Raw genomic sequence first — 138,251 nt, 5'->3', positions numbered from 1 at the left:
ATTTTGCCGGTTACTATGAACGCGTTATATGAACGCGTATTCCTATTGAAAGAGTTTCTCGCTCTAGATCTGCTTCTGCTACGATCTCACTGGTTATCGAAGGGTTTCCTGCCAAGTCGATGTTTGACAGAATTAACTTCGGTTTCTTCATTCATAGTTTGGGATCTAACATTAGCCATATCAAAACTCTTAATAATCTTTTCTAACCACTAAATCATCTTCATTTAATAAACGACGCTGCAACTCTTTATCATAAATTCCAAAAACTAGTTGGTCTGTAATAGCGGTGTCACCGAAACTGTCCAAAATCACAAGCTCCAGCTAAAAGTTTTACTGCGAGGATAAAGTTCTCGCCATTTTCACTAGAACCCTGCCTTCTGCACCGGAATTTAAATCTAAGTAAAATCTCAGACTCCACTTTATCAAATCGTTCCTTTAGCTTCTTAGTAATTTCCGCGTATGAAATAGTTTTTAGGTCGGTAGCTGGAAAAATCAATTTAAGCTCGTCAAACACAGTCATACCACATAAACTCATAAAAACATCTTTTTTGCAACCATCAAGAATGTCATTAAATGAAAAAAAAAATATTCAAGACGCTCGACGTAATTCGCAAAATTTGTGCCGGGCACATAAGGGTCGACCGTACCGTATAGCGCTATTATTGCTGAACCGTAATGAAAGAAACAAAAGATCCTCATAGAACAATACAAATAATGGCAGCCAAAGGTAGATAAAAGAAAATCCACGTACCTTTTACTTTGTATCTTCACCTGGATCGCTAAACTGATTTCAGACCTCTACTGGCCTGAATCGTAGGAAAAAAAAAGTGTAGCAACAATACCTATTAGTGAGATATATCTTAATCGTGGAACTCTCCGCTGGAGTGGATTAGCTCTACCATCGAGGTCTAGGTCGATTAGCTCCGTTCGTAACGAATAACCAGCTTTGGGTCATATAACTTCCAATGAACCTCTAACCAGTATCGCAGAAACTACTACCTCGGCATCCAACTAGTAAACCAGAAAAATAAGGAAATATTGAATTGGCAGTGAGTTATTGCAGAGTGACAAAGCTCAGTCAGCTTCTAGAACAGCGATCAGTAGATGTTATGTACACAGTTAAAAATAATGAAGATTACACGTCATGTAAACTTTATACATGTATGCGGTGTAAACATGAAGTCATGTAAGTAAGTTTGAAATCATGTAAATTTGTGTTATATGTCACGTAATCTCACAGACTCCTGCTGGATTACATGACATATCATTGAATTTTACATGACATGTCATGTAAATATCCGTGACATGCCACGCTCCAATTATGTGCATTAAGAACAACACATAACGCGTTGTACAGAAGCTGTGCTAAGCCCCTGCGAGATTTATTCGCTAATGGGTAAAACTTTTTTTTCCAGAGACACCGTTTAAATGTCATAGTGAGTAGCGTTTTTGACGACATTTATCAATAATGAACTAGCAGTATGGGGGCCTTTCTTAGTCTAGTGGTAATGTCAACGACTACAAACTAAAGCCATACTGAAACTGTTTCAGATCGATACCGGATAGCCCGCGGGCCGCACATGCTGACTGTATCTCTTAAATCTAAACTTACTAGATTGATCAGAGGATCACCCCAATTTTGAATTTTGCACTACAAAATGAAATGTTGAGAGCCAAGGAACGTTTTTCAACAAATCCAGTCAATTTGTTTGATTCGTAAATTGTATAGGCATTATTTGCAAATTTATTCCAAGTATTGTTGAATCAGTGTTCTGTTTTATATGATCCGAGATTTGGTAAACATTTATCAATATTTTAGCAATGAATTGCTATTGGATCTTATAGATTTATTTACCGATAACGGCTTGCATTGTTAATTTCGTACCATTTCGGGTCTTTTATTTATTTATTTATTTATTTATTTATTTATTTATTTAAGGTACCGCGGGGCAAGTGGGAACGAAAAAAACGATAGTTCAAACAAATTGTTCAATAAAATTTTCAAATGTCAATATTTTTCAAATCCAACAACACAATCACGTTTTGGCAACATATTTGCTGGTGTGTGCATGAAACTAATCGAATAATTTCGAAATTGTGAAAACCTTGGAAGAAAGTTTTAGAATGAGCCAATGGTCCCACTTGCCTCCCTAAGCGGGGCAAGTGGGACACATCCAGTTTCATGCGTTAATCCACATCAGTAAGTCAACCATTACAATAATAGGATTGATAAGCCATAGATTTTTAATTTTAATACATATTTGATGTACAAAAGGGATCAACCATAAAATACGTTACGTTTTAGGAAGAAACCCTTTATTTAATAGTATGCCACCTCACATTTAATATTAACTGAAAATTCCTCAATAAAAGCGTAAAGAGGAATTAAACATGTTCAAAATATATCATTTATAAGTTGTTAATTAAAATGTAGCACATAAACAATCAATAATTGACGAAATTATAAATATGTTTTGTTATTATTTATATGCATGGCAGAAAACCACCTTATGGGATGGAATTGTTTTCCATCACTACTTAATTTGGTAGAAATAACAAATCAAGTTCAAATAACATAGAAAAGTAATCGTTCACACGATGCATTTCAAATTTCAGCTGTGTGTTTGTTCAATTTTGAATTCGTATTTCAAAAATAAAAAATTAATGAAAAAATAAAAAATAATAACACTTTTCTTCTCCCTCTTATGCAATTACGTAATTTGAGGTTGATCTTTTTTGATAAAAATCATTTGTTTGAATGTTTTAGTGCTACTCTCTAGGAGAATGTATGAAACGTGTACGAAAAGTTTTGATTCTGGTTTTTGTTTTGATAGGTCCCACTTACCCCAGGTACAAATATATTTTGGGGTAAGATAGACAATCGAAAATTTCATATAAAATGAAAACAAAATACTGGTTTATCGTTAGCAGCTTGTAATAATACTAAAAATTATAGCTTACTGATGGAAATTCGATTTAAAACACATATATTTTTTGCGAGTCAATGCAAGCCGTGAAACGTGTCACAATTTGTCATGCAAGTTGAAAATGGCGCTGAACTGACAACTGTTACATGAACCACATGGTAATAAAATTAACAATATGTTTAGTACTAAATACATTCCTTGTCATTGTATCTTCAACTTTCTAGAAGAATACCCCCATGAAAAACTTTTCCTAGTTGAGCTATGACGAAACGCCCCACTTACCACGGATTCTCACTTGCCCCGGGGTACCTTATTGATCTCTTTAAACTTAAGACTGTTGTCTTTTATGTTTAAATGCTGAGGATAAGAAGGTCTTTTGTTATAAATTTAAAAATAATCAATATAATATTCTGAACATACCTACAGCTTATGTTTCACGATTTATGCAATATTTAAAGTTTCTTATGCTGTTGTGCTCCTGTAATATGGAATAATATGAACATTTATAAATAAGCGCGAAATAAATATTATTGTATTTTATTAAATAGTTGTCTGCTGCCATTGCACCAGTTTCTATGTTACATTGCATTAAAAAACGAAAGACACTCAAATGGATCGACTACTTAATCCACTACCACCGGGTTGGCGATCCAAAGCCTAGTTCTCTAAGCTAACTGGAAACCAGCTAACACACTACTCCACGATTTCCTGGAAACCATAGGGGCTTGAACTTCACTGGAAGCAATTTATCATTAGTTGCGTTCACTGCTAAATATACACTGGAACAAATGTGCATGTCATACCCATCCATTCTGGTGCTTTCTTTTTTCTGTTGACTCACTAATTCTGACGATGTTATCGTGGCATTCGGCTTGGCGGCTTGGCTTCGTCATCTGTATCCAATTCACATCAATTTCCAGCCACACTACGGGGGCCTAACTGGGGACGACAGTTATGTGCCTAGGGTTCCGCAGTCAAGTCACGAGAGATGGATGACGGCGGGCATAATCTATACTCACACTGCACAATATGCGGCGTGTATAGTTAAGTTCTTTTTTTTTTTTGTATGCCAGCGAGGCGCTTTGTGAAAGAAATGACTCAATGGCAACCGTTGGGGACGACGACGTTGAGTGACGACAGTGAGTGGCGACGAGCATCACCCAAAACGGGTGGTGCTGCACGCGATTGTGGTAAATGAACGATTGATTCGTAAATCTCTAGGTATTCTAGATGGGGCACGTGTCCCTCATCTAACCGAAATTTTTTTGAAGGTATGATAAGTTTTCTTACAAAAATAATGATTTATATTATACGTTCACATTTTTTTATTTTCACATTATAAATAGGGTTTCATTGCTAGTGATGTTTGTTTATTTGTGTATTTACGACACTTTACATCATAAATTGCTAGTAATATTAACCCCTTAATAGCTGGGAACAGTGTTAAATATCAAAATTTTGGAAAAATTCAAATGCTTATAGCACCCTTCCATGCGAAATGTTTTATAAGCAAATATTGCCAACTGATAGTAATTCGGAAAAGGTCACCGGGAAAAATATTTTCTCCGCGGGGAACGACGATATTGGCAATATTCAATTGTCAAAATCTCGTGATATTCATGACATTTAACAGCCCTGGCTGGGAATAACTATCGAAGCTTGTCTGCAATGATACCTTAGGGGTCATGCACAAATTACGTCACACTCTAAGGGGAAGGAGAAGGTCAAGTAGGGTAAAAAAGACACGAACTTCCTTTTCAATCAACGTCTACCAAACTAATTGATATAAATCTTACTCTATTTCAATTTGTTTTTATAGTTTCAACTACAAACACTGTGAGAACTAAATTATCCATTAACACCAGATTGGGCTTCAGGTATTTTTTTCTGTAATTTATGGGACGTCCTTACAACCAGTCGAAGATAGGTCAGTTTTATTTTCCTTCACAACCGTCAAAATTTGAGTGTTAATCTTCATCATTTGCTAAAGTTGACTCAGGCATGCTCGTGGAAAATCATCTTTCAAATGAGATTGGTCACCTAGATAACAGGTCCAGTAACGACAAAATTGAAAAATTTCGATCTTAGGAAATATTATCAACCATTCTTTTTATTTCTAGGTGACCCTTAAAATGAACTTGTTCGACAAGGACTGAGATGCTTTTTTAAAATGCAAAGTTTAATATCCAAATTTGCCTATTTGGAACCGGTTCCACGGAGGTCCCATGTATAGCCAAAAAATACTCAAGTCCAAAGCTGGTCCTCATTGTCTAATTGAGTTCACACATGACATGCGTAGTTGAAGCTATAATAACAAATTGAAATGGAGTCAGATTTATATCAATTAGTTGGGTACACCCTTAACAATAATTAGATTTACGAGCGACATAAACCTGATTGCACTTGATAGTTTTACAACTGAATCTCAAATAAGACTTAATTTTATGCCCTTCTTGATGAAACACAAAGCCTCAATGTTCAATAATCTAATTTTACATCAAAATAGATTATAAGCGCTGCAACTTTGGTATTAGGTGCTTCAAGCTGAGAAAAACTACCGCAAGACTTAATTTTAAAATCTATTGAGTCGTAAATTTACATATCCGTCGTCATTGTTGGCATCATCGTGCAGATAATATACCTTCATTCTAGTTGGGGTCTAGTTGATCATTGGGGAGTAATTGATCATTCCCGTACCAACATGTACAGTTTGTAAATAGAGCTATAATTCGATTTCAATTAACAAAATTTCTATGCTGTCGCATTGTCTGATAGCTACTCTTGATTTTCTTAAACTTGGATTGACACTGAAGATAATTCTACCACAGAAAAACATGATTTTTAGAAAATGTTGGAAGAACTGTTGAAGGGTTCTTCTCCAAAGAATCGAGTTTAACCAAGGCCATAGAAATACACCATCCAAATAAACTGTCTCGTACATTTAAGATTTGTATTCTGAGCCCAGTTTCGAATTTAAATTGTAGATAAAAGCTCATTTCCAAATTTTTTTGTGAATAGATTGCCAATTTAAAAGAAAATTGCCTACATTTAGGCGTTTAATGTGGTTCATTAACCTTTCGGTCGTCGCGCGAATTTTTGTAACGCGAGTAGTCGCGCGTTGTACTTTGTACAACACCCTTGGTTTTGCGAATATCCCAGGAGTCTGACCACTTAGAAAGATGATGTCTTCGGCAAAATTGTTCAGTAGCTTAAGGGCTATTATTATCATAGCCAAGAATTTGGGGATATTGCCGCTAGGCGGCGCTAGTGAGCATGAAACTTTTGTACCTCAGATCTCATGATCCTGAGCACTTAGAAAGATGACGTCTTCGGCAAAGTTGTTTGGCAACTCAAGGACTATCATTGTTTGAGCTAGTTGATTCAAAATTTTGCCACTAAGCGGCGCTAGTGAGCATAAAACATTTGTTAGCGTTAGCGTTGTTACGGTATACTTCGTACATTGGATACTAGCAATATTAATGTTTCGTTTGATAATTTCATCCAGACCGCTTTCAGAGACAAGGCTGGGGAAAAACCTTGACCCAATCTTGGACAATATTATCAAGCGCATGAATATTGCTATTCCTGGCCACGCCCATCTTTACCGTAACTTGGGATAGGGGAAGGAAATGTTGATGTAGCACTTACTTAATGAGAAGCCACCGACTCAGCGACGCCCTCATAAGTGCTACGGAGGAGGAGTTGGGAAAGGTATTAGGTCATGGTTCACCTGAAAAGCTGGCAATGACCCAGGGCATGTGTTGTTTATGTTTTTTTTTTTTCAATTTAATCTTTTGAAAGCCGGCAATCAATAGAGTAAACAATGCTTAATTATGTGATGATAATTAGTTTTCTGCTCAATAAAATACAAAGCAGAACCGATCCCTCTAGGGTCATCGGATAATTCCGAAAAAAAAACCGTTTTGAATAAGTACGCGGGTAACAGTCGTGCAAGCAGAACGCGGTGCCTAACAATAAATCAACCGGAACGTGCAAACCGAGCACCATTTTCATTTCTACAAACAAGCGACAAAAAAAACGCGGGAACAAAATTTGAGCTAGAAACGATAACACACAGCCAGTTTCCTGACAACTGACATGTTGGAACGCGTGTATTTAACATACCTTCCGCACTACAACCGGAAACGCGAAAAAAGGCATAGCAAATAACTTTACATCGTCATGCATGTCGGAACGCACAAAGCCTAACAGATTCTAAGATGCTAGTTACAAACTCACCGGATTGATTCAAATACATTCCGTCCTAGATACGGCAGCTAAAATCTAGCTGAAACTCCGCACCAGAAACACACATCAAATCACTCACTGCACTTTCACTTATGTTCACTGTATTCTTCTTTTACACAAAAATTTAATAAAAACATAGTCTAAAGATAGAAATAGTCAAAATTCTACAGATTTTTGACGGCAGAGACAAACTTTTTGCGTCCGTTCGATATCACGGTACACTTCGATACCCTAGTGAGCATAAAATATTTGTTTCGCAAATATATCAGGAGCCTGATCACTTAGAAAGATGGTGTCTTCGGCAGAGTTGCTCAGTAGCTCAAATTCTTTCTTTGTTTAATCCTTAAAGTTCAAGATTTGGCAAATTAATGATAGTCCCTGCAGTATTCGCAAAACAAAAATTTCATGCTCACTAGCGCCGCCTGGTGGAAAAATACCCTATTTCTTGACTCAAATAATGATAGCCCTTGAGTTACTGAAGTACTTTGCCGAAGACACTATCTTTCTAAGTGGTCAAGCTCCTGAGATATCTGCAAACTAAAGTTTCATGCTCACTAGCGCCACCTAGTGGCAAAATTTTGAATAAACTAGCTCGAACAATGATAGTCCTTAACTTACTAAACAACTTTTCCGAAGACGACATCCTTCTAAATAGTCAGGATCCTGAAATATCTGCAAAACAAAAGTAAAACTTCCATGCCCACTAGTGCCACCTAGCGAATTAAATAAGGTACCATCAGATAGCGCTTCACCTCCAGAACAACTTCAATGAAGACCCCAAGTTTCTATATTATCTGGATTTTAAGATATGACGATTTGAAACTATGGTTTCCTCGAACCGTACATAGTGCGTCTTCCATGTACATTTGTTGATTTTACCGTATTATAAAGGGCCATACTGTAAATAAAAACTGTCGAGTATTGTTCTTAAGAAGATTCTTGAGGAATACATTTGGGTTTGGTGTCGATAGATATCTTTGTTGCAAAATGATAGCATATAAATCACCACTGTTGTACAAAGTACAACAGCGCGACAGCCCGAAGGTTAATAAAATTAAATTACAAAACTTAGCGATTTATCAACATGTTGTAAGTTTTTTGTGACTTGATCAGATTCAGTGACACCATATTTAGTAAATATGTCTTTAAATTTTTGGAAACCATGATGATAATAAATCTTCGAGCTGTTTAGTAGAATACCTGTAAGTATATGAAAAACCCGAATTTAGTACTATACCATTTAATTCCACTAGAGTTTGTATCCTTTGACAGATACGCGTATTTCGACCTCAACTGTAAGGTCGTCTTCAGTGTCGTGTACTAGACTCGACTTCTCGAGTCTAGTACACGACACTGAAGACGGCCTTACAGTTGAGTTCGAAATACGCGTATCTGTCAAAGGATACAAACTCTAGTGGAATTAAATGGTATAGTACTAAATTCGTTTTCTTTTTCATCTACTTTTGGAAACCAATCAAAGTACTTGATCAACTTCACCCCGGAATCAAAAACTTCACTTAATAACATTTTGTCAACTTCTCCGCTACATAATTCAATAAACATCCAACCAGTACTGGTTGAAAAAATATTTGAATGATAATAGGGGAAGTCCTCTATGGCCGGACAGCCTCTATGCCCGGACAGTTTGAATTTTCCAAAAACGAATAATGATATTAAGATTTTAGTATTCCAAGATTATACCAAAACACATTTTTGCAATATACGCATACGCATACGCATGATGACCGTACAATTCGTAGCTGCTACTCCGTGATTGACTGGAATAATCAATATTACACAGGGAACCAACAGAAGTAGCTTGGGATTAGCATACCATCTTCAATGTACAATTTCGAGGACTTCAAGCTTAGTAATGTCAACAACGGCGCCGGCCACGTCCTTACGGTCATCGAGCGAGGAAGGGAAGGAATGTTATTGTGAAGTCCATTGCTACTAGAGACCGAGATCACCTCTGCATCTCCATGGTTTTCATAGGAAGGAGTTGTTAATGGGAGGGTTCAGAAAATACAGATCAGGATTCACCTTAGTAAGTGATGCAATTCATGTAGCCTCATATAAAAGTTATTTATCAATACGCCTACATTTTCAATGTCGAACTATTCAAAGGTTAGGGTAGAAGTACCAATTATGGCTATAGCACCAATTATGGCAATAGTGGGAACAAAAATAGATTTTTCTTATTGTTCCACTAGAATATGAGGGCTAGTATTCACAGGAATGATAAACCTATTTGTTTTTTATGGTAACTAAACCTTGATAAGAACATTCGTGCAATAAGCTTCTAGAAATTAACATTTGCAAATTTTGACTCACACATATGTCACCTTCTTAGCAGTTTGCTAAAAGACACCACTTACGAAATATGTGTTTTTATCCGGAAAAACTACTTCAATCGATAAATGTATGTTGCCTAGTGAGAACAAATGAATAAATTTAGCTGGTGAGCAATCAAATCTACTGTTTTAAGCTGGAAATCGTGTTATTTCCACTATGTCGATAACTGGTACAAGGAGTGTATGAGAGCCCAATTATGGCAATACTCTGGAGGCATTTTGTTTACATTTTTTGATCAGTGATATAAAAGAAGTAAAGCTATTTTACGGGTGACTTCCACGACGGGAAGGTTCGGTAAGGCATTATCTTCATGTTTTGCACTCAATTGCTAAGATTTTTCAATCACACGTTCGAAAACGTTCGCAAGCGGAAGATGATAGTTTCATGGTAGAGGGGGGTTTTCAGTGACACTCGATTTTTGAATTTTCTCTCTTTTTTTCGTTAAAGTTAGGCGCTAGAAAGGTAATATGAGTTCATTAATACTGTTTTGTATCATAATTTGCGTTTTCACTACATTTCGACTCGTTTTCGAAAATTAATTTGCTCCCATGAACCCATTGCAATAAATTGATTTAACACGTATTTAACACAAAAGTTTTGGAAAATTTTAAGAGCCATCACTTCATTACATATTAGCGTTGCATTATCATTCACTCTGGATAACGTTTGAGTTCATTTCGTGCAAATATTCGATAGTTCATAATTGGAACACTTTCATGTCGAATGTTAGGTACGCTATTGCCATAATTGGTACAAAAACAACGCTTTTTAAAACCAATTTTTAAAAGCTTAAAGTCAATTTAGTACTAAAACTGTTTAATTCAACTGCTTCGCGAGGCTTCAAACTAGTAATTAACACCAACAAGTCATGCTTACGTTTTAGGGACGCGGTTAAAACTTGATTTTTATCCATACTGTTGACATATTGCATCCATAATTGGTACACCTACCCTACTTTTAGTTATTGCGATGAAATTAATAAAAGAATATGTTCGTGTATCTGGGCGCGGTAAATGACTGGGCATGGCGTACCATTGATACCTCGCGTACCTGCACAGCAAAAAAATCTTAAATTTACGTGACACGTAAACTTTTATGATAATCATGTAAAACAAGTTATAACTGAATATTCAACGAAACTTAATGTAAACTGTTTCATTGCATTCGAAAATGCTTGCAATCTTGAGTGAAACTGAAACATTTCATGATCTTCTATCCAAAATTCGCCAATATTGCATGCTTTTTTGCATCTAGAAAGTGAGATTGCAAACAAGATTGCATGATTCTACGCTGAATATTCTGTCATATATAATGCACATGGATAAATCAACGGCTTGTCATTTGATGTGCATTATTTATGATTGAATTTTCAGCGAGAAAATCATGTAAACCGAGCCGTTTTGCATGTAACGTTCTTTAAAAGAAGACTTTTCGTGTTCAATATTAAGGATTTTGCTAGCAATGTTGGATATAATAGATGTGTTTGTAGGTTTTATCATTGAATAATACATGAGAAATGGCTTTGCGTGATTGAAGTTAAAATTACGTTACGTGTAAATCTAAGATTTTTTTAGTGTGTGCAGGAATAAATAAGACCCCTTTGTGCGGTCCTTAGCCTCTTGCCCAGCAATTCCTATCCCTACCTCCTCGTGATACTGGCCGGGGTACGAGTAACCTTGGGGAAGATCGGGTAACTAACCTCCGGTGGGAACATTGGTCGTATGCTGACAGGGAAGGGGGGTTTGCTTTTGCAAACCTGGAGCGTCTCTACTCCTTGTTAGGAGCGGCTCACAACAGCGTCTGTTCCCCATGTCAGGGGCGGCTGATCATCGTCCGAGTGCCAGAGAAGGACTCTAAGCTAAACTGCGCACTATGGCCCTCCGAACACAATGGTCCTCCGGAAATCTAGGGGGTTGGTGTCAGGCCCTGCAAGCCAGCCGTAAAACACATCGGCACAGAAACGTCAACGAGAGAATATGGACCGCAACAATCGGCCAAGACCACAGCGACGAAAATGGACTAGCGATTGGAAACTCGGTACGTGGAACTGCAAATCTCTCAACTTCATCAGAAGCACACGCATACTCGCCGATGTACTGAAGGACCGTGGTTTCAGTATCGTAGCGCTGCAGGAGGTGTGCTGGACAGGAGCATTCTTACGAGCGTTTAGAGGTAATCATACCATCTACCAGAGCTGCGGCAACACACGCGAGTTGGGAACAGCTTTCATAGTGATGGGTGATATGCAAAGGCGCGTGATCGGGTGGTGGCCGATCAATGAACGAATGTGCAAGTTAAGCATCACAGGCCCATTCAAAGCATAATCAACGTGCATAGCCCACACTCCGGAAGCACTGATGATGACAAGGACCCATTTTACGCGCAGCTCGAACGTGAGTACGATCGCTGCCCAAGCCACGACGTCAAGATCATCATAGGAGATTTGAACGCTCAGGTTGGCCAGGAGGAGGAGTTCAGACCGACGATTGGAAAGTTCAGCGCCCACCGGCTGACGAGCGAGAACAGCCTACGACTGATAGATTTTGCCGCCTCCAAGAACATGGCCATTCGTAGCACCTATTTCCAGCACAGCCTCCCTTATCAGTACACCTGGAGATCACCGCAGCAGTCAGAATCGCAAATCGAACACGTTTTGATCGATGGACGGCACTTCTACGATATAACCGACGTCAGAATCTATCGTGGCGCTAACATTGACTCCGACAACTACTTGGTGATGGTGAAACTGCTCCCAAAACTATCCGTCATAAACGATGTACGGTACCGACGCACGCCTCAGTATAATCCCGAGCGACTGAAACAACCGGATGTCGCTAATGCGTACGCAGCATCTTGAAGCAGCGTTGCCGGATGAGGGCGAGCTCCATAGAGTATCTCTTGACGACTGTTGGAGGACAGTCAAAGCAGTCATCAACAACGCTGCCAAAAGCATTGCCGGGTATGTGGAACGGAGATAAAGAAACGATTGGTTCGACGAGGAGTGCCAGGAGGTTTTGGAGGAGAAGAAAGCAGTGCGGGCTGCAATGCTTCAGCATGGTACGCGACAAAACGTGGAGCAATACAGACTGAAGCGGAAACAGCAAACCCGCCTATTCCGGGACAAAAAACGCCGCCTGTAAAAGGTGGAATGCAAAGAGATGGAGTTGCTGTACCGTTCTCAAGAAACTTGGAAGTTCTATCAGAAGCTCAAAGCATCCCGCAAAGGCTTCGTGCTACGAGCTGGAATGCGCAGCGTTAAGGATGGGACGGACGAGATGTGATCGAAAGGTGGAAGCAGCACTATGATGAACACCTGAATGATGCAGAGAACACAGGCACCGAAGGTTAGGACAGTGAGAGCGATGGACAGTGAAAATCAACCAGCTCCCTCAATAGGGGAAGTTGAGCTCAATAACAACAGAACGCTGGCAAGGATGATATCGGAGCCGGATTCTTCAAAACTGGCCCGGAGAGGTCGGCCGCTTGTCTGCATCGGCTGATAGTCAGAATCTGAGAAACGGAACAGCTACCAGAGGAGTGAAAGCGAGGCGTTAAATGCCCTATCTACAAAGGGGACGACAAACTGGAATGTGAAAATTATCGTGCTATCGCTATCCTAAACGCCGCCTGCAAAGTGGTATCCCAGATTATTTTCCGTCGTCTATTACCTAAAGCAAACGAGTTCGTGGGAAGTTATCAAGCAGGTTTCATCGACGGCCGCTCGACAACGGACCAGATCTTTTCCGTGCGACAAATCCTCCAGAAATGCCGTGAGTACCAGGTCTGCACGCATCATCTATTCATTGATTTCAAGGCAGCAACGACAGTATTGACCGTGTGGAGCAATGTGAAGATCTTGGGCGAACAGTCGTGTTTGTTCGAGTCTCACCAGGGTCTATTACAAAGTGATGGACTTTCGTGACTGTTGATATATAGCCCTTGAAGGTGTCATACGGAGAGCTGTACTTAACAGTCGAGGCATGATTTTCAAGAGATCCAGACAATTTGTTTGCTTTGCGGACGATATGGATATTATTGGTAGAAAATTTGAGTTGGACTGGTGTCAGAATGCGTCGAAAACAACGTACATACTGGTAGGTGGAACTAAGTGCGACAGGGCTCACCTAAGAAGTCAGTCAGCATTCTAGGACCAATATAGTACAATATTTTTACATCTGACTTACCTGAGTCACCGCAGGGATGACACAGATCTCAACATACACTCCCGTGCAAAAGTTTGGGTTCACTCCCTAAAAACATACTTATCTTATTTATGTGATTACACGTCCAATTGATACTCTCTATGGCACATTTGAAAGGCAATGATTTTTACTTCGTAGGTGTTTTTCCAAAAACATTTATTGAATTTCGTTTATTAAATTTTTACTCAAAGTTGTGACATTTTAAAAAAAAACACACTGGAAAAACATTACTGATATGCTCAGCATTGGATTGACCAAAATTTTAAATCAATGTGTCATTAGATTCGTAATCTTATATTCTTTGAAGAGCGCTCACAAAATGAACCCAAACTTTTGCACGATGACTTGAATGACTGTTCCATTGATTTTGAATAATTTTGAGATTTTTCCGCCAAAATTTTGAGATTTTTCCGCCAAATTCCGCCGGCGGAAAAATCTCAAAATTATTCAAAATCAATGGAACAGTCATTCAAGTCATCGTGCAAAAGTTTGGGTTCATCTGAACTTACTTAAAACACGAACATTCTGTGAATTCTTAAACCAATCATGTACGCGCCAATATTTTCGTTTGAAACAGCTATGAACTATTGAAATCGGATGAAAAATGGCAGAGATATTGACAAAAATTATTTGCGTGTGGCTCAGGTGATCCCTAAATTTTGCACGATACTGAGGGATGAACCCAAACTTTCGCACGATGACTTGAATGACTGTTACTTTGATTTCGAATAGTTTTAAGATTTTTCCGAAAAACATCGTGAGCGCTCTTGAAATAATATAAGATTACGATTCTAATAACACATTGATTTAAAATATAGGTCGATCCAACGCTGAGCAAATTGGCCATGTTTTTTCAGTGCATTTTTGTGTAATAAAATGTTACAACTGAAATTTAATATACAAAATTCATAAACTGTTTTTGGAAAAAAAAATCCTGCGAAGTAAGAATAATTTATTGGCTTTCGGATGCGCCATAGAGAGTAACAATTGGACGAGTAATCATAGAGATATGGACAAAACATTTTTGTATGTTTTTAAGGGGTGATCCCAAACTTTTGCAGGGGAGTGTAACCAATGCTTCCAAAACAAAACATATATTATTTCCACACACACCAAAAGCTCTTTATTCGAATCCTTAAAGTAGACCAGTTGTCACGATGAAAGGGGTTCCAATAAATTGGTCAGATGAAGTTAAGTGACTAGGTTCATCCTAGATAAAAAAAAAATCTTCAAAAATAAAACTGAGGACATTCAAGCCAAATGTAACAAATTGTCTGTATCCACTTATTAACTGAAAATCTAAACTTTGTCTTAAGAGCAAACTTATTTATCTTCAAATTTTCAGGCCAGCCATGTTGAATGTTGTATTAATATGGACTAGCTGTTATAACACCTGGAAGAAAGCTCTGCAGAGGATTTAAAATAAAATTTTGTAGAATCATTAAGCTCCCTTCCTGGTATAGTACTAATTAACTACATATAATAGCCAATGTTGAAACATTGGATCAAATATGCTGTAAAACTATATGATTTTAGACAAAAACCGTTGAAATCTTTTATTGCCACGATGAATGCTTTATATATTTAGGTTAGTAGGATAGGTTAATTTAAAAGCGATTTTTTCTCTTTTCAATTCACCTGTAAAAATTCTGAACTGCTACGCCAAATGGAATGTAATATGTTAAATGTTAATAATAGCTTAATTTAGTCAATTTTGTTAATTTAGTTTGATTTAGTTGCCCGAACAGAACACCTCTATATAAGATATTAATGTAATGTGTGAAATTATACTTTAAGAAAAATGAAAAAAAAATGGAATCAATAACATCCCTCTTCTGAGTTTTTGTAATTTAGAAAGTCAAATGAGTATTCACCTCCCTTGTTTCTACATAGAATTATATATTGCATGCGACAACAATGAAGCATAGGAGGTCGAGATCTCCTAGGAAATAAGAATAGCTACCTCAATTTGCTTAGTTCTTGTTCTCTTAGGAGTATTTTTCTAATACTAATGTCTATCAATCTTAAATAAATCCTATTAATAAAATTACATATATAAGACATATATCATGTAATCCATAAATTGAACGATGTAAGTCTTCACTTTTTTGACTGGACACATAGATATGGATTCGCTTTTTTTAAGATCGATTTTTCAACGATAAGTTTCTGCCGTTCTATTATACTTTGCATACATGTCGACCGACGGCCACTGGTTGGTGAGGCTGACCACTGTCGGTGGGACTAGGTCGTCGGTAGAGATCTGTTTTTTTACGGACATGAACCAACACTAGCCAGCCAGCATGCCACATACCATATATCTACGCAAGAAGAAAAAAGCCATCACTGACGGTTCATTGTATACTTTCAATATTATCGTGACTACACCAGTAGTGAGGTCCTCCGCTGATACTCTAGTGTTAGGTACATAGCACATATACGCCAAGAGAGGACAGAGCTTTGGGCTCTGTCGATAGGTTGCCGTATTTTGTCGTGCATTTTCTGAACCATGTGGGTGGTAGGCGGATTGGATCAGTCCCCGGCACGGGTGGGAACAGGACCGATGATACGGGAAACAGAAAAGCACGTAGTACATTATTATAGTACATACTAGGATGGATTTTTCATCACGTTTCTTTTTACGATCGTGTTTTTAACGTTTGCGTGTCGAAAATGCAATGTTGCTGGCTGCAGCAAGGAGAGACATGTTATGTCTGAAACATTTTCCAGGCCTGTACCATCAGGTTCCATCTTAAGAAACAAGTGAAATTTATTAGAATTTGATTCGTTATCGACTTAGAAAAACAGACAACAGGCCTTCATTTGAAATATCGCCGGCTCAATACACACTCATTCAATATGATAAATTCGTTGGTCGTTGAACACTAAGCTGAGAAGTAGGCTCTAGAAGCAGTGATGGCGTAATGCCAAGAAGAAATCGTCATAATCATCTTCAATTATTTTGACTCCAACTGTTTCTGCCAAAGTTGAGGTTTTGAAAATTGCAGTGCTTCATATAAACATTTGTATAAGCATTACCCAAGTAACCATAAGCACTAATAATAAGCCCTTAATCAGCATCATAGATGCGTACATGCATTATAATAGCACCACAAATGCTTACACACCTTATAACAGCACTTCCGCTGCATAGAAACCCTATTACAGCATCATTAATGCTTCTAAGCCTGATGCATACAGGCATTAAATAAGCACTATATTGGCTTTATATTCGAATACAGGGCATGTTTAAATGCCATCCAGTGTTTTGACAGATATTCCACGTGCTTTGTGTTTGCATATAGTGGTAAGAGGGAGTCAAACATAAATCTTCTCACTACTACAATTGCAGGTTTTATGACGGGGAAAAGTGATGGTTTAAATTGGTCACTTTTCTTTCCAATACTATTCATCTTATGTGGCCGTAGGAGCAAAGGAGCAGGACAACAACTCAACAATACGGGTGTCGCAGGTTCGGGACGCAAAATGAGGAATTTCATCATCATAAAACGAGGATCAAAATATGGCAATTGCAAGTCCTCAAAAGGATGAAAACTACCAAAACGAATATGTCTGATACGGAGAAGTACTATCTGTATCATTTGATTACATTTTTTGCATACTATTAGAGGTTTCCGTTTTCATTCATTCATTTATTTACCTCGTGTACCAGTTGCTTGGCCGCATACGTGAAAGCTCTCTGGCTGCGTACGCGAAAGCACAAAATATTCGCCCTAAAAACCTGGCGAAATCAACTGACGTTTCTCACGTGGTCTTATATCAGCATTAGTGGTGCAGAGAAGCACGGTTATATCTTGGCACTATAATGGCACGCTATTTCACCTTTTCTGGCATTATAATAGCATAATATGCGTATATAAAACTGACATGCATCAAATGATTAGCCTATATGCGCATATAATGCTGTTACCGTGCCGCATTATCGTGCTTACTGGTTACTTGGGTATTGCAATCTTTGCCAAACGATGTGAAAGTATGTTTATCTTAGAGTTGTCAGTGCCTTGGGGATAAACTCAAAGATTTTCTTTCGATTTCGCAAAGAACTTTTATAAAATCTACATTTACAATACAAGTGTCTCTACGGCATGTAACAACTAAACACTGCCTGAACACGGCATGTAACAACTCCTTACTGCCGTGAATCGCGAGTCAGTCTCATCTATAAAAAGTAGGCATTGCAAAAATGGGTTCTGTAGTTTTGAACCTCGTTTTCAATACGAATATTCAAAAATTCCAGAGGATTGAAACATGCTCATATCTTAATGAAACTTTTACAATTTGCTTTTCACTACAATATCTTTTCAATAATAATATAGAGATTATCAAAACACGGTTACTTTTCATTATGGAACAATTTGACTTGCTGTTTTTTCTTATTTTTTCCGAAAAAATTATATTAACTCATCAATGCAACTAAAAGAGCATTGGAAGATATGCTTAAAACTGAACTCAACTCAAAAATGCAGATGGACTGACTTGCGATTCACGGCAGCTCACTAAAAGCGTTTTAAACCATCCCATGGGCAATTTCAGATCAGCCATTTTTTTTAATGTATGTTTCTCGAAAACTTATTCAAAAAGACTCAAGTTAGAAAAGTAAACAATCTTACGTTTATCAATCCTTCGCAGACGAAATTCTATACTTTCCGCTCCAAACCAACTCGTTTTTTCTCTTTTAGAACGTTTAATTTCAGGATTAACAAAACGGCGTAAGTAAGATTTTTGACATTCGCAACCTAATCATTACATTCACCGCTTCGTTGTATGGAGAGACAAAGTGACTTAACCACGAATCAAGACAAAACACTACTTGAGTCGATTTTACACTGGTACAAAAACGTCGTAAGAAACAGTATTAAACGGCTTATCATTTTGTCATGCAATTTTTTTTTTTTTTTTGGGAAACGATAGAAACTACCTAGTATTTCAACACGAGCTGATTGCATGCTAAATTGAAGAGATATAAGCGACGAAAATACGTTAAAACATGGCCCTTGTTAAAATGAAAAAAAGTGTAGAAAAAATCTCGGTGTTCATTAAGAAAATAGTAGAAAACAATAAAAAAAAACTTAACTTCGCTGCATCTTAGCACTAGTAATAGTGGTACATTCCTATAAAAGTGAGTCGCAATGGGAAATCAAAAGCAAATACCTGAGGGGTGCGGTCTCGAACATTTTGATCATTCAATTTGAACACACATTTTTCCACACACATTGAAGGCAATATGTACAATTTATCAGCTGAAACAGATAGTTCCTTACCGTATTTAAATATAACTATATTTCACAAAAGTTCTGAAAATATTACGTAATAATAAGACCAACCAAACGTTTCTGCAACAGTTGGTTGTTTCTGTGTCACATTAAATGAATAACAGTTTTTAGCGTGACGAAATTATGACCGCATACTTCTAGGCATACTCGAATCATTTTGATGAAAATTTAAGCTTGACAGCAGCCTGGCTGCTTATTGATATCCTGTTCGCACCCCCTAGGCAAATACCATCATTTGATTTTGAAGCACGATGAAAGCAAGCAAAGAAAAACATCCCATCTGTTGCGGTCTTCGATCGGCAATGTTTCTCAAGTTGTATTGCGGGGAAATTTAAAAATTTGGATTGCTTCGCGGAAATAACGCGCAGTGAGCGATCTCCGCATAGAACCAATGTACCACAGCAAGCATTGCAGTTTTTAAAAGAAGCATTTCATTGGGTATGTGCGGTAAATTCTTCTTATGATCTGCTGGTACAAAATTGATTTCAATTTCTTCATTTAGGCTACCATATTGATCAGAAACTTGGGATCTACAGTCGTGAAATATACTAAATGAGTTCATAAATACTCAAAGCCGTTGAAATAAGACATAGGCGATCTAACCCATAGCCGTTGTATGAACCTTAAAGCGTCCAGGGGGGAAATTCTAACGAGGAGTGAATTTGAAGGATTTGGATACTAATGAATTACTTTTTTATTTCAACCCTCTATTGTCTATAAATGGAGCTTTTGGCAACGTCCCTTCGAACATCTCAGAATCCACCAATTTATTTTTTCAAGAACACCTAGCAATCCCTATCAGTAAGTATATTCATGTTTTGTACGTCCAGTTTCATTCGTTTATGTCCCAGATGCTTTAACTCAACCAAATCATTAGGATAACCAAAAAAATCGCCTTAAAGCGAAGTAGCCTGTCATTCGTTTTGGAAGCAATGATGACTTTGCAGCGTGCAATTTCAAAGTGATAAAACTCATTATTGATAGTTCATATTGACTTGAAAAAGAATCACTGTACGCGCCAACAAACATATAGTATGCTAATACTTTTTCAGCTGTGTCAGTGCAAAACCAACTGATTTTCTTTGATTCGAAATCGTGAGATGAATTAGCAACAATCATCAACGACGCGTACAAAATTCAATGTTGGCCTACTTCGTCTTAAACGAATTCGGTGAAAAATTTTCCGGTAGATCGCGCTGGATTTTCTAGGAACCGATTTTTTTCTTGCAACGCGTAATAAAAAGTTTGATAAATATAAGCAGCGAACGAGAGCCCCAATTTTTCCCAACAAGAGCAACAATTTTTCTCGCTTGTTTATCGTTGGTCGTAGGTGTTTTACTTTACTGGCACGATAAACAATCCCCAAACTTCCGATAGCAATGGAGTCCTCCAGGTTTGGTGCTTGTTTAGAGGTGTTTTGTCATGCACTGCTATCTCCCCGATCTGATCAAAGTTGTGGCAGTATAAAATAACCAGTCTGTCATAATGTGCTGCATTAGGGAGATTCAAATTTTGAAAATGTTGGAAAATTCATTCTCCCATATGCTCCTTACCATCCTTACCATACAAATAGTATTCTGTGAAATTTTCAGCTTTCTAGGTGGCGATTTAAAGGTAGCCCAACGACAATATAGGTTTGTTTGGAAATTACTATGGAGAAATTCTGAGAAATGTTCCAAACATGCTAGTACTGTTATGTAAGTACAAACTTATCGTTCCATATTGAAACTCATTCTTCAAACCTTAATGAAGGATGTTGCTGAACAAACAAATTCCTTTTGAGCAAATTTTGTTTTGGATTTTCGTATGTACATGCTTACAGGGCTATAATTCCATGTTATACTAAATAATAGCAAACAAACTCATGAATATCCGTCGGATTGAATTTCTCTTTTCAGCAAATTTATTTATTATGATTTGAAGAATTAGTTTTTACTATGGGATAATAAGTTTGTACTTACATTACAGTACTAGCGTGTTTGGAATATATCGCAAAAATTTTCCATAGCAATTTCCATATAAACCTACATTGTCTTTGGGCCACCTTTAAATCATCACCTAGAAAGATGAAAATTTCACAGAACACTATTTGTATGGTAAGGATGGCATGCCAGGCTTTATTTTGCTCATCTTGATCTGATAGATGGAGCGACCTCGTACGCTCACAACAATTTTGAGTTACCATTCGATGTTGGTTGAATAATCCGTGGCTGAGAGAGTGGAGAGAAACGTTGGCTCTATCCAAACGCACATCTTCCATTTGACAGCTCTAGGTTACTGTGAAGCTCTGCAAACACATCATAATTGCTTTTGGGACGAACTGAGGTTGGTTTCTCCGTCAACAACGTAAGAGCATGATTTCCTCTTTGCCCTTTACAAAGAGACAAAGAAGCGCTGTCTGGAAATGCTCTTCCCCGAACTGAGAAATGAGAAAAAATGCTCTCCCCCTAACTAAGAAAGGGAGAAAATAATCTTTTTCTCTTTTAAGCACTGAGGTTGTCAAAGCAAACTCTTTATCACTGTGGGAATAAAATAAGCAAAGACAAACGTGTAAACTCTTCATCCCGCAGATCAAGTACGCTCAGTTTGTGTGTTGGTTAAATCGCTTCTCTTTTGTGATCAACTACAAAAGGGGGAGAACTACAAAAGGGGGAGAAAGAGGATAAGTCAAGAGCATGGAAGAAGCCTGCATGGAACATATGAGAGATTGGATTCTTAAATATTTTTAAATTGTGAACCGCCCTAGTGCTGCATATTATGATAGTTACAGAGAGCGATACGTAAGAGATTCACTCAATTTTCTCAGGATTCGGTTCCTGGATACCTGAACATGTCCCAATAATGGAGGAAGAGCTTCTTTTGAAAGATTAAATGATTTCATCATCCTAGAACTATATTTTTATGTGAAATAACATAGAAAAACTTTCTTATGACGTACTCATATATCAAAAACGACCTTCCGTTATTGTTTTATTGATTTTTTATTCCTCAATCTACTTCTATTGCCTCAAAACTTCAAAAAAAAATGCAAGAACAATTCGTGCTTCTCGAAAACTTCAAAAACAAATTCTTCAAAACATTTGTTTTTAGACACGTACATTACAAGACGTACACTGAGTATACTAATCATACAGGAACATACATAAACATGAGTTTATACCATGAAATTGTGCCACAAGAAAAAGTTTTGTTAAAACATTCTCCAGGAATAAAGGGTAGAAATCTGAAATAGAACCGAGAACGGACAGAGAACAGAAAGCGTGATTCACTCAAACGTCACTCGACGCTCCTTAAAACTTTTTGATTAAAAGCGCGTTGACATGTTCATTCTTAGGGTAAATGATCCATAAGAAGATATTATGAATACCATAAGGAGTCGTTCATAAACAGCGTAGCATATTAGGTAGAGAAGGGGGTGTGGTTTCACGAGGGGTAGGGAGGGGTTCTTTTCGAATGGACGTAGCATATTGACTCAATATTATTGAGTATATCGATAAGAAAGGTCGCTCAAAAGTAATTTGATGAATAATTTTTTGACCTCAAGTAAAATTCCTTGCATTTCAGTGAGATAATAAATTCGCTTATGTACAATTCGATAACGACATTTTATAAATCAAAATGTACACTAAATCTAGGTGTACCTGTATGTTGTTCACACAATGTTGATAAAAGCTTTATTTTGTTTTAACAAAATAAGATGGGAGTGTTGCCCAACACAGAACACCAAGGTATAAGAAATGAATGTAATGTTTAAAATGAAACTAATACAGGTTTTTGGTTCCAAAACGATGCCTTATGGCAATAATCATAGTTCAGCGTTCGCCGGAATGAAAACTATGAGGGCGCATGGTACCACTTGTTTTAAACAAAAGGAATCAATTAGCTCAAATCCCATAAGCTAGCGGATTTTGTCTTACATGTAAACCGCGTAAAAAGTATTTCGTAGATCGGGGGATAGCTGCGGGTGCACGACGTTAGGCATAAATACGTTAGGCATAAAGACGTTAGGCATAAGTACGATAGGCATAAATACGATAGGCATAATGGACGTTTGGCATAATAGATGTTTGGCATAATGGACGTTAGGCATAATGGACGATAGGCATAATTTTCAAAATGAAAATAGAAATCGTTTACTGGAAAAGTGTATTGACTTTTTTGATAATTTTTTTTTCCTATCTTCTTTAAGCTAGTTCATCTCGGGACCAACGGCTTTACTTCCCTTCCGAAGGAAGTCGTAACTATGACTTTCACGTCATAAGTGACTATCTCGGGGTTGGGATTTGATCCCAGGTCCTCAGCGTGAGTGGCGTGAGTTCTAACCATAGAGCAAAGCCATGCTGAAGGTATCTTAGTACGGTTCCTAGTCGATCCAGGATCTTTTCGTTTTCTTCAGTTTCTTGGCCATGAAGCATAATCGTGTATCGTGCACAAATGAGAAAGCCAAGAATAAGAACGACGCTGTACATGATCTGTTGCTCATCTTTTGGGTTTGGTTCTACACATATAACTGGCAAATTTTTCATCAGAGATTATCCCTTCTTTAAATTGAAGGCTTTTTTTATAGTTTTGATGTCAACAAAATTATTGAAGTTAGTGCTGCTTATGTCTTAATCTGAAAATTTCCCTTCTTCTATAAATAAGCTTTTCTTTCAAGACATTAATGTCATTATTGCTTTCAATATTACCATCATACATTTTCCCTTCTTTGAATCATAGGCTTTTCTTTATACTTATACGGTTAATTAAATGGTTGGAAGAAAAGACTGTTTAAGAAATCACCTTCTTCCAATATATGTTGTTATTTGTATTTTCATTTTTCTAATAGTTTTTGGAATTGTAGATGTAAATATTTCCATCCGAAATTTTCGTTTCGACTTGCTGTTGTTTGATTATGAGTAACACTGGGTAATCAAATAAGTTGTTGGAGCTCTATGCAATAACATTGGGAATATCATTTTTCTCCTAAATGCACGCCATGTTTAATGCTGGATACTGTGCTATGTTGAATTTGAACTTGACTTTTGTAATTAAAATAAATATCTAATCAAATTTTAATTTTCAAACTCGATGAATATCGAGGAAATTGATTGAAAATCATCGAAAATTGTTTGCACAAGTAGCAAAGGAACCGTTCTCACTACATTTAATTGAAGAGCAGACTCGAAGTAGCAATGTATCGCCAAGAAGATAGTTGTCATACTACCAGAAAATTATTGCTGAAGATAATGTCACCTATTATAACATAAATTCTTGACTCGCCTCTCGATTATTGTCTTCAAGGAACTCATTTGCACTATAAGTATTAATATGTATATGGAAGATTTCCCTTCTTTAGAATTAACTCAATTATGTAAGAGAAATATAACAAAAAAAATGTCATATACTCATTAAAATAAACATCTTTAGAAACAAATTACACTTTGATTGCACATCGCAAATTTAAATTGATACTTACAAAAATGGATTGAGCTGGATTTTAGAATAATAACAATAAAAATGACAACCAATTTTCCTCCATATCTGACATTTCATAGCACCGAAAAAAGTCATTTAATACCAGCCAATCAATCCACCCTTTCGTAACGTTTTTTGTATGAACATCGCACTTTTTTATTAACTGTCACACCTTAAGGACAGATACCCACCCCAGCAGCATAATTGAATTTGTAAATGGGCCAGAAAATTTTTCGATATAAGACGAGTTTCAAATGACACACGCGCAAGTTTTTTTATGCCAAACGTCCATTATGCCTAACGTATATTATGCCTAACATCCATTATGCCTAATGTCTTTATGCCTAACGTCCATTATGCCTAACATCCTTATGCCTAACGTCCTTATGCCTAACGTGTTTATGCCTAATGGGGTATACTCGATAGCTGCAGTAGATAACAAATATTGTAAAGTTACTGCAAACATTTCGATAAATGGTAAATGTTGATTTTTTAAAGTAAAACTATTCAACTCCTTGACCCCTCTACTGGCAGCTTCATATTTTACCGCTAAAAAAATATTCAAATCGCGATAACTTTTTGTTTCTCGATATTTTTGCACCATTTTTTTACAAGCTCTCACAAAACTCTTCTAGTTTTAGAATATGTGTCTATATTGATAATTGGTCATCTGGATCCGAAGATATTCCAAAACTCCTTGGGGGACCGACGCGTTGCCATAACTGACGTGCACCCGTCTTTCAGGAATGAGCATTTATGTTTCTTGTACCACACTGGACAAATAAAGACTATGAAACCTCTAAATAACCTCATATCGTAATTGTCTGATTTCTCCAAAAATACTGAACCGATTTGTATGATTTTTTCAGGGTAGCTCCTTATTACCTGGCATTGTATAGTACACATTTTATTTTTTTTGATAAATTGACCAAAATAACCGCTAAAGACATTTTATATGGAGATTGTCGGTCCCCTAAGAAACATCGGAATATCTTCAACACTAAGATCACCAATGATTAATATCGACACGGATTCTTTAACTAGAATATTTTTTGGAGGTCTTGTGAAAAAATTGTGCAAAAATATTGAGAAACAAAAAAGTTATTGCGATTTGAATATTTTTTTAGCGATAAAATATGAAGCTAGACTTTTTGCTGATGATTAAGTTCTCTCTTATATAGGGCGGACTACTTAAGAAATTGTTAATATGTAAAATTAAAGTGGATCTACTTAGTGTAAGTGAATACTTAGAAAACAATCTGTTATCACTAAATGTTGCGAAAACTAAATTCAACAAGTTTATGTGGAAAAGACAAACCTTTTTTGTTCAGTCCTCAAACAGTTCGCCATAATAATCTAAAGAAAAGTGAACATTCTCATCTTATGTGAAATCTTCCCGGCTACAACTTTACGGAAGACCACATTTTGATGTGACGTAAGAATAATTTGTTATTATTGGCTAGTTGTTCCGCCAAACTTCGTCTTGCCATCAAGTAGGCTGTTGTAAAACGTCATGTAATCCTCCATACAAAATGACCCATAAGTCTTTTCCCGTTTTACCGATTATTCTGGAAACTTTCCCAAACTTTTTTCTTTGCACTACTTTGTAGCATCCCTTGTCGAGTGCAACAGTGAAAAACTTACGTCCATCCGTTCATCAATTCTCAAGCCATTTCATGACATACAAACACCATTATACCTTCACCCACCATTCAAAAGTGAATTGTTTTGAAGACTTTATACCGTGGAGGAATCATGCGGAATGATTTATTTTAAATGCTTTCTTTTGCGTTATACTTCACTGAGGCAACAAGTGTCCGTAAAATAAATCAAAACGGTAGTTCATTAAATATTTTTTCAGAAATCACAAACATATGAAAACACGTGATCAATATAATGATGCAAGTCCAGCATGCAACAATTTACTAAGTAGTGTAGAAAATTCATTACAACATATAGAAAAAAAAATTGAAAAAATATGATCATCTTGATCATCTAGATAGATATCTTTAAGTAGAAGAATTATGTCAGATACTATGTAAGAACAACAACACTCTCGGTATTTTTGAGACTTTTAGAGGAGCTTTGAGTTCATTAGAGTCTTAAAAGTGCAGAGCCGCTATGCATTACAATAGTTATGCTTGATAATTTAATTTCAAAAAAGCAAGCTCACTCGAAAAAGCTAATATTTTTAAGTATAACACAAATTTATTACGCTTCAATATCTTAATTTTGATATTATAAATGATTGAAAAGATTATGATGCAAAGATGATTTGCATACTAATTCCAAACATGTTTAAAAAAGACCCTTATGAAATAAAAAATTTTGAAAGCTTGCATTCAGGTTCAATTTGTGACGTTGAACGGAATATGTTAATAACAAGCTTTCCCTAAACAATCCAATTTTTCCAGGGGATAGTGTACGTCCTGGCACTGAATGATATGAGCTTGTTTTTTAAAACAATCCATTCCAATATATGTACATGTATGGAATTCTTATATTGAACATGAGAAAAGTTGGCAACTCAAACAATCGTGCCTTTGTTTTTAGATTCAGAAACATTAAATGGAATATTCCGAAGCCAAAATTCGATTAGCGTAACCACCCGAAGAATTCTACTCGACGAAGAATGTCTTCCACCGCGCGGTATACTTATCACGGTACAAGGTTGCCGTATTTCTCTGCCTTGTTGCCGACATGACCGCGGTGGAATATCAGCAGTGAGTTGTCGTAATATTCATGTGTAGTACAATACCATGCGCTCGCTTTCCGCCCGTTAGTCACCCACCACAGGCAACATCGATGATAGGACCTTTCAGCGAAAAGCGCTACCAGACTCACACTTTCTTCGCGGGACATCAATGTGGAAAGAACCTCCCTGTATAGGTGGTCGCTAGTAAATACATAGCATTGTCCGTTTTTTTACGTACTTTACTACTAAAGTACCATAAAATGGGGTAACATTGATCGACATGACTCGTCTCGTATAAAGTTCGAATCAACATTTTTCGTTGAAAATTTTTCAATACATCAATGGTGCTTCTCTTGATTGTATTTATGAGCCTGTAAAACTTGTTTTTTTTTTGTGCAAATTAAGCTATGTTTATGCGTATTTTTTCACCTTTTCTAAATAATGATTTCCGTGATTATGAATGACACTACCAAAGATTTTTGCATCGTTTGAGTTCTGCAAATGCTATTTTTTTTTACTGAAAATGGCATTGTAGAAAATGATCCCCTGTCAACATTTTTATAAGTATGTCCAATTCATCAAAGTCCACCAATAACTATGAAGAATGCAGAATTTTCCTTTGCAAATTGCCTACGTTTGACCACCATATTCGGTTTCAGGAGCCATGAGTAAGTAACGGTATTTTCAATATCATGATGGGTGATCAATGTTACCTCAAATAAGCTGAGCCAAAAAAGAAATCGTCTAAACCATATTTTAAATCATGCTTAGAGCTTGCAGAAAACAAAATACAGCATATAGTAGCGAGCGATGAGTGTCATTACTTGTTTCAAAAATTTAAACCACGTAAACATTTGCATTTTCAAATATTTTTTTCCAAAATTAAAATATTAAAAAGATAATCAATGTTACCTCAAATTGCGGTAAGTATTTATTATTAGAAGACTCTATCATCAGCTCGAAAACCGAGCGCGGACGCGTTCGCCTAGCTATCATGCTGCATGCACTAAAATCGTGCTTCGTTGGCAGTTTATGTACCTTCCTGTTAAAATATATCACCGAACCAGTGATAGTGACGTTGATTTTGTTTATAAACACCAAAGGAAGGCGTTTCAAAGCCTGCACTCCACTATCTCGCCGTTTGCTGTGGTTACTCGTTCAGTTGAATGTTGATAGTAGGTACGATGGAGTGAATGCTATTTATTCAAAAGCGTCGGGTTTCAGCGCGTTGATTGATGAGTGGAAGAATTTAAGTACACTTCATTCGATAGCGACACTCAGATGAAGCTACTGATATGAGGAAAAGTATAGATAAAATCTTACGTAACATACGCCTTTCCAGTTGTTTCCTTATCTAAGTGGATCGCTTCCAATTTTGATGCAGAGGCGCTCGAATCAATGCAACATCTTATGGATAAGAAACGTACATATAAAAATCTTTTTGAAAAATAATAAAAAATATTTACCTATAATATATATAAAAGCCGTGATCTGTCGTTAGGTGGCATCCAAAAACTACGTAACGCTCTACGTAACGTATCTATCCCCTTATTAATAGAAAAACAAAACTTTGTCTTAAGAACAAGCTTTTGATATTTAAACAAATTTTCAGGCCAGCCATGTCGTATGCTGTACCAATATGGACTAGCTGTTGTAATACCAGGAAGAAAGCTCTGCAGAGAATTCAAAATAAAATTTTGAAAATGATTCTGAAGCTTCCTCCTTTGTATAGTACCAATGAGTTACATAGAATATCCAATGTTGAAACATTGGAACAAATGTCGAATAAAAAAATTAATAATTTCAGGCAAAAATCGTTGCAATCGTCTATTGCCACGATTGATGCGTTATATATTTAGGTTAAGCTAGGTTAAGTAAATTGAAAACGTGTTTTTTCTCTTATTAGCAGTTGAAATCAACTCAACTGTAAAAAATCTGAACTGCTACGGCAAATGAAATGTAATATGTTGTTAACAAAATGTTAATAAAATCTTAAATTTGTTTTACCAAATTAGGATGACAGTGTTGTCTAATGTCTAAAATTAAAATTACTGAAATGACGCTCTTTAAATATGGTGTCTTTGGCAAAGTTGTAGATATATACAACTTTGTCAAAGACACCTAGCCTGTATCAAGTCACATTTCCAAAATATGGAGGTATTTTATGAACGGTCCCCAAAAATCGTTTTTCTAAAATATTTTGAAAATGTGAAGTTTTCAGTAGCAACACTGTTCTACAAAATTGTATAAATTGTCAAAATGAATGATTTTCTCGAAGACACTTGGGTTCTAAAATGTAAGGGAAAGCAATTATAGTAATTTAAGTGCAAATATCAGTCCTTTTGAGAGTCGTATATTTTTTCGGGTGGCAAGTGGTGGCAGACAAAACCCAGTGGGATTTTAAATACATCATTAGTTGTTGTTAATTTCGATAGTGCCACGATTTTCCTCATGTATCCTTTTCAGTTACCGGATTTTTTATCAGGGTCTATTTAGGCAAGTTTTGACAGCGCGTTGAGAAATATACCTGCTCTAACATTCTCTATAAGAGTCATACGCTTGTTTTCACTCTCCTTTCTCTCTCTACCATTCGCTTTTTTGATTTGAATACTTATGCACTCTAAACTAAACGAACACATTCGACGAGTGAAATTAATTTTAGAACCCTTGTGTCTGCGATAAAATGATTAATTTTATCAGTTTATACAATTTTGTAGAACAATGTTGTTGAACCATTCCAGAAAAATCACGTTTAAGAGTGGTACTGAATTAAGTTCACGATATCAGCCAATAGAAATATTGTGCGGGATAGGCTCTAGCTTTACGACTCATTCAAAATTTTGGAAAGTTCCGTACAAAAAGCGTTTCAGAGAGGGGGCGGTCAAAAATTGTCAATTTTAGCGTTGCGTAATAAATGGAGCTGCCATGCAAAATTTCCAGGACTTGCAGAATGAGAACTGACTCTGGACAGCCAAAATAGGTCTAATATAAGTCAAGTATCTTCTTCTTCTTCTTCTTCTTTTTGGCTTTAACGTCCTCACTGGGACAGAGCCTGCTTCTCAGCTTAGTGTTCTTATGAACATTTCCACAGTTATTAACTGAGAGCTTTCTTTGCCAAAGTTGCCATTTCCGCATTCGTATATCGTGTGGCAGGTACGATGATACTCTATGCCCAGGGAAGTCAAGGAAATTTCCATTACGAAAAGATCCTGGACCGACCGGGAATCGAACCCAGACACCTTCAGCATGGCTTTGCTTGGTAGCCGCGGACTCTAACCACTCGGCTAAGGAAGGCCCCAAGTGTCACTAGCTCATAATGAGTTGCCTCTGGAAAACTATGACATTTTATTGTTATCATTAGAGGCTCGGCCACATACAGAACCGTGGATAGGACAAACGAAACCAATACAGATTTTTTTTCTTACGACGAACATTATATCCTTATGTTATATTTAGAAGATATGGTCAATACAAACTGTCGAGTGATACTTTACTAATTCAATTTTCATTCACAAATTTTGCAACATTGATTAATCTAAAAGTTGAAACAGTTTTCTCTTTGAAATTAGAAAGAGTTTTTTTTTGTTTTTGGAGTCATGCAGAGATTCCTACAGGAAAACTTAAACAGAGTTCTCCTTCGAGTTGGTAGAGTAGTTTCTTGAAGCATTTCGGAGGACTTCTTCCAGATTTTAAAACAAAACCTAAGATGTGCAAAAAAAAACCAAAATTTACGCATTAATTTGATCACCCAGACAACCAGAAGTCGCATAACAGTTAACGAACAAATTCGTTTAGTTACACAAATTTCATCACACCCGCACGGTGTGTTTCGTAGAATAAGTTTATTACAAAAAAATAGGTAAGTCTGAAACTTCTCCACAATAAAGTCTAGGTTTCTCGCGTTATTGCTGCTAAAACCAAAATAATCGGTCGGGGGGTCCAGAGTATTTTTTTTTTTGATGTTGAGAGACTTGCACATATGTTTGAATTTACCTATCTATGTGTTTATGTACATTAGGGCGGTTCAAAATTCAAAAATGTTTGAGAATTCAATCTCACATATGTTCCTTACTATCTTTACTATAAAAATAGTGTTCTGTGAAATTCGCAGCTTTCTAGGTGGTGATTTAAGGTGGCCCAAAGACAATGTAGGTTTATATGGAAATTACTATGAAGAAATTTTTGGGTATGTTCCAAACACGCTTGTACTGTATTGTAAGTACAGACTTATTATCCCATTGTGAAAGCTCGTTCTTCAAACCATAATAAAGAAATTTGCTGAAGAGAGAAATTCAATTCGACAGATAGCAGAAGAGATATTCATGAGTTTGTTTGCTATTATTTAGCTCACCCCTCTACCGGCAGCTTCATTTTTTCAGCACAAAAATATATTTGAATCGCGATAACTTTTTTGTTTCTCTATATTTTTCCACCATTTTTTCACAACTTCTCAAAAAACTCTTCTACTTTTGGAATCTATGTCGGTATTGACCATTGGTCAACAGGTTTTAAAAATATTTCGGTGTTCCTTGGGGGACCGACACTTCCCATATTTATTTATTTATTTATTTATTTGTTTCTAACCTTCATCGGACGTAAAGTCCTTATGAAGCCTGGCAGGGAAAAGCCTATTTGAGCTGGCCACATCGTTTGACTTGCTCAAATAGGCATAAAAACCCTACATCTTTTAAAGAGAAAAAATACAACATAAAACTAAGAACAAATAACTTACAGTACAACAAACAAATAGTTCTTAAATTCTAACAATAATCAGTTTTGTGCTATAAAAAGAATAAAAACATTGTAATTTGATTAATTTTTCGGTGTTTCGTTAACGGTTCATTTCCCGAAGCCTTCGTTTGAAACGATCAGCAGAAGCGTTGAAGTCGAACAACTCGTACACTCCGTTAAACGTTGCTGCCATAAATCTTATAGGATCATGTGAGCCATAGCCTGTGTTTCTGGATTCCAACATTAGGAAACCACGTTGTCGTAGCACCCGCGTTGGAGCATATATATTGATGCGGTTCAGTATTTCAGGAGAGTCCAACTCTCCTAACAAGATTTTTGCAATGAATACAGCCTGTGAATTATTCCTTCTTTGCTCAAGCGTCTCGATACCTAGCAATCTGCAGCGGTCTTCGTACCTTGGCAGATTCGTAGGATCATGCCATGGAAGGCTACGTAGGGCGTATCTCACAAACTTTCGTTGAACAGCTTCGATCCTAGAGATCCATGTTGATTGATACGGGCACCATACAATAACATTCGATTCCAGAATAGAGCGAACAAGTGCACAATACAGAGATCGTAAACACAGAGGGTCGTGAAACTCGTCAGCTATTTTAAACATAAACCCGAGCTGCCGATTAGCTCTGGAGATCATATCGTTATAATGCACCCGAAAGGTTAAGGCAGTATCTAATGTTACGCCTAAGTCACGAACCTCGGTTACACGTGTTAGAGGTTGATCAGCGATGGAATAGTCAAAAGTGATGGGCGTTCGCTTACGATGGAACGATATAACATGACATTTTTGTAGACTCACTGTTAACAAGCTACTGTTGCACCAGTCGACGAAGTGATTAATGGACTGTTGAAGATGAAGACAGTCTTGGAGACAGTTGATAATCATGTATAACTTCACATCATCTGCATAGAACAAACGGCATCCGGGTGGTAGCACACTAGAAAGCTCGTTGATGAATATGGAGAACAGCAGAGGACCCAAGTTGCTCCCTTGTGGCACTCCGGACAAATTGGAAAACGGTTCGGATGAGTCTAATCCAATTTTAACTGTGAGTTGACGATCCGTGAGGTATGATTTGAACCAGTGAACGAGATCACGTGAGACGCCAAGTTTCTCAAGTCGAGCGAGTAGTATCCCATGGTCCACACGATCGAAGGCGGATTTCAGGTCCGTATATACTGCATCTATTTGCGACCCAGAGTCCAAGTTACATAGGCAGAATGAAACAAACTGGACAAGATTTGTGGCAGTTGATCTTTTAGGAAAAAACCCATGTTGATCTGGGGTGATGTAGTTTTTGCAAGAAGCAAACAACATGTCATTCATGATAATCTCGAAAATCTTGGAGCAGGCACACAGTGATGTTATACCGCGGTAATTTTCAACATTGCGTTTGTCATCCTTTTTGTGCACTGGAAACATTTCGGACGACTTCCAACTGGTAGGAAATTTGCCCTGCCGCAATGAGGCATTGAATATCGATGTCAACGGTTGGATCAAGGCATCGCTGCACTTCTTGAAAATGCACGACGGAATTCCGTCTGGGCTGACATAAGAGAGCTTAAGCTTCAAGATTGCAGTCTGCACATGTTCGGTCGTTATTTGGAACCGTTCCATTTGAAAAGCATTTTCCGGTGTATCTATGCATGCCATTTCAATCTGTGAGGCGGAAGATACGAAATTGTTGAACGCACTTTTGAAATGGGACGCAAACAGGTTACATTTTTCCCTTGCAGAGCTTCCTACTTCGGTTTTCAAATGCATCTCAACGGGTAGGCCTTTTTCTTTGCGTTTTGAGTTGACAAACTTCCAAAATTGCTTAGGATTTCTTCGCAGATTTTGTTGTGTTCGTTGAGTATATCGCTTGTAGAGGAACCGACTGTAAATTCGATACTGATAGCTAGCTCGGTTGAACAACTGTTTACTAACGGGGCACTGATTCCTACGGTACCTGCGTTGTAATTTTGATCTAACCTGCTTCAATCGTCGCAAGTGAGAATTCCCCCATGGAGGTTTTAAGGATGGTCTACGTAAAGGAATGTGTTCAGCCATGGCGCTGCGTAATTCGCGGGAAAAAATCTGGACCGCTTCATCGACTTCTATATCAAAGTCAACGGCCGCCCAATTAATTGACGCTAGTGCTTCAGCTAAACCTGAATAGTTTGCTCTGAGAAAGTCCAAGCTAGGAGGGTCCAGCGAATCGTCAAATTCAGGTTTCGTTAGACCTAGTTCTATTACAAACGGGGGGTGATCTGCATCCAACGTGGAAAGAGGATCGGCGATTTCGGATAAGGTGCAATTTCCTAGTGATGTCTCATTCACTAGGGCAAGATCCAAAAGGCGGTTGTTCCTATTAAATATTGTGTTGATTTGTGTCAACCCGTGGAGATTGAAGCCATCAAGAAGCGAAGCGCATGCTCGAGAAATGTGCGACCGCAATACGTCAACTTTAGGAGGATCGTCGGTGTGTAAATCCCAAACAAGGCCCGATTGATTATAGTCACCGAGCAGAATAGCGTGATCGTTGGTTTGACAGTGAGACAGAACGGCTCCAATAGATTCAACATGATTGTCAACACTGTCCAAGTCTGATTTGCGATCTGGTGGCAAGTATATAACCCCCACACTCATTGAAAAATTCGTGAATTTTAGCTTGATCCAAAGTTGCTCGAGAGAATCAACAATTGGCGTTGAGTCAGCAGCGCTATTAATGTGACGTGCAACAGCAATTAAAACTCCTCCACCACGAGATTTACGACTGTTTCGTGCATTACGATCGTTTCGAAATACAGTATATGCATCCCCGAAGATCTGCGTCGAAAGAATCGGGTCGGAAAGCCACGTTTCAGTTAAAACGATTACATCGTAATTGGTTGCGGAGATGGCTACAAATACATCGTCGATTTTCGTGCGCAAGCCTCGTACGTTCTGGTAGTTCACGGTTAATTTCGCATTATCGTAGATTGTTCAACTGCTCGAAGAAATATTTGCTGATCCCGACGTCGAAACAGAATGAGTGCAGGTTTCTGTATTCTGGGCAGTGCATTCCGGAATAATTGCAGTAGATGAGGAGCGCGGACAATGGCCTAGGGTTGTTGAGGAGCGATGCGTAGATGTATAGACGATTCGGTTCGGACTAGCATTAGGATCTTGTACCATTGATGTGCTGGAATTCGGAAGGCTTTCAAGCAGTGGACGTTCCGTATGAAATGTGTACTTGCCTGTGATTAACGGTTGGAAGACCCCGACACCATCCTCGACCACAGGGCCAGAACGACTATGAAGGCGGGAACAACCAGGGAGCGCGACTGGGTCGGGAGGACTAGGGGCTTCCATGATGCTACAGGCAGTGCGTTCTGGGATGATAGCAGGTGATGTTGAATGGTTTGGTGATGGCGAATGATGTGGTAACGTTTGTAAGACTGGATAAGAGTTTGCGATTGCATTCTGGGCCAAAGGTACACTAGAAGTCGAAAGGCTATCAAGCGGTGGAATTTTATTGCGAATCGAATACTTGCCTGTGATAACCGGTTGGAAGACCCCGACACCATCCTCGACCACAGGGCCAGAACGACTACGATGGCTGGAACAATCAGGAAGCGCGACTGTGCCGGGAGGACTAGGGGCTTCCATGATGCTACAGGCAGTGCGTTCTGGGATGACAGCAGTAGATGAAGGTGATGTTGAATGGTTTGGTGATTTCAAATGCTGTAGTAACGCTAGTAAGACCGGATCAGAAATTGCGATTGCATCTTGGGCCAACGGTGTACTAGAAGTCGAAAGGCTATCACGCGGTGGAAATTCATTGCAAATAGAATACTTGCCTGTGATAAACGGTTGGAAGACCCCGACACCTTCCTCAACCACAGGGCCAGAACGACTACGATGGCAGGAACAATCTAGCAGCGCGACTGGGTCGGGAGGACTAGGGGCTTCCATGATGCTACAGGCAGTGCGTTCTGGGTTGAAAACGGAAGCAGGTACATGTGGATCTAGGGATGACATTATCGACCTCCCCCGCCGGATTGGCTGTTGCTCGCAGTAATTCGTAACACACGGCGATTGCTGTTTAAAGAATTGTCGAATTCCCGGAAGAAGATGTTGTCAGGCCACGTGTCCATAGATAAAGCAATTTCCTTAAGCGCCTTGCTCACACCCACTTTGAAGGTAACATAAGATAATGTTGCTGGATCCTTGTCCTTCGGAACAAGTCTTACAACTTTCGGTTGTGCGTCAGTGCCCATATCCATACATTCTCTCACGAGGTTGACGATGTCATTTTCGGAAGTGCTCGGATGGAAGGCCGGAAGATAAATCCACAGCAGATCCTCGGGGGGTGCAACCGTCTTAACAAGTTCGGATGCAGTTTTAGTTCCACGGATATTACATGGCTTTGCATTAGGCTGATTCATTGGTCCATCGTCGCGTATTCGTTTTGGCGTATTCGGAACCGGTAATGTGTCAGCAATCCATCGCCGAGGTGCACGCAAGGACGGAGTGAGCGATTTGGATTCAAATTTGGTCATAAGTGCATTAACGACTTCTTTCAGTCCACAAATATCATCCTTAAGTGATTGAAGAGTAACGTTGTCATGTGCAATATCGTGATTACAGTGATGAGCAAATTTTTGAATGCCGTCATTAGACAACGTATCGGCACATCCGTCGCAAAACCAGAATAGGTTTTTCCTGTGAGCTTCCAATGCTTCATGCGAAAGGTCCAACCTAACACATAGCATATGATAAGAGTTCCCACAGAAACCACGGCAGGTAACTCCGTCATCATCTGAAATGACTTTTTGGCAAATGTTGCAGGCCATATTCCGAACCAACGTAGTGACTATTACGGCAACAGAAATGTTCGAAGGATCTTCACTGTACGATGGAAAAATGAAAACGCCTTTGGATATGCAGCAAGTTGAACTCAGGCACAGTCGAAGCTTTTAAGCACGGGATGGATCGATGAAATGTTGCATACGAGTCGTTGTAATAAAGCAACACCGATGCAGTCAATACTAGTTGACTTTGTTGACACCACAATAAATTATTTTAAAACTACTTTTAAGCAGCAAACACACTATTATCACTATGAACTCCAATAAATCGTCAAAGAAAACTCACGAAACAATTGACCGATCAACAAAAAAAAACAATTTAAAATCAATCTAAAACTGATAAAAAACGCTTAAGTAAAACGCATTTACCAAGTCGTGCTCATACATAAACAAGCCACACGGAAATTTCAAAATGATGTTTTAAGAAGTTTTCAAGATTTCGTTACGGCTAGAGTGGTACCACAAACACAAAAGCTCATTGCTCAAAAACTGTTACACTGATTTGTTCAATTTCTTCACAATAGACTTTCATCGAAGTTTAGTTTTGAAAAGCGAATATCCGAATATGAGAAAAAATCTGTAGCCAGAGATAATTACGAGAGTTATGGCTATACGTCGGTCCCCCAAGGAATTTTGAAATATCTCCGAATATAGATGACCAATGCTCAAAACCGATACAGATTCTGAAAATAAGAGAGTTTTTTGAGAAGTAGTGGAATTTTTTTTTTCAAAAATATTGAGAAACAAAAAAGTTATCACGATTTGAATATTTTGAAAAAATGAGGGGTGCCGGTAAAGGGGTTAATATGGGGTTATAGTACTGCAAACAAGTACAAAAATCCCAAACCCATTTTAGCCTCATGATGTTAGTTTCTGATCTTTTCATAAGCACTGTGCCATTAAGAAAATATCATAAAAATGTAAGATTTGAAACTTCTCAAATACCATCCAAATTAGCGTATTTTTCAGCACCATGGGGCAAGTATATTACTTGCCTTATAACAAGGTTTATCACATGCGAAGCCCTCTACTAGTTGATTCGAATAACTGAAATTGTGTTGTTTGAAAGGCGGATAAGTCACTTTTGTATCTACGAGTAAAAAGAGAAATCTCGCATAATTTATGATCTCGTCCTAAAAGCCATAGCTTGTTATTACTGAGCAAACGAATGGAATTACACTTTATTTCACAATGCTACGACGAAGAGAAGATTCTCCGCTGTCTCCCAGCGGTGACAGTTTTTATTTTGGTTCGTTTATCAGCTTAATAACAACGAGCTACACACTCGGTTATCAATGGTTTTAAGGGTGAATATACATAGCTTAGCTTAGCTTAGCTTAGACTGACTACACATATCAATGGTTGCTATTCCGTGATTGACCGAAGTCAGTGAAAATGCACAAAGAATCAACTAGAAGTTCGGCTGGGATTGGCCATAATCTTCTTCAGTGTGCATAATTCAGTGCCTCTATTTAAACAGGGTCAATAACGGCGCCGGCCACGTCCTTGCAGTCAGGTGGGATTGGAGGAAGGAATGTTAGTGTGTAACCTTTGCTATATGGAGACCGTGTTTACCTCTGCATCTCCACAAAGGTTACTGGGAGGGATGTTTGTTAATGGGGAGGATCGTTGGGTCACAGGATTCACTTTGATAAGCGATTAGACCATGATAAATTATTTGACGCGAGCAAAGGATCAAACACTACTAACCTGCTTCGCGAACCGCGCCACTATTTTATCATGCCACGCGAGCGACGCGCGACACGATTGATCCTGCTCACATCACCCGCCCCCGCAGGAGCAAGTGACGCGAGCAAAGGATCAAACACTACTAACCTGCTTCGCGAACCGCGCCACTAATAAATCATGCCACGCGAGCGACGCGCGACACGATTGATCCTGCTCACATCACCCGCCACCGCAGGAGCAAGTGACGCGAGCAAAGGATCAAACACTACTAACCTGCTTCGCGAACCGCGCCACTAATAAATCATGCCACGCGAGCGACGCGCGACACGATTGATCCTGCTCACATCACCCACCCCCGCAGGAGCAAGTGACGCGAGCAAAGGATCAAACACTACTCGGTTTTAAGGGTGAATATACATAGAAGCCAAACCTCGAATTTTCACAAGTCTAGAGAAGCAGACAAACGGTAACTCACTGGTAACTCGCTGGTGGCGACTAATCAATAAAATGTTCAACGCAAAAAGTTGTCAGGTTCTCAAGATACAAATTTACAAACTAGCTCTTGAAAATTCGAGGTTTGATATCGATCTTCACCTATTAAAAATATTTCCTAATAACTTCTTACATCATTATGACCAAATTAAGTACGATTTTCAAGGTTTTTCGTGGACAATAACTAAAATGACGTTTGAGACAGTTTTGCAATTATGTGTATATCATATGTCATATATGCTTATCACAGCTCTTTTGAGCAAGAACAACTTTACCTTCCAAGCCAAGGTTTTCAAATGGTTTGATCTTGCAGTTTGTCCCGTATCTATGTTCAACGCAATGTGTGTCGGTACAAAAACACATATCCATGAATACTTCACACAAAATAAAAAAAAATGTTCTGGACCCCCCGACCGATTATTTTAATTTTGGTCGCAAATGAAAGAGCAAAGTCTAATTGTTTTTCGTTCGAAATTTCAGACTTACCTATTTTTTTGGAATAAAGTTTCTCCACAAAGACACCGTGACCCGCACTTCATGATATCGTTCGACAGATGAGTTTCCTCGCATAAAACGCTATTTTATGAGTTCATACGTACATTTCGTTTCGTTCCGTATACTCGTACAAAGCAAGTCGGATCAATCCGTAGCAGCTGTCAAATCAACATTGTTATCACAAATTAAGTCGCAAAAGAGTACAGACTAGTTCGCATGTTATTTTTCATCATATAAAATATGCACGTATATCGCCTCCACTTTTGTACGTATAAGGCCTTTTCGCAACATCTTATACGTGAAACTTTGCGCATATAACCCAGACAACCAGAATGTACGAATAACCAAATCACCTTTTGCGTTATGCGATGCTTATATGTGCAAAATTTCACGTATAAGATGTCGCGAAAAGGCCTTATACGTACAAAAGTGGAGGCGATATATGTGTATGTTTTATATGATGAAACATAACATGCAATGCGAGTGTGTAGATTTTCTTGCGAATTAGTATGTACTCTTATGCGACTTAATTTATGATAACAAAATTTATTTGACAGCTGCTACGGATTGATCCGACCTACTTTGTACAAGTATACGGGAAGAAATTGAATGTACATAAGGACTCATAAAATAGCGTTTTATGCGAGGAAACTCATCGATCAAACGATTTAATCCACCATTTAGTGCGAGAATGATGCAGTTTGTACAAATAAACGACTTTGTTCGTTTACTGCTATGCGACTTCTGGTTGTCTGGGAAACATCGCATAACGCAAAAGGAGATTTCGTTATGCGTACATTCTGGTTGTCTGGGCACAAATCATAAAATGCAAGTAAATAAAGGTTTTCCAACCGGTGGACCGCGGACCCCTAGGGAAACGTGATGACTTATTAGGGGGTCCATAATATTCATATTATCGTTTCTGTAGGTATCCATAAGAAATTTATGGAATGACTACAGAAAATCTTAATGAATGACAGTTTGCCTATCAGACAGTGTCTTGAAATATCAACACATAACTGGTACTGGATACCTAACAGTATTTTAAAAAACATGATTCTTCTTGGATTTCTGATTAAATCTTCCAAAATTTGTGAAATTCCCCAAATTTTTGTTAAACACGAGACGACCAATGAACTCCTGTGAATATCTTTTAACTTATTCCTCGCACTTTTAATTTACTTCATCAGGAAGTGTTTTGAATCCTACTGATCTCACATTTTGAAACATTGTGTGCCGTGTATACATAAATCTTGCTGCTACTGTTCTTTCTCCTACTTGCCCTGCATAATTTTCGAATGAATTTATACAATTGAAATAATGTTTGAAAGACTATAGATTAAAGTCACAATTCCCTTATCTACTCCAAAGAACCATAAAAGAATCTTTATGTTAAGTATCTGTGGTGAATAACAAACCTGATTTTTGGTGCACCTGCAAAGTTCCAAGTAATTCTGGAACCTTCGGCAGGTTCGCATAACAATATCATTGTGTAGGGGATTAGTTGCATCCACAAAGATATGGAGAGCGGTGGCCAATCCGGATACACGACTGGAAATGTAATGTACACCTCATATTTCACCAGTGATTCTTGAGATTTCGATATATTTCGAATGTATTCATGTGAAAGTATATAAATATAGCATATATCGAGTCTTGTGGAACATGTGGAACTTTTACCATTATACCACTGAGCTACTTGACATGTTCAGGTACTGGATACCGGAAGTCTTAGTATACTATCCCGAAGAACCAACCCAGATCAAATGTTGATTTCCATACTGTGCCAAATAAATTCATATTTATTCGACGAAATATGGCCACTGGAAGCCTTGCAAATCCTTAAATGATTTCAATAAGAATCCTTAAATGAATCTAATAAGCATAACAAAGAAAGCTAATGAGAATTGTTAATGGAATCTGAAAAGAACTCTGGATGGTTTTTGATAAGTTCCCAGGAAGATTTCATATGAAATACTTGAAAGGTTTGTGATAAAAATTCTGGACAGCTTCTGGTGACAATCTGATGAGAATCCTGGAAATATTATAATGATAATCTTGAAAGAAACTCTTTGAGAATCACGGAATTTCAGATGAGATATCTGCAATGTTTCCGATGAGAATCCGAGAAAGTTTGAAAAAAATTGTGGACAGAATTAATGTAAATCCAGGACGAATTTTGATGAACATTCAGATAGGATTCTCATAAAAATCCAACAAGATTTTTGATGAGATTCAGAATACTGGAAAGATTTGGATACAAATCCTAGAAGTATTCCGTTACAAATATGTGTCCTGGAAGGCTGTAACGAATATTTATCCTGGAATTCTGAAGAAACATTCGGTAATTTTTGATGAGATTCACGAAAGGATTCAAATTAGAATCCTGTGGAGCTACTGAAGAAAATACTGGAACGATTCTGAAGAGTATTCTGGAGGGAATCTGATGCGAATCCTGAAATGATTCTGATAAGAATCGTGGAACAATTCTGATGAGAACTTGGCATCGAAGCTGATGAAATCATGAAAGTTTTCTGATAAGAATCATGAAAGGATTCTGTTGTTAACTTTGAAAGGATTCTGATGAAAATCCTGGGAAGATTTCTGATTTCTACGAGGATTCTGACAAACATCTCGCGAAATTCATGAGATTCATGAGAGGATACTGATCAGAACTTTCAAAAGAATCCTGAGAGAATTTTGATGAGAATCCTGCGAGAAATCTTTTATGAATCTTGCCATAATTTTGATTAATTCTGATCAGAATCTTAAATAGATTCTAATGAGAAACCCGCGAAGAAACTTTTGTGAATCCTACAAAGAATCCTGAGACGATGCTAATGAGAATTTTGTAAGGATTCTGAGTGTTTCCTGAGAGGATTCATGTGAACCTTTCTAGGATTCTCATCCTTCCTCATAGGATTCTAAAAAAAAAAATCTGGTAATGAATATTTATCCTGCAATTCTGAAGGAACATTCGGTAAGTTTTTGATGAGTTTCACGAAAGGATTCAAATAAGAATCCTGTGGAGATTCTGAAGAAAATGCTGGAATGATTCTGATGAGTATTCTGGAGGGAATCTGATGCAAATCCTGAAACGATTCATGATGAAATCATGAAAGTATTCTGATGAGAATAATGAAAGGATTTTTTTTAGAGAGCCCAGAAGGGGCATTCGTCTCTATAATAATAGGATTCTGTTGAGAACTTTGAAAGGATTCTGATGAGAATCCTGGGAATATTTCTGATTTCTACGAGGATTCTGACAAGCATCTCAAGAGATTATCTCTAAGAGGATTCTGATGAGAATTTTCAAAAGAATCCTGAGAGAATTTTGATGAGACTCCTGCGAGAAATGAATGAATCCTGCGATAATTTTGATTAATTCTGATCAGAATCATGAATAGATTCTATTGAGAATCCCGCGAAGAATCTTTTGTGAATTCTACAAAGAATCCTGAGACGATGCTAATGAGAATTTTGTAAGGATTCTGAGTGTTTCCTGAGAGGATTCATGTGAACCTTTCTAGGATTCTCATCCTTCCTCATAGGATTCTCAAAAAAAAAATCTGGTAATGAATATTTATCCTGCAATTCTGAAGGAACATTCGGTAAGTTTTTGATGAGTTTCACGAAAGGATTCAAATAAGAATCCTGTGGAGATTCTGAAGAAAATGCTGGAATGATTCTGATGAGTATTCTGGAGGGAATGTGATGCAAATCCTGAAACGATTCTGATAAGATTCATGGAACGATTCTGATGAGAGCTCGGCATCGATGCTGATTAAATCAGTCTGATGAGACTAGTGAAATGATTCTGTTGAGAACTTTGAAAGGATTCTGATGAGAATCCTGGGAGAATTTATGATTTTTACGAGGATTCTGACAAGCATCTCGAAGGATTATCTCTCTGAGAATCATGAGAGGATTCTGATGAGAATTTTTAAAAGAATCATGAGAGGATAATCTGAGAATTATGGGATTGGCTCAATTTTAGACACAAATTCAATAATCTTCCATTATTCCAAATATTTTAGCGAATAAATAGGGTTTATGATTGCCGAACAATAGATGACATAATTAATAAAGTATATCGAAGTCCGTAAATCATTCAATAGTTTTAAACCTACTTGATGTGGAAACAGTGCCCCAAAAATGAGGTTATGTCGCTGTAGTTCTACTGATCTATTGGATCCTGTTGAAATTGCCTAATGTAAGATGTGTTGTTATTCGGTTTGTTCAACAAGGTTTGTTTCAAAAGCACAATATAAAAAGCAATCGATAGTCAAGCTATTTTGATTCACTTAAGTGTAAGTGAGAGCTTTATGAAAACATAAATTATGCAATTGTTGTAGCAATAAAGATGAAAATAGGAAGAAAGTCCTTAACCTAGAACATGCCAAAATATAAAACAAAAATCCCGGCGGCGGCCATATGAGGAAGAACACGATTTTTATCGCCGTCGTCGTCAACCAACAGCGAAGCGTTTTGCAAAACACACTTGGACACGCCTACCAACACAAGTGCGGGTGAATGAAAATGAGTTTTTTTTTATGTTCGGTGTGATTATTGTTTACTTGATTTTGCTATTATTTTTCCACATGTAGATAACTACATATACTAACACTACCGTTGTTGGGTCTTGAGATTCACAGCGTCATCATCAGCACGTCTTTGCCATCGCTGCCAACGATGAGCTCCCGAACGCGATACGAAATGTTGGCCTACAGACAGACCGAATGGAAAATCGATACTCCCCCAGTAAACATGGGGTGGCATTGAAGGTTCGAAGCGAATTTTCGCCATTTTTTACCCCAACTTGGTCCATTCATCTTTTATTTTCTTGCTCTTCTAGACATAGAAAAAAGCATTCGACAGTGTTTGGCATGTAGGCTTGATGGAAAAAATAAAAAAATAAACTTGAATTTTCCAACATACATTGTTAGAATAAAACAAATTTGTCTGTTAAATAGTACACTTCAGGTTAATTATCAAAACTCCAACTCTGGAAGACTTCCTGTAAGAGCTGGTGTTCCTCAAGGCAGCATTTTGGGCCAATATTATACAATATTTTCACATCTGAATCACCTGAGTTACCTCAAGGATGTCAAAATTTTTTGTTTGCTGATGACACAGGCATCACCGCCAAAGGGCGAAGACTGCGAGTCATCTGTAGTAGCTTGCAAAAATGTTTGGATATTTTTTCTTCATACCTGCAAAACTGGAAGATTTCTTCTAATGCTTCCAAAACTCAACTAATAATATTCCCACATAAACCAAAAGCTCTTTATTTGAAACCTTCAAGTAGAGATGTTGTTACGATGAGAGGGGTTCCGATAAATTGGTCAGACGCTCATGCTCATGCTAGATAAAAAAAAATGATGTATTTTGACGTATTTTGACCTCAACCTAAAGGCTGTCTTCAACGATTCTTTAAAATGGGTATATTAAAGATCTTAGGACCCATTATTATATGTCATAACCCTAAAGGGGTGGATGGGTGTCCTCAGAATGTTACTGCTCATAAAAAGATCGTAGAATATTCATGCCAAAAACGTTACGAAGAAGTGGGTGGGTGTCACAAACGGTGGTTGTGCTTGAAAATAGGGACCAAACAAGAGCCTAAGGTGTCGGCCAGGGTAGACGCGTCACGCGAAAATCCTTTGGAGTTTGACATTTCATTATTAATAATTGTTATTCCTTCCCAGGAAATTTTCGCGTCGCTTCGCGTGATGCGTCTACCCTGGCCGAAACCTAAAACAAACTGAACGGGAACCAAATAAATGCCGTACAAGAAAAAAAAACAAAAATAATCCAAACTGTAATCAAGAGATAAAAATTACCATTAGATTTTTTTTTTCTGAAAATCTGACCAGACATTTTTCTATAAACATATTTTTCAGGAAAGCAAAGTGTTATTGCATACATTTTCAAAATTTTTTCCACGAATTTCATCAGAAGATAATGTAGGCATTTGCCCAAAGAATTTATTTATTGATTCTTTGACGAATTGCTCCATGAAATTGTTTATTGATACCTTCAACCTGGGTTTGTTTTAAGGATGACCCTTGAAATTATTTTGTACCGTGAATTACTTCAGGAATTCCTACAAAGATTCTTTCCCAATTTTTCCAAGAAAATCCTGAAGCTTATCCAGTGATTCCTCAATCGATTTCGCCAGGAGCTCGTCTAAGATTTCCGTTAAGTAATTTTTCAAGAACTCAAACGATAATTTCTTAAGAGATGACTACTCTGATTTCTTTGAATTTTCTTAACAATTTTCGTTCAGTTTTGCAAAGCTATCTACCAAAAAGTTCTCTAAGGATACTTTTAGAAGTTACTTCAAAGATTTCTTCTGTGATTTCTAAAGATAGTATAGCAGAAATTCCCACGGAAGCTCTCACAGAAATTACTCAGGATTTTCCAGGGCATTTTCAAGAACATTTTTTCAAGACGTTAATGAGGAAATCCCTGAAAAAATCCTATAGTAGCTAATTTTAAAAATTAAGCCGTTTTGAAATATACCGTAGAGGAATTCACTTTCAATAAATTTCTTCAAAAATTCTGGAAAAATCCCTTGAGGATTTTCTTAAAACAACTCATGCAGGAATCATTGAAGATCTGCTAAAGTAACTACTGGAAAAGGGAACTGGTCTGGTTTTTTCATTTTTCATTTATTTAGTTATCATCTAGACAGATAACACTTAATCAACAATTTCACGCCACAATACTCGGTTCGTGGCCGGATCTCTCCATCCTCGGTTCTACCCCACGCTCGCCAAATCGATACGTACTTGATCCGCCCACCTGGCTCGCTGCGCTCCACGCCTTCTTGTGTTAACCGGATCCGAAGCGAACACCATCTTTGCAGGGTTACTGTCCGGCATTCTTGCAACATGCCCTGCCCATCGTATCCTTTCAGCTTTGGCCACCTTCTGAATACTGGGTTTGCCGTAGAGTTGGGCGAGCTCGTCGTTCATCCTTCGCCGCCACACACCGTTTTTCTGCACACCGCCAAAGATCGTCCTAAGCACCCGACGTTCGAAGACTCCAAGTACTTGCAGGTCCTCCTCGAGCATCGTCCACGTTTCATGCCCGTAGAGGACTACCGGCCTTATGAACGTTTTGTTCATGGTACATTTGGAGCGGGCGTGAATCTGTTTTGACCGCAGCTTCTTCTGGAGGCCATAGTAGGCCCGACTTCACCTGATGATGCACCTCCGTATTTCACAGCTAACGTTATTGTCGGCCGTCAGCAAGGATCCAAGGTAAACAAACTCGTCGACCATCTTGAACGTATCCCCGTCTATCGTAGGCGAGCCCTGTCGCGCTCGGCCCCTCCAGCTAGCTACTTTGTCTTGGACGCATTCACCACCAGTCCAACTTTTGCTGCCTCGCGTTTCAGGCGGGTGTACAGGTATGCTGTTCGGCCGACGATGTCCATATCATCCGCAAAGCAAACAATTTGACTGGATCTCGTAAAAATCGTACCCCGGCTGTTAAGCCCGGCTCTCTGCATAACACCTTCTAGCGCAATATTGAACAACAGGCACGAAAGTCCATCACCTTGTCGTAGTCCCTGGTGGGATCCAAACGAACTGGAGTGTATGCCTGAAACCTTCACACAATTTTGCACACCTTCCATCGTCGCTCTTAACAGTCTCGTGAGCTTCCCGGGAAAGTTGTTCTCGTTCATGTTTTTCCATAGCTCTACGCGGTCGATACAGTCGTACGACGCCTTTAAATCGATGAAAAGGTGACGAGTTGGGATGGGACCTGGTATTCACGACATTTTTGGAGGATTTGCCGTACAGTAAAGATCTGGTCTGTTGTCGATCGTGACAGACGACGGAAGATGATCAGGGATAATTCTTTGTAGGCCGCATTTAGAATGGTGATCGCTTGGAAGTTCTCATAATCTAACTTGTCGCCTTTCTTGTAGATGGGACATATTACCCCTTCCTTCCTTCCGTTGCGGGATGCGTTCAGTTTCCTATAGAATTTACGCGTTTCTTGAGACCGGACAGCTGGCGTTTTTTGCGGTTCATCTTCTCTCGTTGATTATTCGTTGCTTGTTTATTTACGGCTGGCTTGCAGGGCCTGACACCAACCCCTTAGATTTCCGGAGGACCATTCCCCCTAAATGTTCGAAGGACCATAGTGCACAGTTTAGCTTAGAGCCCTTCTTCCCTAAATGTTCGGAGGACCAGAGTGCACAGTTTAGCTTAGAGTCCTTTTCTGGCACTCGGACGATGATCAGCCGCCCCTGACATGGGGAACTGGAATCGCCCCCCTGATATGTGATTCAAATATTTGTCTTCGCCAAAAAATGTCTTCGACTCGCATATCCGTAGAAATCATATTACAATCACTATTATGTACTTTTAAAAATATTTTCTGAATATCGATAACCCACCATTATTAGGAATGATTTACTGGACTATAATTTATAAGAGCAATCAGTTTTCGTTACAAGTTCGGGCCAATTTCAACTATTTAAATGTAATGTAGGCACCAACTTATGTTGAAGTTGGGGGCGAAGCTCTTCAAAGGTGAACCAAATGCAATGTTTTTCGAACAAACGCACTACTGTTCACATGAATATGTTATGTTTGGATGAACTGCATTGATTTTGTTTAAAATTATGCCTTTTTGGAAGGTCCGTTATATGATTTTTTCATTGTGATTTCATACTGATTTATCTGCTACATATTTCTAGAATTACTTCAATAATTTTCAGAAATTGTGAATAATAAATGCTTGACGTTTCTGGGTACGCTTGTTTATCCAATCCAAAACCCTGAAAAAATATATCAAAATTCAGAATGGTTTTCAACTAATATTTCAATGCAATCCAGGAAAATATTTTTTCAGATTTTTTCGGACGTTCTGAAATTTTAAATCCGACGCATCCCTAACATTTCTTCAAATATATTTCAAATAGAGTTTTGTTTGTCAAGTGGGTTTATCGTTAGAATCCGATGTTTGTCTGCGATTTTTTTTTAAATTTGATTTATACCATAAGAAATGATAAGAATGAGTGCAACCGAAACTTAAAAATGGGTAGTTTTAGCTTCCTAACCTCAAAGTTCCCATACAAAAAAATCCTTATGTTAAATATTGGGCATTAGCAAAAATTTCTAAAAATTCTCAGATGCATGTCTTGTACATTCAAAATATGTTGGGTATTTTAATTGTTATCTGTGACTTATCAGTCCGACCCACCCCGGGAGCATCATGACAGCTGCAGTACAACGGCCGTGTACCGAAAAATGTTGGTCCGTGGTACTGTCAAACTCAATAAAATCATGGAGTGTGCTCAAAATAGGGCGTAAACTAGAATTAGGCTTGATGTACTTAAAAAAGTTTTACATTTTTTATTTGGCATTTGTAACATCATTATAAACGAGTAATCACCAAATAGCGATTCTCTAAAAGGATTTGTACGGTCATCGGGATGATTTTGTATGGCCCACGAGCGAGTTTTGAATAGTGGTGTGATGTGGTCCACATGCTGTAAGTTGCTTATAGTAACCGTTCCTTTGTTTACGAAATTATGTTTTGGCCACTTGGCAATCCAAAGCAAGACAAATTTGTGAGGGATCGTTCAAATATTACGTAACACAATAAGGAGATGTAAGAGATATTTGTTTCGGTCCATACAATAAATTGAAATTTTCAGAGTGCTTCGTAAAGCCCAAGCAGGACAGTTCGGTTTTGCGTCGTCCGATAGATTTAGCTCACGGTTTCGCGCGTGTTTTCGTCGCTGGAGATTTTTTTTGTTTTTTTTCTGTTTTGGAGCGTCTTGCTGGGTAGTGCTTCATGAAGCCCAAGCAGGTCAGTTCGGTTTTGCGTCGTCCGATAGATTTGGCTCACGGTTTCGCGCATGTTTTCGTCGCCGGAGATTTTTTTTTTTCCTGTTTTGGAGCGTCTTGCTGGGTAGTGCTTTGTGAAGCCCAAGCAGGACAGTTTTTACATTCACAAATGGAATAGTGAAAAGTGAAAATGAAAAAGTGATTTGTTTGATTTGTGTCCTCAGTACTGTTGGTTTTTGGCTGCCCTAAGTTCACCGAACCATCCGGAAATGACAGGCAGCACATAAATTTAGAGAATCAATCCGGTGAGTTTGTTCCAGTATGATACTTTTTCTTTTGTGAGCCTTCCGGATCGTTTTTGTCCGCGTCGTGGAACTTCTGATCGTTTCTTGAACGGAAAATGTTATTTTCGGAGTTTGATAATTATGTTCAGATTGCGCATTCTGTCCGGGCGGGTGTTACGCAACTAACAATCGGTTGTGGATGCTTTTTAACCGTTCGATGACCCTGGAGGGATCGATTCTGTTTTTCGTATAATTTTGAGCAGAAAAACGGACTGTGTTATCTTAGGGTGTTTAGTTCGAACGCGCTTCCTTTCGTTTATCGATTATCTAAAAATACAGTACCACCCAGTACAGTTTTTCAATGGGCACAGTACAGTTTTTCAATAGACGTGATTTTTTTTACGCGTATCGTTATTTTATACAATCCGATGACCCTGGAGGGATCGGTTTTGCTTTTTACTGGTTATTGAGCAAAAATATTACTGCACAATCGACAATCATTTCGCGAAATACTATTTATACTATAAATAAGCTATTGTTTTCTCTTTTGATTGCCGGCATTCGAAAGATTAATTTGAAAACGCTTAAACAACAAATAGTTATGGTCTATCGCCAGCTTTCTAGGCGAATCCTGACAATATACCTTCCCCAACCTCCAACTCCGTAGCACTTATGAGGGTGTCGCTGAGTCGGTGGCCTCTCATTAAGTAAGTGCTACATCAACATTTCCTTCCCCTATCCCAAGTTACGGTAAAGATGGGCGTGGCCGGGAATAGTGATATTCATGCTTTTAGTATTCTTGTTTATGATTTGAACAAGGTATACTCCCCTGCCTTGTTCTTGAAAGTAGTCATAATGAGATTATTAAAAAGAAACATGAATGTTGCTAGTATCCAATCTACGAAGTATACCGTAACTACGCTAACGCTAACGCTAACGCTATACAATAAATTGAAATTTTCCATATAAAACCTGTTACTTCAGGGAGGGAGGGGGTTTAAATTGGCAAATTTCTTCGTTACGTAATATTTGAATCATCCCTTAGATATTTACGATAATCATTGATTTATGGGAAATTGACTGTTATAAGCTTGAAATCAATCTGAGATCATATCAACTCGCAGTACATTTTGTTTTGCGGATTTGTACACTTTTTTTTCTCATATTCACCACCAGATGTCTAAGTTTCAATCATATAAGCTTATTGGATGAAGTATCCCGCTTTTACGAACGCTAATATCACCAAAAATTAGCCCACTTTTACAAAAAGGGATCTAGTGATCTGGCGTTTGACTTGGGTCGCTTGATATGGACTTATCCACCGGTGCACTCAGTCCAAGAATTTTGACACTTGACCGAAACACGTGGGAAGCATCTACGTGACCCGCTAAAGTGTCAAAATTCTTTAACCGAATGAATTTATCACACCGGTGGACAAGTCAATTGACCGAACCAAAGCCAAACGTCAATATGTTGGATCCCTACCAGAAAGTAAGCTAACTTTTGGCGGCCATTGCCGCACGGCCACGAGGCCCACAATATTTTATTTTATTTTATGTTACGGCCAGCGCTTTCTTTTGAGGGCATAAAAGCGATCCACAAATCAGTTAGGCTGTATTGTGAGTAATTTCTTATGGATTACTTTCCCGCAAAACAAAGCACACGTCATTTAATCTGTTCACCGAACGAATTGGTACGCTCTTAAGTTCATTTGGTGCTTAAACTTTTTGATTTTATTAAATTTATTTCCATTGGCAGACGAAAATATCAGTCTTCAAAAAATCTCACTCCAAGAGCTGCTGAGATTTAAAAACTGCGGGTCGAGATCGATTGCGCGCGCTAATTATGTTTCAATCCGAGCATGCATTGAATCATGCGTTTTTTATGAGAGGATTGAATCCCAGGATTCAATCCTTGATTGATTAGTGTTATCGAAATATATCAAGTCATCCATGATAATGCGTCAAACATTCGTGGGAAAATTGTCTTTTACAGGACACACGGGATGCGCTTGAGGCTTGGTAATCATTCTTGAAGAATTTTTTATAGTTTTGATGCTCAGATTTTTTGTTTGTTTCAGTTAGCTGCCAGATGACATTTGTTCGTGTACGGTGAAGTATTTTGTGTGATCTTAGCTCTACATTTTGACTTGTTTTATTTTTCGATGTACAGTCGCCTCTCCACATCTCGATATCGAAGGGACCATCGAGATAGGGAGAGATCGAGACAAAGAACTAATTTTTAAAGAATACTTGATTGAAAAACACTCCGTTGCCAAGAAAGTAATACACAAACAAACGTCAGTGTAACGTGTAATTTGTTTTGAATCCCAAAACTTTGGTCTAGTAACCTTCGATATTGGTCATATCGACATACGGAGGAAAAATTGAGAACGAAAAACCAACAGAATCACATCGAGATATGGAGATATCGAGATAAGGAGGATATCGAGATATGGAGAGTGAAAATGTATGCAGACTGAAGGGACTTATGAAATCATCGACATAGGGAGAGATATCGAGATGTAGAACATCGAGATGTGGAGAGTCGACTGTATTACAGAGAGTTCTATTCCCGTAAATCGATCGATCATTGCTTCTACAGTGTCTATGGAGCTAATATGATTCGGAATTGGATTGCAGACTACAATGTCGTAATGATTTGTTACATGTAAAATATGCTTAATGTAAAAACAGAAATCTCAATGCTCAATTTGATTATTACAAATAAAAGAAAATTAAAAGTGGCACAACTTCTACATTCTTCTCCGCGCTATGGCCACTTTCCCTATTTTTTATTATTATGCTTAACATTCAGTTTTCGGTTTTATTTCAGAAACTAAAACATAATGGGGTTATATGTACATGTTTTATGACATTTATATGATTTTCACACAACAAATCTAACTACGCGAAAAGCAGAGTTGGTAAGGGAGTTTCTGAGAGTGGTATTGGATTTAGCAACCCCAAATTAACTGGAGGCATATAATTTGTGCTTTGAGATACGAAAAATGGAGATGTAGCTAAGATGGATAACTTTGTATGATGAAAACGGCAAGTCTAGATGTTACTTCTTGAAAATCCAGGCAATTCAATTCGAATTTTATGGAAAATCTTCTTAAAATCACTTGTCCAAACGAATGATTGCTGCTGGTCATTTCGTTTACACATTTTTGCCACCACTTTAAATCTTACATGAATTATCCAAGAAAATTAGCTATTTGACTAATTTTAATTTGATTTTTTTTTTTTGCGAATAGTAGACGTATTCATACCTACGACAAAACGTGCACTCTTCTTCACAACCATCTTGACATTCTCACTTGCATTTGAGCTGAAGGTAATTGACAATTCCTATCATAAGGTTTTCATTCTGGGATTGAATCCCAGTAACAATCCCGCTCACTGTGATTGCAAAAAATCAGGATTCGAAACGATCCTGCTTATTGAGATTACTTCAAAGCATGCTGGTTTAAATCTCAGAATATAAAGATGATCTTAGAAGACTGGAAAATATCAGACTCGCCCTTATTTCATTTCATTCCATTCGTTGTTTTGCACCCGTCAACAACGAAACAAAATTCCGATCTGCCATAGTGAAAAATTGTGCCGGCAGCGGTGGATGGCCCCATTGTTTACTTTGAAAGTAGGTACGTGAAAATTGCGTTATCTGTCACTTCGCGGGGGGGTTGGTCCGCCTAGCGAAAATCTCAAATATCGATCATTCTTCAAATTGGGTCCTAAAATTTTTAATGAAATCTTGTTTTTATTTAATAACACGAAAGAGCATCTTACTGTAACTACTTTAGCAAATTTTCCCGCTCAAATAATGGCTATATCATGTTTAAACTTTAATTTAAAAATTTGATCCATTGATGAACCTTGACACTTGAGATCATGTTTGACGTTCGCTTAGTCGACAAAAACACCACAGGGGTTTTAGTTCGACCACTGGGTTTGTTCCTATCTGACATTTCGGAAGGAACACGGAAAACAAAATACGCTCAATATTTGAGTTTAAGCCAAAGGATGTGACAAAATCTAAAAAAATGTTTTTTGAGCTTAAACCAACGGAAAACATTAGAAAATTGGGTAAACATGTGTTATTGGCCTAAACTTAAGCGTTTGACACTAAAATTGGGACAGGGCTTTAGGACCCTATTGCACATGATTTTAAAATACCTGCATGCATAACACTGACATTTTGTATTTGACAATCATCAAGTAATGTATTTAATAATTTTAAAATGAGCATAATTAAAGATATAAAATTCGTAGATGGCACTCTTCTAGAATAGGGATCAGTACATCTTAATCCAAATTTCAAGTGATAACTTTAGAAGAAAAATCACCACAATCATATAACCGACAAAAGTTTTGCAGTTTAAGGCACAGAAAAGCGTAGATATTAATTTCAATTTGGTTTTGGACCGAATTTTTGCAACCTAACCTCACTTTTGATCGCTAATAAGGAGAACGAAAATAGTGACTTTAAAGACCATTTTGGTAAACAAAGAAGCTTTAGAGACCTTCCATTAAAAATCTACACACTTGGTTACCAACGGATTTCAAGCAAGATCAAATCAAACCAGTAGTTGAATTCCGACGCACATTTTCTTCGAAGAGAAGAAAATTTTCTTCCATAATCCACCTGCAGGAAAATTTTCTTTTCTTCGAAGAAAATACGCGCCGGAATTCGCCTACAGATCAGATCAAAATCATATCAAATTACGCGATAATTTCTTCCGGATCCATAATTTCGAGGTACGTACAACAAAGTTTTGCAATTTATCGTGGAACCACCCCAACGCAATTGCACTTTACTGCTCAACGTCGCGTGCACATGTGTTGCGTTTTCCAATACGAATGTCGGACATTAGCTCCTGATCGGCGACACGACTGGTTTACCCTCCTATCTGTGTGGGTATACCGTAAAGCGAGAACACGGTAGCCTTGTCTGCTCTGGTCTGTCGCTGTTGCTATTATTAGTGGTTACTACTATTCAAAAGGCATCGTAAAATACAGTTGTATGGTATATATTCACGAACACACACATCATGCTGTTCGTCATGAATGTGTGCGAGCGTGATCACCCGTCTAGCTGTTCTTGTTGGCTCTGTTTACTGGTGCTGTTGTTGTTGCTGTTGCTGTTATTGATTTTCGCTACAGAGCACAACTCGCACGCAAGAGCAGCACACTACACACCACAACACCATTGACGAGGAGGGTTCCACGGCAGCCGGATTGGACCGTTCGTTTCAAAAGTGACGCGCTCGTTGGTTGCTGCACAACATCATCCCGTTCGTTCCCGTCGTCGTTTGTGAATTTACCTTCCTACGTGGAAAGGGCACAGTTTTTTACAGTGTTATTTTTTTACGGATGCGATTTCGGATTGAATTTTTATTTCCGTTTTGGACCGGATTCAAGAAGGCGTAGGAAATGTAATTCGATTTAGCGACTGATTTGGTTTGGAATTGCGCGCAATTTTTTGGTTCGAAACTCGTGATCAGCTTTAGGCTGGTTTTTGTCAGTTGGGGCGCCAATCGATATCACGAAAGGAGGGATTCTTTCTACGGAGTGCAGAGAAATTTTGCATGGTTAGGGAGATAGAGCTGAAGATCTATCCTCCCCAAGGAAACTAGTGTGATCCGGAATTAATAAGAAGATACCGAGTGGCTACCGTAATAGAGGTGAAAAAAGAGTGCGTACCTCGCTCATAAGCAGTTAGGTTTGGGCAAGTAACAAGAAGAGACAGTCCCGGCAAAATTGCATCATTGATATACTGAATCAAATGCGTTAACGTTATTTGAGATAATATAGTATCGTTAAAACAACGGGAAATTATTAGTGAAGATAAGCGGCAGAAGAAGGCAAACATTCTTATTGGAGGAAGGATTTTTGGTTGTTAACGTAGAAAAAGTGTTATCGAATTCGATGAGTGCCGATTGCAGCGCTATGGATAACTTAAATGGAGCTACGATTAGTTTAGTGCGTGAATAAGTGACACTGGCTTAGTGTTTTAGGTGATAGTTTTAATTGTTGGTTGAAATAGTTCAACTATTTGTTTTGGGTGATACAAAAATAGGCTGACAAAATGTCGGTTCAAGCGAAGCGTCAACATTGTTATTTGTGCGATTTGCCACGAATGCCGTGGGCTATGATTCACGACTTTACGGAAGCCGTATGTCGAGGATGTGTGAACTACGAGGGGGCCGACCGAATCGAGTTGGTTTTGGATACAGCTCGGCAGATGAAACGGATCCATGCCAGCGGTGGTGGTGGTGGCGGAAGTGGTAGTGGATCCGGTGGAAGTGGCAGTAGTGGCGGGAAACGTGGCCACGAAAATGGTGAAATGCCACCGCATAGATCCGTTCCGCAGGCTCATCATCACTACTCGGTGCGCGCCGGTCCAAATGGGCCGACGCTAGTTGATTTCACACCGAAACACGAGCCACACGACATTGGCGGGGGTGGTGTCCGTCCGGGGGCTCGCCTCCAGCAGCATATTCCGCCACATCACATGCCACCACATCCCAACAGGCAGCAGGTCCCGCCGGCACTTTCCGTCAATTTGAAACGACCACCGCCGGAAGATGACGAACACGGTCCGATGGATGGGCCGACGGGAAGTGCCAAACGTGGTGCCGAGGATCCCTCGGTGGCCATTCAGCAGCAGCGACCGCCGTTGACGCGGGGTGAGTCCCTGCCGGCGGTACCTTTCGTTCCGGATCGGCAGCAGAGCTACAAGGACAAGCACCCAGTGCGGACCGCTTCCTTCGATACGGCCACCTTCAAACCGAACGGTAAGTTGGCGTAGCCCTTGGGTAGTTAGATTTTAGTTTATGCATAACATTTTCGTTTCCCCTCTGTCGCTGGTGTTTTGGTTCTTTGTCCCTATCGTTTCTAAAATCTCGCTTAGGATCTTTGATTTACTTCTGTTGGTAACGGCGGGCGTTTTGAAATGTGTGTAAAGCTGTAAAATTTAATGACTTTCAAAGTGTTATGAAATGTATTGAAATGTTTGATGACATTGAAACTAAATTGTAGAAAGTGTTGTCCAAATATTAATTTTGTTCAAATCGTGTCAACTACGTTGAGTAAGTCAAATTATAATATAATATAAGCTTTGTTGACCCGATATAAAAAATTTGGAATGGTGCGAGAGGATTAAGTAACATTAAAGTGATTTTTTTAAGAATCTTAGAAGTATCCCTTGGATACTAAATCCAATCAGGACGTATTTTTATGTTATGAAACGGATGGAGGATGAAACGTTCGCGTCTAGAGCGCAAAGCCACAATGAAAGTGTCTGAGTTCGATTCCTGGTGCGACTTTAGAGATCATAAGATTTACTTTCCTTCGCAGAATATAAAGTACCCATGAATCTGAAAAACTGTTTTTGCGAATTCCAAAAGCACATATTTGGCAAAGAATGCTTCCAGTTAGTTGAATGTGATCATACACACTCAATCACCATTTGCTTGTTCGGTAATTTTGACGTTAACTACGTCTTACGGCAATATACATACTGGGTGTTAATTGAAAATCTAAAATGTTGAGACCGTCACGAAATTATATAAGATTTTGAATACTAATAATTCAGTCATTTATCGGTAGATTTTCAATATTTTCCCACCATTCGGTTGGAAATTTATACAACATTTTACTCAAATTAACAAAACTTTTGATTTTTGACAATAGACTGTTTAAAATTGGAAAATATCGACCCCATTCTTACAAAACCAAACACGTTCAAATTGTCTTCCACGATTCTTCTGGGTTGGCAAGTGCACTATAAAAGCAGACCAATTTCTACTTCTTCGCTCATTCTTCCTTTGATGTTAACTACATCTTACGGCAATATACTGGGTGTCAATTTAAAATCTAAAATGTTGCGACCGTCACGATATTATGTTAGAGTTTGAACTAAAGGAAGGCTGCAACTATGACAATCGACTAAAATTCAAATTCAGAAACTTATTTGGCGTAGTTAACGTCATGCGCTACGCAACCCCCTCTGATTTTTGTTATACTGGGTACGAATTGTAAATCATAAAAAATACCGAACTTTCAGCTTTTTGATTGAAAGCTTCTGAGGGTCAGTAATATTTTTTACTTTTTACTGAACTACGGTTGCTGTCAGACCCTCTATCTGGACAAACATTTGAAAAGGCACAAGAGGTCTTGAGCCTTTTTTCAGAAACGTTGCTGTTGAGTCTTTTTAGCCCGCCCACGCAAACTAACACCACCATCAGAAAGATTGGTGTTAGCTCTTCCTGATAGTGGCATTGGTGAGTGTGGTTGAGTTGAATCGGACTCAAGAGCGTCTTGCAAAGCCAATGCTTACCAATGTCGATGTGCCCTTTTGAAATGTTTGTCCAGATTTCGCAACGTTGTTTTTACTGACTTTTCGGCCTCTTCGTTAATGTTGTGCAACATTGACGAGCAGGTCGAAAAGTCAGTAAAAACAATTATGATGATGTTTTTTTACTGACTTGTAGTCAAAATCAAATCAAAACAAACTGATGCGGATGCGGGAATATGTCTAATGAGAATCTCCTGCTGTAGAATCCGGCAACAAAGGTTTTCCTTGCAGGAGCGACTATGAATTGACAAATTTACAAAGAGGAGTGTCTTTAGAGAAGAATTTTGCCATTCATTAAATCACATCTGTCCTGTGATATTTTGGTCCGACTTAGCCAGCTGCAATTGCAGCCATGGAATCGAAGAATGGTACAAGCAGAATAACGGATCGAGAAAGACATCAATCCATCAAATTGTCCAGATTTTCGTATAATCGAAAATTTTTGGGCAATTACGAAGCGTAAGTTGGAGAAATATGGAAAAACAATCAAAACTCCGTCTGATTTGGAGAAATGCTGGAAGAAAATGGCAGATACAGTTGACAGTAGTACTGTGCAAACAATGACGGTTGAATTATGCAACAAGTTCGGAAATTCATCCGTAAAGACGACTAATATTCATGTATTTTTTCTCTTAAAGCTTAATAAAAAATCTAAGTGATACGTTAAGATATTTGTACGTTATTTCCCCTTGGAGAAATCACCCATTTTGTGCTTTACCAAACCTGTGACCCAAGAAAAAATTTAGACCTTCAAGTGTTGTATACTTGTACAAAATTTCATAGCGCTTCAGAGGTTATCTGAGAAGATGAGCAAAATGGGAGCTGTCTAACATGGACAGCTTGGGATTAAAACTAAAAATAGTCTGGATGTTACAGATCACCAAAATCAAAGAAAATGTTATGAATTTCTGCAGACTCGTTTCTGAATTACAACTTGAATGTTGCCAATAAAAAATGTCAACGGGGAAACGGAACACAGTTAATTCCTTCAGAAAGACACAACAAATGTGTCCGGAACATCTGCTGAAAACGAAAAATTCGTTTCTTGATCCAAACAGACATAAATTCTTATTTTTCACCAAAATCGAAGGAAGCTAATAGCGTCTGAAGAAAGCTAGATATTACTGGATACTTCCGTACTATTCGTGAGATTCCAAGAAAAGCTTGGTATTCTTCATTCTATTATTGATAATCAAAGAGTTCATTCACAAATCCCACTGAAAATTTTTCAGACATTTTACATTTTTTTTAGCGATCTTCAACAGATTTTTTCCAAATATTCCTTATTATATTATTCGAACTGCTCTATGAATCATGCCGTTAAATCGAAACATTTGTCAGGAATAAACCACGACAAATATATACATAGTTTGTTGTAAACGTTTTGTAGCCATTGCGCAAACAATCTTCCAGAGATTCATCCAGAAATGCCATAAGTGATCACTTGCTGAACTCTTTGATATTCTTCAAAATTTGCCTATAATTTTACAGAATTTCATTAAGGAATAATTTACTAAATTCTCACAGCACTTGAGCTAAGAACATCTGCAGTATTTACTACAAGAATTGTTTCAGTAATCGTCTACAGATTTTTTTCCAAGACTAACGACTTTTTCTTTTTTCTACAAGCCAGATTTCTACAGTAGTTTATTTATAAGATACTTTTCAATGTATTTCCACAATTCTTCTTTAGCAATATGCAACCTCAAATATTCTCAAAACTTTGACGATCACGCTAAAACTATGTCACGCTTCGATAAGGCAATACGCGTAACAAAGTTATGAAAAGTATATCCCTATTTTTATGAAGAAATATGATACTACATACTTACATTAAGTTAACTTTACTATATAACAATGAGAGACTCTCTCCTAGCTCGCTCTCTTTCGATAGTAACAATGCTATACTAAAGTTTTTGGGAAGTTTTTCACTGTATATCGAAAGATAATGAGCTTGAATAGAATTCAAAATCGCAAAAGAATAGGTCAATGTGGTTCGGTTATTGATTTAAGAGAAAGTAAACAAGGAGAGCTTCTCAATGTTAGATAGGTCCTTTTGAAAAGTTACTCGAGAATTGCCAGATATTGTGACGTACATCAGAATATCATGCAAACATGCGTGAAAAGCGAATATCACGACGACTTTCTACACTTTTCCTCTCATAATCATACACAATTTTGTTTCCAAAAATACCCTCACAGCCCATCATTAATCATATCCATTCCCTACGAACACAGAAACACTCCTATTCTGCAAGTTCAAGGGTAGGCCATTCTATGCACTCCGTTGTAAATCCAACGGATGCATTCCTCAAGAAGGATAGCAGAAACAGCTGACATTCGATGTACCGTTGTCCGTTGATCATCTGCGCAATCCTCGTCTCCTTCACTCCCAATGCAATTAACGAAACCTACACATCCGTACAAACAGGTCCGTGTCGGTTGATCCCTCGCGTTCCCTTTAAATCTATCTGCACGCTGCAAGAACCGCATCCCTCCGTGACCTTTCGCCGTCTCGAAAGCTGCACCATGCAGCTGTATGCAACTGCTCGATCCTCCTCTTCTGTTTGCTTGGCAACAGAGAGAGAGCATCACTCACGCCTAGTTAGAACGCATCGCAAGATGAAGAAGTTTCCCAAGATGTGAGAGTCGACACGTCAGAAGAGTTCGAATCGGGACGCCCTACGTAGACGTCCCAAACCTAGACACAGATAGGACGTGGAGAATTGCACTGCTTGCGTTGAGAACATGTGGTCTTCCTCTTGTTGGATCGTAGTCTTCTTCGTTGTCGTCGCGGTCGATGATCGCCGCCGCTCTGTACGTCAACGCAGCATTATAGCACACATAGCGAACAGATAAAGAAGAGTTCGGAGGTCTTGGACGTAACGTGTCTCGGTCTCGTATGGGGACAGGCATGACGATGTGTTTACAAATTGCTCGACGGCTTACCGGCGGCATCCGATTAAGTGCGGTTTAAAAATATAACCCATGTGGAAAGCGAAAAGAGACGAAAACCTTCGAAATACAAAGTTTGTAGGTAGGATTACTTGCACTTCGAGTCAATGAGGAATTTAGATAACGAACAATAAGACAGCGAAGCAGACGAACGTTTTTGTGGCTTTAAATAGACTCGACAGATAGATTGTAGATATGTTGGTTGTGTGTTTGCTTTGCATTATTTCGTTTGCCTTCTTGTTCGAATTTGTACATACCTACGAGCAGCTCATTTCTTGATATTTGTGTAGGTTGTGGTGTCTTGTTGGCGAAGCATTGGAATGATCCTAATCGGAAGAACATGTTCGAGAAACCGTTATTCAGACACAAAGCGGGATTTTCTCGTTTGTAGTTCTGCTTTTCTCATTGGAATGGTGGTGGTGGTGAGGTCTAATTTGCTTTCCAGATTCTTGTTTGAATTAATAATTAAGACATTATGATTGCTTCGTGGAGTTGGATTTTTTTCTGAACAGAAACTACATATGAGGACTAAAAGCTTAAATCTTGTTATGCCTTGTCAATTTACCTCGTTTTTTTTTTACAAACAAAAAACTGTTCTATTCTACATGATTATGTTGAAAGAATTGTTGCGTCAGGACATCTTCAGAAGTGTAGAAATGGTATGGCGAGCTATATATTTTGTTGTAACTCGCAATATGATTTGTAACTCTGCTGAAAATGCTCTTAGGCAGTTGATGCGACCAGAAACCTTATTACATTTAAAATATTTGATGAGGGATCAAATTCGTTCACTCTTCGTTGAAGATGAGATGAGTAACAATGTAACAACGTTACGATTATAGCTTTTAAAGAAAAAGTTTACGTTCATTGTATAAACTACATGAGTTCACGCACTATATGGGCTATCGTTGTACAGATGAGACTAGCTTGCAATTCACGCCAGTGTCATTGTCATAACTTCACACATTTTAAGGCGTACTTTATTTGATAGGTAATTAATCCGAGCTTCCATGTCCTCGGCATTGTTGGCATCAAGTGTATAGTCCAAATGTCAACTTGGCTTGGATGAATCCCGTTCTTCCCAGATTACTACCATGTCATTGAAAAGTCTTCTTGTATTTGCAATTCTTCTTGTACTTCTCGGAAGTGCAGAGGACTTCTCGGCTTTAATAAAGCAAGTAACATGTCAACATTTCCCTCCCATCGCCAAATTGACCTGCATTCGGACGCAGCCGGTGTCGTTATTGTTTGTTATAATACTGAGAGCACCAGAACTTACACATTGAGGATGCCACTGATCCTGAGTAACGTCTGTTGGTTCTCTATGTAAGTACAGCTGTTCTTACAATAACGGAGTAGCAACCGTGGGCGGTCAATCATGCTCGTGCTCATGCGATTTTCACAGTACTCGACCTATCAAGACTATCAATTTGGAGAATCAAACGTTCGTTTATGCTAAAAACTTTATGAATTTGTCACTGGTTTGTGGAGACTAGTCAATAAAATGTTCAGTATATTCTATTGTTCGATTTGTTGACTCCTAAACAATTTTTTTGGAGGCCTAAACAATTGGATGCAATGTGATTGTAGATAAAATAACAGATCTGACGACTTCTGAAAAATACAATCTATACAAATCCACGTAACCTACGAAATTTATGAATATCATGAGTATTGTAATTACTACTACCTTCGTGGAACCAGAACATGCTGGACCCCCTTAGTACTCCCCTAGAATAAAATCCCACCCCATTTGTGATCAGAATTGTGACTTGCGTCCTAGTTTTGTCCCCACATCACTCCAGAAGCCAGTTTTGCCAGTCGGTCTCTTGGGAAGTTGCTTTCCGTGTGTGCCGTTCATGCTATAATATACCATCAATCCCATCAGTTTTCACCATACTGCAGATAATTCGTGTCCCATTACTCGATAAGATGCTAAATAATCAAACCTTCTTTCCCATTTCTTGTTGTAGCTACTGACCTCAAACGGTGGATATTACCTAATGTAGCACCAAACGACTATGTTGCAACAATGAATTCAGGTATTTTATGCGAATCTGTCTCCCACCTAGACGCGCGTGCTAACTGTCCAGCTTTTGTTTTGCTACTGACAAGCTCCGGAAAATTTAGTTACGCTTCTCAATTTAGATTATGCCTCCAGTGAATTGTGCTGGGCCAATGCAGCACGATTTGCGGAGGTTTTGTAATATACGTGTGCATGATCTTAGCAGCTGTAGTGTGAATGTTCTAAAATGTACTTCTAATACTCGATGAACGTTTAGTCTTTTATGATTTAGATCAAATCTTAAGCAAAATCATGAACAAAAATTCCAGACCTACATGTTTTAACATACAACACGAACCTAAATGAAATTCCATATGAACAAACCACGGGCTTTAATATTCATATTTCTGGAACAAATCGGTGCTCATAAAATTGATTTATGGGATAGATATTGCGCTGAAAATTGCCACACTCGCGGTATAGTACCAAAAAATATTGCCAGCAGAGATGGCCTTCCAGCTCAGTGAACATACTTCCGTAGAAAAGGGCGTCATATTTTATGTGCTATAACACTTCCTCTTTTAATATCCATATCCATATACTACGCTCTATTCTAGATTGTCGTCCCATTCATTATAAACGCGGATGATTAATAAATGGACTCTTTGCTTTTCTTCCTCGCAAATATTTTGTGCATCGTATCCGCTGCCAAGATAAAATAAAATAAAAACGGTAGATTTCACAGTACAATACCGTCCGTTGCCGGAGGAATAAAAAAAACGTCAGAAGGCTAAGCTGAATGAAGGAAAAAGCGAGTTTTTCGTTTCAACAAGGAACAGAAAAAAACATTCCTCTATTGAAGATACTCGATGCCAGAGCTGCTATTATGTATTCCTCCCGACAAGCTTTACACATTCGCGTCGTTGTTTTATCACCCATTTTATCGCATCAAATCATATGAAAAAGGCAAGGAAAGAAGAGAAAAAACATTAAATTCGCTGCATACCACTACCAGCACATGGCTTTCCCGAGGCTGTCCACATTTTTTTTTCGAGTTGGATTTTTGTTGAATCCACGATTGCGTGTGTGAGTATAAAGCTGAAAGTATCCATCTACGACTAGATTGGTCATTTCTTACTTGAAGTGTAATCATACCGTATAGAATTTTGAACTAAAACGCAAAACACTCGTTTTAATTCATACTTAACTAAGCATTTCTAAGCAAATTGAGTAAGATGAGCAATTGGTTTTCGTTGAAATGATGCAATGAGATTTAGCATTTTGCTTGTGGCAAAATGTGTCCAAACTTCCCAAACTATGGCTTTGACGCTAGTTCAAAGTGTGTGAATCGTAATTTGTTTTGTACCTTTATTCAATACTTTTTGTTATACTCATTTATACAGTATAATAAGAAGAAAAACGTTTCAAATGGTGTACTAGTAATTTGGTATTGAACAGTATGACATATAAAATGTTATCCTATCTGCCTTAGTTTTCTTAAAATCCAGTTGGTAATTATTTCTCATAAAACTCCTTTTTTATCAAATATGTGATATAAGAAGTGTGAAGAGTGAAGCGATATCTCGAAAAAAAAATCAATAGCCTGAATATGATTTTCCTCATAAATCATTGAAAATTAGTTCAAACATCTAAAATTCTTTTCTCAATACTAATTTGTAAGTATCCAAGCCTTTCTACTAATAGTATCAATTGAAAACAGATGTTTTTAAATAAAAAAGTTTCTCACGTACAAAATTGTGTCACTTTTAACAGATTAGAAATTGATTATTGATTTTAGGACTTTTCATGAGCTTGCAGCAATCTTCATGAGAAACGCCGTTTGCATGGACATTCGTGATAACTAAGGAGATAATGGGCATAATGAATACACGGGGCAAAATGGATATCCTCTTAATTTCCGAGAGTATGCATACTTCATCAAAAGTTCTTACACTGCATGAAATATGTATGGCATTTTATATGTGTGACAGTATAAAAGTTTATTTTTTGCTTCAATTATCTTTTAAGTTTATCTCAGTTTCAGTTTGGCATATAAGCAAGGCGATAAATGAATCTAATGTTTGAGCAAAGTAATAAACCCAGAAAGGTTCTTTTCAACTATTATGATAAAGGCACAGTCTTTTTACATATAAAAACGATTGACAGCCATTAAATATTTTGGATGCACTAAATTTCACGCAAGTGTTCATTTTGTCCCGATGCCTTTTTATCAGCCTTGTTTTTGACCAAATTTTCTATCTCATTTTTCTGACATATGATATGACTTTTATTGGTATTAATGAATGCAGCACGTAGTACTAATATCAAACTTGAAAACTAGCCGGGGGTAAATTAGAAGCATTGTCATTTAATGATCTTTAAAAAGCATTTGCTTACTGTCTCCATTATGCCCCTAATTCCCCTACTAACATTCAGAAGCTTGATTGAACACAATAGCAATTCAATTCATGACTAAATCCACAACTTCTTTAGTATCAAAGCGCTGGTGGCGACTAAGTGTCTAAACAAAAGCAATCTAGAAGACCTCATGCCTGAAAAAAATAGATCAAACAGAGAACAAACAGGAGTCATGAGAGATCAGACAGATCTAGATATCTAGATACCAAGAAGACAAAAAAAGGTTTTCATAAGGATATCTCAGATAATTCGGTCAGACATTTCTCCAAGAATATTAGGAGTTTTTTTTGTTTGAGTTACGACAAACACTACTTGTGACATTACAACAAGTTCTGCTGCTCATATTACTGTATGTATTTTTTTTTTTAGATTTTTTCGGAAGATAAACCCAGGAATTTCTCCAGATATTCAGTCATAATTTTGTATGCATTGTTTTAAAGATTCTATCGAAAGTTTCTCAAAAATGTCCTAAGGCCGACAGTGATTAATCCAGTGATTCTTATATCAATTTCTATACACAATAAACCTATTCAGCAATGTTTTACTGAATTTCGATGAGCTTTAGCAAAAAGTTACTGATAATCAGAACAAACTGTTCAAAATTCCAGCAAAACAAGCTGAAATTTGAGCAAAAACAAAAGTTTAATAACATCAACTTGATAAAATAATCGAAAGAATCCTGATTCCAGCCAAAGAGTTTGTGTTTATGATTTCGTCCAAGATTATCGTTTAGAAATGCTTCCAGAATTCAAGCAGCAATTTATGCAGATAAAGTATTACTACTTGTTATTACGTCATCACTGGGACGGAGCCTGCTCATTAGCTTAGTGTTGTAATAGTACATCTGTAGTTATGAACTGAGAGCTTTCTTTCCAAAGTTGGTTAATAAAAAGTCATTATTTCCAACGAGACATTTCCAATGTAAAATGTAAAATAAAAAATCTCGAAGAAGTTTAAGAGAAGATTCTGTAAAACTTAGAAAGCGACTTTGGAATGATTTGTTTGTCCGAAGTATTTTAATAAATTTTGGCAAAAATCAGGGCCAATAACTGACAGACCTGCTGAACAAATTACTAGTGAACTTTCTGCAGTAATCTACGGCTATATTAAGAATCTTAAACCTGTCTTCTGAATAAATATCATCAAAACTCCGTCGGAAGATAAGCCAGAGACGGGCAGTCAGAAGCTCGTCCAGGACTTCAAAAGCGAGTATTAATTTTGCTAGAAACCATTTTAGAAATTACATTAGAAATTTCAACATATGAACTTTATTTTTTTCCATTGATTAACACTTGACACTGTTTTTTACTCGACTTTGGTAACTATTTCTATACAAATACACGTTTCTATAATAAATGCTTGAAGATTGTTGGACGATAATTAATATATCAGTAGCGATAACAATAGTGTTATCAGTGGCTTTTCCCTAACGTCAAATGCATCTGTTCATGAATTTCAGTAACAAATATGCGATTTCTATCGTTCACTGCTTGCTTTATAATCTAAGTATGCAAAATTAATCATTTTCGGGTTCGTAGATCAGATAAAACGTGAGGTTACGAGTCGCCCCTGAGTGATATGATTGTTTTCAATAATTTATTTATTGAACCGTTTAATTGAAATAAAAATATTTTAAGTACGCATGAAATAATTTTCTGAAATCATTCTGTATGTACAACATTCAGCTAATTCGGGTTGTCTCGAGTTCGTCAATAATCAAATGTGTTCTGGATGTGTTGTTTATTTGAAAGAAAGGTTTAAATTTTAAAGAAATTCTGCCACAAATTTAGCCTGAGTTTCTATATTTTGTTTGTTTTTTAATTTTGAAATCTGTCGGGATTGTTTTTAGAATGTTCTATAATTCATTCACGGTTTTTGCCACAATTTTGTCTGCAATCAAATTTTCCCCTGATTTATTCTACAGATTTGTTAACGAATGCTTCAAGTAAATCGTTTTGCATCTCTTCTTCAAAATCTCTAATGAAATTCTGCCAGTAAGTTTCTCATGAACAGGAATTTTGCTAAAAAATCTATGACGAGTTTGTTTACCGGAGTTTATGTATTTGATTTTTTTTTTCAACTGATAAATCAGCTATATAAAATAGTAACCTATATCAAGTTAATGTCTGTTAAAAAAACTGATAAGTGAAATTTCTAGCGCGCCATCTTTTTGACCATTTATAACAATAAAGTCTCATCCCGAACAGATAACTGATAAGAAATATTTGAAATTACTGCAGTTCTCTACATACTAAATTCAACCAATATGAAGATGGTGAAGATTGCTCAATGTACACATAGAACGTATTTCCATTTTTTGTCATTCTTATGACTAATAATTGTAGTTTTGATGTCACTTTAAGGTCTCTATTTTGATAACTTTGGTCACTAAAGTCACTATTATTTTGCTATCTGACCGCTACCAGCCCTGTCTATGCCAAAGGAAAACAAAGAAATATGTTACGAAAATATCCTGAATCAACTTGGAATCGAACCCAGACATTTTCAGCATGGCTTTGTCTTGTAACCGCGGACGATACCTCTATGCTAAAGAGAGGTCCCCAGAGATCTCCAAGGAAGCCTCCACTAATTTCATAGATTGCCTCAAAAATTGCTGTTCCCAATTTCCTTAAGATTTGCAGGAAACTATATCAGGATAACTTCAGGAACTACTCCTCGAATTTCTACTAATATTCCATAAGAAAGAACATATCTATTAGTTTTCATATCATTGTTTTTCGGAAATATTGTGAAGTATTTCCAAAAGACATCCTGAATCAAATTCACGATGAATCCTTACAAGGATCTCTGAAAGACTTCTTGGATAAATTGTAAAGCTGATTTTAATAAAAAAAAATCATCAATCGATCTCTGGATAATGCCCTGCGAGTTTTTCTAAATACACTCCAGAAGGAGTACTTAGTAAACATAAAATGTAATTTGGAAGAATTCGTAATAATTTTACTTGCGAAACATAACCTAGAGTATATTTGAAAGTACTGTAGGAGTAATTCCAGGATAAAATTAGAAGAAATTTTTAGAGATTTTTTTAGAAGTACATAATGAAGAATCCATGGTTGAAGTTTTTTTTCGGAATCCCAGGGGGACCTCAATAGACTTTCTAGAACAATTACTGAGAATAACCGTCAATGAATTATTGAAGGAACACATATGAAAATTGTTGAGAGTAACAGGAAAAATCCACATTGGAACTCCTGGATAAATTCTTGTAGGGTTACCTAGAAAAAAATCCTTAACAAATTTCTTGAAACACTTCATAATGAACCTACTTACTGTAGGATTCATTCATACTAGAATATCAACTGGAAAAGTCGGTGTACGATTTAGAGCTGAAGTCTCAGAAGGAAGACCCGGGATGGTCTCTGTGAAAATTTTTATGAGTAATCCATGTGGAAATTACTGGTAATGGCAAAGGATTCATTGCAGCAAATTCTGTAGAAAATAATGTATAATTTAGTATGACGCCCTAAAATCTATTGGTAACCTTGACTGTAGCTCTTTGTTTCTAAATATATAAATGTATTTTCCCGTTGTTGACCAACGCTTTGTTGAAAAGATGACCATTCTCTATCTGCCAAGGGGTATGTTGTGGATGTTCATTCAATCGTTTGCTCAGAAACAACATCGTTTGACACAGGGCGTTATCATTGGTTAAGTGATAAATTAATGAATGAACATCCAAACCATCATCAATGAGAAAAAGAGGATAATCTTTTATTCATTATAGCATCATAAAATAACGTGAACAACTAGCTAAACCCGTGGTTACCAATGGCGTTTAGTTCGTAATCATAAATTATGCGAGAATTTCTCTAAAAATCACTTAAAAAATCGCAGGACGAATATCTGGACGAATTCCTGAAAAAAATGGTGGAAAATTTCTAGAGGGCGGAAAGATGCTTTGAGGAGTTCCTGAAATTATTCAAAAGAAAGAACTAGAAGAACCCAGAATCATCGACGAATTTGGGATTTTGGGAATTTGGGAATCTTTCTCTGGATCACCAGGAAAAGAGACTTAAAATACCTTCAAATAAAAGCAGACATTTTAGAGACTTGCATTGAATTAGTGATCAAGTCTCTATGAAATGACCTACTACCAAAGCCTGATATCATGATTACTAAACCATTCCTAACCAATTCACCCACGGAAGGTAGTCACATACGTGTACACATATTCAAGCCAACAAACAATCAACAAAAAAGCAAACTTCTCAAATGGCGAACAAGAAAGAAGAAACAGCAGAAAATAAACATGTCGAGTCGAAAGAAGAAAAAAAAACTTGCTCTTGCGTGTGATGTCAGGCTAGGCTCGCGACGGTTTCCGATACCTACACACTCTTGCACCAGGCAGGAGGCAGGCACGCTTGGCGTGTTCGCAGAAACCGGTCTGCCTGGGCCCATAACTTCTAGTAGCTGGCTACACCAGAAACCGGACTGCAAGACAGCCACCGTATGGAGTGGGGTGGGATGTTATGGGTGGAAATCGATGGAGCGGATTTTCAACCCGGGCGCAACGTTGCCACGTTTTGCAGCCCACACTAATGCAAGCGGGGTCGTACCAATACTACTTTGGGTGGCAAACGCGCATCTGCGTAGACGTCGTTCCACGACTCGCGAGTTCTCGAGGCAGCTGGTGTTATCGTATTGGAACAATGTTTCATGGTGTAGGTCTACCTATCGGTAGAGTGCGGTGAATTGTGGTGGATGATGACGGCGAAGTGGAATGAGAAAGGCGTGCAAGTTATTTTTGTGGAACACTAGGCAAAGGAAGAACAAGAAGACCGAAACCGGTTTAAATCGATTCGAGCGGCGTTGATGATGCTGAAGATCTGTTGGTAGGTAGTGTTGAGGAATGGTGCAGCTGGTGGTGGTAGTGGCGGCACCCCAGAATCTACAACCAAGCCATGGCCACAGCTAGCAACAACACAAACAGCATCATCAGCAGCGGCACATATGATTTTTCGGGACGGGACGACCGACGACGAAGACGACGGTGCAACGTTGTCGAATTGTTTTTGCAAGATTGTCACTCGCGTGCGCACTCAAAACGCGACTAGACGGCAACGGTGTATTTCATGACTCTTGTGTACGGAGTTGAGAACGGGTTGCGTTTGTTATCCTTTCTAGGGCCTTCGAAGCGACTCAACGGATGGCTGGTTGTGGTAGTAATGTAGTTTTTTTTACTGGCACACCGTATGCTTCAACGGTTTGCAGTTTTTTTGCCGTTGGCAAAAATCTCACACAAAATGTATGTAAAATCTTTGGCATACATATTGTGGACATTATTGTTCCGGACTGCAATAGAGCCTGCTAATCAGCTTATCCTCAGTCCCCCCAATTCGTTTTCGTCTCAGTAAGACTCTTGACAACAAGCTAACTTAGCGAAATTTAACATGGTTTCGTTGAACACCGGTCTTTGTCGTCAAACTTAATGGTGTTCACTAGGCACGCTGTTCTCTGCAGTGGAATTTCTCTCCCAAGTACACTCGGCATATGTTGGTCTTTGACAAGATTTTGATTTTGCACATTTGAGTAAGCTTTATTTTACGATAAGTATTGTACAACTTCGTCTATCTAGTTGGAACATAACGAAAACTACGACCTCTGTTTTGGATATAATTGCATTTAGTATGCGCTAGTTTCACCTATTCTGAATATTTATTACTTTATCTGCATTCGAATGTATTCGGAAAAAGTGAATATTGTAGCCAAGTTTATTCAGAATTTGATGTATTTGAAGTAGTCTCAAACAACTACAGAATTCATACATTAATTGTCGTTTATTGACCCTATGCAATGAAAATACGAGGCCGACGAGCGCTGAATGTGTTCAAAAGGTGTTGAATATAGAGTAGTGTTATCTCTAATTTATACAGTACCATAAGCAAGATAGTTATAATGATCGGCGAAATAAAAGATTCATTTCTGATGTGGCAGAACATTAAGATAAGATTCATAATCAAATGACGACAAAAATGATGAAATTTTCGCAACATACTTCAAAAGATATCATGACATCAACCAAGTTGTTTAGGACTGTCTAGGATACAACACTAACGCTTCCTATTTGAGAGAAAGTCTAAACATAATAATTGTTCAGCATGTAGATTTCACTTAATAATTGTTTGAGCAGTTTTTCCGAAATTCGTTTTATTGTATAGCAAACGTTAGCACATTTTTTGATTGCAATTCTTCAACATGCTGCAATCAAAAAGCAATAAAATGCTATTTTTCTCCCAAGCACAATTTCAAATGCAGTTAAATGTACTTCACAGTCAGTTTTACGTTGCGTGTTTCGATGAACAAATGATCACTGTATCGTAACAGTTAAAAATCATGTCTATTTCTTGCTATAGCCACTTTTTCAGACAACCTTATTATTAGAATGTATCTGTGTGGCAAAAACATATACATAAACAGTTGTCCTCTAGCTAGCAGGCTGAGAGGCGAGTAGGTCTCTTAACTAGCATAGGTAGTTTAAATGCAAATATTTAATTAGAAAAAATAACGGAATGTATTCGGCTTCGTTATACCATATGGTACATGAGCCTTAAACAAATACCAATAAAATGTACTTTTTTTCTTCAAATCTTCTTTATTTTGTTTAATTATTTCAAAAGAGAATAAGGAGCTAAGGGCCACTGAAGGTATTCTCATAATTTATATGATCGATCGCCCAGCTAAAGCTTTTCATATAAAATAATAAACCATGTTTTTCTTTTTCAATTTATCGCCGATAGAATATTCTGAACCAAGGATTTTTTTAAAACAAAACCCTGTGAAGGAAAATTATACGTTCTTTCACGTTCAATAATATCTTGGTTCCATGTATGCGTGCCACAACTATTGTTTACACTCCAATTGAAGAATATTTCATAGAGTACACTTGATTTCTGCTATAACTTTAGGATTTTTTATGAATAATTTATGAATAGAAAATACATTTTCGCAATATCAAGCTTCTGTACTGCCGTTCGGCACATGTTTGTTTTATTGAATTTTCTATATACGTGGAGCAGTTTTGCGAATACATGCAGTGTATATAACGCCAAAAACTTGTTATCCCTGATTTAATCGAGAAACGAGTATGGTGAAGGAATTCACATGTAGCCTAACATTTTAAAACTAGACTCTATTGTTACTAGATTTCAATAAAGAAGATATTATACTTGATACTTGATCTTTCAGATAATACAAAGTTATTGTATATGTGATAAAATATGAAACAGAAGCAATACAATTTCTATTTGAAAGAAATCAAAACAAATTGTAATTGTAACTGCTTATATTATTGAGAGGATTATCAATTTGGATTGCTCTAAGGAAAGTCCCAATTCTAAAACTACTCATGTAATTTAGCTTACAATTTCAAAACATTCCTATTCCCCTTCCGAAAGCTTCATTCCATAATGCATTACTTAACTTCCACAAGTAACGGCGCTGCCCTGCACTTAACCGTCACGCTTCACCTATGCAACATAATCTCTACGAAAATATCCTGCTCCATTCGCGGAGTCACGTCATGGTAAACCTCGGACAAGTGAAAGGCCCCAGTGGCCTAGCTGGAACCTTTCCAAATTAAAGAAAAAAAATAATAACCCCAACCCGTCGCGTTTGGTCGTAACCAACGCCATCACCACGAATCAACGACCGTCGCCGTTCCATTTCGCATCACATGACCGGTTGTAGGTAGCCACCTGAAGACGAAGTGTGGAAAAAAATAAAAACAAAAAACTCTTCCAAAACAAGTTCTTTGCGTGCAAAGTCATCGTCGTCAAGTCAAGAACAACTTTCGAAAAGAGGAGAAAAACTAGCCGCTGAACCCGTTCGTTTAAATTGAATAAAACAAGAAACCTGCTCCGAACGCAACAAACCAAGTGTTGGGGTTTGTTGGATACGTTTACTGGGGCTCTCCGCGAGTGTGTCACGGTTCTTAACTTAGCACCTCGACAAACCGGTCCCCAACTAGTTCGGTGGTCGCTTATGTTGGGGTTTTAAGCAGTCACTTAAAGTATGTAGTTCACTGCTATACGGCTCTGGCATTTGTTCTGGACTGCAAAAGAAATGAGAATAAATTTTACAGATTTCTAGTTCTAGTTCTTTTTTTCAAATGTACCAATCTTTGATATTGCTATTTTCACTAGTTCCACTGGCAATTTCATCACGATAATAAATCTACGAGTTTTTTTCCTCGTATGTAGAGCCCATATTTGAATTTCACAATTAAGATGTGATAGACATTGATTGATGTAGCACACTGCCCCAACTGGACACAACTCGTTTTATAAAATTTTTTACCCTATCAGGACTACTTTGCCAAATTTTCAAAGACTCTAATAACCTCTTTCCAAATGTTAATATTCTGATTAAGCAATGCTATTCAGTTGCAGAGTAAATGCTCAGCAGTTTCGTTTTCAGTTCGGCAAAAACGACATTCAGAGGATTGGATTTTTCCTATCTTTTTAAGATGATACCTACTTGGGCAGTGACCGGTCATCAGGCCTGTTCTTACCCTAAGATTTCCTTTAAAAAAATTCAGTATAGGCTGGGCGTTTGCTAGACTGGGTTTTAAGAATCCTTTCGCCTGTTTGGATGTGTCCGTGGCGTTCCAATTGTATTCTACCATGGACATTTTCCAATTTTTCAGTTTCATCCTGAGAGTGCACTCAGGAACACCACAGAACGGTTCAGGGCCGACAAAGCTCGAAGCTGCACCCTGTCTTGCTAGATTGTCGGCGATTTCATTCCCCTCAATTTCACAATGACTGGACACCTACAGGTTATTTGGTAGAATAGCTATAAATAAACGAAACCCAATTTAATACTATGCCATTTAATTCCACTGGAGTTTATTTCCTTTGACAGATACGTATATTTCGATTGAGTTCCAAATAAATGAACTAGTTTAAAAAAAAGATACTCGTATTCCTACCACAACTGGCCGTCTTCAGTGTCGTGTACTACACTTCATTATTTGCATCATTTTTCCGACAAATTCCTCTGTAATAGTTCAGCAACATTAACTTGTAATCTAAATATTCCATTGAAATTTTTAACAAAGAGTTCTCTTAAAAAAGTAAGATATTCTTTAGAAAATTGAACGGAAGGTAATTTAGTCAAAACGTCATAATGCTCCAAATTTTATTGAAAGAAAAAATCAGAAAATACGCTGCAAATTACTCTGGAAATCTTTACGAGTTGTGCCAGACATGGCTTCAACAATGTTTATGGTTCTGTGGTAAAAAAAATACCTAAAAGTTTCACTGCATTACTCACCGCCCTTATTTTAAAATTTTTCACCAAAATACGACAATGAATAGAGTCAGTTATTGCTAAGTTATAGACAATTGTTTCAGATTCAAATTAAAAACTTTGGAAATTTATCAATTATTTGTTTCAAGAACAAAAAGAATGGCAAAGGAATCTTGGGAATTATCGCTGCAATCGAAAAAAAAAATGAGAAATTCAATTGATAACTTTGTATAGATCATTGTTGATGTATTTTTATAAAAAATCATTAGGCAGAATATTTTTTAGTTTTTCAAATAAGAAGTTTCATTAATATATTTTTAGAATTTTACTCCGCGATTCTTTGGCTGTAGGACTTTCTGGTGGAATCATATTGAATCTTTAATTTCAAAGAAGGATTTCTGGCTGATACATTAACAGAACTCATAGAACAATGAGTGTCAATTTGTCGAAATTTTGTGAAGGAATATTTAGCAAACTATTATATCGAAGATGCTAGTTAAACTCGATGCTTCAGGAACTAATTGGGAATTTCTTATTGAAACTCTAGCATAATCCATGAAGGAACACTTAATGAAATATTTTATGTCAGCGTTTCCAAACCCGGTGTCCGAGAACCCCTATGGGGCCGTGACGACTTCTCCAGGGGTCCGTGAAGCCATTTCAACAAAAAAGTGTTAATATTGATGAACAATTCATAAGTTTCGTATTATAGCTATCATCTTACCGAAATAATCTTATTTTTTAAATTGATATATTTAAGCAAACTGAAACTTATATCAACTTCTTTCCCAATTTTATACCATTTATTTCCTAATTTGATAGCAATTCGCAATGAAGATCTGGTAACGAACCGGTTCTCACCAGATCTCTTTTTATGGAGCAGCGCTGTTCTTTTGCAATTCTTTTTAAGTGGAATGTTGGTTAAATCGTTTCAAAATCTTGGAGCTCCTTGGCCAACTCATTATGAATTTGTTTCCATTTTCCTTCTGTGGCTTCCGAATGTTTCTACTCAAAACATTCATCTCGTAGCTATCAGAAAAGACAATACAAAATGCTAGATGAATTTACGTTTTTATGGACATTCTCGAAATTTTTCGTTAATTTCTTTAAAAATGATCTACGACAGCTTTGAATGATATCTGAGTGATTTTCGATTATTTTTTAGTACAATTCACCGTTCTCACTGGATATATTAATTAAAATATTTAGCGCCTTTTTTTTATTTGGCTGATATGGGGTAACATTGATCATCCATGTAAACAATGTTCGCTAATGTCGTTACATACTAAAATCATGGCCCCAGAAACCGAATATGAAGACCAAGTTCTTACAAGTCATTTACATTTTTAGATATTTTAAAATTTAAACCCACACGAACCGAGGAATACGTCTAAATGTAGGCAATTTCCTATGAAAATATGGGATTCTTTATAGTAATTCGTTCAGTTTGCTAAATTAAACATACTTATAAAAATTTCGACTACGAGATCGTTTTCAGCGACATTAGTTTTAGTAATAACAACAATTTTGTTGCGTATACACTTTGCAATACTTATGTGAGGCATCAATTTTCGTTAGTCTCATACATAATCATGGAAATCATTGTTTCGAAAAGATCCTAAATTTACGCATAAACAAAACTCAATTTTTACAAAAACCTTAATTCTCATAAGCTCATGGATGTTTGTAGGACCTCAAAAGGGGTCGCAAATCTAAAAAGGTTGGGAACTACTGTTTTAAGCAATCTCTAGAACTGTTTCAGATAAATTCTAGAAACTTTTAATTTCATTCAGAATTATTACGACTGTTTTTTCATTAATGAAATTGAATTGATTTCGTAAATTGTAGCAAGAAACTGATTTCGAGCAGAACTAACGCAACTCTTACGATTTTTTTTCGTGATTTCCAATAAAAATATTGACAATGTTCCCCCGTTTAAATATACACAACATTTTTTTCTATAGCTCGATTAAGTGAAACCCTTTGTCTGTTTTCTGAGGTCAATATGACCCCAGAGAGCTTCAGAGCATTCCAAATGTCCAAATGTTTTGTTATTTTAATGATCCATTAAATTTTCTCCCCAAAACAGCAGAGAAGAAAAAGGATTGAAATTCCGTGAAGTTACATCGATTTTTATATGGGGTCAATTTGATCCAATCGCACAGGCAGAGAGTAAAAAAAAATCTTAGAGATTCTGCTAGTAAAGTTTGCGAATGTTTTCAGAATCTTAACAAAAACACTATACCACAAATTTCGAAAAAAAAATCAATCATCAACTTATTCAAACTATTGTCATTGATTTTATCAATAATTTAAAAAAAAAACCTCAGGAGATTTCCCTCTGAAATCAGTTGAAAATCTGATTAAAATTTTCAACCATTCTAACAATAATTTTAAAAAATATCCTAGAACTACTGTGACCGAAATCACTCAAATTCTCTAAGCAGTTTCTTTAGGACCCTATCGAAATTTTTAAATATTGTTACTCTAGGAATACTTGAAATATTTTTTTTAATTTACTTTAATAGGAACAGCTAAATGCCATAAATCCACTAAAATTTTCGTCAGAGCATTCCTAATGACCCCAAATTGGAAACATTTTTTTATATGATCGTAGAGATCATATCATATAAGATAATTATATAAGAGAACTTAAGTACTACAGTACTTACGTTTCCCATGATCATACATTTATAGTACTTAAGAGAAATCATTAGGAAACTCCGCAAAGGTCTCTGCAGAACTACCTGAAATATTCAACGATTGACTCCTAAAGTAATTCATGGAAAGTTCCATCAAAGAATTTTTGAAGTAATTCCTAGAGTACAGGATTTCACGATCCCTGTAGTGGAAAATTTTACGAATAAGTAGTGAATCTCCTGGAATGATTAGTTCCTGAAGAGATCCCTGATTCATATAGCTATTAAAAAAAACAAACTGAAAAAATCTTGGATGAATCCCTGGTGGAGCTTGTAGAAAAATATTTAGGATAAAATAGTAGAGAAAACCCTTGAAAAATTACGAGAACTATAATAAATCATCGATTTTTTTAGCTGAATACCTATAACTAAAAGAAAACTAAATTTAACTGAACTGTAAGACCCTTGTCTATGCCGCAGACTAGGTTTTCTTCGAGGACTGTTTGGAAGAACAACAAGGTTCTCGTTGTTTGTTTTTGATATTTGTGGTGGAACAATGTGGGAATCTTTGATGGAGTTCATAAATAATTCTTTCAAAATAATTTTGGAATAGTATCTTATGGAATTTCCGGAATCCGTGGAAACTCCTCTAAACAAATATACGAAAAAGTTTTCAGGGTAACTACATGAGAAATTTTTAGAGAGTTCTTGTTGGACTCTCTGAAAGCATTTTTGCCTGATCCACTATAAGTAGGGGAACTTACGTATTCTCGGCAGCTTAAGCCGATGCCGTGCTTCTTTCGTAATTTTCTCGGACATCAGCAGATAAATTCCGTGTTTATCTATTTACATTCATGCGTTGCTCAATCCTCTATCGATTCACACCGACAGACTTGTCAAAATGCTGTTGGAAACGTTTTGACAACGCTGCGAACATCCCTTGTCAGTGTGACTATTGTCGGCAGCCTCATTCTCTTCGGCAACTTTCCCATAACAACTGCTGGTGAATCTCTTCGGCAGCTCCAAATCAGTCGCATTTTGAGGCGTGCTCATTTGAATTGATGGCATCTCCGGCGATATCGTTTGTTTAGTCTCGGAAATCTCACCAGCGGGAAGCGGGCAGAATAAAGAATCATCTGAATGTTTCCACTGATGTGTTTTGATAAAAAATACTGTGTATTTGGCGTTTGAAATTTGGTTGCCGATAATAGTCGAATGGTGCCAAAGCCGTAAGTCTCCCTATTATTTGATAAATCTCTGATTTTTTTTAAGGAAGTTATGCGAAAAAATATAGATGCATATGTTAAAGAAACCGCCAATTCAAAACGGAAGAAATTGCTGTTTGTAATGTGTGATGAAATCGCAACAATTCATGAAGCTCGTATTTTTTTGGAGAAACCTACGAAATACCCAAAAAAAAAAATCAGAATGCGAAGATTACAATTTGCTAACAGTAAACCAACGAACGATAAATCTGTTCAAAATAACAAGAAAAGTACATTAACTAAAAATTCACGAAAACCACGATTGCTGGCCCTCCTAGCTCCCTTAAGGAAACAATCCTAGTTATGCGAAAGCTGCTCTTCAAGTGAAGTTTGTCCCATAACATTCAATCACCTTAAAATATAACTGTATAAGGACTGTTGAAGGACGTGGCATTTCAATTCAGGGGACAAAAACGCTGAAAACTGCTGGGAATTGTGTATCACCCACATTTTCAACAACGAATCGATTCTTAGTCGTGACACCGTTCCTTGGGGGTCGAGTAAAATCGATCCGACCGTCCCCTCGCGCCAGTCTTCGGTCTGTCTAGGTCTCTTCTTGAAAGCATTGCATTCAAACGATCGGCTCGGAAACACGACAAAATTCAAAGGAAGCAACCATTCAACTTTACTATGTACACAAACAAACGTGCCCGGATCAACCATCCATCCATCCAGGCATCCAACGGAACCAGTCAGTCAGTTTTAATCCACGCATTTTGTGTTGTGTATGTTGGTTCTTCTTCGCTCGATAACCTACATTCCGTCCTGTCCGTGTAACTGTACATTATGTATTGTTTTGCTGCTGCGTCAGTCCACCAACACGCGCGCTCCATGTAGATACAGAGATATAGGTGGTGCTTTGCTTGGTTAGCTTCTTGGAGCCATATTGGGTTGTACCTTACCGTCCCTGTTAACATGTAGGGTCGGTATACCAATAGTCACATAGCTTAGAACAAATATTCGTCTTCTTCTTCTTGGCATTACATCCTCACTGGGACAGAGCCTGCTTCTCAGCTTAGTGTTCTTATGAGCACTTCCACAGTTATTAACTGAAAGCTATCTTTGCCAAACTTGCCAGTTTCGCATTCGTATATCGTGTGGCAGGTACGGTTATACTCTATGCCCAGGGAGGTCAAGAATATTTCCATTACGAAAAAATCCTGGACCGACCGGGAATTGAACCCAGACACCTTCAGCATGGCTGTGCTTTGTAGCCGCTCGGCTAAGGAAGGCCCAAATATTCGTATAAAATCTAAAAATAAAGCCATCGGCATTATTTATACGTCATCTAATAACTTTCTATTATGGTTTTGTGAAAAAAAAAATAAAACTACCTAAAACAATTTTTCATTTGATCAATATCGCTTGTGCCACTAAAGGAACACTATAGTGGCACTATGTTTAATTTCTGTTCCTATAGTAGCACTAACTTCATGGCGTAGGCTAAACACAAATCAAAATCGTATTTTTACAAAACATGTATAGGTATTTCCTCCTTAAAGAATGGATCAAAATCTTTTGCGTGATGTAAAAAGTTTCTCCATTTATTTTGTTTATTAAAAAATAGTTTCTCTCAGTAGTTCTATTATAGGTACAATAGGTCTACTATAGGTGCAAGAGAGCTTGAAATCGAAACTGTTCATTTCATTTTGCAACGATTTATAGCAAAACGGCCGTAAAAAGCCACTACTGCGACTATAGGGAACACCAACCCTAGTCGTTGTTGAGTCACGATTTTTGATTCGGTTCGGTCGTGCCATCAAACCACGCTGCATCCAAATCACAAACATCGTTGGTCTGGGGACGACATTTTACCGCTTAATGGAACCCCCCACACGTACACTCGATAAATATCCCGTACGACGGTGAAGTTCAAACGCAAGGAATGCCGACGGCCAATGACGACGCATCGGAACGTGCTCGTTGGATACCATTCGAAGCAGCACGTATAGGGAACGTGATAGAAAACTGTTAGATTTGGATTTTGAAGGAAAATTTCCTGTATGCACCTGATTTACCTAAACTCATTATACCCAGGTGTGCTGTGTTAGTCAACACTATCATCCTAATTTGGTAAAACTAAATTATGCTATTATAGAAATATTATTAACTACGTTTTTGCAATTTCTCATCGAAATAGGCTGTTTTTTATCCCGCCAATCTGTCATGAAACGGGATACTTTCCTGCACTGAAGTATGCAGTGCGGGAATAGTCATTACGCAACTGAAACCAGTGCTGTAATGATTCATTACGCAACGCTTTCTCATTACGCAACTGTTTTGAGTTGCGTAATTAATCATAACACAACAATTTTAAAACAATTGTAAAATAATGGTGAATGCATTCCGATGTAATTTCGTTGCAGAACTCGATTTTTACAGCACTCGTCGTAATTATCGTAATAAATTTACGACTCGTGCTGTAAAAATCATCATTTCGCAACTTGTTCCGTAAACTACTATTGTCGTAGCAGTTCATAATAGTTACTGATGAATTGAATTTACCTGCTTATGAAATAAAAACGATTTATTACTAAACTTAATCTACCATGCCCACACAGTTACGGATCACCCACAGTAACGGATCACTTTGGTGTTCAGCATCGGATAACTCGCTCAAAACATGAACGATGACATAAAACATATTTTTCACATGTCATACTATTTGTCTTCTACCATTTGTAATGTTAAGCACACCATTCAACAGCTAAATAACGGTGTTTATGACAAATGTTTAGTTGGTACCACACAGCTATCATTATATGGTCGTTTTCTGTAAGAAGTTCCGTCAGCATTCATAAGCTGCCACAGGTGGTAAAATTCAAATGTTATAGCATAAAACATGCTCGTTCGCTTCGATTTAGTATGAATTCATCTTTGGAAACCATTTTTCTTGATTGTTGATTCTAAATACCGAATATTGGCACTTCTAACTAGTGATCCATAATATGGACCAGGAAATGATTGTTTACCACGGTTATGGATCACTACCAAAGAATGTAGATTTCTACTATTTTAAGCATTGGATTTGACATTTTCAGACAATAGAACTGAGGATAAAACTAATAAAACATCAAGGTTTGCAAATTTCATTTTGAGCAGACAAAAATGGGTGGAAAACTTGGTGTGGAGCAAAAACTATTCATGTCTTAGTTACTACAATGCAGTATCACACAGAAAAAGACATTTTACCCATATTTCCAGTTCTAACACTGCTCTTTTTTGCAGTAATATGTGACACATTTTTAACTTTCGCCAAATCATGCAATACAGATGCATTGAGTTGAAAAATTCTTGATTTTGCGCACTGATCCGTAATATGTCACAATTTGATCCATAATATGAAAATTAATCCATAATATGGTTTTCAGAAACCGATACAATTTTTATTTTCATGCAATCCTATGTAAATATTACACTCAAAACAGTTCACTAACCGAAGTTCCAATATGAAACGATTCAATTCGTACTTTTAAATTACAATTTTACGTTTTCCATGACGTTTTATTGAATTTTATAGGTACTATTACTATTTGATCCATAACTGTGGGGTCATGGTATATGTGATTTTTGAAAGTTAAATTTTTATATAGAATGAGCCGTATCTAGGACTTAACTTCATCTGACCAATTTATTGGAACCCCTCTCATCGTGACAACATGTCTACTTGAAGGTTTCAAATAAAGAGCTTTTGGTTTGTGTGGGGATATTATTAGTTGAGTTTTGGAAACATTAGGCGAAATCTTCCATTTTTGCAAGTATGAAGAAAAAATATCCAAACTGTTTTGCAATCTACTACAGATGACACGCAGGCTTCGTCCTTTGGCGGAGAGGCCTGTGTCATCCGAAAACAAGAATTTTTGAAATCCCTGAGGTAAATCAGGTGAGTCAGATGTGAAAATATTGTATAATATTGGTCCCAAAATGCTGCCTAAGGGAATACCAGCTCTTACACAAAGTCTTTCAGATCTTAATTTCTGAAGTGTACGATTTAACAGATAACTTTGAATTATTCTAACAATGTATGTTGGAAAACTAAAGTTTTTTTAAATTTTACGATCAAGCCTTCATGCCAAATACTGTCGAATGCTTTTTCTATGTCTAGAAGAGCAAGACCAGTAGAATAGCATTCAGATTTGTTGGAACGGAACAAATTTGTTACACGTAAAAGTTGATGAGTGGTCAAAAAACTTTTCTTGATTTTTTTCTGCAAATCCTGCCATATAACTTTCATAGCAGGATCACGAGTACTTTGAAATTGCCTTCTCTTCACGTTTTTAAGACGGATCAAGAGTTTAAGATCATCGTCATGGATTAAAATTTTACTTCATATTTTGGAATTGCAATGCTCCTGGCTTCAACAATGGAATTTGTGAAAGTTTCAAGAGCATTGTCAATATCATGTTTTGTTTGTAAAGAAATGTTAACATCAAGATTAGGGTCAATGTATGTTTCATAGATATTCCAGTCGGCTTGAAAATAATTGAAAGTGGAGCTGGTAGGATTGAGAACCGCTTCATGGGATATTTGAAACGTAACAGGGACATGATCAGAATCTACCACTAGATTACTAGTGGCATTCATTGCCGTCAATTCACTTATACCCCGCAACCACTCGAACATAATTAGCCTAGCTATCGCCGATGGCACTCGATCGTGATGACAAACCACTATCTGCCAGCTCGGTGATCTTCACACTCAAATTGACGCAAATCAATGTCCGCAAACAGCGAGCGAGCTTCTCGTGAGATGCTAATTAAAGTGATTTTTCATCGGGTGTCGATTGACGCGCGAACCCCCTAAGTGGTGTCACTAGAAAGCTCTCATCGTGCATATATTAACTATGCATCGAGCTGCGATTTACGTCACGGAAAGTTTGTCCAGATTTTTGGGATTTTTTTTTTCTGTGAACCGGTATGCCTGGTGATCTAACGAATGAGTTTTGTCCTACTGGATAAAACTGTTGTCAGCCGGATGTCGTAGAAGATTGTACACTAGTTTGCAATTTTTGTCAAAAGTTTTCATCAACTCAACAAATATTTAAATTTTTGTGGTCAACTTATGTACAACGATCAAAATACCGATGGTCAAAGCCGAACGTGAATTTGCAATAATTCAACTAACTTACTTTTGCCAATGAGTTTAAGTTGAACGCTTTGATCAAATGTTATTTCGCTACAATGAAACTATCAGTGCCGGATTTCTCCTCAAACAACTTTGAAAAGAATTTGTATTTCTTAACTTGATTCCATGAATCGATGGTTGTCTTCAATAATCGGATGATAACTCTCAATAACTCGGTATTCCGTTTCTCGATATCGAATTATAGAATCACAGTGAAAATTGGATTTCATTCTATGCTACCTCGATGGTCTCAAACTTCTTTAACACTTGTATCCCGGCATATAATTTCTGACGTTCCAAAAATCCCGGGATTCACGGAATTTAATGAATTTCGCTGATATTCAATGCAAAACAATGATAAATTTACTCAAAATAATAAATAGCTTTTTTTCTAGGAAAGACACCCAAAAATTTGAAAGTAACGTTATTAGTTCAGTTGGAAACGTATCGGAAGATCTGCAACATACCATGATCCACTAAAGTACATGCTTTCAATAGTCTCAAAGCAATACTCCGGTTTTACAAACTCTGTATAAATTTTAAATCTGTTCCAATAAATGTTTTTGATCTATTTACTCTAAAAGTATGGCAACTTTCATTTATCTCATCAAAAGTTTGAATCGTTATTGCAAATAGGCGTTCTTCATTATTGTTGAATTTTTCAATTACTTCATGTTTAATGCCCAAAACCTATTTTTTGTTTGAATTGCAATATAAAATACAAGTTTTATTGAAAATCTTGAGCAATGAGCTTCAATTTCTGTCTCGAGTCCCGGAACAAGCAAAATGACCAGAAAATCACCCTATTGATGACTCAAGGTAAGAATAAGTCGAAGCCAAATGGTGAAGATCGGATGGTTATCTGGTTTTCCAAATTTGTGCTCTTAAAATTTTAAGGGTTGGCTACGATTTATCTTACCCTTAAGTAAACAAAACTTGTGTTCAAAGCTGTTAACAAATTAGCAAACTGTTTTAAACAAAAACTCAAATAATCAGAAAACCAATCCGCCGACGGCAGCATTTCCACTTTTCACCACAAGGCAGATTTTCCCAACATCTCTGTTCTTGCTCCACGATCCCCACCACCCCGTGGCCATTGACCTCCGCAGCCGTCCATATCCAACCAAACGAGACCATCACCACCACAGCCCCAAATTGAAAGCAGCATGTGCGTGTTTGTGTGAAAGGGGGGATGCATTCTATACACACGATCCATTTCACTTTATTTTCTGCGCGCTCTATTTCCGTTCCCATCTCGTCGTCACGAGCGAATCAGCAGCCAGTCTCTGTGTTCTGTTCTACGTTTTTCCTTTCCCCTCTTGCAAAACCACTATCAACCCCCCTTAACCAGTCAGCCATGACCGTCGGTCGGAGTCGTCCTTGGATTGTGTGGATTTTTTGCAAACTCTCACTAGTTCTTCATGGTTGTCGGTCTCTTCTTGTTCTGGCACCACTACGCACGCGATTTGTACCACCAGCGGAAAAGTACGCTACTCGTGCTATGTGCACTTAAAATATAGCAGCTAAAATTATGCCGTTTTTTCATCATCCTTCTCTCTGGCACTACGCAAACAATCGTGCCGTCTTTTTCGTTCGGTCGCTTTCCGTTGCTCTCTGTCCCCATAAGGGTGACTCACAAAAAAAAATGTTTGAAACATTTATTTTATTTATTTATTTATTTATTGAACTAAAAATTTTGAAAGAGGGAAAAACCCCTTTGAGTGATATCAATTGGTAATCGTTCTCAAAAGGGCACAAAACCTCTTTATCTTTTCTTATTACGTTACAAAAATAAATCTTAAAACTAAAGGCTCAACCGGAAGTGATCCATATCAGAGCCGAATTCTTGAAAAGGAAGTAACCAAAAAGGGAGGATTATTGCAGGGTACAAAGGAAGGTTATTTTCTTGATTTCTGAAACGAAAGAAATGAAAAGCAAAGCAGTATCAAACAATATAACTAATATCTCTGAAAAAGTTGTATAAAATTTTTAACATAGGAAGCGATTTGCTACCAAGAATATCACGAACAGATATAGGTACTGTAATTTCTAAACTTTTGTATTTTTCTATTATTTTTTTCCTAGGCAAAATATATTTTTTGCAATAAAAAACTATGTGATCGATATCTTGATAAGATTCTCCACAATCACATAAATTTGAATCAATTATGTTAATACGATATAAATGACTATTACAAATATAATGATTAGAAATAAGTCTTGAAAACATGCAAATGAAATTTCTTCCGACAGACAGTTTTTTAAACCAGGTACTTTCATCCACAATTGGAAAAATGGAATGACACCATCGACCTTTATCACTAGAATCCCAATCAATTTGCCAAGAATCTAAAGCATTTCTTTTGATTTTAGCATAATATTCCGAATGAAAAACATTTCGTTCATGAATAATTCCGCGAGTAGCTCCTAGTTTAGCTAAATAATCCGCTTGTTCGTTACCAAATATATTACTATGGGCTGGAACCCAAACAAATTTAATTATAAACCCCTGAGAATGCAAATCGTATAACAATTTTCGTATCAATAAAATTAAATAATGGGTTTTAAAATTAAATTTTGAAGATTCGATGGAATTGATACAACTCAAACTATCAGTACAAATAACGAACATATTTGGAGGATGATCCTTTATTATGTTACATGTGAAGTACAATGCTATCAATTCAGCTACAAAAATAGAACAAGGAGATTTCAATTTGTGAAAATGGACTACATCAATATTATAAACTCCAAAACCTGCACTATCTTGAATTAATGATCCATCCGTGTAATAAATAAATTTTTGGTCGAAGCCACAAAATTTTCGCTCAAAACATAATTTGGCATATCGAACACACATATGTCTTGGTATTTGATTTAATTCCCAATGTAAAGATTTATCAACAAAGGTCTGAAAAGAATGTACATTAATATCACAATTATAAAATGTATTTGGAAAACCAGGTAATATGTTTTCGGTAGAACAATGATTAAATGAGTTTAACATTTTACTAGAAGGATTTATTCCGTGTAAATCACTTAAAATTTGAATAAGGGGATGCTGATTTGTGAAACATTGACTTAGAAATTTACAATTTAATTCATGAATACGAATTCTGAGTGGAACCACTCCTGCCAAAATTTCAACAGATTTAGTATGAGTAGAATTCATTAATTTTAAACAAATTCTTAAACAACGAAATTGAATTTTTTCAAGTTTAGAAAAATGAGTTTGAGTGGCACAACCAAAAGTAAAACAACCATATTCCAAAACTGAGCGTATTGTAGTTTTGTAAAGAATAATCATATCAGAAGGATGAGCACCCCACCAAGTACCAGTAATTGTACGAAGAAAATTAATCCTTTTAGAACAAATTTTTTGGATGTATTTAATTTGAAAGTTCCAATTTAATTTTGAATCATACCAAATACCAAGATACTTGTATTCAAATACTTGTTCAATTTCATATCCATTAAGAAATAAATCTACACTTACTGCGGAATGTTTACGTGAAAATATAATATATTTAGTTTTTTGCACTGAAAACGTAAAACCATTATCGTAAGCCCACGAATCAATATTATCTAAACAAATTTGCATATAATGACGTATTATTTCTCTATTATATCCACTTACGGAAATAACATTATCATCAGCAAATTGAACTAAAAAACAACCATTTGGGATAACAGATGAAAAATCACATGTGAATAAATTGTACAAAAAAGGACTCAAACAAGATCCTTGAGGAAGGCCAAAATAACTATTACGAGTAAATTTAGACGACCCATTGTGATAGAAATGCATAATTTTGAATGAAAATAAGTTGTATATGAAATTGGATAAAATTAAAGGAATTTTATAAGAATTCATTTTATTAAAAAGCAAATCAATAAGTACAGAATCATAAGCTCCAGACACGTCTAAAAAAGTAGAAATAGTATCCTGTTTTTTATTAAAAGCAAGTTCAATTTGAGAAGCCAAAAGTGCTGTACAATCACGAGTACCACGTCCTTTTCTGAAACCAAATTGACATGGAGATAAAATATTATTATGTTCAGCCCATATCTCAAGACGATTTAAAACCATTCTTTCCATAAGTTTACGAAGACATGATAGTAAACTTATTGGTCTACGACTATCAGCCAATGAAGCATCTTTTCCTGGTTTAAGTATGCTTACTACTTTAACTGAACGCCAATCTAATGGAATAACATTTTGTAAAAGAAATGAATTGTAAATTGCAAGTAAATGAACTTTCCCTTCATAGGGTAAATTTTTAAGTACGATAAATTTAATATTGTCAATACCTGGTGCAGTATTATTTGTAATAGATAATGCCAAATCCAATTCTTCTAATGAAAATGGCGAACAAAGCTCTGGAAAATAATTAATCGATTGCTTTGTTCTAAAATTAATAGATTGAGGAACAAAATCTGGACAAATTTTAGATGCAAATTGATCAATCCAATTATCAGAATACTCCATTAAAACAGGAGAAGAATTATCATAATTTCTCAAATTTCTTGCTACAGACCACAATGTGGATAATGAAGTGTCTCTGTCAAGGTTTTCAATAAAATGCTTCCAATAATTTCTTTTCTTAAATTTTGTGGTACGGGTAAACCAAGCTTCTGCTTTACAATATAAGAAATAATTTTCTCTAGATCCTAAACGACGAAATTTTTTAAAAGCTTCCGATTTATTTTTTAAAGCAATTGAACAATCATTATCCCACCAAAATGTAGGACGTTTATTTTTTTTATTATTGCAAACAATTTTATTTTTCTGAGATTTAAGTAAGCAATTGAACAAAATTTTGATGAATTTAGTGTAATTTTCAATTGGAGTATTTGAATCTTTAAGATTAATAAGTGAAAAAGAAATTAAATCCGAAAATTTAACCCAGTCAACATTTTTTGAATAATCAGGAATAGAAGAATTTACTTGATGATTGTTTTGCATACAATGGCTCATTCGAATCAAAATTGGAAGATGATCACTATTATTTGGATCATTGATTATACTCCAAGTTGACCTAAAAGATAAATTATTTGAACATAAAGATAAATCAATGCATGAATTTTGTAATGGAGGAACAGCTATTCTGGTGAACGATCCATCATTTAAAATGTTTAAATTATATTCATCAATCAAATCCAATATTAATGATCCACGACCATCAATTTTATCACTACCCCAAGCAAAATTATGGGCATTTAAATCACCCAAAATATAAAAAGGATGAGGAACACTATCTAAAACCATTTTCAATTCAGATAATGAAAAATTTACATTAGGAGGAATATACAAACAAATAATATGAAAATGATAATCTGTATGTTTTACAGAAATAATAATATATTCAAAATGTACATTCAATGATAAATTGATATATTTAAATTCAATACCATTGCGAATTCCAATCAAAACTCCCCCAAAAGGAATATCTCTATCTTTCCTAATTATATTGAATGATGGAATGCGTACTATTTTTGATTCAGAAAGCCAAGTTTCATTTAAACAAAATATATCAATTTTGTTATGTTCAAGCATAACTCTCAATCTATCTATCTTTGGAATTATGCTTCTACAGTTCCATTGTAAAATATTCAAATAATTATTGGAATTTGAAGCCATTACGATGAAAATAAAGAAGCAAAGATGGGTCCAAAAGCATTCAATTTATCAAGTAGGGAGGCAACAAATGGTAAAATAATTTTAATAATTTTTTTCCAAAAATCACTAAATCCCAACAATTCTACTAATTCCTCCAGAATTCCTAAAATTGAAGAATTTTCACCAACATTATTGTTATCGTTTGAAGTATTGACATTTTCATTCACATTACTATTTGATGGATCAGAATCAACTCGTTGAAAACCTGGAATAATACGAGAAGATGAAGAACTCAATCGCGGAAAATTTTCATTGAATGATTTTGCATTAGAATCAATTTTAACCTGAGCTTTAGATGTATTTTTTTGAATTCTTTTTCTTTTTGATGGTGGTTTATAAATGTAATTATCTAAATTCAATGTGTCTTCAAATTCATCATCAGTTAAAGATTCATAAATATTCGGAGCAGTATAATCCGTCGAATTTTTCAAAATTTCGGAATAAGAAAACTGATTTCTGTTTTTCAATTTTTGATGAAATTTGGATTCATTATTTTTATACACAGGACAATCTTTCAGAATGTTATGTTTTTGATTACAATAAATACACAAATCAGATTTTTTATTACATTCCGATGATAAGTGTGATTGACCACATTTTGCACATTTAGGTTTATTGGAGCAAAATTGATTCGTATGTCCAAAAAGAAGGCACCGTTCACAATGCATTATTTTTGGGAAAAAAAGTCTAACGCGAAAAATGACATTATTTACTTTTACAAAATCAGGAAGTACTGATCCAGCAAATGTAATTTTCAAACAATTAGAATGAACATATTCAGAGCCTTTGTCATTCAAAAAAAGTTTAGACAAACGATGACAATCTAAAACATGAACAGGTGAAATAGCTTGATTTTTGAAAATACCGGTACCATGACTTACAACTTCATCACATTCCAAAGACTCATCATATATAACTCCATTAATTTCGCAAAAATTACTTGGAGCATATACACGATAAGATTCTGCGAAAAGATGAGATTCTAAAAGTGAATTTGCATCATCACGCGAACCAAACACGACTCGTAATTTGTCAAGTGAAACCTTTTTGATTTCCTTGACAGAAGAGTACTTTTCATAAATTTTGGATGAAATTAGTAAAACATTAATTGGAATTTGTTTTTTCCGAAAAAATACCACAAATGGACCAGAAAAAGAAATGGGATATATTTTTATACGAAATGTTTTAGCAGTAAAAGATGATGGTCCCGGTGGAGGATCACCATCTTTTAAAACAGAATTATGCACATCAACATCCATAATTGGGGTGCAAAAATATCAAAAATTGAAAGAAAATCAAAACTTTTAATGAAAATAGTAAATAAAAATAATAATAAAAAGATACTTAGGAACTCCAAACTTAAATTTCCACGCGAAGATGAGATTTCAAGCTTCAAACTTGATGTAACGTCCTCTTGATAACTTCCTCCGCACCACACAGGCAATTACTTCTTTCGCACCACACAGGAAAGATGACCCAAAGTCGAACACACCTTTGAATCTTGTTCAGGAGATCTTGAAATACCGACGAATAACGTCCGCTTCCAAATCTTCAAACACCGCACCACACAGGTTATATTCTCCTACCGCACCACACAGGATATATTCTCCTACCGCACCACACAGGAATAGCAATAATCAGCCTCTCTCCAAATCGTATCACAAACGGTCCAAATCCTCTCAACTTGAAAATTTTCTCTCCTGAAATTCAGAGAAAAATGTCAGTTGGTTGCAAAAAGAACGTCCTGCCAGCTCAACGCCTACTGCAGCAATGTGTTTGAAACATTGTGGTGATGAGTTTATTTTGATAAATGAAATTTTGGGCAAATACAGAAGACATAAACGTCTTTATTTCGTATTTGTTAGCACTGTTTATAAAACGAACTTAAAAAAATATAGAAAAATGTTGTCCAGAAGCCGAGATACTGCCGATTGAGTAAATGAGAAATATAAAGAGCTGGATCCTATTCTTGGCACTTTTGACTCACTTGGGCAGTAGGTTTTTTTGTAAACTACTGAGCTAATATTTACCTACAATATGCGTCATATTGAAGTGCTTCTTATTGACAAGATTCCGACAAAAAACTCTCATGCCAAAGTGAATCATGGAAGTGCCCAAGTGCCCTGTCACATATTTTCAATTTATCCATTTATCAAGATTTTAGTCATGAATACATCATTACAGTCGTAACAAACAATATCAAATTTGGAACACCATACTCACTACACACTAAGAAAAAACTAATGTTATATATGACGTACATTTTATGGTAAGAAAATTACTTGATGTAAAAAATGAACTGACCTAAATTTGGTGGTATTTGTACTTCAAAATACGTCATTCTATTAAAATTACGTCAAACGTGAAGGAAAATGTTTGTGATCCTAACAATATTCCGTTCAATGTGACAGAAAATTACGTAATTTCACTTGCTTTGATATGTCGGGCACACATGACGTAAGTTAATTACTGGTCCATAGTAAATAACATTCATAATGGAATAACTGACGTTTAAACTGAATATATTGAATACGCTGCATGAAATTATTAGTATTATTTAATTTATAAACATAGTGGACTTTACTTATAATGGAAATATTTAGGGACCGTCCATTAATTACGTAAACATGTTTGGTGGTTTTTCGACCGCCCCCTCCCCCATGGCAAGATTTTTTGCATGAAAATTAAAAATAATTTCATAAAATTAATCTCACACCCCCTCCCCGCACAACACGTTGTTAATGGACGGCCCCTTGAGAATCAATAACATTTGCTTTATTATAGTTTGTTAATTTATGGTAATCGTATGATTTTCTTTATGGTGTCATTAAGAGTAGAATTTCTAAATCTTCTTTTATTCGACAATCAATTTCATCAAAGTTTGGATGGTATGAAGTGACAGCATTTTCCCAATAATTGATGAATTATTTAAATATTAATTTCTTACAATGTGTTTTTTTAATCGGTATAGGCCCGAGTGAAAGAAAAAATATTAAAACTCTTACCGCTCAGCAAATACGTAACGGATTCAAATAATTAGATGAAAAAACGAATTTAGTACTATACCATTTAATTCCACTAGAGTTCTAGAACTAAATACGGTTTTTTCATCTACTTATAGGTATTCTACTAAACAGCTCGAAGATTTATTATCATCATGGATTCATTTTTTTTTGTCAATGTACTGGCCAACATATCTCGTTTCTCAAAGTTACCAGATGAACTCGGGAATATTTCTGTGGCCGGAGTTATTCCGGATGGTCACTGGGTCAAGTCGGGTAAAAAAGGACTATTTCTTGGGAAATGCCATGTTGCATTTATTTCTTTGCAATGACAATCAATTAAATTTACATAAATCATTCAGATTTGATATTCAACATTATAAATTAAGTGTTTTGGACCGTTCAGAATGTACCGGATTTGGCAAACCCGTTCTGAAAACCGGCTATAAATTTGATGGATACGTAACACTTAGAATAAATCGCGATGAAATTCATAGTCGCGAGGACTTGCAATGTATAATGTATCTTCTAAATCATGTTTACCTGAGAGCCTGTGCAGAAATCTAGTCAAATTATGATTATCCTGCAGAATTACAGCTGCTTCAAGAATAAGGGATCAGGGCTAGAGTTACTGTGCAAGTGCTGTAGCCTTAGGTGCAGGAGCCTCATTGCTTGTAAGCGCACGGGAGCGCTGTACATCGTGAGACCTTTTTTGGTGCGCCTCATTTTTCTTGAGATGTGTCTCACTGCGGTCTCATGCGCTCCGTCACATGTGCTGTTTAAAATTCAGCGCAATAATTGAAGTGATTACAAAAGTTTTCAACGAGGATTGTAAATTGTAACTTTTGAATCGCGAGTCTTCGATCATATCATGTAGGCCATCTAGACACCTGCATGATGAGGCGAAAATAGCTGTAGAGGCTCTTCGTTACTAAGCAGTTGTTTCACAACTTGGATACCGATGGCGAGCCATAGCGCCGAGCAGCGCATGTGACGAGTCTCCCCGAGAGCACATCACCTAGCGCGCGCTTTTAGAATTTTCGTGAGCCTCCATCTAGCGCAGCACACTAGGATTCCGATGAGCTGAGAGACGGTTTGGTTGGAGGCTCGTCAGTACATTTATGTGCTCCTGAGAAATATGTAACTCTAATCAGGGCATTAGTAGAATAATGAATATTTTAAGGAAAACTGACGGGTGTTCAGTAAAAAAAGAGAATGATTTCCATACCTTTCTGTAATTAACGAGCGTATTTTTTTTCCTCTCCAAGAAAATTGCTCTCTGGACTCCCTAAAAAATTGTGTCATCGGGGTACTGCGGACTGACTCAATACGCTTGTCAAGCGGGAGCCTGATTGCCGGAGCCAAATGAATTAATTATGAGGAAGTTTTGTAATCTCAGAGATAAAGTTTTGTTTTATTTTTTAAGCGATGAATAAAATGAAAGCGTTTGAGATGCTGGCGCCATTGATGTGTGTGTGTGTGTGTGTGTGTGTATACAATCCACCTCCCACTGACCGGCAGTGCTTTTATGGAAGAAAATTGTATGCATGTATTTATTGATACCTTTCGATATCTTCATATCTGCAGACAATTTTAGCCCAGGAGATGAAAGGTGATAGCTCTACTGAAATTCCAACGACCCATTTCAAGAATGGCAGTAAATACACACACATTCTGAGGTCATTTTCATATACAGTAAGCCCCGCATAAAAACACCCAGATATCAAATGGATATCTGAAATATGTTTACACTTCCCGAATCGAAAATAAAATTTTCAACCCTGGCACGTATTTAGTTTCATATGGAAATAGGTAAGTAAATATTAATAAAGAATGATTTTACCAGGATGTAATGCTGTTTCTTCCGTCGCAGCACAAAATACAACACACTTTTTCACTGCACTACGCACGTAACATGATCGATTCTGACCGCATCACCCGCCCCCGCAGAAGCAAGCGTCACGGTCAAAGGATCACACACTACTAAATGAACCCGCGAATCACGCCACTCTCCCCCCCCCCGCCCACTGCACTGCGCGCGAAACACGATTAATCCTGCTTGACCGCTTCACCCGCCCCCGCAGGAGTAAGCGTCACGGTCAAAGGATCAAACACTACTAAATAAACCCGCGAATCACGTCACACCCCCCCCCCCCCCCACTGCACTGCGCGCGAAACACGATTAATCCTGCTTGACCGCTTCACCCGCCCCCGCAGGAGCAAGCGTCACGGTCAAAGGATCACACACTACTCACGTCAAGTTCAATATGTAGAGTTGTTTTAAAAACTAACAATAATCGTATCGACAAGTGATCAATTTCACCCCGAAACGGAATCCGCCGATTTTTTTTAATGTGGTAATGATTTTTAGCACTAAAATCACATTTGTTAGAAAATTTCGGTACACGAGCTAATGAACCTCACCGTCGTACTTGTTTCCATATACTTGGTTGTTTCTGAGATGCTGGCGCCATTGATGGCTCCAAAATATATTCGGATGTTATTCGGATTGATGGTAGGAATCGAGTTTGTACATCTTATTAGCCAACCCTCGGAATTATTAGCCGACTTCAATACATAACCCTTTTTGTGGAAGTCATGCGAGATAGAACGCATTTCAGCTCTCCATAGAAAGATCAGAGAGCGGAATTCAATAAACGGATAATTTAAAGTGACGTTTGAGGGAATAATACGACAAATCCAATTCGTCACAAGAAACATGTTTTAAGATTTGCTCGAAAATGAAAAGGGGTTCAGTTCGCAGCACACAGGGTGGCATATTTCATTACGCTCGGATGCTGTCAGTTCAATCAAAGATGGCTTCGAAACAGCAAGCAGTCTGCGAGTTTTGTACGGTTTTGTCGTACGTTCCGAAAGAAAGGAACCCGACCAAGTAGCCCCAGTGCTGTCTCATTGAGGTTTTGTTCGGCTCCCTCAGTGTCCTAGTTTACAAAAATAATTGGCGTGCCAAGGATACGAAGCAGTTGACTACGAGGTTCCGGAAGATGGACGTTAGTGTCTTCCAGCACTCTTGTGAGAGCATTGCGTTTGAGTTGCATCGTACGGCTGATTATGACCCCTTATCCAATATTCATTGACATTTTTTTTTAGTGTAAATAAGTGTTTCTAATGAAAAATACTGAATTCTTTGTTTTTTTTTTTAATTTTTACTGTATGACTGAAACCCGTTATCAGGGTTGGGAAAAAATCTGAAATTCACTCTACAGTAGTCAAACAAAACCAATCACAGTCAGCAAAGCCAGTGAAACTCACGCCCATCGCTGCTGTAGGCAAAAAGCCTTGAAAATTGCAAATCACCCGTTGCTAAGGCAACCCAAAATTACTGTAGAAAAATGTTCTATTTCCCGCTGCATTTCCCGCATTTAGAGCCTTCAATGACACTACTGATTTAGAGAAAATCATGTACCCAATATAGGCTACTTAATAAGATTCACGATTTTAAACTACTGTAGTGAGAGAGCCACGTGATTTTCGCGAAATTCAAGCCTACTACTATTACCATTCCCAGCACTGCCCGTTATAACAGTTGAAAAGCAACAAACACCACACAATGAACCTTTAACACATTGGCTTTAATTTTGCTTATCAACCTTATGACAACATTTACTCATTTTGAGTCATACGAAACTGTCATAATTCAACTAATTGTCTAAAACAAGCTTTTAGAGCTTTTAGTGGTGGGGCAAGAGTTTGGAGCAAGTGTGGAGCAAAAATTCGTTGACTAAAATGCAAAATGACGATACTTTTATAACAGGAATATGTTTTCCAGGTATATAGTGATGTTTGCATAAACATACACAGAAAATGTTGTTCAGAAGTTCGCCCAATGAACAGCGTTGCGAAAATATCAAATTCCCATGTCTTATGCTTGAGATTTTTCACAACACGCAACACAACAGCCAAAAAATCATACATGAGTTGGCTCATCCGTTTGAATCATTGGCTTGTATTTCCACATCGGTAAATCGATTTGGCAAAACTTATAAGCGATTTTTTTTAAAGAATATTGACTTGTTTTACAGTAATACTAAAAATAAGCATCTCTTCCACTCTAGGGTTTACTTTTCAAACATCGATTTTTCTCTGGGACACCCTAGTCCACATCTGTCTGTGTGGGTAAATACATCTGGCTGCGGGACAGAGAGTACATAGCAGTTATAAATTCTCCGCCAAATACCAACCGGTCGGTCCGTCGAGCAAACGAACAGTCAGCCAGTCAGCCATCCAACGTTTCTTCCGCGCCTTGTCCCCCCTATCCCCCACGCAAGCCATACGATTCAACCAGTCAGTCAAGTTTCGTTTCGTGACGTGAAACTCCGCACGACCGGTCGACGTATTCGTCGTCGTCACGAAGAAGGCGAAGGGCAGCAGGATGGCTCCCCTTATCGCACCACCGCAGCGAAACCGGTCCACTGCACTGAACTGAACGGGGGAGGGGGACCATGCATGTGTTCAAATCCCGATCGGGTGCGCGATGCATTGCGCAGATTCTCCGACGGATGGATGGATGGGTGGCGACGAAGACCGACTGTGGGAAGACGTGCCTGGCAACGACGGCGGTGTCTGTTTTCTACGTCAGAAAACATAAATTACACTTGTGGGTACATGGGTAAATGGCTGTTACTGTGATATGTAGTTGGTTGGACAGGAAAAGTGGATGTAAAGTTAGGAAGAAATTTGCGAGCTTAGTTACTGTGTAAGTGGGCTTAAACAAGTGTTTAAGCTTACAGATCTGGCACAGCCCCTGAAAAGGGTTATGACATTCCATGTATTTCGAACTCCCTGTATGTACAGGTTTTAATGTATTTTCCAACGATTTCGTACTTCCTACCGAGACATATTTCATACTTTTTAAGAATTTCAATGAGATTGTTTTTACTCTTTCCATTGGGACTTCGTATACACTTTGACTCAGTATCTACTGTTTGGCAGTAGTTACCGAGCATTTAACATCTGAAAAGTTCTGAATAATATTGGTCTCTAATTAGATGATTATTTTGTTATCATAATAAGTGATAATTTTTACAGTAGCTTTAAGATTTTGAAATGTTTCGAAAATAGTGTATACTTAGATCGGTTCTATCAGACAATTGGACAGATTAGAGTTTGGTCGTTTTATTGGTCGGTTTGACAAATGGCCTACTTTTATATCGGTGAGGGGAAATTGCCCTCAACTTATTATACAAAATCATGAATGATATGGCAGTGCAATTTCAAGTGTAAAATAATTTTAGAAGACAGTTTGAGCTCCAGAAGAAGGTGCAATAGAAGCACTCTTACTGGAACCTAACCTTCTAGATTCAAAGTAATAATTTATTTTCCTATCAGAAATCTGATAATTAGTTGTTGTGCATTAGTACTTTTGGATTAATTAAGATCAATTCGAAAAAAAAGAGGTCAACTTATTGGGGCCGGACATCCCATTCAAAATTCAAGTTCCATACGCAACTTTGCCGCATGTCCAAATCCAGCGCTGTGTCTCAGTTGAAACTCTTTAGCATATTGACTAACTGACTGACTGATGCAATTTTTTGGCTCTCCTTTGAGGTCAATTATTATGAATATCATCCTCCTAAAGTTTGGAATGATTGAAAGAAAATTGAAAGAAATTTGCTGTGCACAAACTGAAGTTTATTCGAAGATTACTACACAAAAGCCACAGCTTTTAGCCATCTAGCTATTCGACAGAATATTCTATTGAAAAGTTCAAAAAATGCGCCTTCTCAAGTTAAATATGACCAATTAAAACTTTGTCGGGGATCATATTTTTAGCAGAACGTCAGGATAATTCGTTATTCGCTTTTATAAAGTTGGGTTGCATACCACATGCTTCAAGTAGCGAACTCGTCAAGAGCGAAAAGCCACTTTATTACATATAAATTATAATAATGCAACATACATTACTGACTGCTCGGCAGGTAACAATGGACTTCCTGGTGGGAAGAATAGATCATAGTAATCCAGTATACTATGCAGGGCTGGTTTTGACCTGGTCACTGAAATGTCACTATTCGTAATCAAAAGTAACTAAAGTCACTTTTTTCACATAAATGGTATAAATAATCAATACTTTGGTTTAGCTTTCCAAATTTGAACAGCAAACCAGTAATGTTTTTTTAATTTAATAAATAATTTTTAAAAAATTTAATCATTCATACGAGAAAAGTTTTCAGTTCTCAAAATCAAAGAATCAAAAATGAAGGCGAACTGTCTGGATGATTTGGCAAAATGTGTGAATATGTGGAAATTTATGGAAAAAATCCTGAAAACAAAGAAACTATTTTGGGTTGTATTTTTTGCCGAGATATTTGAAACCTGGGTTGTATTTTAGATAAGTGTGAAGCTTCTTTTCAATTCCAACCAAAGTAATTTAAGAAGTTTGAAAATGCTCCAAATATTTTGTCTCAATGCTTGGTGATATTTATTTAGTAATTTAGTTACTTTAGAAATTCAAAAAAGCGCCAGACAGGAACTTAACTAGGAACGCCTCATAGGATCCCTGGTTTAGTTTTTTAATGTTGGCTACTGACAGATTCCGCTGGAATCTCTGAAAATCATCAACGCATTTTAAAGTATTCTATCAAAATTGATTCCACTTAAGGTGAAACAGTTTGAAATCAAGATTGCACTAAAAATTCAAAGGCACGAGATTAGTCGTGAAGACACCATCCAACAACAGTGCACTTTTCATTTTGGCTTTGTGCACAAGCAGAAAGCTTAAAATAATAAGATCACAAACGTTTGCCAACTATTTCTCCAGTTTAGTGCCTTCGAAAACGTGAGTAAGGGCACAAGTCGGCCATTGTGACGGCCATCTTTGAATTCCGAAATGTTTCACCTTAAACCAGGAATTTGCCTAGAAATTTCAAAAGCGTTTTTCCCAAAATTATGTTTCGCTCACCTCTACGACAGCTGAGAAATCTTCAATGATTTCTTGCAAAAAAGTTTGTTATAAACACATCAAAAAATATCACCAGAAGATCTGTTTTTCCGGGATTTATAAATTTGGAATTTCCGAAAGTTTTCTACCGCATGCAATCTACTTAGCCTTCTCTACAAATTATGCTCATATTCAGCCCGTAGAAAACAAAGAATGGAAATATCCAATGCAATATCTTTTAGGCATACTTTTTCCCGACATGATGCTTCATGCCTATTGTGATTCGGTGACCAGATTTCTAAGAAAGATACATTCTAAAGGATTTAAGTTTTATCTTGTATGGTCAACTAATAAGAAATAATTCAAAATACTGCATTTTACAGCATTTCAAATTGCACATGAAATGTAGATTGGTTTTATCCATGTTTATAACCAATGTATTTCGATTCAAGCCATATTTTTTTGAAAGTTGTATTATGAAGTCACTTTTAGGTCACTATTATTTTACTTCTAAACACGATACACGATACAAATATAAAGCAGCTGCGCAACTTTTTCTTGATCGTGCCCTATTTCACTTTTTCTTTCAATTAGTTCTTCAAAATATATGATAACAAAAAATAGCTATCAAATTCAAAAAATCACTCGTGAAACATGACGCCAACTTTTTTTTGTGTTAATTTATCCTTAAATAAGTCGAGCTATCTATCCTCCCACCATAATGAGTATTAGGACCCCAATCTGAAATATTTTGAAATCAGAAGGAATTCCTCTGATACAAAAAATTTGGAAGTCATCCATTGTTCTTCCTGGCAGTTCTCTCGTTTCCTATAAGAAAACTGCTAGGGAGAACCGAGATCGGACAAAAGCTTCTACCGCCCACCACACAGGCAAAAATGGTTATAACAAGCAGTAATAATTTGGTTCACAGTAGATTCGTTCGGTTCTTGCTCTTCCTTGACAATCGATTATTCTTTGTTTCGTTTACTTATGATTTCTCAACTTATAAAACATAACGTCCGATCTCGGTTCTTATAAAAATTTATATCATTCTTATTCTTCCAGACCAAAAACAACAAAACATGGGGATTTACGTGAACGCCCCTGTTGTCCAACGTTACAAATGTAAGTCAAATCAAATTTTATCTCCCTGATATATGTTTCTATAATATTCAACAAAATCTTCAAATATTGACGTTAACATATTCCGCTTATCGGAATCCAGCCAGCAATTTGTAAACAACTAACCCACATTAGATAATCGAAAGTTGTTCACTTTCGTTACGCGGTTCCCAACTGCAAACGGTCACTTCTCTCGCCTGCATCGTCTATCTCTCGCTTGTCTATATTTCCCGAATTCATCCGATTGCGTAATTGTGCTATCTTGAACTTCAATCGGCATCGGGTGTCTAGTGCGCCGGTACCGTCATCATAACGGTATACGCGGCGGGGAGCAGCCATATGTAGTACATGACCGTATTTATGTATCAACACAACTCTGTAACAATAATGGCATGGTGCAGCGGCTGACGTATAGCTTTGATGCAGCAGATGAAAATAGTGTATGTACACTAGGGCGTTTCAAATCAAATGCTGTATATCTTTCTCACAATCCTCATGATCATAACAATGTTCTGAAAAATGTTCAGGCATTTTGCGAGGATTTTAAAGTGGCCAAAAAAAGCTGAAGATTTAAAAAAAAATATGTATGAAGCAACTAAAATAATATTTCTAACACCGGTAGAACAACATATCCAAGCCAAGTTGAAGCTTGCAGAAATTTTCGAACCACATTACTCATGCTTCAACGACAAAATTTCCTGATGGCACAAATATATTTTGAATTAATGTTGATTGAGATTTTTGAAGAAGTTTACAGGCTTTAAATCGTACATGGAGCTGTGTAAATAGTAATAAGTAAATTGATGGAAATCTCTTTCCCAACCACTTGGATTGGATTGCTCTCTTCAGCAACTTTGTTCATTAACGATTGAAGATTGAGTTTTTGCTTCGATATGATAAGCTAGTTTCCACATTACGTATACATATCACAGTAATTGGGACATTTTCTAATTTCCAAGTTGCGTATAGGCCAACATTCACAGAGCTATATTTGTATCATAGTAATCGTTAGGAAGATATAAGAGATTGGATTTTCAGCCAGTTTTGTAATTTGAACCGCCCTAACGTCCACCCATTCAAAGCGGATGTTTTCAAACCGCGCGCATACTGCGTACCTACTCCCACAACGCTGCTGTCCATCTATAGGTAGCCGACCAACGTCCGTACGGTTTTTCAAGCGCAAAACTGAATGATTGCAGACGACCGGAACCCGCGATGTGGAAGCGATGAAGGAAAACAAGCGTGATGGAATGCATAACAATCAAAGCTAGCCGACACCGCCTGTACCACCCCCCTTGGCATTTCACATTGGGGAAATGGCTGGACAAATCATACCACCACGGTACTCCACAGACCGTTGTTATCATAAAAAAATGAATGTGCGATCACCACACTGAAAATAATCCACAAGTTCGATCCATATTCTTTTTTCAACGTAAATCGGTCGTGTCTATTGACAAGGTAAAATAATGTGTAAAGCTTGTAGTACTGTTGAAGATTGACTTTGGTCCGATAGCAGAGCACATGATTTCGACGTGTTTAACAATGGCGATATCCATGACTCATAGAACTAGTTCCCCTATTATGACAAGTACTTACTTTTCTGTTGAACACGTGACATGTTAAATAACATGTTCTGTTTTTGGAAGCCATGCGTTTGAAATGGGTGGCTGATATTAGAAATTTAAGCAAAGTTGTGAACTGTTTGTAAATTACTGTTTAAAATTAGTAAAAATTCACATGTGATCGAACTTGTATAATATTTTCAATGCACTGGAAAGAATCGTACGTTTTTTCAGGTTTTAAGAAAGGGTGCAAGCGGTTGGTTTCAAATTATCGTGGCATAGCTGCACTCAGCGCCACCTCGAATCTTTTTGAGTTGATCGTATTGCGCGAGCTGGTTCTCAGTTACGCACATTATATCTCACCACTACAGCATTGATTTATGGCCAAACGATCGACTACAACGAATTTGGCGTCATTTACCTCGTTCGTAATTCGGCAAATAGAAGATGGCCAACAGGTTGACGCTATATATACTGACCTTTTGACAAAATAAACCATCAAATCACTCTGGCAAAATTTGACAAGCTTGGAATGGATACCCAAATTCTTAGTTGACTCCATTCTTACCTAGTCGATCGAAGCATGTCCGTCAAAATTGGAGACCATGTATCGCTACCATTTTCTGTTTGTTCCGGCGTTCCTCAAGGCAGCCATATCGGCTCATTTTTATTTTTGCTGTACATGAACGATGTTAATTTCGTGCTAATTTGCTTGAAACTCTCGTACGCCGATGACCTGAGGCTTTACTATACGATCAAGAAGGCCGAAGATGACATGTTCCTACAGCAAAAAATGGAAGTTTTTGCTGAGTGGTGCCGCATTATACGTATGGTACTGAATGTAACTAAATGCTCAGTAATCTCGTTCGGCCGCAAACATGCACTTCATCATTTCGGCTATAATTTGAATGGTGTGCAGCTACAACGCGAAACAACAATCAAGGATTTGGGTATCCTGATTCATTCCAAATTAACATTTAAGGATCACGTCGCTTATGTCGTTACTAAAGCTTCGTCGCAGCTGGGATTCTTGTTCCGATTTGCAAAAAAATAAAGACATGTACTGCCTCAAAGCTCTTTACTGCTCCATTGTACGACCCATTCTGGAGTATTCCTCCGCTGGCTGGTCGCCTTACTATCAGAACAAAATTCAACGGATCGAGGCTATCCAAACTTAGATAATACTTTGATGTTCCCAAGATTAAACAGTAGTGCAAATCCAAGCGTAGAACTATTGATATCATGGTGCTTATTTTTTACCGTGTATAAATGACGAATTCAGAAACTCGGGTAGTTACAGAATTCATAAATTTTAGTAATTTATGATTATTATCTATCTGCCTCTCTTTCATTCTGCAGGGCATTTTCATGCTATTCGTCGATACGTCTGGGTTAACACAACGCCAAGCTTCAACCCAGGCGAAATGACATTATTAGTGTAAAAATTCGCAGCAGAATAACAGATAGGTAGATATAAAATAGTCATTAATGCATATGTTACACCATTGTTAAGGCGTAACTGTCAAAAACAATAATTTTAAATAGATCAACGTAGTTTTCGAATCATCTTCAAATGTGTTCAAAGACTTATTACAATTATACGGCATGATTAACTAATGTTTTAAAGGTTAATGCGCTATGAGTTATAACGGAGATATTGATTCCGTGACATCACGAATTTATTTCTTTTTGTATACCAACAATCTGGAAAACGGTACCTAAGTACCTGCGCATATTTTTTATTTTGTAAAATTTGACCTGGAGGTGGTATTGTGACACTTTCTTACGGTGAACCATTAAAAGAACAATGAAAATGATGATTCAAGCTTCAATAATACGTTCAAAATAAACACAAGGTTACAATAGATTAATTTTTCAACTTCCTATGAGTCATGAGGCACTTCCAATTTGCGGTCGATGTCAACCCCTACGCCCATTGTCACTTCGCATGGCGGTACTGAATGGCTTCGTTACATATATAAAACAGCTTAATTAATAATTATACTTGTGGACTTTTGTTGTTTTGGTACAGTCAATAACGCTCAACACGAAAAAAAAATACTTGAAGACTAGACTCGGTAAAAATGCGACACACAAAAATGATTACCGAAAATTCATTTTAAATTGGATTCTCAAATTTTCAGGGATTAAATAAATATATATTAGTTATGTTTTGGCATGATTTATTTATTGAATTTCCTCCCCCAAGCTGAATGCTCGTACATTTCTCCTAACACTTAACTTAACACTTTTGAGATCTTGGGCGAGACTTAGCCAATCTTTTTTACACAATTTCTCCCAGGTTTTCTTCAAAGCATCATCGGTTTTGAATGTTTTTCCACTTTTCTTCATTATCGCCCAAAACTTTTCGATCGCACGAAGTTGTGGTGCATTTGGCGGGTTCGCCTCCTTCGCACAGTGATTTTTTTTGCCGATTTTGTGATCGAAATAGAATAGTGGCTAAACCGTTGGTTTTAGTGAAAAAGTTTGTTCAGAGAAGTATCTTGAATTGTAAAAGCGCTTCTTTTGATACTAGACCAGGTGATTAAATCACCTAATGAAATCACCATTTACCTCGAATAACAATGCTCATAAAATTCCATTTTATTTTTAACCAGAATAAGCCTCGGTCAAAACAGTCGAAATCGTACTGAAAAACTCGTAAGAATGACTGCAAAATTGTTTTAACAATGGTCGGTGGTCAGACAGACCAGATTAGAAGATATTTTAAAACATAAAACTCTCATGAAACAATTGGCTCCGTAGTGATGCACGAGTCTGTTTTCTATTGACTGAGATAAGCCATCAGCCGTTATATCATGCAGCTGCAGTTTGTCACGGAACGCATTTATTGACGATCAACGGTATTTGGACTTACAATTCATGTTTTTGTCGGTTACATTTACAAAAAAAGTGGTTCATAATTTTCGGGATCTATTACTTTGAAGGCCTTCATAGAGATATAGAATACTTATAAATACCAACTTTCAATCAAGCTTTGATAATGCATTTCTTCTAATAATAACGGCAAATGAAACAATTTTGAGTGATTCTACTCGATAAGAGCTGGTGGCAATTATCTTTCGCATATTTTTAAAAAATGTACTAGTAGAATATTTATCGAATTATGTAAACACAATTTTTACTAAATGTTATGATAATGCCAAAACAAATGTTAGAATGCAAAAAGTGGAGCAATTCATTCCGAGGTGAAGTTGAACAATTACTGCGATAGGTTTCCAAAAGCAAAGAGATATGCTACTCATTAAATTTGGGATCACAGAATTTAAATCTTGTTGATAAATCGGTAAATTTTTGAATTGAATTTTGTGAATTACAAAAAAACTACATTAGACGTCTAACTTAATTTCCCTGGAAATGATTTCTTATCTTCAATATTAATTTGAAACTTAGCTCAGAAAACAAAACTGGAATGTAAGGAACAGGTTATTTAAATAATGGTTTTGTATGGCCTTAGCAGTAATTGATTTTTTTTAGAAAACTCTTCAACAATTATTGAAACGTTACCTAGAAATATTTTTTCTTTTGGTCTAATTATCTTGAAAGTCAAACTAAATTTTGTAATATCAAAAGTAGATATCAGATGCAACATCACAGAGATTATGATAATTGCAATCGAATTATAGTTCTCTTCTCCTGATTAATTCCGAACTACGATACTATTAAAATTTTGACGAGACATGCAGTTTCTATTGGTGAGCACAGATTCGATGGAATTTTTTAGACGAAAACATCTTTTTTTTTTATTTATAAAGAGTGCCCAAAAGAAACTGTAGTGTTTTTATGAAAACCGTTCATTTTTAAAAGAAAATCCTTGTTTTCTCACAATGAACTCCTCAGTCGATTACCCAGACATCAACTAGGTGGACAGAAAGTATTGAAATCAATATAGATATTAGAGTTATTTTAGTTTAACAAGGTATGGATGTAATTTATTTTGATTTTAATTTTCTTTGAAAAGTCAAAGCTAAACTCTTCTGAGCGTTTTTCCCAACTTATACCGGCAACTATTGTACTGTGCTCCGTCATCCGGGCATACATATTCCTAGTTGAACGCCGGGCAAGTTTCCCAGTAGATGGTCCAACAGTAGCTAGCCATGCAACACCCGTCTTTTCTACACCCTTTACCTCGTTTTGGCCTGAATAGACGTCCGTCGACAGTGGCGGCTGCGGAACGTGCTTGCATGACTTAATGTGAGTCATTCGAGCCGTTTGCAAGTTGGAGAAATGACACGTGCTTTTTGTTTTGTATTTCTCTGGTTTGTGAGAAAGGCTCATTACTGACACCGGCACGTAATGTGTTGTGTGTTTTTTCTGCCCCATTCCAATCAGTCATTTGCGGGTGCTGATGTGAACGTTTTTCACGTAACGGTTAGGTACAACCGGAATAGGGCAGAAGCTTCAAACTTTTGAAATTTTATTTGAAGAAATACTTTATATTGGAGGCCCATTTTTGCTTGCGATGACCAAAAAGTTTGTGTCTGAAAAAGTTTGAATCTTTTTATTTACACTTTTTATTTGCTTTTGACAAATATTTAAGGCACATTGAACCCATAAGACATTTGGAGAATCAAACATCCGTTTGTACTGCAAATTTAATCGATTGGTCACTTGCTGGTGGTGACCAATCGATCAAGTTTTCAGCGCAAACGGATATCAGGTTCTTCAGATTTGTGCCCTTGAAAATTTGAAGTTTAGCTTCGATTCATCTTCACCTTAATGTTAGCATAGACATTGACGATTAACATTTTTTTTTTAGACTCCTTGTTCGCTACCCTAAGATTGAGAATAAATGAGCTAATTCTGACGTCACATTTATTTATCAAACCTTTATATTTACATCATTCTCGCCTTTTCCTGAGTGGTTTCCGTGACGAACTTGTTTTATTTTTTTATTTCTCAAAGCGTCTCGCAATTATTGTCACGTTTCTGGCGGCCCCTCTACCAGCGAACCAAGTAGCAATGAAGGTCCACGCATATAAACGACTATTTTTAGACTTCACGTTCATTTTTACGGCTTTCCATGTACGTACTGTGTTCGGTCACCCTTCATTCTTCGCGCATTTCTCGCCGACCACGAGTCCGCCGCGCGTTTTATCTGTCTTTCCATTTCGGATTGTTATTGTTAATTCAACGTAGCGATTCCCCGCTTTCCCGTCGTGACCACGTATTCCTCTCGACGCTCACCCCGGTGCTACAAATTCGGTCAAAAAATTACGCCATTTGGTCATTTCCTCTTTGAGCGTGCTAGGTATTACTGCTTGCGTTAGCTTTTTCCATATGGCAGGCAGTGTGTATTATGCTTCCTGATGGCCATTCGCGTCAAGCTTACTCAGCAGCGCGGCAATCGACACCTCCGTGGCTGCCCTTCGTCATTGGTGTTTCATTACACGATTCTTCAATATTGAAAAGGAAACTGAATAATAACAAACAGCTTACGTGTGTTGTAGGTAGTGCTCTATAAGGCCCGTATATACGAGCAGGTTGACGAACGGAACCTTTTAGCTCGGCGTTGTGTCTGTCTTCTACACTTTGATGATGAATGTACAAAAGTGTAGTCGTGGATGTTGTAGAGAGGATACACCAGATAGACCACGACGGTGCTGTTCGGTTGGGCAATTGGATGAATTACGTCAGCCCAAGTGCAAAGCTGCTCTCCCGTTGATCAGTCAGTCACTGAGGCAGCGTGTCATCGTCAGCGCATGTTTCAGCCATTCATTCGTCATAGGAAATGTACTATGCATGCTAATGATGAAACTCATATCGTGGTGGAGAGTCAAAAGAATAAGCTTCTCCTTCTTATTTCTGGCATTACGTTCCAAATGGAAAAGAATGTGCTTATTATCTTGATGTTCTACCACTTCATAGATATGAACTTAAAGATAATTATATCAATGGTATACACCATTTCGGCTCTTTATCTAGGAAAGTTGCGAAGATTGCTAACCTGATTGATACAGCCTCTGTATGGTCTTGCTGAGCTAAGAAGGATGCTAAGAAGCGATGGTTTTCGCCCTTCAAGGAAGAGAAAGAGATATCGATTTTGTGTCTCGAAATGGGAAATCATGTCAAGTCAAAAATGTCAATCAATTTAGTCGACAAATGACGTAAGTTGTGAATAAAAGTAGCACGCTGACCGTTGAGATTTTTGTTTTTGTGATCTATCTGTTTATTTTTACGAATTTCGCTTTTTTGCTTGTCATCTTCTTGCAAACAAGAAACATCAAGTCATTTCTGACGTGATACATGAAGTGACCAGCCCCATAAAGTCTGCCATGTTTTAAACGCTTTTTCTAATAATATAATACCCACTTCTTGTACACTTGATATACAGTCACTCCACAGTTATGGATCAACTAAGGGACATTTTGCAGAGTAAAATTTGCTTACAAATCATAGTGACGCTGTACAAACCTCCCTGACACTGCAGAATTTAGTTGTTTTTGGAAATACATCGCAAAATTCTAAATTATTTACAAGAAAGTGTCGATTTCGATTAGAATTTCAAACATTGTCCATTCCACAGATGTGGAACAGTGGGAGAGGATGATCCTTATTATGGATCAAATCGACTCAAATTATGGATCAAAACTTGGTGTGTTAGTGAAAGCATACGTTTTGACGTTTTTTGTTCGGTATCGTCTCATCATAACTCTGGTATGGTTTTCAATGTCACGCTTCTAGGAATAAGGCTCAGCTTGAGCTTAATTGGCCGCTCATGGTTGTTACTCCAGTATCGCCAGATCAGCTTCACTTACACAAGGAGCCGACCAGATGACTGCTTGTAACAAACAGATTCCTTCAGTGTATATGTGCAGGCGACCTTTTAGAAAACAACGACGCCTGCTACGTTAGAATGCAGACCAATGAGAAAAAGCGGAGGAATTGATATTGCATTTAAAACTAACCGACAGAAGACCGGATATAACCCTGCATCTACGCCAGTTCATGTGGGAAAGTATTGGAGAAAGATAATTTTATGGCAGAAAGACTTGAGGAAAGGCGTGCTATAATGATGGAAGGATGGAAGCGTAGTGAAACAGTTTATTGTCCGTCTCTTGAGCTAGCGATTGCTAGGAACGAATAGTTTCAATGTGATAGATTAAGAGTGGAAGATAGAAGCAATCGAAAGACACAACTCTTCTAATAAAGCAGGAGCAGTAGTCACTAGACCACCAACCCTGTCTCAGCGCTTCTAGAAATATGGTTGACATTTTATTGCTACGTAACCCCTCCCTAACCAGACTATAGCTACGAGTAATATTTTTTAATCCTCATCCCTGGAAACAAATTGATCGCTTTAAATTATTATTTACTCTGTCAATATTTTCAGTCTTAAATCGGTTTAACTACTTGTGTTCTCAGAAAAGCGATCACTAAATTACATTCAGATAGAAGCATACTGGACAAACATTAGAAAACCCCAGACAACTAGAATGCACATATAACGAAATTACCTTTTGCCTTATGCGATGCTTATATACGCAAAGTTTCACGTATAAAATGTCGCGAAAAGGCATTATACGTACAAAAGTGGAGGTGATACATGTGCATATGTTATATGATGAAAAATAGCATGCAATACGATTGTGTAGATTTTATTGCGAACTAATGTGAACTCTTATGCGACTTAATTTTGATATATAGTCCATATTTTTCAAACTAGTTAGAGAAACGGATGACCCATTGACTTCATCTATACGCTGTTTAATGGAGAATGTGAGCACAGTCTAAACTACACTTTATTGCCAAGGTTTGAACACTGCATGACTTTATCGAAATGAACATTCATTGGCTTTCTTTGGCTTTTGGACGAGATACTACTGAAAGTGGAAGTGGTCGCGTTCACTGAAAAAAGACAATAAATGCTCATTATGATAAACTACACTTTATTTGCAATTAGATCATCAAAGCATACGAGTTTCAGTGGAATCGTAACGAACACTTATTCTTTTCGGGCACTTGAGCTTTTATTATGGTATCCTGCGAATTCCAGTTGAATTCATATGGTTTATTTCTAATATACAAGGTCAACTTCCAAAACACAAGCAAAACTCATTTCAAATAAAAGTGGTAAGAAGCTGATTTGTGTATTGTACGAAATTACGGGCCACAGTTTTGGATCATGGGGGTCTCATGCAGGTCGCATTAAATACTGTTTTGTTATTATTTCTCGAGTTATTTCATATCCTTCTTCGAAAAACGTTTGGGCTTAAAAGATGAATTGATTTTTTTCCGTTTAATAATGAAAAAAAAAAACATTCCGTTTGTTACACCTAAAATATCTTTTTTTTTTTTTTGTAATTCGTTTATGATGAAATTGTATCTCTGTATTCTTACACTATTCTAAGGAATTAATCAGTTCTGAACATCTACACAATTAACATGACCGGTTTAGAAATTTGAAGCATGGTCCTTCCTCGTAAATCTGCTTCGGAATGAACCGTTCAAATGTCTGGTCATCATTTAGCCCCATAATGATGATTTAACAACATCCTAAAGCCATTCCAGGAATAATAAAAAATGAGTTCCGTTTTTGACAACTGAAAATTTTCAGTTTGTTGCCAAAAACGGAATCCCACTGTATCTTCACTAACATGTCTTGCATGTAGTCGGTAGGAAGGGTCACGGGTTCACAGATATTGTATAATAATTGATTCAACATTTCTGAAATTATCACGACACCATCTTTGAGCATTTCGGTTGATATGGGAACGATCCCTGGGTTATAAGTATTTGATTCCATGCTTCGAGCTGTTTTTGCGATTCACAGATTAGGCTTTGGTGTTGATACGAATAGCGTCGAACCATTGGTAGATCATGCCGAAAAATGGGTGGCGTACACACTTAAATCAGAATGCCGATTTCAGCTGTGTAAATCTCGGTTAAAGTTCGTTTGCTGACATCTCAGCAAAAGTGACGTTTGATATCAGCGGCACCCACAGGTGCTGCTATAAACAAACTTGATTATTTGCTGACATATCAGCTAAAACTCAGTTGCTGATCGCTCGGCTGTGCAGATCTCGGTAAAAGAATGAAAATTAGCCGAGCTCAACTGAGTGTGTAGACTATTCTGGATAAACAAGAGATATTGATCCTTTTTTCGGAAACGTTGTTGTTGAACTCATTTTAACCCACCTAGGTCGTCACCTAGGGTCGATATGTAGCTGTCAAGATTTTTTAACTTTACCTAATTAAGGTGTTTATAAAAACCAAACTTTGAATTTTCAAGTGCACAAGCGTGGAGAATCTGACATCCTTTCGCATTGAAAATCGATCAAATTGAGTGCTTGCTGGTGGTCACCAATGGGATAAATTTTCAACGCGGAACGGTGTTTTGTTCTCAAGACTTGTGCTCTTGAAAATAAGAATTGTGGCTTCGTTCTATAATCATCTTAAGGCGATGTGGGATATCATAGAGGCGGTAGATATTGCTGGTTGATGCGGCTCTCTTACTTTCATCGATTAGAGTTTGGTTTTGCTCGTTTGTATCGTTTACATGAGCGTTACACCTCTTTTTCTAGCTCCGAGTGCTGCTGAGTATGAAGCCAACTCTGTGACTCAGTGACGAGGAGTGTTCTCCTCTAAAACCAGAGTTAGCAGAATTTGTCAAGATACAAACTGTATTCTCTAAAGTTCGGCCTCGCTCAGTCCTACGTTCTAAGCTTTTTGTGGTATGCCTTATTGACAAGTTATACCAGTTTACCCTTTTGGGTTAGGGTTAGTGCATTTCATGTTACATTTATTGTCCAATGTTTTGTGAAAAAGTGGTTGTTGTTTAGTTGTTCTTACATAATATTATTTTTAGTATTTGTCTTTATTAAAGTGTTTCATCGTCCTTTTTCGACTCTAAACTCTTGCATAATGCAGCTGTCCCCTAATGTAGGACGTAATTCGTAGCTTTTGCACTCTTGAAAATAATGAAAATCACTCCGGACGTAATTCACATTATGACTGAATGACACATGATGTAAGTGATGAAATTACGTAAAAATGGATTCTGAAAGATGTATTGAACGAAAAATGTAATTTTACATGATGAAGGACATGAAAACGATGCCGCTATGGTTGACATTTCCCGAATCAGACACCATCGTATTTAAAATGCAACACAAATTCACGTCATTTGGCTCGCTTCTTTTATGTGCATCCAAAAGACGTAAAATCGCATGATTTTTTCGGAGTGTTTGGGATTTGAATCATTCCATTTATAACAATGTGGACTACATTACGTCCACATCGTATTTATTTCGTTGTACGTTAGAGTTAACGCATTATGATTGTTGTCATAAGACATCGTGTAGAAATGAAATAGTAAAAAAACTCATACGCTACGGCTGCTCCATTTATGCGATGTCCATGTAAGCGGTACCAATATTATCGCCTATACGGGGTGTTAGATGTACTTTAATTGGCCTGTTGATATAAACTACGCTTGTTGAGTCATTAGAGAATTCATAAAGTTCTGTCACCAGGTACTCCAAACACATGTTCATATGATATCTTAATAGTAAAATACCACAGTTTAATAAAGTTATCATTTACACAAGGTTTAAATCATATGTAAAAACAACTTTGTTAAACCAACTCGTTGCTATTATATCAATGCTTTTGAGCTATACTTGTAATCAAGATCACACTGTTGAAGTCGTTATAGACTTGACTATGATATGCAAACGATTCGAGAAGTGCAATATGCCTGTCAATAATATCAATAAAATGACGCAAACAACCCAAGCTTTCAAAGTCACGTGGCGGTATTCAATCTAAGGCAGATGGGCATTTTTGCGATGATAGTTATCATCTGCAAACACAAAAAGCAAATTGAACTTCGTCACACGATCTACAACCCCCCCCCCCTTTCGATCTCGACATCACATACCTACAAATGCCACAATACCGAGTGAAATACCCAGGAGGACTGATGCGCCGGTTCTTCTCTGCGAAGTTGTAAAATGTACACATATGGTTATCGCGAAGCAAAACAAAATCTAAAAACCTACTCGGCGACCACGTTCCAATGCATGATCTCGCTATGCTGTTATTTTTTTTGCTTGCTTCAGCTGTTCACACTCTGTACTATTGACCGAATGGCGGTTTTGAAGGATGATTATTTCTGCTGGTGCTCCCTGATAGCCCTCGAAGAGCTATCGCGTCGCGATAATGGCATTCATTTAAATGGTGTATGTGGAGCGTTCCGTTCACTATCAGCAGCCAATCGAGTGCTTTGAGCTTATCTCTACCGACGACTACAAGTGAAGTTTTGTTCGTCAACTATCGACGAAGAGTATTCATGGACCGCTTGTTTGGCATGCAGTTCGCTTATCAGTTATCAGCGTGGCAAAGGTAGACATGGTGGCTGATAACAGCCCGTTCTACGACTAATAATACGATCGTATGTACGACTGATGCCAGCCAGTCTATGTCAGAGATGAATATTTATTTCATTCCGCAATAATACTGTGCATTCAGAGTTCCGTACTGTTGACGGTTTAACGACTCTGTTTTGATGTTATATAATCGCACTGTTTGTAAATAGAGCGAGATTAAACTTTCGATTAAGAGCATGTCGTCGTATAATCGCTTAACTCCCCGGAGATTCGACCTAAGCTCAAAAACACATTTGTATCATCTATTTTTTCTTTGTCGTCGTGTCTAATTACAGTGTACCCGACCGTGATACCGATTCCGCCAGTTTCGATGGGTGATTCTACACCACCGACCCCATCGGTGGCCCCACTTCAGAGCCCTATGGCCAATCTAATGTCGATCACCGAGACTCTACCACCTGGTAGCCCACGCAACGGTCCAAGCCCACCGGGACCGCCACCACCACGAACGGCTTCCCGAGGCTCTCAACATTCGCCCAACAGCTCCGGTAGGTGGTTCTATCAGCACTCATCGCATCATCGTTGTAGCAACATACACAGATATCATATGTACAACAAAGATGTCGTTAACTCATAACGCCCTTCAGCCGATTACAGCTATCACGCATCAAAACAAACACCCCCACGCGTTCTTTTTGCTGCATGATTCCTTGTATATTGCATGATTTCTGTTTCTAATTCTGTTGCTTATACGTTGCTTTTTCTATCGAATCAAACCCCAAAAATGTTCAACTAGAACTAATACAGTCATCATTCCGTTACAGGTTCGTCAAGTGGACGACGGTCGTCCGGTTCGCGGCACGTGTCCAGTACAACTGTCACATCAACTGAAGCCCAGCAGTCGAACTCTGGCGGTACTACCACTCCGAACGGAAGCGGTCCCAACGGCAACGCCGGGACACCACCGGTAACGCTTGGTCCCCTCGGAGCACCTTCCATAGCGCAAGGTCAGCAGCAGTCACAGCAACCGCAGCCCGGTTCACAACCTCCACCAGATGGCGTCGCCGGACCAGCTGGACCACCTGGACCCGGTGGGCCTGGTGGCCCCATTGGACCTGGACCGGTAGGACCTGGTGCACCGCCGGGAATCAATGGGCCAGCGCCCAACAACGCACCTGGTGGACCTGCTCCCGCACCCGCACCTAATCCGACGCTCAAATGTACCCTCTGCCAGGAACGGTTGGAAGACACCCACTTCGTGCAGTGTCCCTCGGTTGGGCATCACAAGTTCTGCTTCCCCTGCAGCCGCGAGAGCATTAAGCGACAGGTACGTTCGGGATAATTGGTCAAAACTCTGATTAATCATAGGTCATGCAGCTATAGATTAGGTTGTCATTTCGGAAGGCCTTTCCAAAGCGACTACTATTAGTAGGGATAGGTTTATAATATTTAGTGTGCCCTAGTACACCAGATTCAGCGGGTCTGAGAAGCTCCGGGTCCATACATTTTAAGGGAAAACAAGAATTTCTAATTATATGGTACTTTTCCTTTGAACTTGTGTCTTCTGACTTTTTTCAATTACTAGTGATTTGATCAAGAATTCTACTCACGAGTAGAGTAGTTCAATTCAGTATCATTAGGAGTACTTTAATTGTGTTAAGGCATTTTTTGCACGCCATTGTAAGAATAGTGGCAAGTGAAATGGTATACTCTGTCCAGGAAATCGAAATTATAAACCTGAATAAGAGGTCTTATGTCTTGCTCATAAGTCAGTACTGGAGATCCAGTAGTTAATACCTCCATAATCACACTTTGCGAATCTTAAAAGAGTTCTTTCGAAAGTTTCTCCAGAGATTCATCCGGAAACACCTTCTATGGTTCATGTGAAAATCCATAGTGAAATCTTCCAATTTTAGATTTCAGAATTTCTTCGAAGAACACCTAAGACACTTCCAATTCAAGCATAGTTTCAGGATTTTACTAAAAAATCTCCAGGGGCATCTCTAAGTATGTTTTCTTAAAGTCCTCCAGGGATTTCTCTAGGAATTTGTTCAAGAGTTCTTTTTATTTTACACATTTTAGAGGAAGTTTGCAAACATTTCACAAATATCTGGGGAAATTTGTTTTGTATATAACTTAAAATTTTCTCAAGCTGATCAGCTTTTTCCAGGATTCATTCTAGATTTGACTTCAAAAAATTATGTGCACGAGTTTCTACAGAACTTCTCCCATAATTACTCAAGATATTTTGTGGGAATCATAGAAATTTCATTTAATTTCCAAAATTGGTTTGACTCAGAAAAAAATGAGTTATTTCTAGAGGATTCTTTTTTTTATATAGGATTTCTATTTGTCTCCTGGAAGTACACCCTGAATTACTCCGTTTTTTTCAAGTTTTTTTTTTCTGCAAAAATCATCCTTGTGCATTTATTTATCGATGTTTCCCAAGATTCCTGTTGAGCGCTCCTCAAGCAAAAAAGTCTCCAAAGATTCAACAATGATTATTCCTAAAATATGTTCTTGATTTTGGAATTACTTTAGGGATTCATCCAAGAAATCATCCAGTTGTTTCTTTATAAGTTACTAGACAAATTTACCCAACAACAATTATAAAAACTCAATCAGAAAATCGTCTAGAGATTTCTAAAGTAATTACTGCAAGGCATTTTTCAAAATTGTCTCAAGAAATTTTTGTATATAGGTTTCAAAATAAAATTTACAGGAATTTTTCGATGTAATTGTTCAGGAATCTATTTAAAATGCAATTCCTTCGATTCCTTCTCTCAAAAATTCTTGTAAATGTAAATTCTTGTAAATGTAAGCATATCTTATACTTCTTCTTTTTTAGAAAGGTCTACGATTTTTTCTTAGCATGTCAACAAGCAATAGGGTCCTAAAGCCATGTCCTAATTTTAGTACCAAAACCTTAAGGGACGATTCAAAAATGACGTCCATCGTTTTTTGAGATTTCTAAACCCCCCCTCCTCCTTCTGGCACGCTTTTTCCAATACCTTCTACACACTTTCCTAGACCCCCTCCCCTCCCCCCGATTGATGGACGTCATTTTTGGATGATCCCTAAGAGTACTCCAGAGGCATACTCAATTTAGAAATGCTTTTCGTTGGTCTACGGCCAAACAACTTTTTTTTCTGATTGAACTCAAAGTTTGGGTGTATTTTGTTTTCCATGTCTCTTCCAAAATGTCAGATAGGAACAACCCCCGTGTTAAAAAGCTGAACCCCTGTGGCGTTTTTGACGACTAAGTGAACGTCAAACATGATCAAAAGTGTCAAAGTTTTTTTTTTTTCTTTAGATTTATTTGGCTTTACTTATAATAAAAGTGTCAAAGTTCACTTTTGGACCCATTTTAAAATTAAAGTTTAAATATTATATACCTAGCTTTTATTTGAGTGGGAATTGTCAAAGTAGTAGCAAGACGATCTGTCGTGTTATTGATTAAAAACAAGATTTCATTACAAATTTTAGGACTATATTGTCAGAAGTACTGAGAATTATTTGAAATAGGCCTCTCTTCCGAAATTTCTCCAGGCATTCCTTCATGCAACTAGGGGTGTCATGTCTATCATGGCTTAAACCAGCCGAAGCGAGAGGTGTTTTGAAAAACACTTGTGGCCGTGCGGTTAGTGTCATTAGGCATTTAATCGCATCGTGGCATGAGGTGCGGGTTCGATTCCCGCTTCAGCCATTGAAACTTTTCGTCAGGAATGTTTCACGGTTGTACCACTGGAGAGAAGCCACGTGATTTTCGCGAAATTCAAGCCTACTACTATTACCATTCCCAGCCCTGAATAAATGTATGTTCCAATGAGAAATTAAACTTTCATGTCGTGGTTCCTGTTTTTTTATTTGTTTACTTTTTTTTTAGATAAAAGGTTTCTAAAGTTATTTTCGAAACGGTTTGTCACTACCAGCTCTGATTTCCCCAAGACACTATGAAAATATACAGGACCTCCAGAGAGTTTTTCTGGGTACGTCGCTCTGACAGGGTGGCCACCGAACCGGGAAAAAGACGGGAATTTGAATCCATCGGGAAAAAGACGGGAAAAACCGGGAATTTGAGCTGGTCACCGGGAAAACCATTTTGAACGAAGATCTTCAAGCTCTAAATTTACAAACCACCATATATAAGCATTAAGCATCTGTATTGTTGGAAAAATAAAATTTAAACATTATTTATTCAATTTCTCGTAGAAATAGTCTACTTTGCTACACTAAAGTTCTTAGAAATGTTTCAAATTGATTGGTAATGTTTCGAAATCGTTTGTTTTTTCTCTCACTTGATTTTTTCTCTAACTTATGACTTAAAGCTTTGAATTAGAGTTTAAAAACTTCTAGCAGAATTAAACCTTGAACATATTTTATTCATAACTGTCTTTAGTTACTTTAGTTTAGTGGGGCTTTGTATCATCCTCATCTTAAACTTTATTTGCTTTAGTGAACTTTTCTTTTTTATGAAGAAAAAAATCTCCTCAAGAGCTCCGACGTGTTTGATTGGAATAATATTTTTGAAAATCGTCAAAGAAAGTTGAGAAAACGGGAAATGTAAATTTGACATAATCTTCGGTATTATTTTCAACGCCTCTACCCAGTAGGCCGGGCAATGCCCAACCCCTTAAACCATGGTTGTTTCGTCACCTGTGGAAATATAGAATGCAGCCATCTACTCATTTCTCCGTCTCTCCATTTCTGTTGCCAGCTGATCAAGGTCTCCCGACGGGCCAATGCAAAAAATTCATCGAAGGCGATTTGACGCTCGTAAACATCGCCTTCTGTAGCGCCTACCTTAGCCAGATAGTCCGCTTTCTCATTGCCCGGAATGGAGCAATGGGAAGGGACCTAAGCTAGGGTAATTGTGTAAGAGCGATTTGACAAAGCACTCAATGCCTGGCGTATTAAATTCAGGAAGTATTTTGAGTGCTTCACCGGCTTCATTGACCGAATAGCCTCCAGAGAAAACCTAATTTTGAATTTTAAGGCTAAGTAGCCTCGTTTTGGCAACAATGATGACTTTTCAGCTTGCATTTCAAAGTGATAAAACTCAGTCTTGATAGTTTATATTAACTTGAAAAAGTATCACTGTACGCGCCTACATGCATAAAGTATGCTGATACTTTTTCAGCTGTGTCAGTACAAAACCAACTAATTTTCTTTGATTCGAAATCGTGAGATAAACTAGCAACAATCATCAACGACGCGTACAAAAGTCAATGACGGCCAACTTCGCCTTAAGTGTTGTCAGCAATTTCATACTAATTGTATGGGGACCAAAAAAACTAACCCGAATACTATGTTTCTTATTGGACGGAAAAATCATCTAAAAATACAGTTGAAAAGTTTGAAGTAGAATTTTTTAGTATAATCAGTTAAAAAACCGACCAATGGGCCATCCTTTTGCGTATGGGCCTCTCAATTAAAAACCGGGAAAATTTTGAAAATCGTACCGGGAAAACCGGGAAAAAAGCGGGAATTTCAAAATGGATATTTGGTGGCCACCCTGCTCTGATGTCCATTAATCTGAGTCCCACTTTTAAGAAAATGATATTTTTTAAGTTCGAATAGAGTATTTCCTTCATATCTGACTTTGATGATTAAAAGCACTTCCAGATCATTTGATACATTCTTACTACTAAAAATCACTAGCAAGACGAGCAAATACCTTTAAACTCTAATATGTTGTTTATCTTGACCGATAGGCCTATTTCGTCTGCGACTTACAGATTTCTTCAGTGTCGAGTGCCCGACTTATATGGATATGGATAAATTTCTGAAGGTATATACAGGACCCATTAGCAATTTCACAACGCTGAAGTGCGAATATTATTTAAAAAGTATCTATATGATTTCTTTGAAGTATCTTTAAAGGTATTCTTTGATCAATGCTTCTATTGAATGATGAATTAATGGAAAATTTTTCACAGAACTTTCCTTAGCTTTGTGATAAAGCCCGCGATTATAAAGCATCATATATCGAAGATGTTTTGGAAGTGCTGTTAAAACACTAAGATGCAAAGCAAGCTCTATCTCTTTCAGAAGGATTCCTTCATTGGAAGGAAGAAGATTTTTACGTTTGAAAAAGTAGTGATTGAAATATTATTAAGGTTTATTAACACTTCAGTCGTCGCGCTGTTGTATTTTGTACAACACCGCTGAAAAAACTTCGTTTTTAGTTCACAACAGCAGCGCGGTGGTTCTCACGGTGGCAAACCGCGCGACGACTGGAAGGTTAAGATCTTTAGAGAGATCTTTCGAGGAATTTATGGAATAATCCCCAGTAAAGCTGTGGGTTTGAATTCTGGTGTAATTCCTGCTTTACATAGGAGTTTGCTTGGAGAACTTTCGGAGAGATTGTATTATTTGCTCATAAAATTAAACAGTCGCATATCATAAGGAATTGAGGTCGGTTCCATGCTTCTAACTGGCCAGAAGCCGGTCGATCTTCACTAATAAATTCAAAAGCCGATTTATGTGTGAAATTTGTAGAAGAAGTTTTGAGATCGTTCCAACACTTCATCAGCAATAAATGATTTTAACTCTCCATGTTCAACAAATCAATACAACTATCCCTTCTTTATCTTATTTTGCAGGGCTCTGGCGCCGAGGTGTACTGTCCGAGTGGTGAGAAGTGCCCGCTGGCCAACTCGACGATACCGTGGGCGTTCATGCAGGGCGAAATCGCCACCATCCTGGGCGAGGAGCTGAAGGTGAAAAAGGAACGCGAAACGTAGAGCCATCAGGTGCATCGGTATGATGTTGGAAATTCTACTACTAACAACGGTGATGACGCGGTGACGTCATCCTACCGTTACTTGTACTATAATAACAGCAGCGGCGGCGGCAGCGGTAGCAGTAGCAACAACAACAGCAGCAGCAGTAATGTCGACCCCTATCAACAGGATGTGACTATGGTTTCCCATGGTAGTGCTACGCCCCAGCAGCATTTGTACTATCGTCATCATCCCGCGCAGCAGTTGCAGCAACAGCATCCACAGCATGGTCAGTTGGTAGTGGCTACATCCAGTTATTCCGCTGCTCATCCGCCTTCTGCACAATCCATTGTTTGGGAGTTCGACAATGCCGGAACTCGTCGTGAATTTGAGTAAAGTTGACATTTTGACCCCTGTCGTTTGTGGGGTAAGATGGTTAAGCTTAGTTCAACCATTTTTAATAGAAATAGGGAGAGAATCTCTACAGGATTTTGACAAAACTGTTGGTAATTCTAGCATGATAAAAAAAACGCCGAGTTTTGTATGGATACCGTTTTTTGGGATACAGAAAAATACAATTGTTGTACATAATCAAAATAGGATAACAGAGAAACACAAACTAAAACAGATTGAAAGGGATTTTCTTTTTTGGTATATCTCGTACAATTCCTTCTCACGCATGAAGCGGATTAAAAATCACGCGAACAATATAATTCATTTGAATGTCTCTTTATTTCTTACGAAGAACGGCATCGATGGTTTTCCAATATGAGGAAAACCCGTATCGTAGCAAAACAAGAAAACATGGAATCAGAATCCTTAGTGAGAATACAGTGAATGTTGAGAGCGCGAAACATTGTGAATAATCGATTTAAGAAAATACGCAAACAATTACATACACTTATGTTAGATGCTAGAAGGAAAAAGGGTACCATTTACCCTTGATATGTTTGTTTTACTGAAAGATTTTTTAATTAGTTAAGAATTTTATATTTTGACGTGCCCTCAAGGGTTACCGTGAATAATAATCACAAACAAATCCTTACACAATAGCCAGAAAATAGACCGTTGCAAACGTATATCTAACGTATAGAAACCAGTTAATAAGGTGAATTTCGCGTAGTTATAGTTCAACATGAAAATATTATTTTTTTGTATAAAGAAATACATAAGTGAAGCAAACTTTTAAACGCAAGAAGTGAAATCAAATAACTCTATTTTAAGAGTTGACTTATTTAATTTTTTAAATGCCTATTATCCTTATTTTATACTTTAGAACGAAACACAACCATATATTTATGATTATTGGTATAATTTTCCTCCTTATTTTTCAACCGAACTATCTGTACATAGCTGAGAGGATCTAGTGTGTAGCGCGCGAAAGAAGAGCGAAAATGTGGTACATTATTTGTTTTTTAATTTAACAATTTTAAATGGATGAAAAGAAAATGCAGAAAACATGTTAAATACGAAGAGAAAAGATCGTAAATACAGATAAAACTATTGGTCTTACAAAAGTTTGGTGTTTTTGTTTCGTTGCAATCTGCTTTGTTTCTGTTCTTTTAGCCTTGCGTTTGTTTCCGGTTGTGTAGTTCAATAGCGGCAATGCTGGCCATTGCTAGACAACGTTCTGTTTGTTTCCTTTTTCGTTTTATAAGTATTTTCTAAAGATCGTCGCCTTTGGTTGAGAACTAGACTCTTATGTAAAGATCAACCGTCTTATTCAAACTACTCTACTTTGAATCAGTTTAGTAAAAAAAACTACATGAACTTGGATAACTAACGGTTGAAGCACTTTTCGAACACCCAGGTTCTCATAGTCGGGTGTAATATTTAGAAGAAAAAAAAAAAGACTTGTGGAAAAGTTTTTTCAACGAAATCTCATCAAGAGCTCAGTGTTGTGAAAAACTCAATTTCTCACAACTCACGCTTGAGATTTTTCATGTGTGAGTTGTCAATCACGCAACTCACCAGTCAAAAACTGATGGATGAATTGGCTCACCTTTTTGACTCATTGTCTCGTATTTCCACTGTAATGCACTGTTTACTCACACACGGCAATAATTTCTTGTTAGTCTGGTAAAATTATAATAATCCTTTCTAACGTAAACAACAACATTCGGATTTCACGAGTTTTTGCCGGGTTTTGCGACTGAATCATTTTTTACGGTTTGAGTTAATTGAGTTGATTTTGCATCAAAATTTCAAGCGTGAGATTTGCGAAGCAGATCTCTAATGAGTTTGCTCTCACGGGAGAGCGTATTGATTGAGATTTGAGTGTGAGTCTATCAACACTGCATTAGCTTGATCACTTAGACTACCTGTCGGCAAGAATTTTTCTACACAGTTCGATAACCTTTATTCGGGTTGTCCTGCAAGCATCTAATAGGTCAACACCGGCAGTCAAAGGGGCTTTTCTCCATTATTACACGCCATGTTTTATCAGCGTACATAAGCTACTGCGGATGCACGTCTCAAGTGCAGTAACAGAGAAAAAAGAGGAAAACATATCTGTACCACGCCTCCTTTCTACGGCTTGGGCTACAAGTCCAATGTCTCCCTGGAACTACCTCATGGTATTACTTCAGAGGGCGGATGGCTTGTTGATGCCTCTACGCCTTTTAGTCACCTCTTGCTCTATTCGATCTGGCTGCAATTTGTCTCTTCAACGTCACTCACATTTTGGGGCCGGCCACACGCCTGGGCAATGTAAGACTTTTTTCAATAGATGCTACTGTGTTGGTGCGCTTGAATTCATTACTCGGCTGTCATGCTCTACGGGCGAACCGGTTGGATGCCGAGGTCGGTATTGCGATTCCGGTTGAGGCGCGTCTTCCGGTTCGCAAGGGCCCTAACGACCCAAAGTCGGCGGTTCGTCGTGATCGATACTACTGGACGTAGTTTCCGACGGTGAAGCTAGCCTACTCCGATGGAGAGTACCTCGACGGAGGAATAACTCCTGAACCGGTAACGTTGCTCCGTTGTTGGCCGGTAGAGTGGCGAAGTCGGCCCAGCGATTCCGGTTGGAGGATGGCTTCCGACGACGACTCAAGCCGGTGATACGCTCATACTACAGTCGCCTCTCCACATCTCGATATCGAAGGGACCATCGAGATAGGGAGAGATCGAGACATAGAACAAATTTTTAACGAATACTAGATTGAAAATCACTCCGTTGCCAGGAAAATCAAAAACAAACAGATGTCATTTCGTCTTCGCAAATTGTTTTGAATCTCTAAAATCTAGTCTAGTAGCCTTTGATAATGGGCATATCGACATACGGAGAGAAAATTGGGAACGAAAATCACATCGAGATAGGGAGATATCGAGATAAGGAGGATATCGAGATATGGAGAGTGAAAATGTATGCAGACTGAAGGGACTTATGAAATCATCGACATAGGGAGAGATATCGAGATGTAGAACATCGAGATGTGGAGAGTCGACTGTACTAAGAATAGCCCCCGACGGTGGATCTATACTACTCCGACGAAGATTTCTCCGGCGGCGGAAGATCTTCCGAACCGATGCAACCCGGGCAGATACCGAGGGCGGTCCTGCGATTCCGGTTCACAGGCGCCCTGACGACCATTTGCCGGTGCTGTTTCGCGATCTACTCAGCTAGTCCCCGACGGAGGATCTAGGCTACTCCGACTCGATGGTGGTCGGCCAGGGTTGGTTCTGCAATTCCGATTGGAGGGTGACTTCCGGTTTGCTGGCACTCGACGACTTATTACCGATATTACGTTACGCTCATTCTACTCGGTCTAGTCCCCGACGGAGGATCCAGCCTACTTCGTTCGCGCCGATGGTCTCCTGTTATCAACAGACTGACTTGTCGAGTGCCGAGGTCAATCCGACAATTCCGGTGGGAACATTCCGGTTCATCAGCGCCCGACGTCAAGCGCTACTCTCTGTGTCTCTTTTCGCTTATCAGCTGCGCGTCAGTTGCGCTGTAAGCCAGACATTCTTGCACCACCATGTTGGTCGTCATATTCCAAAGATCGGGATCGCTTATCATTCCGTGTACCACACCTTCTACGCTGAAGTACTCACCAAAAGCAGCCACCACCGTGTTTTGTACTGCAGTCGCCTCTCTACATCTCGATATCGAAGGGATAAGGAGAGATAGAGACAAAGAACAAATTTTTAATGAATTCTAGGTTGAAAAACACTCCGTTACCAAGAAAACAATAAACAATCAGACGTCATTGCGCGTTCCTAATTTGTTTTGAATCCCAAAAATTTGGTCTAGTAACCTTACAGAGAGAAAATTGGGAACGAAAAATTAACAGTAACACATCGAGGTATGGAGATATCGAGATAAGGAGGATATCGCGACGTGGAAAGAGAAATTGTATGCAAAATGAAGGGACCTAAGAAATCATCGACATAAGGAGAGATATCGAGATCTATATTCGAGATGTGGAGAGTCGACTGTATATTGAACCTCGGGCAGTCGAAGACAACATGTTCTGGCGTTTCTTCAATCTCCGTACATTCTGGACAGAATGGTGAAGACGCATGGCCGAATCGATGCAGATACTGCTTGGAGAAGGAACAGGAACTGTATGAGCTGGAAGTTCATTTCTCCATGCTCCCTTTTCACCCAGGTTGATAGATTCGGGATAAACCTGTCCACCTTCCTTTCTCGGAGGCAACCTATCCTTGGTGCCACTTAGCCAGCGAACGAATTCTTGCCAACTTCCTCGCTTGCCTGGTTTCTCTTCGCTGATAGCAGTCGATGTCTTCGGAGAGGATGATGCAAATCGGGATCATCTCAGCGATTACGAATGCCGCCTCCGATGATATAGTCCTGTAGGCGCTCATCACTCGCATGGTGATGAGTCGGAATGCGCTGTTTAACTTATCCCGATTCCGCTCGGCCTGTAGCGTCGCTCCCCAGGCTGGCGTACCGTATCTTAGTAGCGATGTTGATACGCCAGCCAGAAGACACCTCTTACTGCTTCTAGGACCATTGGGCATTCGATGTTCTATGTTGGGCATTCTCGTTTGCATAATCGACGTGGCTGTTGAAGTTCAGCCGATCGTCTATCATTACGCCCAGATGTTTCAACTTTCGCTGTCATGCTATGGCATGCCACGACAGTGATCTCACTGTCGACCGAATAGGTCTGCTATTCATTGAAAGCTCAGGGATCTCCCAAAGCTTTACAGAGGATTCTCAAGCTTGCGAACTTGCATCCCTCAGCCTTGTAACTGTCGTTTATGATGCTACCAACTTACTGCCTAGATCAATGATTCACAAAATGAGGTCTGCGACCCCTAGAAAGCCATGAAACCTTTGTTAGGAGGCCGTGAAGACCATAAAAAGATTGGATCAATGCTTGATCCAAGTCAAGAGGCCTTCCTTGACCTAGTAATAAAATGCGCGACAAAAATCGAAGCTATTCGATACCCGGTCGGTCCAGGATCTTTTCGTAATTTACTTACATCCCCAGGGCATAAAGTGTCATTATGCCTTCCACACGATATAAAAATAGGAAAAAAGCAACTTTGGCAAAGGCTTTGGCTCTCATTTAACTGTGGAAGATCTCAGCTGTGAAGCAAGCTCTGTCCCAAATGGGACGTAATGCCAACATGAAGAAGAGCCCAAAACATGTCAGAGTGTCATTGCATTAAACAAAACAACATCATCAGTCAATTCAAAATCATTATGCTCTTACTTGGATGCCTGTATGATTGTAGCGAAGCTTCACAACAGTCGAGTGTATTGTAGAGTTTCATCATCGCAAATCTTGGGCGATGCTTATTTCCAGCTTACCCAAGCGTACTCATGACCTTGCAATTGTTTCTTCCGAACTACGCACTGATCAATTTACACAAAATCGTAAATTGAATAACTCTAGACAGTTGTATGTAGGTTGCCTACTTCCCGTCCGTTACCAAAGCAAGAAATTTGGGACTAACCCTTGAGTCTTAGACAAGATTGACATATCCTCCAACTGTCGAGAGCCGTCCCAGTCCCGTCTCTACAAAAACTGGAAAATCGAAAGGATTGGTCAATTAACCATCTACTTATGAAAGATGCAGAGGACTCTGCGATCTCCCATAGGTGTTAGGGAATGTTGTGAAATGTGATTGAGAAGGGTTATGCCATACAATACGTTAGAGAGACGTTTGGGCCAGATTGTAGATTGGCACAATGGTAGTAGATTGAAACAAACTCACCCAAATCTTCGAAACTCCTGTGCAATTCATCTTTCCTCTAACAATGAACACTAGTCGTTTTGCCTTCGTTCAGGGTGACCAGCGCACCGGGAAATCGGGAAAACCGGGAAAAAGCCGGGAATTTCGAATCACCGGGAGAAAACCGGGAAATATACGGGAATTTCAATTAGTACCGGGAAAATTTTGCATACCAAGTAATGTTTTAACCAGCATGATCTATACCAGTGCTTCCCAAACTTTTTCAACTTTCGCCTCCTTGAGGCCCCCTTAATATGTGATTCACATATTTTAATTAAGCGCTGTACGCCAGAAAATTTCCTTGACTCGCATATCACATAATATTTTCTTAAATATCGATAACCCACAGTTACTACGAATGATTTATTGGACTGTAATTTATAATATCGATTTTAACAATATCTTGCGTGCATTACAGACTACTGAATCAGTCATTCCATCATCTGCCGTTTCTAAAATTACTGCAATAATTTTCAGAGATTGTGAATAATAAATGTTTGATGTTTCTGGGAACGCATTTTTATCCAATCCAAATACCCTGAAACATATATGAAAATCCAGAATGTTTTTCTACTCATTGTTCAATGCAATTTTTCTAACACCAAGAAAACTCGATTTTTTTTCGGAAGTTCTGAAAGTTCAAATCTGACGCATCTCCGAAAATTCTTCAAATGTTCAAAAAGTGTTTTAAAATTCACTTTTTAAAAATACATTTGAAGAAAATACGGGCCCTATTTTATAAGTCGAGTCGATCAAAACGACTCGACTTGAGTCACTGTCGAACAAAAATTTCGCTCGACTCGGCTCTGTCACTCGAGTTTATCGGCAGTTGTCACTCTATGTGACTAGATTACTATGGGAGTCGACGGGTGACATCTGAAATATGCATGCTTACTTTGATCGACAATGACTCCAGATGAGTCACATGAAACCGCTCGATTTACAAAATAGACCCCTACGTCTTTAGAATCGTTGGAATCCGATTTTTGTTTGCTAAATTTTTCAAAATTTGTTTCTAAAATAATTTGTATCATAATAACTAATGAAAAAGAGTGCAACCGGAACATCAAAATGAGCACATTAGATTTTTTTGTCCGTTCTAAAAACTCATGATATTAAAAAACCTGAATGCATCACACAATCATCAAGTGTTGTCTATCATAATTTGAAAATGATCATGATTAGAGATATAACGGTTTATAACGATCAAAATGACTCGACTGGAGTCACTGTCGACCGAAAAATTTGCTCGACTCAGCACTGTCACTCGAGTTTTTCGACAGTCATCACTCTATGTGACTGGATTACTATGGGAGTCGACGGGTGACATCTGAAATATGCATGCTTGCTTTGATCGACAATGAATATAGACGAGTCACATGAATCTGCTCGATTTACAAAATAGGCCCCTAAGTTTGGAATTGATTAACCATCAAATATGTGTCCTCCAAAGGTTAGGAGTAATTATTTTAAAATGCTCCCGTGTTAGCTTTTTAGCACCCTTTCTAGATTTTTCGCCCCCCAAATTCTGTTTTACAAATTTTCGCCCACTTGAGCCTGAAAATCGCCCCAGGGGGGTGAATTCGCCCACTTTGGGAATCACTGATCTATACTTCAGTGAATTTTTACTAAAGTTTTTGAATTCGAATCCCAAGTTATTCAATAAAGCCAAGAACATATTCTTTATTTTTTATCAGAAATAATTGCCCTGAGAAAATGTTCTAGATTTGTGGGCATAAAACATAACAAAAAATTATATGCTGATGACCATGGAACGAAATGTTGAACAATTTATATATTCATTTTTATGTCTACCAAACCTGTGACCGTTTAAAATTTAAACTATGATTCATTCAAAGATTGACTCGATCCCATAATATAAACAAGGGTCAATCTTTTTTTTAGCGCTAAACTTTTTCATAACAAATTTTACAATTACCTAAAATGACCGTCGTAAAATATCGTTTCATAGATCAAACTGAAATTTAGCAGAATCAGTATAAGCCCAAAAAAATTGAATGCGCAGCAAAATATCTGATTTCCGTCTACTCCTAATAGAAATGCTTTGGTTTAAACAAAAAACTCGTACTTAAAAGTCGTTTGAAATAGTAAAAAAATTCGCAATGATGTTTCTTAGCATATCATTAAACCGGGAATATTTATGAAATATCGGGAAAAAACCGGGAAAAAACCGGGAATTTGAAATTGACTTTTCACTGGCCACCCTGTTCGTTGTTCAGCAGAGCCAATCACATCCCAAGCCGTACTGTTCACGGATTAGAGGATAGAATCATACAGGGCATAATGTATCTTCGTACCTGCCCACGATATACGCATGCAAAAATGGTCATTGGCACAGTAAGCTCTCAGTTAATAACTGTGGAAGTGCTCTTAAGAACACTAAGCTGAGAAGCAGGCTCTGTTCCAGTGGGGACGTAATGCCAGGTCTTAACATCTATAGCACTGTTTCTCAACCTTGGTAACGGCGAGAAAACGGCTCCCTGTGAGGTGTTCGTTTCAGCGTGCTTTTTGTGTGGTCGGGGGTCCGCGGACCCCCTGTTGAGAAACGTGGATCTATAGCATCTGATAAATGACGTCCATCAACCAGCACGTGACCTATTTAAGAACAGATATTGCCACTTGGAAATAGGTTAATAATTGACATCCCTGCAGCGATGGTTACCTACAAACCGCTGACCGTTATCATTGGTGACGGAAGGCTTCCCATATCGTCAAACTTTTCGTTCGCTGGCGTGTATATCCTGATCCACGGTTCACTTAACGGTTCGCTCTAATACCGTCGCTGTAATATATGTGGAACTTGAATGAAGTATGCTCGATGGGACCCACCACTCGGAACTTAAATGGTGGTTGCATCCACCGCTTGGAATTCTTATCCTGGGATTTTTTTGTTTTTATATTGAATATTTTTTCTTCACATTTTTTTTTTCGTAGACCAAATAATGAAACCGTACCTTAAAGACAATGTATGTATAGCGTATTTCCAGGCATAGCAATCCCATCTACGACGAACATATTGAGAAAATCAAGCAGCAACATAAGTAATAAGACATGTTTTAGATTTATTCGTATATACCGAAATGTACGTAGATGGTAACCTCGAACAACCTACATTATATAAAAAAAACTAACTAGAGCAGAATCGACAAAATTTGATTGAAAACTTCCGAACTTATGCGCGAAAGCTCGACTTCAATTCTACCGAATGGAGAATACTGAAAACTCCCACAGTAGCTAGAGGAAAATTGGCCAAACAATATTCTCCTTTTGAGAACACAAGCAAACGGAATTCATTAGATGTTTAGTAAAAAATCACCCATTAGTATCAATCGTTAAACGTTCATATTGATCGCGAAAATGCATCTGCGATAAGTTCAGTCGAGGACAACATATCGAGAATACTGACAACTTCGTCATAGTTCGAAAGAGTTTTCCAGTTTCTTGATAAGAGGTTTTCGTCTCTACCCAGAAGAAGTAGTTGAGTTTTAAAGGAACCTGCTTGGGTTTCAAATAATTTTCTGAACATTATAAAACAGTTTTTCGTGTCATGCCAGGTACAAGGTAGAATCTGATTCTACTGACGCTAGTTAGTAGTAGTAGAAATGTTACATTTTACAGCTGCTCCTGTCCAATGGCAGGGCTGCAATCATGATCTCAAGCCTTAATAATTTTAAATGCTGAAATAAGATCTGTTTACGTGTTTGGTTTATGCGCAGAACATCTTTACTTTTATCAATTGTTGATATATTACAATAATACGACAGTATGGCGTTCCATGGCTTAGTTTACCCTAACTTAGAACATCTGAATTGATATATTTCGTTTTTTATTGTACGTATTAATATCCAACAGATTTGAGCGAGTGAATAATACCCTAAAATTTAAACATGATTTGATCACCCACAATTTTCAGTTGAAATGAAAAAAAAAATAATGTTGGTACCTAGCGCCAAACTCTTTGTTTAAGATCCCGTGATCAAAGTTGGAGAGCACCAAATCACAAAATGTTTTAAAGGTAAAAATGCCCACTCATTGATCACCCAAACACCATTTGAAACTTTTGTTATCTAATTAAGCATTTGCTGACTGGGGCGCGGATGAATCACCGGACAACAATCCCAAAAGTCCAGCCCGGCAAACACAGTCACACATTGGAACACAACACTCGCCATATTTGTATATACGTGTAAAGCATAAAATCATTGAGTAAAGGCAACAGCAAACAAATAAAGAAAAATAAGCGTGTACCCGGAAGGAGTAAACTACTGAAACCGATTAGAAGCAGAATAATTCTTAAACCAGTATCAGATTGCAGAATTGAACGAACATTTCGAAATCAAACCAGCAAATTTAATCTGATACCAACAAAGCAATCACATATTGCTTATGTATTATCCCGAAAAGTTTTGAACAAAATACAGGAACATAAAAACCACAAATCCACTAAAACCTACGGCGTTACACGGTAACAAGAAGGTTTAGTCGCCAAATCAAAGACAAAAATATCATCCGAAAACGAGTGGGACAAGAATATTAACCAGAGTAATCGCAACAAGAACTACCTAATAGATAATCCATCAGAAACAAAAGGAAAGGTTGAACCGTAGTTTGTACCAATTGGTAATTTGTAAACAATAAAACAAGTTTGTATATAACAATAAAAGATAAACATATTTGAAAACAACATTGGAATATATTTAAAAAACCATTAATTTGTATACGTTGAATCATCCGAAAGCACTGGCATATTATAAGACATATCAAGCAATCATCGAAAAAATGTGGTAATTTTGATTTCACATTTCTTAGCATCGGTTTCCTGGAATTTCATCAGAGATTCCTTCAGATTTCCTCCTTTACGATATCATAGATATATTCTTCCTGGATATTTACCTGGATCACCAGCTCATATTGAAGATTAATATCCTAGAATTTATTTAAGGGCTTCTTCTTGTTTCAAGCTGAGGGTCGTGGGTTCGAATCCGTTCGAGAATCTATCCTTAATGGAAATTTCCATGACATTCCTGGGCATAGAGTGGTCCGTCCCACTCGGGCTCAGATTGGGTACCACTTCTAGTACTGCATTTGGTCCCTCGGTAGTGCAAAAGGTACCCAAGTTTGTTAGATCGCAGTACACTTTTCACGGCATTCTAGATTACCTTATGAGCCATGAAATTTTGGGCAACTGCAAGGGACATAGAGGTCTTTAATATGTCTTGGGTATCATCGTACCTGCCACACGATATACGAATGCGAAAATTGTGAATTGGCAAGGAAAGCTGTCAGTAAATAACTCTGGAAGTACATGAGAACACCAAGCTACCAGCTAATAACAACAAAATTGTACGACAATTGTATCAAACTTTGTGTCAAATAACAAACTTCATAAAATTAATTTTAAGTTTTAATTCATAATAAAATTATAACACGATTTGTTATGAAAAATTTGAGATCAATTGCTTAGACATGATCAGTTTAAATTAACATCAAGAAAATAACAAATTTTGTTATAATTCAGCTGTAAATACAACACAATGAGGTACATTTTTGTTTGATTTAAAACATATTGAGCTATATTTTTGTTTAAATTATAACATATTTTGTTTAATGTAGATGAAATTTTGTTATTTTAACTACTAATCAGTCAAAATTATAAAAAAATTGGTTAGAAAATGCTATCTGTGTAACAAACTCTGTAACGATGCTGTTGTAATCAACTTGTCGGGATTTTAGGCAGTTTCTCGACTTCAGAAATTTTAAAAAGATTTTCTCAAAATTGTTATTAAGCATTTCGGTATAATTTTCGTAAGTAATTCTTCCAGCTTTCTTGCGAATGGTTTCGCCAAGCTGATGAAATATTACAAATCTCGAAGACTTATTCAAACAGACTCAAGTCGGAAAAGTTAAAAAACTTACTTTATCATTCCTACGTGTTTCGCAGATGAAATTCTACACGTTCCGCTCTAAACCAACTCGATTTTTCACTTTTGAAACGTTTAATTTCCGGATTTACAAAACGACGAAAGTAAGATTCTCCACTTTCGTAACCTAACCGCTACTTTCGCCGCTCTGTTGTATGGGAGACAAAGTGACTTAACCACGAATCAAAACAAAACACTACTTGAGCCGATTTTACACTGGTAGAAAAACGTCGAAAGTAACTGAATGAAACGACTTATCATTTTGTTATAATTATTTTTGTGGGAAATAATAAAAACTACCTAGTTTTTGAACGCGAGCTGATTGTATGCTAAATTTAAGTGATGTACACGGCAAAAAAATGTTTAAAAGGTGGTTCATTTTAAACCAGTTTTAGAAGACAGGTTGTGATTCTTGTTAATTAATTTTCTCAAAACCGTATGAAAGTTACTTACGTCGATTTGAAAAAGTAATCGAGAAATATGTATTCACCATAATCCGGGATAACATTAATCAGTTTTTTTTATGTTTATGGTCAAACTCTCATAACTTGCGTTGAGTTGAGTTAGAAATCTTAAAAAGAAACTATTGTTCCACTCGAACTTCTGCCCCACTTCACTTTATTGAATGTTTATTCTAATTTTTTACTAGAAGGGACATTCCGGTCAATAATAACCTAGCTGATCAATGTTACCCCGTTTTACGGTACGGTACTATTCAATATACATGGTTTCCACCAAAAGTTTCTCAAGTATTTTTACAAATTTCTCCAGAAATTGAAGTGTTTATTATTACCGGTAGTTCATCATTGAATTTTCACGAGACTCATACAGATCATTCCTCTGTTTTTTTTTTAAGAAATTCTCCAAAAGTCGTCCAGGAATTTTTCAGAGGAGAAAATATAATGAATTTACAGGCATAGAAGTCTCAAAAGATTTCTCCTCGAATCCCTCTGCCCCTTCTTCTACGAGGATTCATCCAGAAATTTATACCTGAAATATTGAAATCCCACGACTTCATCCAAAATCAGAATCTACCGAAAATTCTGGAGTTCTACCAGAACCTCAGGGATAAATTAAAATTACGATGAACCCACCAAATCCGCTGGATTCCAGCCGTACTTCAACATGATGAAGTATGAAAGCTGTATCATGATAAAGAATAGAAATTGTATCAAAAACGCGCATTGTCCAATTCCCGGCATTTAATGAATTAAGGTACCGTGGGGCAAGTGGGTAATGGAATTCGCATAGTTGAGATTCTTCAAATTCTAGAGACTTTAAATTGAAACAAATGAGGTGGTATATATTTTTTAGCTTGACTCCCACCAAATATAAGCAGCATGCTGAAATTGATTTTTATGAAAAATTGAAGAAAAAAATACAGAAAAAGTTTTTGAAAAATGTCTCTTACTTTTCACTTGCCCCAAAAGTGGGGCAAGTGAAAAGTTTACCGTTTTGAACAATAAATGCAAAAACAAGCAGTTATATTCACGATTTCTATTAGCTTTAACATTTGTTAATGCTTCCCAATGAACAATAACATAAGTAACATGTAAAAAAAGAAAATGTTATTCTTTTCACTTGAATTTTCTTCTGTTCAGTTATGTTAGTTGAAATGATTCGACAACATTATAACTGCAACATTTCCAATGTTAGTTCTTACATTATAGGACAGCAATTGCATTTCTACTTTGTAGAATTTCCACCGCTCGTTATTTGTTTTTGAGAAAGTCGGATATGACGTCGGATAACTCTTCGGGAGAAATCAAACGGAATCCTTCAATAACGTATTTAGAATCTATTTTTATGTGGATAGACCTATACCCCATTTTTATGTTTTGAACTTGCTTTACATAGACATTCCACGAGATTTCCGTGTGTTCTCTAATATTGCAACTTTTCAGTCAAAGTCTCCTTTTAATTGGCTGCCCGAAGTAGACATATTAATATTGTAATGTTTGGCAACATATTTTAGAGAAGTTCCATGATTTCTAATAGCTTTTAACGCTTGAGTATAGTGTTTCTTGAATTATCAGCACGTTATGTTTTTCTATGATAATTGCGAACCATGTTTACTTATGGCTACTTAAAGAGAAAACACAAATTTAATCTCTAATGATAAACTTTTCACTTGCCCCACCTGATAAGCAAATTGACGGTGTTTAAATTTAGTTATTTTTAGGTCTACGTCGAATTAATTATAAAACTTTTTTTATTGCAGTTTGAAACTGTCACAGAGGACAACTAAGAAAGGGTACAGGAACTTTTTTCCACTGAAAATATTAAAATAAGATTGTACGCCGCCAACTTGTTACGGAGTAACAATTGACAAGCTAATAATTTTTCGCTCTATTATGCAATAATGGCTGAAAAATCTCAGAAATTTCTTACCTATCGTAATGTTCTCAATTACCTCGAAGGTTTACGCATGAGTTTAAAACGTTAATTCACATATTCAGTAAAATATATCAATTGTTTTCACTTACCCCATTTACCCACTTGCCCCGCGGTACCTTAAATGAAAATTTTTAACATTTGTTCATTTTGTTCTACAAAAACTACTATCATGTATTAGGAACTTGGGTCTTATCTGTGCAAAATTACGATACATTAGTATATGACTTCAGCAATGGTGATTGAATAGAAATAAATGAAAGTGACCGGATGTGTTTAGCTCCGAAGCAACATTTTCGATTATGTTCGCTTTTACCATTGTTCTATATTGGAAAATATGTCGCATGTAAAGTTCAAATTTCTATGGAGCAATAAACTATTTTTCCCCTAAAGTTCAGAGAGAGAAAAGGATGCTCAAAATCACAAAAATGGAATATCTTTTGTGAGTCCGGAATACTTTCACGTGTTATCTCCTTGATATCATTCAACAGGACTGTTCATAGCACCGATTTAGAACTTACATTTCGTATGATTGCTATTTAAATTGTTTTTATTTTTTTTTAATTAGTTTGTTTTCTTGAAATACATGCAATAACAGAGTCCATCGAATCTGAGTTATGATTTCTAGACATAATTATAACAGAGAAGCATTCAGGCATTAAAATCCGTACACCAAAGAGATAAATTTAAGTCTGACCACATCATACAAAACTCTTATTTTTTGCATCAACGCATGAAGTGAACGGATTTTGAGCCTGTGCGATATCAATAGGTTTCAGGCAAAATTGTGTGATAGGTTTTCATGAATTTCTGAATAGCATTCTCAAACAGTTCTTCGCAATTTACAATGGACAATATTCTAATGTAATGCTGGGTATAATCTCAGAGGATCCTATAAAAGCTTATCACAGAATCTAGAGCAGGATTCTAAGAGAGATTTATAACAGTGATATGAGAACATGAGCGTAAAACTATTGTTCAAAATAACAGAGATTCAGTAGGTAATATATTTTCTCCAGGTGAATTTTGTTCATTGTATACAACGGGTAAGATTTACGATTTATGATATTGGTTTCAGTAGGGCACTGAAAATTATAAACCACTCTGTATATTAAAGCTGTAAAACAAGCATTAATAATATCGTCTTCAGAAATAAGGGACATCTTCGCAGGACTCTAATATCAGTTACACTGAGGAGAAGCAAGGGTAATATCCATTGGGTGTAGATACTATGAAAAAATATAAAATAAATCTGGTCGTAGTTCATTCCGAAACTGACTTTTCAATAATCTACTCTCAAATAAGACATAAGCATTCATTAGACATTCTTTCAAAGCAATAAAAACATAACTTTTGCTTAAATTATTTTATTTTACCTTATTTCACCCTGACTCAACACCTCACCTTCATCGGAAATAGAGTTTTTTACTCTACTGAAACCATCGGACGATTTGTCCGATAAGCTGGTGTTGCTGAAAATGCCGGTATCCATACAGTTAGTAGCTTGATGCCTCCCAACTGACAGTGAATCGGAGCACTCATTACCGCCGCGACGAGTAACACCAACCATCCAGCTCGAGCTCAGACTTGCGTCTCCTTCCGAATTGCTGTTGACCTCAGAACAACACGAATCGTTCCACGATCCAACCGAACCCGGCGAATGTGAACTTGAGATGCTTTCATCCAAAGCAAATCTGTCGCGATTGCTAATCCTGCTGACCGAACGGCTGCACGATTCAAGGAACTTTTGAGCAGCTCGTTCTGCAACTCCTCGCGATGGATTTTTTGATTTCTTGAAGCATCGGTTGCGTCCATCCTCGCAGATCTTCTGAATTGTCCTCGAATATCTAGGGTTTTGCTCTAGCACCGCTCGCTGGAAAGCTTTCTCATCGAAGTTCGGTTCAAGTGCAAAAGTGTCCAACTGTGGACGACACCCGAAGCAACTGCATCCAGCGTTCGAAACTGGAGTGGACTGATTTGCATGATGGAACGACGCAGCAGGTGACCCGCAACCGTCCAAGTTTTTAGTATAGCGCTCCTTCAGTTGTTCGATGTGCTTTAAATTCTGCTCACAGCTGCGGGCGATTTGCGAGATGTTTTGCGTTTCTCCGGCGATGACCTCCATGTTCTGTTGTAAAACTTCCAAGTTTTCCGTCAACTGATTTCCCAACTTCATATTTTTCGACTGCACCTCGATAGCAGATTTCCATATGCGAAGATTTTCCAAAAACTTTGAAGAACTTGGCGTATCCTGGTTAATCTCAATGGAATCATCTCCAGTGGAAGTTTTTGTAGGAGTTTTTGGAGGGCTTCTCAGTCGAACCGGAGGAGAGGGTACTTGCAACTGAACCGATGTATTTGATACGATTTCATTTGGAACTATGGTCAATTCTTTCCTACATTCCTCTTTATTCAGCTTCGGTACGGTTTTGGTTTCCCTGGCGGCCTTTGTCGTAGGCTGAAAATTGATTAGGTGCTGTAAGTTGTCTGCAGTGTCACTCTCGCTTGAATCGGACTCTAGTATTACTCCCCTGATGCTATCCTCTGAGCTGGAATGCGATAGATTTACGAACACTTGCTGGTTTGATGGGACGCATGGCTTCCTTGCATTAAGGAACGGTTGAAGATAACGGTTCACATTTGAACAATTAATCGCCTGTATAGCTGGATCGTGTTCGATTACTGCTTTCTTCGCTTCACTAACCGTTTTCAATGGAGTTACTTCTGTTTGTGGAGCATCTGAAGAGGGTTGAGGGTCTGCAGAAGACATACCACCATGTTTGACCTCAACGTACATACAGTTTCTGGGTTGAGACTGCTTTTCATCATTTCGTTTCTCATCCAAAATGTTGATCCTACAAGTTTCTTGAACCTTGAGACAGGCCTTCCAATCTCCTTTGATGCTTATCACTGGTATCACATGCTTCGTAATCGTTGGTGTTACTTGAGGTGGATTTTCGTCCTGCACTTTTTTGTTATCCTCTTCGATCTTGGTTATTCCTTTTTCTTCGTTGATAGCACAGTTTGCAAGTCCCTCAGTTAGGTGCACAATTTTTAGCTCTTTGGATTCAACAGGTTGATTGACGACAAGTTCTTCATTCTTCTTCGCTGTCAAATCACCTTTCTTCATCCTTTTTGGAAAGATACTTCTTTCAGAACATTCGTACGATAATTCAGGATGCTGTTGCTCCCAAAGCTGTGAAGGACTTAGCTTACTACAGTAAAATTTGTAAATTTTACCAGACGATCGCGGAGTAGTTGGCTTTTTTATGACTGGTGGTGTGCGAGATGCAAGTGATTCCGATACCACTGCAATATTGTTCGATTGTTTTGTAACATTCTTGTTAATGAAATTTACATTGACTCCAACATTCCTGACTTTCTTCAATGCACTTGGAGGACGTTGATTGTTCAGTTGACATTTCTCCGGAGATTTATCGCTGGCAGGACACTGCTCCTTGATTTGTGTCTTGGGTATTCTTCTAATGATTCGAATTGCTGTAGTGCAATTTGTACCAGCTGTTTCCTTACTATTACCATCATTAATCCACTTTGGCGGTGTGTTCAGCTTTTTGTTGCTCTTTTTCCCACTTCTCACACATTGTACACCATGCTCATGTAACTGTTTCACCTTACCAAACCCTATCTCATTTTTCGTTTTTTCAACGAACTTCTTGGAATATTCAATCAAATCATCAATATCTTCATCTTTCAGCACGGGCACTTTTATCGTCGAAATACTATCTTCGCCTTTGAGATTTTCCGAAATTAGCACGCT

General features: G+C 37.5%; 1 protein-coding gene across 7 annotated transcripts; it reads left to right on the top strand.

Moving 5' to 3' along the window:
- Positions 1–54,741: 54,741 nt before the first annotated feature.
- On the top strand, positions 54,742–121,444 carry LOC5569285 (interferon regulatory factor 2-binding protein 2). Of its 7 annotated transcripts, XM_021853158.1 has the most exons (6): positions 54,743–56,340; positions 62,831–62,899; positions 100,230–100,289; positions 113,538–113,750; positions 114,027–114,529; positions 119,808–121,444. In XM_021853158.1, the coding sequence occupies exons 1-6, from the start codon at positions 55,632–55,634 to the stop codon at positions 119,946–119,948; spliced, it is 1,695 nt and encodes a 564-aa protein (XP_021708850.1). In that variant the 5' UTR covers positions 54,743–55,631; the 3' UTR covers positions 119,949–121,444. The 7 variants fall into 7 exon arrangements, with proteins under 7 accessions (XP_021708852.1, XP_021708854.1, XP_021708856.1 ...); XM_021853160.1 differs by lacking the exon at positions 62,831–62,899 and having other exon boundaries at positions 54,742–56,340; XM_021853162.1 differs by lacking the exon at positions 113,538–113,750 and having other exon boundaries at positions 54,742–56,340.
- Positions 121,445–138,251: the final 16,807 nt, after the last annotated feature.

Source organism: Aedes aegypti, chromosome 3, assembly GCF_002204515.2.
Source record: "Aedes aegypti strain LVP_AGWG chromosome 3, AaegL5.0 Primary Assembly, whole genome shotgun sequence".
Taxonomy (NCBI): Eukaryota; Metazoa; Arthropoda; class Insecta; order Diptera; family Culicidae; genus Aedes; species Aedes aegypti.
This window is presented reverse-complemented; position numbering and strand designations above follow the sequence as displayed.

What these genes read in the sequence shown, in the direction of transcription:
- LOC5569285 (XM_021853158.1), top strand. Translation starts at nt 55,632, where the DNA reads ATGTCGGTTCAAGCGAAGCGTCAACATTGTTATTTGTGCGATTTGCCA. An exon ending in TGTTGCAACAATGAATTCAG is followed by an intron (nt 62,900 to 100,229) that starts GTATTTTATGCG and finishes TTATTCTTCCAG; the next exon opens with ACCAAAAACAACAAAACATG. An exon ending in ACATTCGCCCAACAGCTCCG is followed by an intron (nt 113,751 to 114,026) that starts GTAGGTGGTTCT and finishes ATTCCGTTACAG; the next exon opens with GTTCGTCAAGTGGACGACGG.